This window comes from Micrasema longulum, unplaced genomic scaffold, assembly GCF_059751315.1.
Source record: "Micrasema longulum isolate JH-2025_06_02 unplaced genomic scaffold, ASM5975131v1 h1tg000677l, whole genome shotgun sequence".
NCBI classification, from domain to species: Eukaryota; Metazoa; Arthropoda; class Insecta; order Trichoptera; family Brachycentridae; genus Micrasema; species Micrasema longulum.
This window is the reverse complement of record NW_028277873.1, coordinates 326,386-470,564: the sequence shown is the minus strand read 5'-3', so window position 1 is coordinate 470,564 and position 144,179 is coordinate 326,386. Positions and strand designations below refer to the sequence as shown.

General features: G+C 32.3%; 6 protein-coding genes and 2 long non-coding RNA genes across 17 annotated transcripts in view; 3 read left to right on the top strand and 5 right to left on the bottom strand.

The window, feature by feature from the left end:
* Positions 1-15,884, bottom strand: part of LOC148279753 (protein 5NUC-like) — a 48,643-nt gene extending 32,759 nt beyond the window's left edge. Inside the window, exon 1 of the mRNA XM_088229456.1 lies at positions 15,754-15,884. Coding sequence (XP_088085582.1) covers positions 15,754-15,787 — 34 coding nt within the window. The 5' untranslated portion in view covers positions 15,788-15,884. The remainder of the gene's footprint in view (positions 1-15,753) is intronic.
* Positions 15,885-31,382: 15,498 nt separating this feature from the next.
* Positions 31,383-34,633, bottom strand: LOC148279752 (protein 5NUC-like). 5 transcript variants are annotated; one of them, XM_088229452.1, is made up of 4 exons: positions 34,534-34,621; positions 33,794-34,160; positions 33,565-33,718; positions 31,383-33,443 (listed from the first exon to the last, which is right to left on the bottom strand). In XM_088229452.1, the coding sequence occupies exons 2-4, from the start codon at positions 34,036-34,038 to the stop codon at positions 32,133-32,135; spliced, it is 1,710 nt and encodes a 569-aa protein (XP_088085578.1). In that variant the 5' UTR covers positions 34,039-34,160; positions 34,534-34,621; the 3' UTR covers positions 31,383-32,132. The 5 variants fall into 5 exon arrangements, with proteins under 5 accessions (XP_088085578.1, XP_088085581.1, XP_088085579.1 ...); XM_088229455.1 differs by having other exon boundaries at positions 33,794-33,992; positions 34,534-34,620; XM_088229453.1 differs by having other exon boundaries at positions 33,794-34,070; positions 34,534-34,606.
* Positions 34,634-38,554: 3,921 nt separating this feature from the next.
* Faf2 (Fas-associated factor 2) lies at positions 38,555-48,883 on the bottom strand. Its single transcript, XM_088229445.1, has 7 exons — positions 48,446-48,883; positions 46,410-46,668; positions 44,157-44,340; positions 42,221-42,493; positions 41,336-41,507; positions 40,980-41,123; positions 38,555-39,125 (listed from the first exon to the last, which is right to left on the bottom strand). The coding sequence occupies exons 1-7, from the start codon at positions 48,575-48,577 to the stop codon at positions 38,961-38,963; spliced, it is 1,329 nt and encodes a 442-aa protein (XP_088085571.1). The 5' UTR covers positions 48,578-48,883; the 3' UTR covers positions 38,555-38,960.
* A 1,084-nt stretch (positions 48,884-49,967) lies between these two features.
* On the top strand, positions 49,968-55,700 carry LOC148279750 (uncharacterized). 2 transcript variants are annotated; one of them, XR_015822781.1, is made up of 3 exons: positions 49,968-50,245; positions 50,863-51,068; positions 53,942-55,700. It is a non-coding gene; the product is annotated as an uncharacterized LOC148279750 (long non-coding RNA). The 2 variants fall into 2 exon arrangements; XR_015822782.1 differs by lacking the exon at positions 53,942-55,700 and adding an exon at positions 52,333-53,929 and having other exon boundaries at positions 49,977-50,245.
* A 2,922-nt stretch (positions 55,701-58,622) lies between these two features.
* Positions 58,623-60,645, top strand: LOC148279749 (uncharacterized). Of its 3 annotated transcripts, none has more exons than XR_015822778.1 (2): positions 58,623-58,782; positions 60,531-60,645. It is a non-coding gene; the product is annotated as an uncharacterized LOC148279749 (long non-coding RNA). The 3 variants fall into 3 exon arrangements; XR_015822779.1 differs by having other exon boundaries at positions 58,623-58,828; XR_015822780.1 differs by lacking the exon at positions 58,623-58,782 and adding an exon at positions 59,391-59,446.
* LOC148279748 (uncharacterized) lies at positions 59,593-64,332 on the bottom strand. Its single transcript, XM_088229444.1, has 3 exons — positions 63,976-64,332; positions 62,465-62,688; positions 59,593-60,433 (listed from the first exon to the last, which is right to left on the bottom strand). Exons 1-3 carry the CDS (start codon positions 64,067-64,069, stop codon positions 59,660-59,662), a joined length of 1,092 nt encoding a protein of 363 aa, XP_088085570.1. The 5' UTR covers positions 64,070-64,332; the 3' UTR covers positions 59,593-59,659.
* A 981-nt stretch (positions 64,333-65,313) lies between these two features.
* On the top strand, positions 65,314-116,288 carry LOC148279747 (uncharacterized protein CG7065-like). 3 transcript variants are annotated; one of them, XM_088229442.1, is made up of 26 exons: positions 65,314-65,731; positions 69,391-69,438; positions 69,555-69,685; positions 75,188-75,370; positions 76,595-76,691; positions 78,319-78,406; positions 80,587-80,734; positions 82,243-82,409; positions 84,580-84,695; positions 87,008-87,038; positions 87,127-87,238; positions 89,718-89,784; positions 93,704-94,043; positions 94,806-94,842; positions 97,728-97,887; positions 98,940-99,132; positions 99,439-99,729; positions 101,063-101,227; positions 103,932-104,118; positions 106,457-106,684; positions 107,116-107,302; positions 109,049-109,175; positions 110,887-111,134; positions 111,897-112,078; positions 113,917-114,821; positions 116,151-116,288. In XM_088229442.1, exons 3-25 carry the CDS (start codon positions 69,608-69,610, stop codon positions 114,787-114,789), a joined length of 4,305 nt encoding a protein of 1,434 aa, XP_088085568.1. In that variant the 5' UTR covers positions 65,314-65,731; positions 69,391-69,438; positions 69,555-69,607; the 3' UTR covers positions 114,790-114,821; positions 116,151-116,288. The 3 variants fall into 3 exon arrangements, with proteins under 3 accessions (XP_088085568.1, XP_088085566.1, XP_088085569.1); XM_088229440.1 differs by lacking the exon at positions 116,151-116,288 and having other exon boundaries at positions 113,917-115,355; XM_088229443.1 differs by lacking the exons at positions 69,391-69,438; positions 69,555-69,685; positions 116,151-116,288 and having other exon boundaries at positions 65,392-65,731; positions 113,917-115,355.
* A 4,696-nt stretch (positions 116,289-120,984) lies between these two features.
* LOC148279746 (protein scylla-like) lies at positions 120,985-124,784 on the bottom strand. Its single transcript, XM_088229447.1, has 3 exons — positions 124,448-124,784; positions 123,500-123,833; positions 120,985-123,412 (listed from the first exon to the last, which is right to left on the bottom strand). The coding sequence occupies exons 1-3, from the start codon at positions 124,497-124,499 to the stop codon at positions 123,325-123,327; spliced, it is 474 nt and encodes a 157-aa protein (XP_088085573.1). The 5' UTR covers positions 124,500-124,784; the 3' UTR covers positions 120,985-123,324.
* Between the last annotated feature and the right edge of the window lie 19,395 nt (positions 124,785-144,179).

The window sequence follows — 144,179 nt, the reverse complement described above, 5'->3', positions numbered from 1 at the left end:
AAGTCTTCAATTAATATTACATAACATAAATCGAAAGTCAAAATGAACGATTCATTAAATAATATTTATGTTTAAAGCATTAACTTTGCTGTCAAACATTTTAACTAATGTTAGTAAATATTAGTATATAACCACTTACCGATTTTTTTTAGTCTACCGGTTTCGAGACGTACCCGTCCCTTCGTCAGGACACTCACTACATCAACATGCAAATACTAAAATACGTCTGCACCTTTACCATCACCGAAATTGACCAATCGGATAACCCCACCTCTACCCCTCCTCCCTCTCAACACCCTACCAATTCTTCAACATAAGATGAAATATTTTTTTAATGAAGCTTAGTGCATGTTTAGACATGGTGGTGTTCGCATCTCTAAAAATCTGCATGTGATTTATGTATTTTTGGAAATACTATATTATATACTACGGTGATGGTGAATGCGGAGGTGTATTTTAGTATTTACATGTTGGTGTTGTGAGTGTTCTGACGAAGAGATGGGTACGTCTCGAAACCGGTAGACTAAAAGAGTCGGTAAGTGGTTATGTACTAATATTTACTAACATTAGATACATTTAATGCTCTAGTTGATGAATATAACCATTATGCAGTTTATTTCATAATGTTTTCAATAATTTTATTTTTATTTATTTATACACACGCCCAATGGGCATTTTTATGGACACATTTATCCATAGAAAATTATTATAAAAAAAGTAGAAAGACTCAACGGTTTATTAGATTTTGTGGGAGTGGAAGCGGGAGAAAGGCTTTTATAATTGAATTTGATTGAGTGATCGTTTGAAAGAAGACAACTTGTTATCAAAGAAATCAAGACTGTTTCTAACTCATTATACGTATACAGGTCTCTGGATAAGCCCAACCTTCAACCAATCTTTCTCAAAAATCGATGTTGAACTGATTTAATATTCTTGATAATATTGATGTATGAAGTCTACGTTAAATCTAAACAATGTTTTATTATTTAAAAGCCATTTATTTTTATTACATATTATATCACAAGCGTTCCAAATTTCGTTTATTTTTTTGTTTAACAACAAACGTGTAATGGAATGTTTCGGTTTGCGTTTGCGATTCTCAAACTGAGTACTTAGGGCCCATTGTATCGCTGTAAACTGTAATTTACTTATAATCGTGTAATGGTTTTTATCAGTTATTGGCGTATTATTATTCCAAGGGTTTACCAGAAAAATAAAAAAAACAAGAAAAAGTCAGCTTTTTACCTTGGAAATAATCAATATTTAAAAAGTGAAAGAAATGTGGGTGATATAATATTATTTAATATGTAAGGGTTTTTTGTATATATGTTTTTTAAATATATACACAGGGTGTTCTTTAAACCCTATCACATCCGAAACCACGATGATCAGTATGGGCAAGAAGACATAATTAGCATATTTAAAAAAATATTTAGAACAAAGAATCTTTTTTAAATTAAATATTTAAGAAAACAAACGGTTGCTTACTTCTGCAGGGGAAAAGTGAGGGGAGCGCGGCGCAGTATTAGATTCCCCCCTCCCCCCTCTTCGTTTCACCCTGCAGAAGTAAACAACCATTTGCTTTTTTTGATATTTAATTTTTTTAAGTTTGTTCTAAAAATATATTTTAACGTGGCAATATGGCTTTTTGCTCATACTGATCATCGTGGTTTCGGATGTGAAGGGGTTTAATGAACACCCAGTATATATATTATATATTTACATAAATAAATTAAATAATCTAAATTTGTTGCAGAGCGGGAAAACACTTTTGAGAAGGGAAGGGAATAGGCATTTATAGAGCTTACGACCTGTCATTGGTTGGTTTAAGAGGCGGAATTATGAATATTACACAGTAGGTAATATTCTGCCGTGATTGCCCTAGGAAGGAAATCCAGCATGTCTACAAACATTTGGAGAAACTCATAACAGTGTTTTATAAAAAAAAGCTTTAAAGGTATGCATAGTTATAATGTATAATATACGAATCTGAAGGAAGTGATGTGTTATATATAGGAGTACAAAAACAAGATGAAGAATTAATGATTTTGGTGGCTCGTCTTTTATTATTTATATATTCATATGATTTTTTTAAAAATTGAATATTCTAGTCCAGAAATAATAAACAATACATGTGACATTATAAAATATTTATAATTTAAACACAACATGAACAAATAATATTTTTAAAAAGTTATTTTTTGTAATGGACAAGCTTGATTAAATTATATCAATATTATGAAGTTATCTATTAATTACAATATCTGATATGTCACTTGCGATTTTTTTTTTCATTATCTTTTATAAAAAAAAACGTATTTTCACTTTATGAGCATTCCCTTTGTTTCATTAATTTTCTTCTTTATTCTATCTTTTAATGAAATCTATAATTTTTTTGCGTTCTTGTTCTATTCTATTTTCAACGACTCACGATTAGAAAATGGGAATCAAGTAGTGGAAGAGCAGGGTTCGAAACTCGGACTCTGATCTGTGAATCCGTGACTGCTGCCACGGAATCACAACACGTGTTGTTTTGTATTAATATTTTGTTTATGTTGTTTTGTTGTTGTTTTTTAGGAATCTGTATGAATGCCAAATAGTAAATAATTGAATTATGTTTTATTGACTAATCAATTGACCGTCACGGCGGCAAGGTCACCGATTCTCATCAATGTGCAAGACAAAAACAGTATCTAAGCATCGTATTTTTAGTAATTATTTATAATTATCATCATACACTTTATCCACACATAATGGTGCATAGGGCCCTGTATTGTTAAAATATTCACATATATTCTTAGGTCTGCCAACAAACATACCAGTCTTGATTTTTTTGATAACAAGTTGTATTCTTTCAAACGATTACAGAATCAAATTCAATTATAAACACCTCTCTCCCGCTTCCACTCCCACCACGTCTACTATTTACCATTGTGTCTTTCTATTTTCCTTTATAATAATTTTCTATGTATTAATATGTCCTTAAAAACGCGCATTGGGCGTTTATATAAATAATGAAATAAATATGTGTAAAGGTGTTTCATCACCTGCGCTGCCAAACCTACATCTAGAAATTTCGGAGAAAAAAAAATTGGAGATACTTATAATAGTGTAAAGGTCCAGATTTCTGATCTCTGAGACCATATCGACCTCTCCTACGTATAATATCGTAATCCACAAATTGTCAATTTTGAGTTTTTAATGTATTTCGTGTTTATTAGTTATGTTAAGTTCCAACGAAGATAAAAAAAAATTGCAATTATAATAGTTATGTTTTTTAGGACGTATATTGTCGTAGCTCATGTTTTATAAAGTAAACTATTGTATAATCCCTTAAAATAATTGAAGATATGACCGAATGTGGCGTAAGTATCAGTTATGATTCTGTTCTTCGGACTAGACGGACGCCCATTCCGTCCATTGTTTTCTTATTTTTAAATATACATTTTTTTTTTCTAAAATAAATCCCGCTTATGCACGAAATAAAATAATTACGCTAATCCAGAACACAAAAAATGTGATTAAGCCTTAGAAACAAAATCTACACTTCGTACAAAGAAAATAAAAACTCCAACAACAGATTCATGGTAGAATAACAAAAACTTATGCTTGTATGAAAGAAAGCAAAATGCTTTATACTCGTATAATAAACCAGTTAATGATATTATATTTGTTTGATTTTAGTACTAATATTTCATACTAATATTATAATTAACTCCGATGTTTTATGTCATTTATACTATATTTTACTTTACGTCTTTTCCAAAGTATAATATTGTACGTGCATTTTTACAAAAAAAAGCAAAATATTTTATGTTATTTGAAAGCTTATAAGAAAAAAAAGGCATAAAAATGAATATGCCTACCAATTTTTCCAAAAATCAGTCGATAATTATATTTATACTGGACAAAAATATTTTTTAATCCTTCTATAAAATCGCGTTTTGTGGGTTACGATATTATACGTAGGATGTGTCGATATCTTTTTTTAATGTTCGAGTAGTATTCAATAATAACGACTATCGAAATGAGAATAATTAACTGTCAATGCTATTAAACATATTATGCAAACGATTGTAATTAGTTTAATATTGTAAAGAAAAGTGTGAATACCTAATGAGAACGATTACACAAATGTTTTTCACGGCTTTAATGGCCGGTAAAAATCGTTGTAGATTATGCCGCTAGTACAAGTACATGCGATGTATTATCACCTACCTTTAGCAATGTACTGGTATAAGTGATAAGCCCAAGTGTAAAAAAGCCATTTGCAACGTCCTAATACGGCAATTATTAATATATTATTATCAAATCGTAAACAATACAACTTATATTATCTCAAATCTTTCTATGATATTATTCTGACCTTGTCTACATACGAGTAGTTACCTGTAATGAGAGGGTTGGTGGAAATATATTATCAACACGGCATAACAACAATGCTAATACTGCGCTTCTTGTCTAATCACCATTATTTCCTTTTCCGCATAGGGCACTGCATTGGTACACCACTTAATGCAGCGTATATCGATCGTTTTTGTTGCGCGAAGTTAATCAGTTTTACGCTTCAGGTGCCAGTAAAATATTGCAGCGAACCTCATTTGAAATAAAAATTTCACCTTGACCCTACCAGCAATCGAGCCTGGTGCCTCAAGCACTACACTACGAGGCGGACTTAGAAAGGACTAAGTGGAGATTCACTCGATTTTCTTTTTCACGATTTTTACCTGTGAATAGCCATCGAGTCGAAAACGCTTTTCCAGGGTTTTGGTTCTATTTTACATACTTAACTGTATTCTTAATCAGCTTGGACATGGAAATTGTTCCTACGTTTATAAACATTATATTAAATTTAGTATACTTTTTTAATAATGCCAAACATTTTTTTCAAAAATTGTGAAGATGGCGATTGTAATATTACAAAATAATATTTTCTAGCCATGGGTTTCCCCATTTTGATCTTTCTAACATTATTTTGAATTCCTTCATTCCCTTTTTTCCCATTCCATCTTTAGCTGCGCAACAAATTTTTAATATCTATCTTATTTACGGGTCTTGTTATTCGTTGGTCTTTTTAATTGCGGTTTGATTATGTATGACTGTGATGGTTACAAAAACTATAGTAAAGAAAAACACCAAAAGAGTCAGAAAAGCCTTCAAGACAAAGTCCACATCATATCGTGCATCTCTTTTGCAAGTTCGTTTGTATATCATACAACTACCACACTCTGATAATAATATTGTGTTCGTTCTCGTTTCGGTCACATACGATAGAAAACTCTGTTGACTCTTGTGCTAAGCTCACTGATAACATCTGAGAGAACTAAAAAAATGGTGTTTCATTTGATGCTGTAGTTCAGATTTGAACACTTTTTTTTTTTTATAATTTATTTTATTTATCGACTTTTTATCTAGATTCATAACATCTTCCCCATCATACATTTCCATGCCGTAAAATCGGTTGTATTTTAAAATATTCTATATATACATGAGCGAGAAGGCGATCTTTTAGTTTTTTGTCATATTTCCAGAACCAATTATTCCAACAATCTCTTCGCAAATCGTCCGGGACGGGGAAACATCGAATCGACAATTTATTAATACGTGTCTAGATCACTGAATTATCAGACTTATCGGTAATAAATGCCTACAGACCAGCGCAGGTTGAAGTGGTTTCAGGTCGAGGAAGACCATCCACAGGTGAGCTATGGAATCACCGCGTGACCGTGGCCACCATCTTCACACGAGACAAGTGGATTTAAAAGAGTTAATGTTATTTAGTCAGTAAGAAATTTTACAACTGCCATTCATAAAGAACTAATCTCAGAACTAAATATAATATTATGCAAACAATTTGAGCTCTAGATATTAATTAATTTATTCAAATGAAGTAACATTTTAAAATAATTTTTATTATGTCCTCACTGGGTTGCCCTTTGCCAAGGACACATTTTTCGAAATCGAATTATATGATTCATTTATGTTTTGCAAAAATGAATTCGTTTGGCTGCAAAGTGGCGTAAATGTAGATTTTGCGCAGATACAATCACACTTTTTTAAATGGAGATGAATTTACTATAATATAAAATGGGAGTGAAGTAAAGATTTTATAGTACAGTATTTCATGTTTCTTTGGCCTAAAGAAGTGGGTGTAGTTTGTACACCTGTTGTGTGATTAGTCGTTGTGTAGTGTATTTTGTGTGGTAAAATAAATAGGTAATGTAGATATTTTGTTTCAAATAAACCTATTTATATGCATTGTTGTAGACAGTTTTATCAACAAATATCTACAAAAATCATAAATGATGACTGAATTGACTTTAAGGGCCTTAGGTCAGAAACTCGGCATAAAATTACCCCTAAATATAGTGGTATAATTTAAATGGGAATACCATCCTTATTTTACCACTGTTTAAAGGATGGTATTCCCATCCGATTTATACCACTACCAAAAAAAAAATTTAAAAAAAATTTAAAAATTTAAAAAAGTTAAAATTAAATTAAAAATACTTAAGTGTAACTTTATGCAAAGTTTACAAGTAAGGCTCCTAGTCAAATTAAATTACGTTACAGCTTTGTGCCCGTCTCACAGAGGTAAGTTAACAGTTATCTTCAATCGTCTGCAAAGAAAAATGTAATTTTCTGTGCGAAAACTTAAATATGGATAGACACGATAAATTACTACAGTTTTCGACGATGATACTTCAAATATTCATACAAATATATGCATTTTCGCCCAGAAAATGAGAAAACTTCCCATTGTTTTTGGGGCCCTGGTTATTTTAAATCTGCTCGTTTATGACTGAACTTGAGAATATACTTAATATATATCATTATCATGATTTAAACTGATAACCTATCAGCAAAAGTGTTTATTCAATACGTCATTATCGAATAAACGATTGCGCAACTAACAAACAATTAAACATGAAGTATTCTGTATAAATAAAATTTTGTCTGGGTCCAGGTTCCAGTAGCTCAATCACAAATAACTATCGACGTGCTTAAAAACATGCTAAGCATTTGAGCGATCACAATGAACAATAATGAACATGGTTAAGTTATCGTAGTCATAAGTCAACGCGCGTTTAATCTCTAAGTCAACGCTCGTGTCGTTTTGTTTTTTGTTTTCCTCATAAATAAATACAGTTCCTGGCGAAAAATCGGCGTTTACGTTTACACAATATATTGCATTTGCAAAATAGTAAGAAGTATCTAATACAAAAAAGTGAACATTTAATTACAATTTTTGGCTGCTTTTCTTGACATTTGGCTTGCCAACCGCCGGCTTAATGCAATAAATAGCATGATAAATAATAAATAAATGAAAATAGCAGTTTTGGAATATTTTCCATATTTTCACCGGTGAAATTCAAATATGTGATTGCGCAGCAGGATTATACGTCGCGAAACGTAAATATTTTGACATCTAATATTAGGTGTTCACGGATGTTGCATTATGGTGGAATGGAATCGGAACGCCTGACGAGTTTTTTCGATTCGATGTATACATAGTACTCGTATATAGAAACTCTCAGGAAAAAATCCTAGAAAAGGAAATCAAGTGGAGATAAGCCCGCCTTATAATGTAGTGGTTAGCACATTCGCCTATTATAGTTATATATATATATATATATATATTATTATATATATATATGTATATATATATATATATATATAATTAATAACTTATATGTAAATATAAGTTATTACATCATTACATTGGAATTCCATCAAGAATTCCATAAATAATTGAAATGAAATAACTCTCTTATTTTTGGTTGATTTATATGAACTAGTGACGTCGTTCAAAGAAGTTTGTTTTTATCAAAATATTTTTTTCGTACATTTTTGCTCTATTTTTACCGCGCGTAAGAATTTTTTTTTGTATCCAATCTCCTGTAAGGCTGAAGTTCTTCATTTGTGCTCAGATGCAGTGTATAGATATGCACTATTATAAATAATTAAGCATGAATATTTGAGTATTCTCAACATTCTGACGACTAGAAAAAATGGCTTGTCACAGTATTTTCACAAGTATTTTTTTTTTTTTAAATTTATGGCTTTTACCATTCTTGCTAATACTAGCCAGAAACAAGGTTTGTCTATTTTTTCTGCCTTGTCTGTAATATTGTTTTGCATTTGTATATAGTGTTTGTTTCTAATCAAGTAAATATCAAATAATTAATGAAGTGTATTGATTATGGCCTCGACATTCTTTTTTGAATATGTAAATAATATTATTATATATAGGTATAGGTTTTACCTGTACACATACATATGTATTTTTATAATAACTATAGGTACATGTTCTGGGTATCTATTTTATTTGATTGAATGAAATACAGAATACACATTACACATCATCTATTGTGCGTTGTGCAACCATTCGTATAATACAAAATGGTAGTCGGTGTGTATTATTAGTAAACTAGCCTAATAATAACATAATAATAATTTACGTGTACATACAGTCTGTTCAAATCTTTAATAAATTTTGCCTATACTCATATGCGCGGAAAAGATTTTTTTTTTAAATATTTTAGTGTGCCTACAAACACAAACGAAATTTGTATGTTTACTTGGTTCACCGACAGGCACTAACACATTAACAAAGGCTTATTAAACATTCGAACGCACCGTACATAATATATAATATTATATGCGTTAGCTTTGTTATTACACAGTAACATGTTTTAAATGGTTTGACATATAAAATCAATTATATCACGTTAAATTTTATTTAAAGTTTTTGCAACAGAGAGGGAAAACATTTCGACAAGTGAATATGAGAGTCTAGGCATTTAAAGGGCTTATGACCTGTCATTGGCTGATTTAAGTGACCACTTTACACACAGTGTAACATTCACCATTCTGCCTATGTAAAAATTAACAGATGGAAGAGTTGAGGAAATGTGGATGTTCAAACATAGGCAGAATGGTGAACGTTACACCGTGTGTAAAGTGGCCATAAGTGGCCGTCATTGACTGGTTTAAGAACCAGCCAATGACAGGTCATAAGCCCTGTAAATGCCTAGACTCCCATATTCCCTTCTCAAAATGTTTTCATACTCTGTTGCAACAAATTTAAATATGAACAGATCCTTAGGGAGAGGATCCAGCCAGTCTGCAAGCATTTGGACATACTCAAAACATTGTTGAATATTTTTTTGTTATCCACAAAATCCTTACTAGTTACGAATGACAGCAATAGGCAACAGCCGAATATTCGACCCTTTGGGCTTTGGTTGATTATGATATCGGGCACCTAAAAAATTGCCCTTTTGCGATTCATAATTTATTTTTTGCTGTCAGGAGTAATCTAATTGTAATAAATAATAATCAAAATAATGATATTGAAACCACACAAAAATTACAGATACGTTTAATGTCTACGCAAAAGGATGGGTAAGTTAGTGATTAAAATTTAATAGTGAAGATTCTGTCATTTAAAATAATAACAGTCAGCTGTTGGCGACCGTTACATGCGAGTAAATTCTGTACTTCGGACCTTAATAGATCTGTGTTCTTGGCCGTATTAAATCGGCCCTATGGGCCTCAGTTGATCAGCTCTTCGAGCCTCGGTTAGTTAGGATCTCAAACACGCCATATAATTTATTCATAATACAAAATAAATATTCATGTATTTATAAAGCGCCTTTGAGGGATTATATAATCAAAATAAGGCTGTATAAGTTATCCACAATAATAGTAAAATACATTTTATTAAAAAAATCTATTCAAGAGAATCTATAAATATATTCACAGTCATTTCAATTTTGTTAGCAAATAATAAATATTCCGTAAGGTATTTATGAATTATAATCGAAAGTGGAAATATTAAATTGAAAGAAATTAAAAAATATTAATGTGACTCATTTTTAAAATTAAATTCTGGTAATATATTATTCATATGCTAATAATAATAAAAAAAAAAATTAAAGATATTCATTATTGTTATAGTAGCCGTCGCACAGGTCGTGGACACGTGCAATAAAATGGGTAATAAGTAAAAAAGGGCCAACACATCTTTCGAACTTTTCGATTTAAGTTTTACAACTTTTCCACTTGAATCTTTATTTTACTGTCGTTTTCAGGTTACCGGGGGAAAATTACTACGTAATCAAGGGGCCCGGATCACCAAATAAAGAGAAGTACTGGAAGAAATCATACACAAAATGGACCTTTTGCATTATTCGCGTAAAACAGTAACGTCGAACGGACCCTTGATTAAAATAATTGTAATATTGATAACTAAGTATTTAATTTGCGTTAAATCACTCAAACAAATTTAATATGCCAACTGGTTTTAAAACATGACTATTCGTTTGTCAAGGATTAAAAATAAAATAACCCTCAATATTTTTAATCTCCCCAAATAACAAGAAGATACTTGTTCCTAAAATACATCGTCTTTCCGAGATTGGGTTTTTATGAAAACCCTCACGGCTAACAATGATACTAGTATGTTTTATTATTTTAATATTATTCTATTTAAATGTAAATCAACACGATTTTAATTGTTTCCTTATTTTATAAATAAACGTAATTAAAAACAAATTATGCATAAAGCTCTTGCGTGATTTTGAATAAACATAATTTTAAAATGGTAAAATTTAATGATTTCTTCATTTTTCGTGTGTTTTACTAGAAAGAAAATTCGTGTTTTGATAGTGATCCATCAGATTTATTGATTTATTTCGTGTTATTTCGACTTTTTACAAACATAATGACAAACTTTTTTATAGATTTTACAGGCTTTTTTTGAGACATCTACGTAGATTTGTTTTGTTGACACGAGACAGCAACTCCATTTCTATAACACGAATGAATGTAGCGCTTCTAGTAATACCTATTGTAGGTACATGAAAAAAATACGTTTTTTTTAAGCTCGTTAATAATGTTACTACGATAAAATTTAGTGAAATGCAAGATTTTTTCAAATTTATTTATAAACATTAGTAAAAAATGAGTATGTATATTAAACAACTTAATTCATTTTTACTTACTTTGTAATCATAATGTGAAACTAATTAATGTAGTTCATTGGGTACATAAATATTATCATTCTTCGTGGTTTTTTGGATGATTGTTATGATGATTTTACAATGAAAGGCAAATAAATAAAATTGAGCTAATTTCTAGTAGACATATATTTTTTTGACTTTTTGCTGAAGAAACGTGCTCTTTGAATGTAAACGGAAACATTGATATAAAAAAAAAACACAAAAGTAAAGCGATCAGCCAATGAGAAAAAAAGAACGCCCTGTAAATGTAACATCCATATTCCCTTTTTAAAAACATTATCTATCTCCGTGATAATATCTATCAAACATGGAAACTTGAAAAATAATGAAAAACACTAAATTTGAAAAGGAAAGTAGGTCTTTTTTATGTAGAGAGTTTTGAATTCAATACTTTTTTACCCTTATTAACACTATGGGTATTTTGCATATAAATGGAAATTGTGAATCAATCGTCTACTTCATTACCCAGTCAGAGATGTTTGTGTATTTATTGTTAACGGCGTATAAAAGTTCAGGTGATTCCGGGAAGGTTTCAAAATGTGTCTCACTTCAGTCTTAAATCTCTGTATGGTTGATACGAGTAATATTTCAGTCCGCTGTTCAGCAGCCGAGATTGTCTTATTTTCGTTTTTGCTGTCTGTGTATGGTAATGATGTGACGTTCTCGTCTTGTTATTGTGTATGTCAGTTACATTCGTTAGAGAGATGGCGTCATCCTTGATGTGGCCAAATATGAGTTTATAAAATAGTTTGAGGGTTTCAAGATTTTTCAAGTTGTCTATGTTTAGTTATGTAGAGTTTAGTATTCCAACAACAACAACAAACCATCACGCCGTTTTCCCGTAGGGGTAGGCAGAGAGGATAGAACGCCATAACACTCTATCTTGGCACACAGACCTCGCTTCCTCTACATTCATACATCTTCTCATGCACGCACGCCGATTATTCCTACTTTTGACATGTCCATCTTCAAGTATTTGATGGACTTGATCGTGCCATGTCTTTCTCGATCTTCCTCGTTTTCTGCATCCATCAACATTTGCACCGTAGATCCTTTTAGCCGTTCTTTCGCTGTCCATTCGCTCTACATGTTCAAACCAACGCCGCACCCTTTTCTTGATTCTGTCAATAATGCATTTGCGTTATTGTTGGCGTCTAGATTGTATGGATTTTTTAGTATTTGATGTAGTTGTCTTTCTAGGTATTTTTAATATTGTTTTATTTTCAGCTCTTTAAAAAGGTATTAGATGATTTAGTTTGCTTTATAATAATACACGCTCGAGACATAAGTATTTTTCTTTTTGCTGTATGTATTATTTTTTTATTTAATTAAACGAGTTGTGTATACTTGATTTAAGGTGATCGTTAACATAAGTATCTTGTATATAGCGATACAAATCATTAAACTTGAAAATGTTTTTCAACAGTTTTGAATACGCTACCCCCTTATGAGTAGAAAAAAAGTTGCCCCCCCCTCCAAAACCAGTGTTTGGCAGACTTTGTCTTTATGTATTTCTTATAATTTGACGATATTTATTTTCAGCTTATACTTGTGGATATTTTATAACTAACAAACACTTTTACCCTTTACTAAATATTTAAATCGATAAATCACGATTTACGATGAGAAGCTAAGATATTTACTTAATAGTCGATAGTCGAAGAGATCATTCGAATTTTCATACAAAAATCTGAATAAAATTTTGTCTATTATATGATTGGTAATTAGTTCAATCAGAATCGATCAGAAAACTGGTCAAAAAAAAATTGATTCGGAAAATTTTGTGTCTTGCTGCAAAACTGTTGCAACATTTTTTTTTTTCATCGCAATAAGTCCAACAAAAAATACATTGGTAATTTAGTACACTTTTTAATAAATGCAATTCACACATAAAAAGGCTACGTCATCTTATTTTTTTGTGGACCTAGTCACTCCGCTGGCCCATTTAACACCGCACAGACGATTTAACACCGCCCAGGATCGGTAGTACCTTTAGTGGGATTAATGTTTAATATATTATTTTATTAACAAATTACAACAGGGATAGAGAATACCTTAAATAAGGGAATATGGAAGTCTAGGCATTTACAGGGCTTATGACCTGTCATTGGCTGGTTTAAGTGGCCACTTTACACACTGTGTAACATTCACCATTTTGCTTATGTTTGAACATCCATATTTCTTCAATTCTTTCATTTGTTGATTTAAGCGAAGTTAAAGAGCTGAAACCTTTATTGTTGTGAAGAGATTCTTTTGACTGAATTATTTCACATACTAGGCAACGCCTGAAAACAATTTTTCAATTTTTAAACTTCTTTTTGGACCGGTTGGTTTCATTACAATATTTGAGTTTGTCCAAATGTTCGCAGACAAAAGACTGGATTTCACCCCCTCGGGAGTCATTAAGACTTACAAATTACAACAGGAATGGAGAATACCTTAAATAAGGGAATATGAAAGTCTAGGCATTAACATTATGCTTATGACCTGTCATTGGCTGGTTTTTTTAAATTTATTTATTCATATTTTTTCGCTTACAAACTATAATTAATAATAAAAATAATGTGACCTCACTGGGGTTTCCCGTGCCGAGGACACTTAACAATTTAGTTTTTTTTTATTACATTTGAGAATAAACAAAGAAGACTCACTTAAAAAACAAACATAATTAACAAATATTCAGACAGTTTTAAAAACAAGGTATTTATATACATCTATATTATTTATATCAAAAAACACACAATGAAAACAACAAAAACCTAACATAAGCCATACAGTTGTGGAGCAGTTGATTCAGCATTGGTATGGGCGAATGAGACAATCCATTCTACTTCTACCTAGCTCCACTATCCATTTTTTTATAGCTTTTTTAAACATTTTCTCATTACTAATTGCTTTAATAGATAGTGGAAGTAGGTTATAGATTTTAATTGAATAATACTCAAAATCCCTTAGTCTGAAAGTAGTATTAGTTTGTATTTGTTTAAGTTGTTTATGTGTTGAGGATCTAGTGATTATATTATTTGTATGTGATGTATTGTGGGGGTTATGTCTTTCATTTGAGTAAGAGTAGTGGCCACTTTACACACCATTAATGATTTAACCAAATGTGTTCATATTATAAGATTATTAAAAGACTATTGTCCCGTATATGTTAATAAAATGAATGAGCAAATTAATTTTCTTCGATTTCAAACTTTTGATACGATATATTTTTTTCATATATTTTGTGGAACTTTGACGGAAAATTAGGATTACGAGATTTTGACATTAAAGTGACGGAACTACCGATAAAAACTCATAGATTCGCAAACACTCGACTGAAGCTGTTTCATGTTGTCACTCTACGACCTGATGTTACGTTACAGGTAATCATAAAACGATTTAAATAAAATTATACTACCGATAGACTGACGATTTTTTTATTTATTTTTTGATCTAATAAAAAAAAAAGTTATATTACATTATTATCATAGGAGTTAGTTATCACTCAGATAATGTTAAGATATTATTTTGATAATTTCAATGATTAAAGTTTTTGCGATTTTTTATTGATTAAAAATAAAGTATTCTATGTTTCAGATGATTATTTAAATAAAAATGATTGTGTTGTAGCCATTGGATTTATTATATTACTTTCTTAATATTTTTTTCTAGGTAGGTATATAATATATTTGAACGAACTAAAAACGCTTTCAGACTTCAGGGGAAATAATCCCAATGTATGATATAAACATTATAAGTAAGAAGTAATATTATGAACAAGCCGGGTTGTATGGGGTTCGGAGGTCCGAGATTCGAACCCCACTCTACCACAATTTAATTCCTATTTTCTAGCGCAGTCTAATGACGTTAATACGTCCTCTGACAAGAAAATTTTAATGTTAGTAATAAAAGCTCAAATATTTCGTTTCCTTTTTAAAAAAATCCATAACTCAACTCTGGGGTCTGTAGGCGGATAGGTGGGTAATTTAAATCCATTTTTAAGTAGTCCGAAATTCGAAATGAAAAATACTGTTAATTATTTTAAAGGGAAATTAACTGTCGTTATTTCATCTAACACTATTAAAGGTAGTTTAGAAACCCAATCTGCGCCTGAGCCTGTTAAATTTTTTTGGTATTTTCATATTTTCCAACAATAAAATTTGTTTAATAAATCAATAAAACACACACCATTGCAATCAATATTAAAAAAAAAAACATAAAACAACATGGTGTGGAAATACTCATGGTTTCTGTTATCAGTATGTATATTGGCCTTACTAGTATATTTTTTCTACAAAATACATAGTATACCATGAAGATGGCTCCTGCAATGGTAACGTCGGAACGAATTCAACTTACACGGGATGACTAAAAAAATATACCTATTGATACTGAAAACATGTTTACATAAGTTCCATTCCTGATTAATTTGAAAAAATAAACAATTAAATTTTTTGACGATTATAGTAAAATAAATCGGGTTGTGGTCCCGTGGCTAGTGTCTCGGACTCACAGACCAAAGGTCCGTGGTTCGAATTCCACTCTACCCCAACTTGATTCCATTTTCTAATAGTGAGTTATTTACAACTCGTTGAAAATGGCCCTCAAAATTAAATATTTGGCTAAATCATAAGAACGCAAATATTTCTTTTATAATAAAAAAAAAATAAAAAAAGTTTTTTTTTACGATCATTAAAAGTACAATAAAACAAAACAACAATACAATAATTTATTTACTTACTTGACAGAATTTCCGCGATCAGCTGCATTTGCATATTATGCGGTGGTTGAGGGATAGATAATAATTTTGTTTTTACACTTAGCGCCGGCTGCGGTACTACGTCCGACGGCAGTTTGCATACATTGCAGACTGCAGACTGCCTCAAGCTCGAATTGAAGCCTGCGACTGCTTTGACAGTCAGCTGAGCGAGAACACGAGACGGGGAGACGCGACACGTCACTCTGACCACATTAGCGCGCCACGCTATTACCATAACCCTAATGACGTGCGAACGTGGACCTCAAGCACGTATGAGGTGTTTAGAGTCCTAAAGAACGGCGATTAACTTTTGATGAAATTTTTTTTTTTAATTATATTATTTTATTAGCATGCTAACGAAAATAGCATTTTACTGTAATGCTAAATGCGAAACAATATCATAAGACGTTTTCTGGATTTTTAAGTTTTATTCGCACAATGCACAACAAACTTATTTCCTCCAGAAAAAAGTTAAGAATTTCTTCTTGCCGACTTAGTTTTAATATTTTTCATTTTATTTGCCGTAATAATTTATTAAGTTAATAATAATTTATTAAGTTAATAATAATTTATGAAGAGGATTGATAAAGTTGACTGCTTTAACCCTTATACTGCTAAACAACGATATATCGTTGTTGTTAATCCCTATCATAAAGTTCTAACTAGACTGATGCTGACGTCATAATCCCCAAAAGGGTAAATGAATTCGGGAACTGCTTGTTGCACTTAACCGTCAGTGGTATAAAACATTTTCAAAACATAAAAATTACTTATTCGACGGCTTATTATTTAGTTTCGTACCTATTTCAGGCCTACGGAAAATTTAATACAAAAAATATTTTCTTACGCGCAGTAAAAATTTAAGTATTAAATTGTACAGCAAAGTTTCTTGAAAATGAATAAAAAATAATTTAAAATATTTTAATGAAAACGAACAACTTTGAACGACGTCACTTGTTCATATGAATCAACCAATGATAAGAGGGTTGTTTAAGATTTCCGGTTTGCTAATCGTCAATAAACCAATCAACAGAACTAACCGAGAAGAAGTCCCCTTCTTCTTGAGACCTTGCGACGTCACACGCGGATTAATGTCAGAAATACAAAACTTTAAAAGATCGTAGCGCTGATAATACGATACATAAAAATTATTTTAAAAAAAGCTTCGTCTATTAACCATTTTATTTTTTTAAACCACTAAACATCCTCATTATAAATTTACTTATGATGTTTAAATTCACAGTGCTTTTAAGAAAAGAGAAACGACTAAACACAGGAAACTTCTAGCTAGTCGGGACCTGAAACAGTGAACTTTTTTACATTCCAGAAACAGTGAAATAAAAAATAAATCAATGTTAATAGTAAGATTTTTTATCACTTATATGACATCTGAGGAAAATAATTATATTCGGTGTTTTCCCCGCTATTAAACCCGATTCAGTGATTACGAAAATATTGATGTACTTCCGTAATGAATAACTAATTGAATACTTTACCTTTAATATAAAAGTTCTTATTTAGTGAGGTCCCTATATCACCGGAAAACCCCATAATTAAGAATATAAACAAATAAGTAAAGAGCCATAAAACATACAAATAATTCACCATGGAACCTAATGATTGTCAATTAGGATGTTTGAATATTAAAAAAATCATTTGTTAATTTATTATAATGGGTACCCACAGTAATGGGAAATCCAAATATTTTAGCTGTTCATTAGGTAGTAATTATTACTCTACTAACAAAACGTAATTATTAACTATACAAACTCTATTCTACAAACTATTCTACAAAGAAAACGTAAATGAGGTATATCAGCTCGATATTGATTCAAAAATACTTCAGAAAAAGCTTCTTCGATTTCGTGCTCTTTGTAAGAGTCATATTATAAATTATTATTTATCACTATCACTTAAAAAGATATCATTATTGTCTAATTCACTTTCGGAATAGGTTCAGCTGCTAAGCCTCTGAGTTTCTCGGCGAGATACTATTATTTCTTTATCACTTTTACTATCCGTTATCATTTTGAATGATATATTTTGTAAATTTATTCATAATAAAAAACACGCTTTGCAGAGTTAAATTGTTAGTTAAAGTAACAAAGTAAGATTAAAAATATATATAAATGTAAAAAATATGTAATTTACCTCAGCTGTTTGTAATTTCGGCAACTGTTGTCTATCTCGCTCAATCCATTATGCGTGAACTAGCTATTAGTTAAACGGAATATTTTTCTTAGAAGAGATATCAATTTGTGAGACAGTTGTACAAAAACATTTTTTTTTTAAATTAAAATTATATTATGACAACTACCAAGAAATAATATCACTTAGTACATTTACCGGTTACCTTAAAGTTTCAATCTAAATAACTCCCTACAAACATTTGGAAATACTCAAAATATTGTTGATTAAAATAACTTGCATAAAAAATTTAAAGTATTTTTAGGCATTACCTAGGAGGTTATATAATTTATCCAGATGAAACTCACCGACATCAATAAAGTTTAGTTTGCAAAAGTTAACAGTTGGGGTAATGTAAAAATTTATTTTATTTATAAAATAACCATGAATGTGGATGTGTAAACATACCCAGAATAGTGAATATTTCGCAGTGTGTAAAGTGGTCATTTGAACCAGCCAATGACAGATCATAAGTCCTGTAAATGCCTAGACTTCCATATTCCCTTGGCAAAAATGTTTTCCCTCTCTGTTGCAACAAATTTTAAGATATATTTTACTCAATTTTTGTTTAGCATGCATTTATGGAAGTGGTAGGTTTGATAATATATAACAGAGCACTTTGCCCCGCAATCAACAAAAAAACTATCATAATTATTTCGTTTCAATAATAACAATGCGCCTTGAGATTGCAGTACGAGATCAGTTTTGTTTGTTTTAATTTTCAATTTAGAAAGGGTTTACAACCGCTGTACGAAAATTGTCTATTTGCGGCACGAATTTTCTATCTTGCTCACTCCATTGGGTTTGAACTAGATATTTATGAAATGGAAGATTTTTCTTGGAATTGCTATTAATTGATAAAACAGTAGTGTGTTTGGAAAACAACGTATTCGATAAAATATTTTTGAAATGTATAAATAAGAGGATTTCTGATTAGATTCTTGAAAAACTGCGTAGCAGCGTAAGGGTTAAATACATGGGAGTACACATAACTGAGGATGGGAGCATGCATAAAGAGCTCGCAACCCGCCTAGGAATTGCTGGAGCAACTTTTAACATGATGCGTATTGTCTAGAACTATAGTCTATACTCAGTCAAAACGAAATGCCGATTATTCAACTCATGTATAATGCCAGTTCTCCGATATGGGTGCGAATCTTTGGACCTTACCAAAGCTTAAAACACCAAACTTCTGAGTTTTGAGATTTAGTGCTTGAGAAGAATATTAGGTATAAGGTGGTTCGATTTAATAACTAACATTGAAGTCCGAGAACGGACGCAGCAGCTTCCTATAACGTGGTCCTGGCTTGGACACGTGCTGCGCATGCCTCAGGAGAACCTAAACCCAAGTTGCCTCTTTTTTGAACCTGCGGGAACACGCCGTTCTGAAAGGCCGTCAGTGACGATCTTTAGACTTTATTCGGCGGAATTAAGGGGCGCTGGATTGACATGGGAAGAAGCGAGAGTGCTGGCTGGCGATAGGGTCTCCTGGAGGCAACTGGTGATGTCCACATGCTCCACTTAGGAGCGGATGTGGAAAAAGAAAAAAGAAGTAGAAGCATAATTTATATGTTTTACTGCATCTGTGCATCTTCATCGCAAAGTCAACAGAGTTATCTTCAATTGTCTTTAAAGTTATATTGAATTATCCGTACAAAAATGTGTATGAAAGTATTTTTGTTGATAACCTATAATTAAACATATTTTTTTAAATGGTTTATACAGAACACGAGTTACATTTCTATTTAAATACGGGCCCTGGTTAACAACGTAAATATTATTAAAATGTGATATTTGTAACATAATTTTAAAATAATAATGCCAAACATTTCACCCATTCGTTCTCCCAAAAATGAAGACCATTGTTGCACTTTCCCCAAAGATCAATAATTAGGAATATTTCAATTTCCTCTGCTAATTACTTACTACTATCTCCCGGCTGCTAATTTTTCCATCTTCTAATTCTGCCACCGTATGGCCGATTTCTAAAATGTCGTACCGTATAGACACAATCAAATTAGGATGGATTAACTTTTAAAAATATTAACTACAACATGTATGTAGGTGATGTAACATCGCGTTACCACAAGCAAAAGACAGAATATTTTGAAGTTCAGACATTTGGAAAAAAAACATAGACCTATTGTTAAATTTTCCATAATTTATAAAAAATATAAATGCCTGTTATAGCAAAATAAATTGAACATCATAAATGCGCCAGTTATAAAACTAGCGTGCACTCTCGCCTACTGCCAATAACCGACTGATTGAACGATTTTTTTGTCTCTTTCACACAAACACCTGTCACAGAACAGCGTCTGTGTCTTCTTCGTCATAAGTTCTATTCTAGTGCTCTTTTTTATGCAGTAAAACAGATTTAATGTGGTATTGGCATCACCTTCATTCGTATAGTTATTCTTCGCATAGTAAGCATATTAAAAAAAAATACGTTTACAAATTTTACTTTCCCAATCCGATGTAAAAATGACATTTTGAAGATGACGAAAAATACATCATTTAAAGAAATAAGAGAGATATATTAAGTCAAGACAAGTCGGGTTACGTCATAGCAACACATTATTATAACTACTATTTTGTAAAAATATTTATTTAATGACCTCTCTCAGGTAAAATTCCCGCTCGAGTGTAGATCAGCCGGCCTCGCGGTGTAGCGAGTACTGAATAGTCGGCGGGTTTGTCTGTCAAAAATAAAAATCATTGAAATACAATCCATATATATGTAATTGTATCGAGCCGCGAAGATTTTAATATCTAATAATCATTATAAACTTATTGGATTCAGCAACCAATGTTTTAACAATTTTAGCATTTGCAAAAGCTTATCATATTTAATTACAAAATTCACAACGCTTTTGCTAATTTTTGACGGACGTATCCTCGTCCTCAACCACCTTACCCTTACTCCTTCCCCATCCTGCTGGGTAAACAGGACCGGAATCAGGTACCTAATAAACGCAATTAATTTTTATTCGTTATTTTTTACAGTCTGTGCCCAGGCGGATGAAAAATATAATATTAATAGTTTGTGACTCGATGGCTGCTCTCAGGTAAAAATCCTGAAAAAGGAAATTGCGTCGAAAAACGTTAGCCTACGGTGCTTGAGATTTGATTCCCGAAGAGGTTGAAATAAAATATTTGTTTTTTAGTGGTTTTTCACTGAAGTTTTGCACTGTGTGGATCTGATGGCCATCAGTAGGAATTTTGCACTCTTCCGTCAGTTTGTCCGGACTTGGGTATCGCGTTGGGAGCTCTTCAGATGCGCGGACGCCTAGGTGGGTAAAATATGGTGGGACATGCAACTGTTCCTGTGGGATGCCCATTCAGTTGGGACTGTCCTCCCCTTACGGGGGTGGTATTCGGATCCTCTGCCTCTGACCACCCAGGGAGTCCTTCTTTATCCAAAGTCATCCTCTTATTATAAATATCCATTTTTTTACTTTTGTTTTTGTGTAAGTTATGTTTGTTATGTTACTATAGTTTTAAGAAATTGTTTTTGTATATTTGAATACATTTATTTATGTAAATTGTTTGTGAACATATTTTTTGAATAAAAAAAAACAGAGGCATTGAGGGAATCCTGAGGGGTGGGGACGACGTGTTGGCCTCTGTCTGTACGTCCTCCTCCCTCCTCCTTAATCTGCATAGAGTTTGTATTCCTTAGGAATATTTATAATAACTTTTCTCTATGCGCAGCTGCAGAGAGTCCCCCAGGACTCTATAATAGCTGCGTGTGGTTGGTAGGCTTAAGGATCTCCCCTCAATGAAGTTTTGCACTGTCTCCGGACTGGCACCTGAAGCGTAAAACTGATTGCCTTAGCTTTCTGTAACAGATGGTCGAGATACTTTGCATTTGATTTAACTCTGCAGTGCCCTGTGCACCACTGGGTGCGAATAGTGGCTTGATCTTGATGGTGATTTCTTACAAAATCAAAAAAAAATTCTCCGCCTCAGAATGCAGTGAAAAGTGTAATTGCATAATGTATTTTTATCGTGCGTGGTCGAACCTGCAAATCTACGATTGAGTTTTACTAATTTATTTAATGGCAGACAGATGCAATAATCAGTACACCGCTAATCTAATCTCCATTTGACATCTTTTATCAGAATTTGCATTTCAGGATTGCGCTTTTAAAATAAAAGGACACAACAGTTTTATTTGCTATTTTGCCGTTCTAACATAAACACATATTAAATTAATGTATGTTTAATTTTATCTGACATTGATTTCGTTTCTCCACAAACATATACTTAAAAGGTAATGTAGCCTGACTTTTCTTCATACAAACGCATTCCGTATTTTCTCCCTGGATTATGTCACTAGAGCATAGGTTATAGGTTCTAAAACTTATTTCGCCTGCCGCCGCCGCCACTTTAAGATTGAAACATTCTAAATCCCCCCAAAAATCTAAACACAAAGGCATATTAAAACAATATTTGAGTTTGTCCAAATGTTCGTAGAAAAAAGACTGGATTTCACCCCCTCGGGAGTCATTAAGATTAACAAATTACAACAGGGATGGAGATATTCAAGGGAATATGGAAGTCTAGGCATTTACAGGGCTTATGACCTGTCATTGGCTGGTTTAAGTGGCCACTTTACACACTGTGTGTAATCCAGCCTATCCGCAAACATTTGGACATACTCAAAACATTGTTGGAAAGCATTTGTAGTTGTCGGCGGAGTGGAGGGGAGTAGAAATCGATACATGTGTAAATAAATGCCACACCGGCCCGGGAACAATTTGTACCTTTTATGTTCATATTAAAAGCATTTTTTAATCAGCCACCGCCCTCCTGACCGCCTCAATGCCCCCCAATTTTCTCTGGGCCTCCTACCGCCCCCCTGAAGGCCTTCAGCTCCCACAAGGGCCGTTATCGCCCACTTTGAGAAAGGCTGCTCAAGAGCAATAATTTACACACACCATTGGCGTGTTCCTATTGTTTTTTATTTTTATTTTTTATAAATTGTTTATGTGGGACCTAGGACCATTCAAAAACCTTAAGAGGTTCCAGTTTTATCTGCCGTCTTCGGACACACGGTTTACAAAGGAGATAAATAGTTTAAAAAAACGAAAAAGGTGCCAAGGAGAAATTTCATTCTGATACTCATTCTAAAAAAAATATTACCGAAACGGGACAACGAAACGTTTGTTTTGCCGATTTTGATTTGGCATAATCAGTCCGATATGCAATTGTCTTTTTCGCACAGTATCGGGGAGGCATTTGCGAGAGAGTCACATAATAACAATGTCCAAATACCTATTCATCAAAATTTGACCATGTTCTTGGATCTGATAAATATTTGTAAGTAACGGAATCATTAGATAATCTTGTGACTGTTCATGAACATTATCCTTATTAGATAATATTTGTAAGAAAGTCATGATTCTACTATTGAATTTTGTAATTTTAGGAAAGCAGAATGTAGATATAGGTATATTTAATGTTGTTAATTGTTGTATTCTATAAAAAGCGGTTAGCCGTGTATAAGACGAAAAAAAATCTCAGCCATTGCATTTCGTTTTAATAGATACGCTAATCCTTTACTAGCTCCATCTAAGATTTAAAAAAAATATTGCGTTTCCCTCAACAATTTGTAAAAAATAAAACAAATCATGACGCATGCAATCATTCAAGTAAGAAAAATACATGCATATTTATTTTTGCGTAAATCGTTACCATGGCTACGACATAGCTCGCGGTTTTAAAATTGACAAAAAATGTACCTAAAAATATAAACAGTTTTCTACATTTTTCATAAATTGGATTGTATTCACAAATACACAAATAAAAAGATAAATTGGTTTTGGTTTTTCACGGTTGCATCGAAATCAAAAATTTTTTTCACCACACCATCTGATATTGACGAAAGTCTGTTGTAGGATGAAGAATGAAGACACGCAAGGAAGTTCATTACTAGTGACCCAGCGAAACAAGATTTTTAGAAAGAACTCATTTAAATAAGTTAAAAGCTCAACAATGTTTTGAGTATGTCCAAATGCTTGCAGACTGGCTGGATTTCCTCCCTAGGGAGTTATTCATATTTCAATTTGTCGCAACAGAGAGGGAAAACATTGTTGAGAAGGTATTTTGGCAACCTGTCATTGGCGGCCTCCGTGGTGTAGTGGTCAAGATGCTTGACTCACGCACGGAAGGTTCCGGGTTCGATTCCCGGTGAGAACACAAAAATTAAAAATGTGATTTTTCTCAAGCCTGGGTGCTCTGTGATGTAATTCACCACTGTAATTAGGCCTCCTGGCCTGTAGTGGTGCAAGAAAATGTTAATGTTAATGTTAATGGCTGGTTTAAGTGGCCACTTCACACACGGAGTAACATTCTCACCCGCATGGTAAAGTTCTCAGCTCTTTTAATTCACAAAAGTCAACAGATGAAAGAGTTAAGGAAATGTGGATGTTCAAACTTAGGCAGAATGGTGAACGTTAAACAGTGTGTAAAGTGACTACTTAAACCAGTCAATGACAGGTCATAAGCTATGTAAAGGCCTAGACTTTCATATTACCTTCTCAAAAATGTTTTTCCTCTCTGTTGCGACAAATTTTAACATGAATAACTCCCTAGGGAGGAAATCCACCCTGTCTGCAAGCATTTGGACATACTCAAAACATTGTTGAATTAACTACCCGGTAAAAGAAGAAATGGTTTAGCCAAACGAATCTCACCCACATGATAAAGGTTTCAGCTCTTTTACTTCACAAAAGTTGACAGATGGAAGAGTTGAGAAAATGTGTATGTTCAAACATAGGCAGAATGGTGAATGTTACACAGTGTGTGGAGTGGCCATTTAAACCAGCCATTGACAGGCCATTAGCCCTGTAAATACATAGACTTTCATATTCCCTTCTCAAAATGTTTTCCCTCTCTATTGCAACAAATTTAGACAAATGCTTTTTTACATTTTACATTTTTTTTTTTGCACCACAACAGGCCACGAGGCCTAATTACAGTGGTGAATTACATCACAGAGCACCCAGGATTGAGAAAAATCACATTTTATTTTTTGTGTTCTCACCGGGAATCGAACCCGGAACCTTCCGTGTGTGAGTCAAGCGTCTTGACCACTACACCACGGAGGCCGCCAAACACAAAAAGCTAAACACAAAGGCATATTTGTTTTAATATGCCTTTGTGTTTAGCTTTTTGGGGGGCTTTAGAAAATGTTTCAATCTTAAAGTGGGCGGCATAAGCCCTGTAAACGCCTAGACTTCCATATACCTTCTCAAAAATATTTTTTTATTATTTAGAATTAAAAGGAACGTTAAAGCGTCCAAAATTAGGCGTTTTAATTGTTAAACCTAACAAGTTCATTCATTCATCAAAATGATATAAAAGGCATACGTTGAATAAGATATGATATAATTTTTAGCGCTTTTTAGTTCGTTGTCACGTTATAAGAGTATGTACGTGTAACTTATATGCCACAGTTCTTCAGTGTACGCTAAAGGAACTTTAACTTAGTATAACTACGTGTAACTTATATGCAACAGTTCTTCAGTGTACGCCATAGGAACTTTAACTTAGTATAACTATGAAGGAATTACAAAAATATAAATATGAAAGATTTTAGAACTACTAACTATACCCAGTCGACAAATCACAAAATCAGTCTAATTTTTATTTTTTATGTTAGACATTGGCTATACAATAACTAATTATTTGCATGAACATCAATCCAATATCTCCAAGTGCTAATTAAACACCCGAGTACAGCCGGACGTAATCCAACATATCCCTACCGCAGTTTCGGACAATTTTCGTCAGAAATCGAAACCGCGACCAAAACTCGTTTATTGGCCGAAACCATAACTTCGGTCAGTCGCCAGCAATTACTCACTAAAAATGACATTTTATTGCGCTTGTAACGTGTCTATTTAATTATCATCATCCCCCTATCCGCACCCGATAGCGCATAAGGCACTACATTGGAACACCAAATGCAGCGTACTTTGATCATCTGTTGCATAAAGGTACGGTGATCAGTCTTGTGATTCAGGTACCAGTCCCGGGACAGTGAAATATTGCAGCCACCTACCACCTTTAAAAAAATATTTCACGTTGACCGTGCCAGGAATCGATTTCCCTTTTTAGGATTTTTTCCTAAGTAGCGAATCGAAAACACTCGTCCAGGGTTCTGGTTCCATTTCACACACATAATTGTATTCTTCATCCGCCCGGACGCTATTTAATTGTACGTCATTGTATTTGACTGCCCTTAATAAAGCATGCCTATTATCAAAATATTTTTTTTTATATACCCGTGTGACAATGTATATTATACCAACATATAATATACAGTCAATTCCAATCTTTATATATTTATCTATCTATACAGGTGTTCTTTAAACCCTGTCACATCCGAAACCACGATGATCAGTATGGGCCAGAAGACATATAAGCATGATTTAAAAAATATTTAGACCAAAGATTTAACAAAAAAAAAAACAAATGGTTGCTTACTTCTGCAGGGGAAAAGTGAGGGAAGCGCGGCGCAGTATCAGACTCCCCTCTTCCCTCTCCTCGTTTCACCCTGCAGAAGTAAACAACCATTTGATTTTTATGATGTTTTATTTTTTTTAATTGTGTTCGTACTAAAATATTATTTTAATGTGCCAATATGTCATCTTGCTCATACTGATCATCGTGGTTTCGGATGTGAAAGGGCTTACCTGTAATAAAAGGAAATGTTCGAATGGTTGTATTCGATGGACTGAATAACTACTGGACCGATTTATGTGCGGTTTTCAGATAAATGTACATATTTACCACGAGAAGGAGTATAGCGCATCAAATCTTCAATTTATTAAGTACAAAAAGAGTTGCGAGCGTAAATGTTTTTTTATCCATCACCAGGGTTGCATTAGCTGAGAATGCGTTTGTGTTAATTTGAATATTTTAGTACACAAGAAAAAAGCCAATCACATGAAATAAAAGCTAATTAAAAATTCAATTGACGAAACAATCATTTATACAAAGAGGGCCCATATGCATGGCAGTCAAAATTTATAGAGAGCTTTCTAAAAAAAATAAAGAAATAAATTTTATAAAGTTTATATTTGAAGCACTAACTTTGTGGTTATTCATTATAATAAAATAAATAAAGCAACTTTGTTTTTAACCACTAATTTTTATTTTCCACCGACCGGTTTCAAAGCAAACAAGCTTCTTCGTCAAGGTTTACGTAACTAATGAATTGATTCCTTTTTTATTTTTATCATGTTCACTAAATACTACACGTGGACCCATTAAATCAAGTCAAGTTTTTTCCTTACACGGGTAGTAATTTGATATCATTATTTTCGATGTAAGACAGGAGAGGACTAAAAGAAATATTGTTTATTTGGTTATTAATTATTGTTTTTTTATTATGAATCGCTTTTTTAATTTCTAAGATTTCTAAGTTGTCTAAATTTAATATTTTATTTCCAACATTAAGTACTTTAATGAAGTTATGATTATTTTCTTTCAGAGGTCGGTGGAAAATAAAAATTAGTGGTTAAAAACAAAGTTGTTTTATTTACTGAAATAAATTGTAATTAAAATTTTCAAGAGTGCTTTCTAATAAATAAATATTTCTACTGTATAAATGAATTTTTGGAAGATGTAATTGAATGAATTAAAATGTAAATAACGTAACACCGTTATTTTTATTACCGTTTGTACTTCTTATTTATTTACATTATTATTTTATTTTTTTAACTGTTTATTTTTTTACTATTTTTTTCGTCATTGTATTTTTTTAGTTTGTTTTTTTGGTCAAACAGTAAAAAATTGCTAGTGGCAAATTATTTCTTATAAAAATATATGAATAAGACCGCCATTTAACTGTGAACACCTTTGTTTTATTTAGGAATAAATATATAGATTTTTAAATATTTATCACATTGTTTATATTATGGTTGATAAAGATTTTTATTATTATTATAACACACTCGAGTCCAGGCGGATTCAGAATACAGTTTTCTGAGTGAAATAGAACCATAACGCTTAAAGAATGATTTGGACTCGATCGCTGCTCTCGGGTAAGTCCGCTTCGTTGCGCAGTGAGTGGTTGGCGCATTCGTCTAACTATTCTTGGGGTACTTTTAAGGTACTTTGGGAAAATATCGATTTTTAAGGTTGTTTAAACCGCATTATTTCATTGTTCCTGGACTGGCACCTGATGTGTAGGACTGATCATTTTACCTTTATGTAACAGAAGATCGAAATACGCCGCACGTGGTTTACCAGTTCAGTGCCTTATGCACCACTGGGTGCGGAAAGGGGAATGATGATGAATACAATGATTGCATTTTAAACGAATAGTAAAATTCCATTATTAATTTAATTAGGAATGCGCATTTTTGGAAGAATAAAATTCTGAGAACTTTAATAAAGTAAAGTTTATCTTCCATTTTTTTGCGACGAATGCAGTTTTGATGGATTCCAAACATTCTGACAATTGCTCGCTCCGATAATAGTCACGTATTTTTTTCTGAGAAAAGCAACGATGATGACTCGACTCGAAGTGTTTAGTAATCATCATGATCGTTTCCTTATCGACACCGAATAATGCGTGGAGAACCGGGCAAGATGGCCAGTAGGGTGGGCCGATATTTTTTTTTCCGAATTTTGAAATGAAAGGGGTCTAAAAAGTTGTATTTTGGATTACTCGGAATGCCAAAAATATCAACAAACAATCGATACTACTTTTGGGCCTCAACCAGAGCTTGAAGTTTTAAAAAAAAAAGTTTTTTGCGCTAAACCGGTTGTCGTTTCGTATTTAGGCAAGTAAATCAGTCCAATGAAATTTTATAATGTGTATGAAACTTTATTAAATAAGCATCTAAGGGCGTGAGTTGCACTTTGTTTTGTAATACATGGGTAGCATTGTTTTAATGCGCCATTGTTTTCGTCAATATTAGCCAGACGCTCAACGGAATCAGTTCAGCGGAGTGTAAACTTTTCGCATTTCGGTAGTTTTAAAACGTGTTCGAATTTGTAATGTGATTAAGTTATATCTGTATTAACAAAAAAAAATATTTTATCAATATAGATAATTAACATAATGTTCAAACAGTGAAAAACTTCAAACTTCGGTCGAAGGGCAAAATTAGTAAATAATTTTTACGGTCGATGTGATCCAAAATGCAACTTTTTCGACCCCTTTCACTTTGATGTCTAAAAAAAAATTTCATACATCATCGGCCCACTCTAATGGCCAGTCCTACACTTTTGGCGCCAGTTCAGTGAAAAACCATGAATAAGGAACTTCAGCCCTACGGGAAATTATATACAAAAAATGTTTTTTGATGCGCGGTAAAAATTAGAGCATTAAATTGTAGGGCAAAGTTTCTTGAAAATGTACGAAAAAAATATGTTAATAAAATGAATTACTTTAAACGACTAGTTTATATGAATCAACCGATGATAAGAGAGTTGTGGAAAATTTCCGGTGTACTCACAGTCAACGGACCGATTGGCAGATCTAACCGAGGGGTAGCGGAAGAGAACTTGAGACGTCACATGCGGATGAATTGCAAATATCCAAAACCATCGCGCTGATAATACGATACAAAAAATAAGTTAAGCTGAGTTTAATAGTCTATTGACAAATATAAAAAAAACCACTGAACTTCCTCATTGCAGAGGCCGTAAGGGGGAAAACCCACCTCCACCCGACGCTGTTATAGCCCCCCCATGTCACCCATGCTATCTAATGATTTTAATGAGGAAGTTTAGTACTACGGGAAATTGGATATAAAAAAAATATAATAGAACGACGAAGTTTCTCGAAAATGCATACAAAATCCAAATAAACTGCTTTGAGCTACGTCACATTTTTTTGCGAATCAACCAATGATAGAGTGTTTTGATAGATCTCCGATTTCTGGGAAGCCAACTTACCAGTCAGGACAACTCATGGACAACAACTAGTGGCGTCACGGAAGTAGTAATGATAAACTTACAAAACTTTGATATTACTATATTACTTATATTATATTTGTTACCTTTATTACCATGTGCATATGGGTGCTGGTTATATTAATTAGTCTTTATTAGTGTCGATTTGTTCCCTTTCACATGCTATCCTTATCGAATAAAGGGTATAATGTAGCGAATAGCGAGCTCAAATTTTTAATCTATGATCTATGTCATCGTAACTTTTTTAATACTTCGAGTGCATCAAAAAAAAAGTTCCGCTGGTGGTTTTTAAAATGAGTTTTTTTTCTCGCAGTCACGTATTCTAATAAAAGAATCGAAATATACAGGTGGTAGGTATTACAAATACTTTAAACAGTGTACATTATAATATAAAAATAATTTCATATCACATAATGCTAATTCAGGTTAGCCTGCTTAACAAGGCATCAAGTTCTCGACGTCTTAGACCTCCTTGTGAGGATGCACGCTGGCATCCGACTGACATGCCTGGAGGATCTTTGTGAGCACCATATGCTCCAACTAAGTAGCGGACATGGAATGATGATGACTTTTGGTAGGTCAACTATCAAATAATTAGTCAAAAATTAGTGCAAATACCGCTTTTCCGCTATTTTGATAAAATGTATTTGGTGTTCAAACGTGTATCTTGATAATAAAAGTATTGATCCTACGAAAAAAAAAATCATTACGATTTTTAAGTAAATTTTATTTTTTCAGACTTTCGTATATTTTTTTTCTATAAAATCTACAGGGACGTAATTATACACAAAAAACTGATTTTAAGCACCATTTTTTCAAAATCGCGGCATGAGCGGTGGTCGTTCAAGGTCACCTATGTCCACCGATCCTGTTAAGTTTCAAAACATAAGAACCTATTTTTAAAAAAGTGAAAAAAGTACATACCGAATGACCTTAAACGTCCCATACTTCTAATAAATCTCGACAACCACCCGATGGATCTAAATCTGATTTTCGCAGTCATGTAAAGTGTTTCAATGCTTCTCGTATTTGTAATATCTTTTAAAAATAAAAATTAGTACGTCAAATTCGTTTCTTACCGAAAAATACCGTAAAATACCGTATTTTACCATAATCTGGTAAAATTCCCGTAAAATACCGCGGTAATTTTACCGCCTTGCATCTCTAGTGCCAATGTTCAGTAATTTCAATAAATTCCAACTTTATTTTGTGTGCAAAATGAGAAATGTGCCTAAAAAGGCTATCCAATTTATTTAATGAAATAACATATTGTATTATTTACTTCACTTTAAACCAAGGTTTAAATCACGAATTTTTACTGTGAAATATTTATGTAGGTATATTATTTTAATTTACAAGTCTTATGATGTCTGAATTAGAAAACAATGAGTGGGTCTCGTAATATCATCAAAGGCGTCATGTTCTCTTTTTCTACGCTTGCACAGAGTAAAATTGCAAAAGGGATGTAATCAAAACACCAGGTATTTTTCACCAATCTTGTTTATTACATGCATGTAAAAATAGCCGACGGGAATATTTATACAAGTAATTATGAAAAAGAAATAAATAAATATGTCAATTATTTTATCAAATGTATTTGATTAATCTTGCCTATGCTACCTTTTACTGGATTACATTTGCTAATAACATTGTATTACATAAATAAACCTATTATAATAGGTAGGTAAATAAAAAAATGGCATAAAGTAGTGGATTGTAATTAATTAACAGAAAATATAATCTCCCAAGGAATGTGACGAATACTCACAAAATTAAAATAAATATTTCTAAAACTGCCGTGATACAGGGTTATCTAGTGAGGAAACCAAAAAATGAGAAATATGAGCATTTGATAAATTATAATTATACTGAATTGGAGACCCTTAAAAAAACTTAAAAGCTATATTTCTGCAGATTTGTGTTTTGGTCTGTTGGATAAAAACGAACTGAGGAAATGACATGTTTGGAAACTTTTCAGTATCAGATAGCTTCTTAAAGATATATATAACTTTGCCTTTACTCAAACCTCACAAAATGCAGTTTCGATAATATACGTAAGGACTATCGATATTAAAGAAAAGTTGTGATTTAGAAAAAATGACTGAATGTACCTTTACCTTAATTTGAAAACCGGTTAAGTATTGTATATTTTCAGAAGACAATTCCTTCCTATAGTGGCTAAAACTACGGTAACATAATATAGAAATAATATTTGATGTTTGTCTTTCTATTATTTAGTAATGTATTGTGATTCTGCCTTCTATATCTGGATGAACTGGATCAGTTATAGATATGTACTCACCCAGTTCATCAGCAACATTCAACAAAAGGATGTTATTAGAAACATTTTCTTCTTTGAACATGTTGTAGTTATCTCCTCCGTGAAACATAAATTCAGTTACCAAAACTTTATACTCCTTGTTATCTTCCAAAGGAGAATAAGGCTCCTCCTTGCGCTTATTACAAATCACATGTGCCGAGACCACTCTGTTTCCCTTCGCATGAGTCACATTATATTCTACTCGCAAAGCAGAAAACTGCAAAAAATATCCTGGTTTCTCTATATGATCATATTTATAAACAGACCATTCCAGAGCTTTCTTCAACACCTTTCCTGTCAAAACCAGTTCTACAATAATATTACCGAAGGGCAATGTATTTAGAATATCGGCTCGAGATATGTTCACATTAGCGTTGATAGAAGACCTGATGGTTCCCCCTGATACCAGCACAATGGGTCCGCATAAACTATCATCAGTTGACAAATTGTATTTAATGTTATAGGCATGTGCTACTGCATCGGTGATGAGATTTCCTATGTTGCATTCTTTTATCCGACAGTCAACAGCATTTAAAAGGACAGTAGATTTGCCAAAAATAGTTGAACTGTAATTCTTAATTCCAGGTCGATAAGATTCCAGCAAATCCAGGACATCCTGTTCTTCTGGAATGGAGCTGTCCAATAAAATTGGATGCCCCTCGTAGCTTAAAATTTCGCCTTCTGAATCAAATTTTAAACTAAAATTTCCTAAATATTTCGTGTACGCGTATGCTTGCAATACTGGCACCTTCTTCCCTGAATCTTGATGAACTATTGTTGGATATGGTCCCGCAACTGGTTCATGGTTTGTTGTATTACCATTCCATAAAAATGTATTGGTATGTCCACCAATTACCAAATCAATCCCCAGAACTTCCTTAGCAATTCTTTGGTCGGTTTCATATCCTGAATGACCCAAAGCAATTATAATTTTAACGCCTTTGGCTTTTAATATATCAACTTCTTCTTGAACAGTATTGATTTCGTTTAAAAATTTTATACGGTTTCCTGGAACCAAATGCTTTGTGTCTGGTGTCAAATAACCCACTATACCAATTTTTGTATTATTGATATCTAAAATTACAGAACTTTTTAGATTAGTAACCGCATTCAACGTTGGTTCCTCTGTAATATCTATATTAGAAACTAATACGGGAAATGTCACATTTTTTAAAAATGGTACGAGTCCACTTACTCCTTTGTCCAATTCATGATTACCTAAGCACTGAAAGATAAACTCAAATATTAACCAAGTATTTTCATCAATTCCAGTAAGTACATCCTATCGTAATAAGTACATCATAAATAACAAGTCTCTAAAAATTACAAAGTGTAGGAATCATTACCATGGCATCAGGTTGAAGTATATTAAGGAAGCTTGCAGCTATTTCCCACGTGTAAATAGAAAACCAAATTGTTCCAGAGTATGTATCTCCGGCATTTAGATATAACACTGGGGGACCTTCCTCCTTTAAACTCTTTTTACGAGATTTTCGCACTCTGAAAACATAATACTAGCATTATTTTTGTATACATAAGAAAAAAAATGCAATTTAATGATTGGTTTATCCATACACATGAGCAATTCTTGCAAAACCTCCATAACATTCGTTGGCTGCTTTCTCTGCATCACTACATTTTGAAGACACCCGTGAAGTTTCTTCAAAGTGTCCATGCATGTCATTACTGTGTAATATCAGGAGTTCGAAGTTAGATCCATTTTCCTTCGATGCGATAGTGTAATAAGAACTTTTTGCGTCAATAATTAATAGTACTAGACAGAAGATGAAAATCGTCTTTGTAATGTGAAGGAATGCCATAACTTAAACTTATATATATTTTACTATTAAATCTAGATTAAGTTAATTCAATTTTTGTTTATTGCATCGATAGTTTGATACTTTATATATATATTTACACATTATATTATTTAAGTGTGTTTCTTTATTATTTAAATAAAAGAAATTTGGTTAAGAATATATTAAATTAATTTCTTTGTTTAAATAATTTTAGATGTCAAATTAACACTTATTATAATTTTGTCATTCTTCTCTTGTTGCTTTCTGGCTTGTAATTAAAGTTTTAAATCCTTACTAAATGTAAACATTTAATAATGATTTCATTTAAAAAAAATGTGTTTTTAAATATTCTTTTTTTAAAGCTCACAACTCATTACAAGATACAAGAGATGGGTTAAAAATAAATTGACCTATCTTTCGTTTCTATAATAAATTTAATGCTCCTCGTAAAAAAATTCAACTGTAATCTATGTTTTCCAGTTGGAAAGATTGAGAAGTTTATGGAAAAATTATAACATAGACAATTTGGATGCTTTCATATCACTATTTTTTTCCAAATATACTATTCTTTTTTAACAAATAATACACTAAACTGAATGACTACTCTTGAAGCAATGAAACAAAAATCAATTACTGTTCCTTATCTTATTGTCAAACGTTTGTCACTTTTCAATGATCCATAACAATAACTAACACGTTAAACCCCTCGATCAAAAAAGAATATCTATTTTAACAAAATAAACATTATGATAAAACTAATATTAATCATTTATATAAAATATTTTTAAAAACTTTGAATTATTTCAATATACATAATAAATTGAGCTGTGGTATCGTGGTAGTGTCACAGATTTGGCTCAAAATTCGAGGATCCCAGTACACTGATAATCCTGAACAACTGTTGGTCCAGAGCAGGCTTAAGAGTACATTGGTACATGAGGTGATGATATTTCCTCATGTTCGAAAAATTCTGAGGTATCTCTACATGAGGAAGGATGTTAGTTATCCGTGGTTATTTCCCACTGCATTCCTCTTGGGCAGGCCGGGACCAACAGATTGCAACCTAAAAGGGAGGAGTTCACACTGATTCATTTTTTTCAGACTGAGAAGATATCGAGAACTCTGCCTTTTTTGGAATATTAATTTTTATGTTTCTGATTAATATCTCGGACAGCATCAACATAGACTATTATACCTCCTAGCTTCCAGAACCAACTTGCCTCTGGTTATGCCGATTGGAAGAGCAGTCAGGGAACTAAACATAATCATTTTGGAGATTAATATCTTTCAGATCAGTGAAACAATGTAAAGGAGGCGAATATTCTTGCAACTGTCTTCATGGTATTAAGCCATCGTTCAAGGGTTGCTGGCCCGATATGTTGTCCCAATTTAACGCCTTAAATATTTGGTTATTTGTAATGTTATTCGGTACAATCAAAATAAATTTTAATGATTTTTACTATTTATGTTCAAAGCATTAACTTTGTGGTTAAACATTTTATATTAATGTTAGTTAAGATAAGTATTAAACCACTTACCGACTTTTTATTGCTGGTGTAGAGAGTCCTGACGAAGAGACAGGTGCGTCTCAAAACCGATAGGTGTAAAAAATCAGTAAGTGGTTAAATACTAATATTTACTTACATTAATTGAATGATGTTTGTTATGTTTTTAAGTGCATTTCAGAAATTATGTAGAACATTTTTGCATTTTTCAAAATACATGAAAAATTACAATGACCACAAACAAAGGCGGCCGCTAGCTAGTGACGTATCTGTTACCTGTATCGTATGAGTTAAACAGAAATAAAGAGGAATCAAGGAAGCATAAATGTTTGCATTTGTATTATTCACTATTTATGCTCTTCAAAACGGTTGATGATAATGCAATATTTATATGTTAGATATAACTAGAATAGGAGTAACGTATCTATTTATTACACATCAGTACCTTCTTTATATTCTTTTTTTATTATTTTGAATATTGAAATAGGGCACATATAAACATATTCTTATGTGTGCTCTAATAATTACATTGTATATAACATGTATGTTAAATATTATTTATAAACTGTTAAACAGATATTTCTTAACGTAGTTTAAATTTTTTTATTGCATTATATAAAATAGAATTTTGTGACATTGCCATTTTTCTAAATGGGAGTCTGAATTTCTCCTTATCATGTTTTATTGGCTTTAATATTTTTTTTTTCCAAAATTCTGTGTTTATTTAGAGTTAATAATTATTATGTTTTTGATAACAAAATAATCGATAAGGCACACCAATGTCATTATAATGTTTAATAAAATATATGAAGAATATAAAATACAGTGCCAGTCCACTGACACGAAAACCTTATAATCAATTTATCTCTTATTGTCATGACAGCCTATGGCGCAAACTATGTATACGAGAAAATAGGAAAAATTGTGGCAAATTAGGAATTTCTGTAATGTAATGTATTTATTTAGATAGTTGTAAACAAAAACTTAAACTAGTTATAAATTACATTACAGTAGAGTCTCGGTTATCCGACCTTCCAAGTTATCCGACCTACTGGGGAAATGCCTCTTACTTTACCCGACTGCACGCATTATGTTCGCGCGCCAGGCGTCAGTCCTCAGAGCTTACTTGGCTCTTTCGCTGAGTTTTCGTTCGTTACATCAAGTTATGTTACATGTACATATTTGAAATGTTTTCAATGTGCAAATAAAATTATGTAACACATTTTCAATGTCGTTTTTATCATTTTCCGTGTTATCCGACCTTTCCGCTTAACCGACCTTGCCGCGGCTGGTTTAGGTCGGATAATCGAGACTACTGTATAATGAATATGAACAAAAATAATCTCAGTTACTTTATTACAAGTTATATTCAGACACATTATGTATCCGATTTTTTTTCCTTCATATTTTCCATTCCTCATTTGATTGAATTCTTTGAGTAGCTTTTGTATGCGTCATCTCCCTGTTTTTGAAGTTCACGCAAGGGTTGTAGTATACCATTATTGGTTGGTTTTCCAAATTATTTTTTTTTTTTGGGCATGATATTGTTAATTAGTTTCATCACAAAACGATATTCTCTGTCATTTATTTTGCATATATGTAGGTGTTTCATATTCTAATTTTCTTATTGATAATCCATACTTATTATTTTTTCGGTGTTATTTTGTTTTTTGACACCAATCTTCAAAGAAATCCAATGAAAAATTAAGGTGTTGATTTGGAGAATGACAAACCACTGCATATTATATTCCTGTTATAAATTTATTCTTAACTTTTATAACGAGCATTCTCAGTTTTATTTCTTGCAGAACCTCATTTGAAATTATCTTAAAAGAAATTTTACTGGGGATTACGATAATTACACCTCCTGTATCCCGACTTAACGAATCACATCTGACAGGCGTGTACCTCGAAAACATTACTTCAATATTGCTTTAAGCACTTGAAACTTTACATAAAAATTATTTTTAAAAACCTTTTTCACCACAAAAAATGTATTAGGAAAATGAGAAAATTTAACTTACTTTCAACATTATTTTTCCAACTAACGTAAAAATAAGTATTTTCAAATGGCACGTAAAGGGTTAATATGAATGATAGACATAACAACTAATGATTATAATGCAATATTAATGAGAATGTTTAGCGCTACCTGAATATAGCGTTTTAAAAATGTTTTTTCAGATATTAAAAACATCAAACTATATGGTAATACTTCTCTAAAACATATTTAAATAGTTAATAAAAATTTAACAAGTTTTTTATCTACTCATTACCTGTGATGTCATAATTTCACAAACTAGTTTTTAAATCATAAATGCTGTTTGACGTCGGTTTTAAGTATGGGTATCATTTTTATTAACCAGTATCAGTACACATATGAATATTCAACACAACACATGTGGGCTCATCTACTTTGCCATCTGCTTCAGGGGATTCGCAATTAATTATGTTTTTACAATTTTGGAGTTCATATGAAGCTTTGCAGCTAGCAGTTGTACACTTAGGTATAAATTTCAAAGATCTTTCGACTGTCACAATATTTTTTTTATACTATATTATATTTATGTACACCACACTTTTGTGATTTTCAAACCAGGTCCTTAATATTTTGTCAATTACATACTCGAAAAGAACTAAATTAACTTATTTAGAACATACCGTTGCTAAAAAGAAGTTAGTTGTACTATCTAAACTAGGTTAAATCCTTAAATTCCTCATTTCAAAAGCTTTTACTTTTAATAAGCAAGTAGAATAAACATTAAACTTTCTTTTTAAATCAGTACAAGATAAGTGGGTTTGTCTTTCTCTAAAAGAAACTAGGGCGGGTGCTATAGTAATTGGACATTCTAAATCTAATGGTGAAAAATAAATAAATGAAATGCGTCCATTTTCTTAGGTTTTTACGAAATAAATTCTTACATTTATATATTTTTGACCATTGGATTTAGAGTATCCAATTACTATTGCATGTCCAATTACTATAGCACCCACCCTACTTATTTTTGTGGAAAGAAATAATAGTCACACAATTGTATACAAAATTTTATTAATAATAATACTAACCAAAACATTTAGTGTCTGCATTGAAAGAAAGTTATGGGGAATATTGTAGCGTAATATCACGGACATGGTGTGATGAGGGCAAAACTGCAAAATTCTGAGTTAAGTTTTAAACCAAAAACTGAAAAATTAATTCTATCGACGATTTGAAGATAAAAATATCACCAATTGTTTCATACATATAAAGAATGTAACGATAATAGACTTGTTTAGATGTCAGTAGAACAAAAAATCATTGTCGTTTTGTAGTTTCACCATTATCACCAGTGTAAGGGTATAGAGCAAGGATATTTACAATATTTAATAAATCACCACCAATTCAATTTCGGAAAAAAGTCAATGTTGAAAATGAATTATAAATGAAAAATATCCTACTTATGCATTACAATCATTCACAAATAATACATCTCTATTTTTAAGGCCAACATTTCCCAAAGTTTTGTTCTGCTCCGAGCAGTCCAGTACTCGCTTAGGGAAATTAGTTGTTATTTCAAATTCTTCCGGAGAGAGAGGGTGACTGTACACATAGTTGTAAATAACCTGCAAATAAATATTGAAATGTAAACAAATATGTTCGCAGGTCAATGATATATTAGAGATATCTAATTGCATAGTAAAAATACATTATAAAAATTAAGGAAAACCACATTAATTTATTTTTACAAGCAATCTTGAGCATTCCAAATATGAAGAGTTTCAAAGAAAACAATTATAATAAATTGTACTTATTTAACTATCTGGAAAACACAAGAGAGTTGAGTTGGCAGCCAACTGAAGCCTAGAGGCTATTTGTAGACACCCAACAGGGGTGCAAAGATGAAATGAATGTATTGTAATTAATACAATACATACGAGGGGGCGTTCAATATATTCTCGGTATGGGTATGAAGGAAAAGACTTAGAATATTTTTTTTTTATTTCTCAATATAGTCACCCTTAATATCTCTGCAATTCTTACTTCTAGCAATCAATTTATTTAAACCCTCAAAAAAATATGATTCCGGTTTGTATCGAAATGCTCATTAATTGTTCGCTTTTAACGAGTCATCGTCTTGAAATCGTTTCCCACGAATGTCTTTCTTTAGATTTGGAAACAGAAAAAAACCACTTGGTGCCAGGTCTGGACTATACGGTGTGTGATTGATTTCTGCAAAACAACATTCACGAACTGCAGCCTTCGCAACATGAGCCTTGTGCACCGGTGCATTGTCGTGGAGGAGCAGGATCCTCCTGGCCAATTTCCCCCGCCTTTTCTCTTTGATCGCCTCCCACAATTGATAAAGGATGCTAGAGTAGTATTCTCCGGTGATATTGATGCCCTTTTTCTTGTAATCTATGAGAAAAATTCCCTGGGAATCCCAGAAAACTGTAGCCATGACCTTCCCTGCGGATTGTGTCACCTTGAACTTCTGTGGGTGCTCTGTACATTTTCGGTGCCACTGCATGGACTCCTGCTTACTCTCAGGATCATAGTGATGAACCCAGGTTTCATCCCCAGTAACAATTTTGTCAATAGTTTCTTTAGAATTTTCACCACAGAGCTCCAAAAACCCTTTACAGCTTTGTATGCGGTGAGATTTTTGGAGTGGCGTTAGGAATCTCGGCACCCATCTTGCACTGACTTTTGGTATGTGTAGGCGGTCATGTAAAATAGAAACAATGGTACCAATGGATAGGCTAGTAATCTCGGCTATCCTTTTCACCTCCATTCTGGCATCCTCCGATATTAAAATTTCTATTTTCTCCACATTTTCTTCATTACTGGCCTCGATTGGCCGACCGGATTACTCGTTGCCTTCTATGCTCTTTCTACCCCTCTTCAATTCACTGAACCACTTTTGAACTGTCGATAATGAAGGATCCCCGTAAACTTTTGACATCTCTTTGTAGATAGTTTTCTGATTTTTTCCTTGTTTGGTGAGGAATTTTATAACGGCACGGTACTCGAGTTTGTTTGACTTTGCGAAATGACTCATCTTGCTTGTGTTTCGGGGACAGCTACTCAATGATTGATGATCCGTTTGTTATAAAACTCAATACTTATACTACTAATGAGTGCAATATAACGAGGTAATTAAGTATTCATTCATAGTTGCACTCCTTCATATCAATACCGAGAATATACGCCCCTCTATACAGTCAAACTTGGTTATTACCAGGAAAATGACACTGACTGAATTTGATCGTTATAAGCATTACTCGTTATGCCAGAGAGATTTTAAATTCCAATCGCCATTGCATACTGTCACTAAGTAAACAAATAAATATATGTATAGTTCATAGAGATAATTTTAAAATAAAGCTATTAAGGATAACCATAATAATAATAAATATTTTAATGTATTTAGTTTTCTGATTTATTTATTTGGCAAAATATATTTTTATTAAACTCACTTTGAGACTATCAGTCAAACTAAATCTCCTCTCCAAACGAGCTCCACAGGGAAGTTTGATGAGGAACGATATTGCTTGAGGATCAGTTACTTCAGGTTCTGCTGGTAACTGCGATGCCATAGCTATCTTAGCGTTCACTAAATCCTAGAAGAGAAAATTATTATCTTAATTGCAAAATATTGAATAAAATACACAAGTTGTAGACAATAAAAATGTAGGACTAAGTGAAAGGTTCGTAGCATCAATTTTTTTCTGTTATAGTAATAAAAAAGCTTAAGATATAAATGAAAACTGAAAATAATGCAGCATCAGTCAAATACCACAACTGATTAGATAAAATAATCTTTCAAACTTACCACTTTTCTTTTCACCTCATTAGCCGCATTATCACTTTCCATTTGCTGACGTTGTTGTTCTTTCTGCTTCTCTTCCATCTTCATTCGTTCTTTTTCTTGATCAGCTCTCAATGAGAGTTCATAGGCCTCGTCTTGCTGGGCTCTGAGGTTCGCATTCAGGATCCGCTCGTATCTGAAATAATGTTTTATATAATCTATAACACTGGACAAGAACATTATAAATTGGATAAAATTAAAGAAATATAAATAGTGATCAAAAAGATAGCTATGGCATTTGTAAATGAGAAAGTTCAGTGGTTTTCTTTTTTTTGTTCATAGACTAAAAAATAAGGCAAAAATTTTTACGGATATTTTATTTTCTCATCGCTATGATTTTTTTAAAGGTTTGGAGTTTTGAAATTACTCTGCCTGTGACATCACTAGGTCTCATCGGTGAGTTGTCCTGACATTAAAAAGTAGAACCCCGTAGCGTCAAAATAAAATATATCACAACACATGTCAATGGTATCATTATTGGTAGATTGACAAGAACTTGTGGTGTCATTCAAAGTAGTTCATTTTTATTAAAACCATTTATATGAATTTTTCATATGTTTTTTCACATTTAATGTTCTAATTTTTACCAGGTGTACGAAAACATTTTGTACATACAATTTCCCGTAGCAATGAACTTCCTCATCGTTAAGAGTAAATTATTTACACTTGTTGTCGTATAACAAAATTAAATTCACTATTGCACTGTATTACTAATACAAACATTCCAGAAATTTAAACAAGATGTAACCAGGTTCCTTTCATATCTAAAAATATATTATATTCAGTTGTTTCCTAAATACTTTCAACTAGTTTGACCGGGTTCTCTTTGATGGTTTGATTGATCTTTACCTGTCAGCTCTAGCGGTTGCAAGATGAATTTCATTGTACTCTAAGATTTGTGAAAGGTGGCTGTGCAGGACATCGGCGGAGCACGTTCCGACAATACGTCCCACAATAGTCATCTTGCTCTGGCGAAGTACAACAACACACAGCAAGGGGAAGGTGCGACCGGCTCCCACAGACTGTGCCACGCGCCAACCCTCCGGAGACTCTACACTGCATCCCCACATCAGGGTCTTCTCATTTATGTACGAAACAACACGCTCATCGGAAAGAGTTTGCCTAAGCGACAAAGGAAAACTGATTATTTATCATATTTCGGTGACAGCTATGTGTACTATCAAAATGTCAAACTTTAAATACTTTTCTTCTTAATATATTAAATTTTTATACTTGTAAACAAATTGCTCTGAATCTCTGAAGAAAGCTCAGTGAATGAGCAAGAAAAACTGATATTTTCTTTTAATCACTTTTACCTCAAACATTTTTTAATAAAATTCTAATAAATATTGGAGACTAGAATACATAAATAAAATTCAGTATAAATATGAATAATATTATCAATGACAATTCCGTTTGCAATTGTCTTTCATGGCAGATGAACATTGCATTTTCTAGTCAAGTAGACATGTTAATGGAAAATAATGGGCCGGTTTTAATGTACTTAGCAATGAAAAGTTACACCATCTTTTTTACGTTTATCATGTATAAATGTCAAGCTCAGTTTACACAGTTAGATATATACCATTGGCGTGTTCCAATAGTTTTTTTTTTTTGATAAATTTTTTACTATGCGAACTAGGACCATCCAAAAACTCTAAATAGTGCCCAGTTTTATCTACCGTCTTCGAAAGTACATCGTTCAAATACGAAAACTATTATTTTTTTAAAAACGCTAATAGCAACGACATGGAAAATTTTACTCTGATACTCTTTTCAGGTTCAGTTTTGGGGTGCGGAAATCATGAATACGAGACCTACATTTAGTTGATTTTAATTAGGCATAATCAGCCCGATGAGCATTTGTCTTTTTCACTTAGTATGAGGAAAGCATTTTTCACTTAGTATGGGGAAGACAAAGTGGACTTCAGATTTTTATTTCAACCTCAAAAAGCATGTTTATGATGTATTGATGTAGCTTATTGCGATAATTTCTACATTTTAACTGCAAAAAGTGGACTCCTGTTTTGTGTCCTCAAAGGTATTGATATGCATTTTAATTTTTGTACAATACTGTATTAAAATTTACAAAACCATATTTCTAAAACAAAGAAAATATTTTTTTAAATCTTTTTTTTTTTTCACTCTTCATATTTTCAGACATCTCATATTATTTTATATATTATGTACATTAATTGTTACACTACGCAATTTCAAGATTTAATGTTTTCCTGAGGCTAGCGCAACACTCAGCGGAAATTCCGTCACGGAAAGTCTGCAACCAAATGAGCAGCCACACTTCATGCGGCTTATTCATTGGCTACCGAGCCTTATATGGTTGACATAATTTCTGCTGAGTGTGGCATATCCCATTAGAAAACATGCAATGCAGAGCTGCCGATTAGACGCTGACGAATAATCCGGGCATGGAGATCAATAGTGGCGCTAGCCTAAATAGTTGCTATTATATCCTATTCCAATTTCCAGTTCTGGGTATATGGAATAAACCATCACCGTGCTATTAATATAATAATGTTAATATAGTTTTTTGGTTTATTTTTGTATTAAGAAATAATAAATATGTTGTGTAAACACAAAAAATAATTGCATTCATCTATATAACAGATTATTTTGCATCTATCTTTACCAATTTTAAGATTAAACAGAAAGTATTAGTCAAAGCATTGTCGACTTTTTTGCACGTGCATCAACATTTTTTTAAGTGTCCTATAGGGCAATAAGGTAAAGTAAAATTTGAATTTTATGGAATATTACAGTGGCTTACCGGCAAAACTTTTGAATATCCGAGGCACTGTCAGAATGTAAATAGATTAGAAGAAATTTTAGCTCCTGCTTTGCGTCATTAAGAGCCTGAGAGTATGTTCCTTGGTAGAATACTGGATGAACTGGATAGCGCGAGGAATATGTATTGATAAACCCCATCACATCTCCAAGTGGGTCTGTTACAACTATTGAAAAAGTTTTTTTTTTAAAAATCAAATAAAATAGTAACTAAATACTGTAGCCTAAAGGCCGTTTTACGTTGGGCATAAAATGGTACAAGATCTTGTGCAAGTTCTTGCGCAGTTTTTTGAACAATAATTATTTTATTATTGTGCCAAATCTTGGGCCATTTTATTAGCTGTTTTACATTGGGCAGTTTCTTGCGCGTAAGCATGCGCAGTACGTAGTTTTCGACGCCATTAGAGACTACAGGCTGTCTGACATTTGACAGTTCGCAAACCGAGCTATTTAGTGACGACGCCGTTACTGATAACTTACAATATATTATTAACATAAGGCTTCTAAATCAACATGGATTGTAAACATTTGCTTTTAGCAGCTTTTGCAGTGTCTACAGTCTGCAGTCTACCCAAAATGCTCTTCCTAAAAAATGACAAAAAACTCAATGCCAAAAAAAAGATTTGATCTAAACGATTACTGAAGGCATAATTCAACATTGAATTTTAGAAAAATGTTTAATAACTTTCACTTCAAAATCATTGGAACATATTTTTATTTAAATGTTTTGTCTTTATATACGAGTACCAATGTAGTTTTTAATCTAAATTTCAAGAGGCGTAATCTGCCAGTGGAAACGAAATTATATTTTAGTTACTTATATAAAACTTATAACTGAAAATTTAACAAAAATATCTTTAAAAAATACATAATTATCTCATTTATGTTTTTTTCATATTGCGAAATTCGAAAAGATCTGCGTTTTAAAATAGCAAAGTCGTATGATTTGCTTACTTTTCATCAGACTACAGCCGAAACATTTTTATTGTTGGGTCTTGACAGATCTTTGTTCAAATATTGGTTGAAAAATACGCATTCTATATTTTTCTGAATTTGACCACAGATTTATTTTATTTTACATAGACACTGAAAAAACATATTATTTATAGATATTGAGTTCTACGATAAAACTATCTCCTCATTGTTTCTCTTTGCTTTTGTAATAAATGTCTTAATTTTTTTTTGTGAAATGGCTTTGCATATTCAATTTAATGCTTTTTCCAAAGATTTGTTTTTTTTTACGAATAAAGAAATTAAAAGAAAGATTTTTGTTTATGATCTCTTCAACTCCTTTTTAAATAAAACGCATTCAAAGAAAAATGCCGTAAACTTTTAATTGTATTATAACAAATGGATTTTCATCTGAATTAATTCAGTTCGGCAATTCAAGTCAACACTACGGGACGCGAACCTTATTCGGGAGGATGTGCAGAAACTGGCAGCTGACAGATGCATAGAGGCACTTTGTGAACAGCATATGATATTTATTCATCATTATTTAAGATCCAAAATTTTGAAAAAATTGTGATTTCTATTTATAATACAAGCATGAAATATAAAAAACAACATTTTCCAATACATATTTCTGAATAAGTTTAATAGAAAATCATCATCTTTCCATGTCCGCTACCTAGTTAGAGCATTTGGTGTCCACAAAGAGCTTCCAGGCATCTCTGTCAGCTGCCAGCTCTTGCACATCGTCTCAAGTTGGGCTTGCGTCCCATAATTTTGACAAGAACTGCTGACAAACAGTCAGCACCGGATATCCAGGACGTTAATAGTAAAAACAATATTGAATATTTAATCGGGGTATCATTTTATTTCACAATAAAATAATAAACAATCATTGTTGACTGCACAAATATTAGTTAAACATGTATTTGAATTAAATGATGTTTTCTTATTTCTGTTGGTACTCATCTCTTCACAGTTTTGTGCATACATAAATATTAGTAACCCAAGTTTATTCTTGTTCTTGTTCAATGGTCATTTTCACATTAGTTGAAAAATATTTTTTAAAAAAACAAATTATATATCGCCCTGGGCTTGGAGGAGATTTGGCAATAGTTATAAAAGCACCCGCCTTCCATCTAGTAGCCCAGCTCTTTATATATCTAGGCTAGAGGGGCGAAAATTTACGGGAACCCATTACAATAGATCTACACAGGTCAAAGTGATATCGAGAGTTTATTTAGCACTGGTCTATTAAAAATAGAATATAATATTGATTACTTACTTCTTCGTTCATCCGTCTTGAAAATACTGGACAATATATTTGGTATAAATGAAACGAGGTTAAGGCACACTGAAAAAGCAAACTGTACAATGAAGTTAAACAGGCCACGGATGCCCCCTGGTCCTCCTCGTTCAGGGGTGTCATTATTAGAGAACACCTGCTGAGCGATATAGTCCTGTACTACATAGGGTGCTCTCGCTTCCGTAGCATACAGAGACGGCCTTCCTTCCCGAATGTTTAGCTGGTCTTGAATTGCAACCTTAAAAGGAGAAAAGAATATAAATACAATCAACAAAATGTTGATTTCAGTTTTGGAATTTTTTCATGGAAAAATATTGAACAGTTTGTATGTAAAAATAACACATATTTAGGTAAGCAGAATAACTTCAGTGGCGTATATAAAATTAAAAATATTTTTATATGGATTTCGAAACAAAATTAAATAGCTAATTGACCGTCTGATCGCAAAACGATGCATCTATAGATTCCATTGGGAAAATACCACAGCCATCTACTTATAAGGTGGAAAACTTTGCTTCTGCCATTTTCCTGTAGATGGCTTTAGCGGTAAGTAGTAGTTGAAATAAACAGATCATACATGCCATGCAATAAATTTGGGCATCAGTCAATATAACCTCACATCAATATTAATTGATTTGTGCCTGCATTATAAAGTTACTCTCGATTGAAAGTGTAATTTTTTGAGACAAATTTTTGTCATTTGCGGGAAGTTTTTATTTTCTGCTTCAATATGAAGAAATCTGCAGCTGAGGCTCATCAAATGCTCTCAAATAGGTCTCAGTGAGGTAGCTATTAGTGAATGAACGTATCTTGAGTGGTTTCAACGCTTCAAGAACGGCAATTTTTACGTCGAAGACAGCTATAGCTGTAGAAGAGAGAAGATTTTCAAAGATGCAGAATTGGAGGCATTACTTGATGAAGACTTGTGTCAAAGTCAAGAAGAATTAGCACGATCATTGGAAGTGACTCAACAAGCAATTTCAAAATGCCTCAAAACCATGAGAATGATTCAAAAGCAAAGAAATTAGGTCCCGTACGCATTGAAACTGAGAGATTTTGAACGGCGATTGTTTGCTTGTGAACAGTTGCTTGAAGAGTAAAGAGAAGAGGGATTTACACATCGCATTGTGACGGGACGAAAAATGGGTCCATTACGATAACCCCAAACGCAGAAAATCATGGAGATTTCTTGGCCATGCTTCCACCAAACTAAATATTCACGGCTCTAAGGTCATGCTCGTGTATTATGAGCAGTAAAAACCGAGTGAAACGATCACAGGCGATCGTTATCAAACACGATGAATGCATTTGAGCCGAGCAATGAAGGACAAACGCCCGCAATACAACGAGACACACGATAAAGAAATTTTGCAGCATAACAATGCTCGACTCCATGTTGCGAAAGTGGTTAAGACATACTTGGAAACGATGTATGGGAAGTCCTACACCTGCCGTATTCTCCAAATATTGCTCCCTCTGACTATCACTTATTTCGATCAATGGCACACGGCCTGGCTGACCAGCATTCCCAGTCTTATGAATAAGTAAAAAATTGGATTGATTCGTGGATTGCTTTAAATGACCAGTTTTTTCAACGCGCAATTTGTACGCTGCCCAAAAGATGGGAGAAAGTAGTAGCCAGCAACGGACAATACTTTGAACCATAAATGTGTGACCAGTTTTATACAAAATAAAACTATGAATATATTTTTTAAATACACATTCTTCTTCTTTTACAGACTTAAAAGAAGATAATATAATAATTGTCACAAATTACAATTAAAGCATGAAAATAACAATATTCAGTCGTACAAAATAAACAGCCTCAATTCGATATGTGTACATCGTGCAAGTTTTGAGTTAGAATTAACATTTGTTTGTATTACAGCACATTATTTAATGGAGAATTTAAAAAATAATATGAGAACTAGATTTTTCAGCTGACAGAAAACCAGTCTTGTTAAGATTTTTTTAACACAGGCAGTATCAAATGAATACATTTAAAAAAAAATTACCTCTAAATTCCATTGATGCCTTTGTAATATTTCTCTACAAACAGTCATATCTTCTATACCTGTAAGATCTTGAAATTGCAATATTTTTATAGTTTGTTCACTGGTCAGTCCTAGTGCATTATCATCCATCATGAAAATTTAAATATCTAAAATATAGTTTCTCAAAATAAAAAGTCACGTCATACAAATTTCAGGATGAAAACAAATCGTATAGAAACGAAAAAGAAGCTCGATAATAATTCGTTTGTCACAACAGTTAATCGAAATTTAATAAGGTATGTAAATAATGGCGTAAATATTCTGACTGGAAAAATCGAGAACGCTGAAAACACGAAATAAAATTTCGCTAGTCACTAATTTATAATATTAATAAAGCGAATTTTCTCCCAGGGCAAATGTCACGAAAAATCATTTTCTGTTTCACAAAAATTACTAATTGTCCATAGATACGCAATACCATAGATTAAAGATTTGTTTTGATTTTTGTTCTTGTAATCGACAATGTTTAGCTATGATTGCGTTCGGTTACCTAAAGTGATCATGCATCTAGCCATGACTGTTATGATAAGAGAAAAAAATGAGAATCAAATTATGTACGGTCCATTCAAAACTTTAATAAACCTTGTTTTATAGGTGTGGAGAGCAATATTTTTTCATCATCAATCATTCAAATGTGCGAGCTTACAGAATCACTAGGCTAAACGCGCTATATGTCGAAGATGCTACCAAATAAGTTGAAAAACACGAATCATTGTTAAACTAATATCTATTGTACTTAGATTTTTTCCCCATGATTATCTAAAATACTCTTTAACAAAATATTTCCATCCGTAGATAGTAAGAAAACCGATATTGTTTGTAGTAGGTATTTGTACATTTGAAATCATTCTTGGAAAACATTTTCGACAGTAATTTCATCAGAAATTGGATGGGGTATTGATGTTAGAAGACGCAACTCCAAAAATCGTAATTTTCTGCTCTAACTATTCTGCTCACTATTAATAAAATTATGTATTATCAATGTTTTTATGTTTAATATTCTATTAAATTTTATGATATCTATTCCTATCAACATTTTCACCATTAAAGACACAAAAATATGTATTGTTGTCAAGTTTACGAAGGTGTTTGTTTTTTTTAAGTTAATAAATAAAGCAGGTACTTATTTTTATAATCTCTATCTATCGACAAAAATCGTTACAAAACCATCTGTAGATGTATATAATCTAAGTACAAAACAATCATCATTACCTCTAGTAATAGTTCTACATTATCTCTGCATTACCTTACCCACATCTAATGTAGGGTACTACATTTATACACCAATAAAACGAAAATCTAACTAGATTGTTTATTACATGAAAGCAAAATCACAACTCTTACACTTTATGAACTATTTGCGTGTAGAACCACAACCCCCTCTACAAATGCCATGGTACTCGCATAGAAAAATCCAATATGGCGATGAATCTTAGGCGATGCATGACGGTGCATCTATGTAAATCTATGGTGTATTCGCAGTACAGTTTGTATCGGGCTTCGTGTGGTTTTTATCGTGCGTCACGAGACGCTCGCATACAATTATCATTTTTTATAGTATTTCTAGTGGTGAAAACTCCAGAAAAACCTTTTAAAACGTAAGATACAATAGTGTTTAAATGGTATGTACCCAAATGCAGAGGAAATTACGACAATTTGTCGAAAATAAGTGATTTTTCTTTTCCGAAAGATGAAACTCTTCTACCAAAGTGGCTTCGGCTGATTCGTCGTCATAACTTTGTTCCTACGAGCTCATCAAAGGTATGTTGATTGATATTTCTTACTAATAATTATAAATCAAAGTAATTACTTAAGCTTGGCGGTGTTTTAAATATCATTGTGTGTTTAAAAACATATTTTAAACTGGTTCCAATTTTAACTGCCATCTTTTAAACTTCAAACTTCCAATTATTATAAAAAAATTGATTTCATATTTCAATAAGGTATAGAATAATGAATTGTGTATATGATTTTGAATAGAATCCCTATAATAATTCTTATATTCGTACACAAAAATGAGGTTAAACATTTGACATTTTGATAAATATTTTTTTGAAGACTGCGTTGTATTATTTAAGTAGTTCCTTTAATAGTTATTTTATTTCATGTCACAAATGTTTTAAAAACATAAGACATTTGAATACTGCTTGTTTAAGTAGTTTCTCTATTTTTTAAATATTTTTGGTCACAAATGTACTACTGTAAAACATTGTAACTTTTAAGATAGTCATCTCTTTGAGACTGAGAGCAAGCATTATTATAGTGTTGCTAATAAAGTATTTGAAATTCTTTTTTTACTAAAAATTTTATTGAATCAATAATTAAAATTTGATTTACTTTGTTGTTTAAGAAAAACCTAAAATATTTTTACGTTACAGGTATGCAAATTGCATTTCAAGAATGCATCTTTTTAAACTGCAGCCTACCACACAGATGAATGCACTGGACAAACTATAAGCCTCTCCCTGGAAATACCTCATTTATGACCTGGAGCTGTTCCTTGTATTCTACCAAATTGCCCCAAATACCTGTTTACGATGTCGGAGCGAGCATTTTCAACGTCAAAGGAATCTGTCCAGGAAAGGTATAAAAGGAAAGAGTTGAATAATATTAAAACTGCTATTATTGAAAGTTTACACTCACAGAAAGATTATGAATCTCGGATACAGTTTTCAAAATTTAATGAATTTTTAACTTGCCTTCAAATGAATGGTTCAATCTCCAAATAATGGCTAAAACACAAACGTGACAACTCTGTTACGTTTGCCATTCTTTTAAATGATCCAGATCCAACCATTTTAGCTAGTGCCTATTTAGAAAGTAAATTATTGTTAACAATATATGGCATGGGAAATTAATATCAAATTAAATATATTGAGAGATCATCAATATCCCAGAAAAATAAATGATATTAACGAATTTGAAATCGTATTACAGCAATAATTGTTATTATCAGATTCTAATACTGTTTCTGAGCAATATGACTGTGAATGTGTGCTTTATTTGCTTCTAAATTTAAAACGAAAATACTATATAAATTTCTGACCATTTACAGGGCTTATGACCCGGCTGGTTTAAGTGGGTACTTTACACACTGTGTAACATTCACCTTTATTCCCATGTTTAAACATCCACATTTCCTCAACTCTTCTATCTGTTGACTTTAGTGATATAAAGGAGCTGAAACCTTTATTTCAAAAATGTTTTCCCTATCTGTTGCAACAAATTTACATCAGAATAACTCCCTAGGGAGGGCCTAACCTGGTGCATAGAGATATTCACCCAACTTTTTTGTAGCATTTTATTGTCAGTATCGTCATCAGTATCGCCTATAAGTTTTTAGAAACACAGATCATGTTATATTTCCACATAACTGAACACTACTAAGTCTTGGCTCAAAATATAATACAAATCCACAAGTTTTTGGGTTACATCAATAATAAATTAAAATTGTTAACTAACAAAGACCACATTGTAACTTTGAAGATCAATGAAATTCCCTTATAGCCATATTTTGATTATAGGGGGGATAATATTTTAAAAGCTGCTTACAATAATGATAATGCTGCTAATACTGCTCATGTTTTTATGATTCAAATTTTGCTTTCTTCATTTTTAAGACGTTGTGCACATTCCTCCCAGTAAAAAACCATAAATGCCATATAGTTGCACAGCATTATTAAAATCATTATTTGCCTTCAAGAAATAGGATTTAGTGTTTTGTGTGTGGTTACTGATAATAATTGTATAAATAGAAAGGCTATGATGCATTTTAGTTCTCCACTCAAATTAAAAACCACTTTTTTACATCCATGTAATATGTTGCTCATTATTGTTTAATGTTTTAGATTCAGCCCATATATTTACAAATGCATCAGGAATTATTGGTTAAATCAGAAAGATCCAGAACAAATATTCATTTTTCCATACTTTGGCTATTCTGATGGAACTCTTACATCTAAGGCTTGTTTTTCCAATATTAAGACTCTTTATCAAATAGAGTAAATATATTATAAATTTTCTTTGTGGTCTCAATCTTAAATCTGTTTTTCCTGCTTGTTTCGAAAGACAAAATGTAAAATTATTCCACAGTGTTTTTAACGAATTTGTCCGGAATGCATTAATGACATTAGGTGAGAAGCATAATTTGATTATAAAGTGGTGGAAAGTTGTCAATGAGAAAACTCCACTTAAAGGCATTAGATTCAATGATTCTCTACAAAAGCCACTTACTTCATCACCAGAAAGTGAACATTTTTTTTTTCTTTAGAAATTTGTAACATGGTTGGATAAAAGGCAAGCTTTAAATTTGAGAAATAGTGTCTTTATTTTCTTTAGAGAAACACATTTGGCTTTATCTCACACAAGTACAACTTTGCTACAAATGACAATACATTGCATTCAAAATTTTAATTTTAATTATTTCAAACAGCAATAATTTATTATTATTTTCAGATATGGGCACAAATAAAACAGGGATAGATTTCATAATTGTAGAAACTAGTTTTCCAGTACTAACGTACTTAGCTGGTTATTGTGCACGGGTAGCACTTTAAAAAAATATGTGTGAGCATTGTTACTTTGTGATAAAGATTTGGGGTGGTATCCTGAACCACTCTCGTGGCACGAGAGAGCAGTTTTTCTATAAAACTTTCTCTCGTGCCACGAGAGTGTCTTTCATACAAAACACACGAGAAAATCTGTTTTCTTGTGCCACGAGAGTGGTTTAGGATACCACCACAGAGATTGTACCTAAACTCTTATTAAAAGTATGGATCATGGTGGTTTATTGTGCCCTCATGCAGATGTTCTTAATACTATGCTTTTCAATTATATAATTTTTGAACCAAAAACTTTTGAATCCTCAACTTGAAAAACATTTTCTAGATTGCAATAACCAAAGAGATTTAGTAATTCAAATAACTATTGAAACAATTTTAAACCAGCATTTTTTTGAATGACAAAACTTGCACACCTGGACATTAAAATTATTTTTTATTATATGAATAAAACACGAGTGATACTTTAATCCACAAATTTGGAATATCCAGTGACCGGTTTCATCGCTTTCGCGACATCTTCGAGACTGGTCTAATGATCTATCTGGTCTAATGTCTAGATGTCGCGAAAGCGATGAAACCGGTCACTGGATATTCCAAATTTGTGGATTAAAGTATCACTCGTGTTTTATTTATATAATAAATTACAATGAACTTCCAACAAAAATTTTCACTTACAAACTTAAATGTTTCATTAAAATTATGTTATAGACCAGCTACAAATGCATTCTTAAATAACTATGTTAAAAAAAAGTAATTATACTGGTGTAAGAGTAACAAAAAAATGGAAAATTGCTACAGTTTCCAATAGCATCTTAACGAGTTTGTAAAATTCTACAAAATCTGTTGAACTTTAATCATGAACAAATATTTTTTGTATTATTTTCTATTTTTCCAGATGCGCTTCCACTTTCCATGCTCCTTGATCGGAAGAAACTTGATACTGAATTGACTCAAGACAATAATATGAAAAGTGCTACATCTTAAGTGCATTATGAATATAAATGTTATTTTTAATTTATAAGTATTTGCGAATGGAATATTTCATATACAGAACGACATTAATATAAGGTGCTTATATTTCAATATGAAAAGTATATGTAGTGGAACCTTTATCTATCTTTTTGTATTTCTTACCTTCACTGTTTATTTTTTGGAAGAATCCTTTTAAAATAATCTTTAACCCTACAAGACAAAAGCACTTGTGTATCTATATGTATATATTATCCTCTTTGCCCTATTTTGTAGTTTTAATATTTTCAATTTCCCCTTCATTACATTAAAAAATTAATGGAAGAACAGTAATTTATATGTGGGCATATTATTGTTTTATGTATAAGAACACTATTTATATCAATCACATTTCTCAATCTTCCCATGTATTTTTTTTATACATTGAGAATGTGTTTTAAAATTGACCTTTTTCTTATCTACGATACTTAATTTTATCTCTAATTTTATACTCCTCGATACTTAATTTTATCCACAGAATTTTTGGCTTCATTATCAATATTAATACCTTGCAGTATATTTTTATCTCCCAATATAAATATTGGTTTTTTGTTTTATTTTAATTTAATTTTTATTTATTCACTTAGAATTATTTTCAAATATTTCCTAAATCATAATTAATCATATTTAATACTTTATCATAATTATCTTCTGATATGTAAATACATAAGTGCATCATCTGCAAATATGTATTTTGATTTTACAACATTTACTTAGTTAAGTTTTACTTAGTTTAATTTGACCAACGAGTGCTTTCTCCTAAGCCGGCTTAGTATAAAAGTTGAAAATGTTGTAAACAATTTACCAGTCCCGAAGATTCCTGTTTAGGTGAAAGCGCTAATTGATCAAATGAAACAAAATAGAACTTAACCTAGGAATCTACAAAAACATAAATGTTTTAAAATAATACATTTCAAAAAAATATATTGTAAGAGTGGTAAGTTTAGTGCTACGTTTCGGTACATAAAAGTAAACAAAAGAATACATAATACAAGTAAAAGCTTAGGCTTGTTTGTTTAAAAATATGATATTTAGGGTTTGCAAGAAATAGTATCTAGAATGTATGCATGGAATGTAAAATGTTTCCTTTGGCCCGGGACACCCCCTGTGGGGGTGAACATTATATTTGATGTAAAAAATAAATATAAAAATTATAAAATAAGCTAAGTATAGTTTCTATTTTCAAAACAATGAATACTAACTGAATAATGTTGATTTAGTAGACATATCTAATTGAAATTTTGTAGTACTATGTTTGTAATTTTCTATGTTGAACATTATTATTACATATTTCAAAGCGAAAATTAAAAAGTTTAAAGCAAGGTGTACGCTGATGATGCACTTCTTTTATCAAGCAGCAAGGAGGGTTTGTAAGAAATAGTCTCTAGAATGTATGATGTATGCATGGAATGTAAAATGTTTCCTTCGGTCCGGGACACCCCTGCGGGGGTGAACATTATCTTTAATATAAAAATAAATTTAAAAATTATAAAATAATAAATAAATAAGCTAAGTAAAGTTTCTATTTTCAAAATAATGAATACTTACAATTATTGTTGATTTAGTAGACATATCTAATTCGAAATTTGAAGTACTATGTTTGTAATTTTCTATGTTGAACATTATAAATACACATTTTAATTTATTTTTTTGGTTTTTATTCTCCCTAAATTGGTATTAATGTTATGTTTCATATTATTGTTTATCAATGTCAATGGCAGTGAATGCCTTTTCAATAAAAATGATTTTGATAAAATTATCAAGAAAATTCTTTAGTTAAGTTTTACTTTAAATTATTATGAAAATAAAACTTTGTTATCAGTGTTACAAAATTTTATTCTTTTACAAGAACACAACTATAGTTTCGGGAGAGCACTCCTCTCATCGACGGGTGATATAAAACTAATATAATAAACACAGAATATTGTTCACAATGTCATCGAATCTAAACAAAAAATAAACATATTAATCAGTGAAACTTAGAGCAGGGGGGTTTTATTCTTATCTAAGGTGTTGGCATATGAATGGATGGTTATCTTAAGTACGGATATGATAACATGGGCAGAACATTAAGTCGAATTTATTTCTTAAAATTTAGCACATAAGTGGAAGTTGCAATAAGTAAGTCTAAGATTTAATGTGTGGGAAGACATCGCTCGGCTAAGAGAGTGTTGACAGACGCGGGTCTAAGAGGGTGGGTGCGGTGCGGGTGGTCGCAAAGGGAACATAGTCAATAAAGGCGAAGGGTGGTTGAATGTGTGATTATTAATTAGGTTGTTTTCAGAATTTAAATTTTTGTGAATTTCTATAATTTCTAAATTATTCATATTACTGCCTTTGTTATTTACTTGGTGCAGGAGTTTTAGGGTGTGATTATGAAATGAGTGGTTACTGTCTATTATATGATTCGCGAATTCCGAGAAATTATTATTGGTCAGGCAACGGCGGTGTTCATTTAGCCTAGTTTTAAGGTTTCGCGCTGTTTGTTAATGTTCTGCCCATGTTATCATATCCGTACTTAAGATAACCATCCATTCATATGCCAACACCTTAGATAAGAATAAAACCCCCCTGCTCTAAGTTTCACTGATTAATCTGTTTATTTTTTGTTTAGATTCGATGACATTGTGAACAATATTCTGTGTTTATTATATTAGTTTTATATCACCCGTCGATGGGAGTAGTGCTCTCCCGAAACTATAGTTGTGTTCTTGTAAAAGAATAAAATTTTGTAACACTGATAACAAAGTTTTATTTTCATAATAATTTATAATGAAGTGTTACGAAGTGAATGCCGATTCAATTAAAAAAAAAAAAAAAGTTTTACTTTGTTTAATTGGACCAACGAGTGCTTTCTCCTAAGCAGGCTAAGTATGAAAGTTGAAAATGTTGTAAACAATTTATAAGTCCTGAAGATGTCTGCTTAGGCGAAAGCGCTCATTGGTCAAATTAAATAAATTAGAACTTAACCTAGAAATCTACTAAAACATTAATATTTTAAAATAAAACATTTCAAAAAAAGATGATTTATACAAAGACAACTGTATGAAAGAAATAGATTTTATGGGTATTGAAGCGAAAATGGAAAATTTTGAAGCAAGCTGTACGCTGATGATGCAATCCTTTTTACAAGCAGCAAGGAGTGATTGCAAGAAATTGTCTCTAGAATGTATGATGTATGCATGGAATGTAAAATGTTTCCTTCGGTCCGGGACACCCCTGCGGGGGTGAACATTATCTTTAATATAAAAATAAATTTAAAAATTATAAAATAATAAATAAGTAAGCTAAGTATAGTTTCTATTTTCAAAATAATGAATACTTACGGTTAATTATTGTTGATTTAGTAGACATTTCTAATTTGAAATTGCATATATGATATTTCAGTATGAATGGAGTGCGAATTAGTGACAAACGGAAGGATATAAAAAATGATAGTATTTGAAAGGGGTAGTAAGTTATACATACCGAGTGCATAATAAATGTGAACGACATTACCTTTGAGCATATAGAAGAATTTTTTGTATCTAGGAAGCATGTATTCAAGAGATGGAAGAGTAGAAAAAGATGTTGAACGCAGAATGAATACGGGAAACAATGTAAATGGCAAACTTAGCATAGTAACTTTATTATTTTTATTTTGAAAGGATTAGTCTCTATTTTAGAGATTTGACAGCAGATAGGAAAGAGAAGATGTGGAAGGAAGTTATACAGAGAGTAATACATCACAGCACCCAATCTAATTGAGAAAAATCTTTGTTGGATTTTTTCTTGCAATTGGTGGGAATTGAACTTGCGATGCCAGTTTCACAGTTGGCTGTCTAAACAATTGCGCTACAGCACGTACAAATAAAAATATATTAATCTAAGCTTGACTGGCAGTGCATAACTGTGTTTTAGATCCGACAATTATATATAGAGGTGAATTATGAAACTGACAGAGGAAGGAATTCAATGTATGAAAGCCAAGTAAATGCGGTCAAAATACGATATCTAGCTTAGGCGAATGCGTCGAAAATCAATTATGAATAAATCTAGTCTTGCGATACGGCGAATAGTAAAACGGATATGAAAATATTTTTTAAAAATGAAGGGTAGGAGAAGACGACCAAGAATGTTATGCAGTACATAAAGTGGCCACTTGAACCAGCCGATGACAGATCGTAAGCCCTGTTAATGCCTGGAATTTCGTAGATCTTCTCTTAAATGATTTCCATTTCTATTGTAATATGTTAATTACAATAAAAGTTCCATCAAGAACTGACAATATTGCAACACATAACCTATTTCAGTACGGAGCATCAATTTCACAAATTATGCTTATCAATTTGACATTTTTGACAGATATTTATTGCACATTTCAAAATCAAGATGGCGGCGAAGATTGGTCTTTTGCCGCCATCTTGATTTCAGTACCCGGGCCTTTGTAGAGGTGGTTTTGGTAGAACACCTCTTCAAGACCTAATTTATGGTAGGCAAATGTAAATTAATGTAGTTTATGGATATATTTACAGAATAATGCAGGAAAAATAATATGTATACAAAATTACAAGGTACAGTTAACAAATAACAGTTTTTCGTCGTTATGACACTCGAAGTTCCAGTAGCGATCAGATTTCAGACAAATGGTTAGAACTCTGTTAGCAGTGATAATGCTCCTACATAGGACAAAAACCATAATATAATATCAGAACTGCGAAAATGTTTTTAAAATCTCAAGCTAACGAGGTTACTGACTGATTTCCTTAGTAAATTTGTTTGCGGAGAGCCTGAGGTTTGATAGCTGATAGTGTTTACATGTTCTTATTTAAATTGTTATTTTTAAAGATCTTTATTCTTTTTTTCTATTTAGTTTTTGGCGAGAGTAAAAATTTTTACTGTCTTAGGACAGGGTTACTTACCCTAGTTAGACAATCAAAGAAACTTTATGTGTGTATCTATACTATTATAAATGTGGAAGGGTGCATCTGTTTAGATTTCTTTCACGTTGCAACGGAGCGACCAATCGATGTGATTTTTTTGCATAGGCATAGCTGGAGAGCTGACAAATGGCATAGTCTACTTACTTTTTATCCTGAAATTAAATAAGGAAAAAAAAAAAAATTAAGTATAGCAACAATGAGCAACATTATTTGCAAATAAGTACGCAGTAAGATGGGTTGTTAGGATTTTGGAATTGTACACAGACTAATGTCGCTATAGCGTAAAGCATAGACAAAGGATATAATATATTGAGAGACTAAAAGATCGTTGTATTTTTTTCATAGCAATAGTTGGAGGATCGGCAATCAATCAGGCTACTTTTTATCCTGAAAAATTCTTATTGCTGCTTGACATAACTAATTAATAATTTAACTCATTTCTCCCTAATACCACACGAGCAAAGCCGCAGGTAAAAGCTACAAAAAATCAATATTAAATAAAAAAAAAGTTAGGATCCAAAAAGATTTTTTTGATTGCCTGAATATCTAGACACAAACACTTTGCATGTTTATATTAAGGATTCTTATTCAAAGATGGAAAAGAAAAGAGATTAAATTTTATGGTATAAATTTAATAAATTCTATGGTATTAATTTAATAAAGGCTGTTTAAATATTGATCTTTTAATTACAAAGTTCGTAAGGGGGAGCTAATTCTGGAATATGTCCATGGCTGAACACTTTGTTTTCAAATAGTGCTAAATTACTTTGTGTAACATGCTCAATTTTGGTATATATTTCTTCACAATCAGTTTGGGAAATTTCATTGCCGCCAAATGATGAATTAGCCAACTTATTTATTCCAAACACATTAGAAGGTATTCCTACGAAAGGGTTTTGTTGCGTTCTTTGATCAGGTACAGTGGCATTAGGAGTTTTTAAAAAAATATTGTGAGCAGAATGGTTCTCTTGATGTATTTGTGCATTAGCACTCGCAAATAGAGCAGAAGGGGATATTTCTTGCGCCGTTGTATGACTCTGCTCAAAATTACTTGCATTTGAATTCACTCCAACCATTTGACTAGCATCAGGTTTGTTTACAAATATGTTTTGAGTTGATACTTGGAAAGGATCTCCGAAATTAGCATTTGTTTGAGCTAGTCCTTGAGAAAATAAATTATTAGCAAATGCATTTGTTGAAGAAGGAAATGCGCAAGAGGTGTTAAAAATAATGTCATTACTGGCAACATTTCCAGGTTGTGAATCATTTCCAAAAATATTATTAATCAATCTTGTGTCGGTGTATGTTACACCTCCGTAACTTGGTGTATCAAATGGGTCAATTGTTGGTTCGCCTCTATAAAGACTCTGAATGGTTCCGATGATTTTAGTTGATGGTTTTAACAGAGATTGAAAATTCTTCAAAATGTTTTGTTGGTACACCTTTAAATGGTTAATCTAAAAGAGAGAAAAAAACATGTGTCAATAAAATAAAAAAACTTCTAATAAAACAAATTTTAGAAAAGATTTTATTAATTTGCCCAAATTTTTGTAGACAACAAATGGATTTCTCCCCCAAAGGCGGTATTAAGATTAACATATTACAACTGAGATGGAGAAAATTTTTGTTATTGCCTGGTATGTAGGGATATAATTCAATCAGATGCATCTCACCTCCTCCAATAAAGGTTTCAGCTCTTTAACTTCACAAAAATCAACAGATGAAAGAACTGAAGAAATATGGATGTTCAAACATAGGCAGAATGTTAAATGTTACACAGTGTATAATGTGGCCACTTAAACCAGCCAATGACCGGTCACAAGAATTGTAAATGCTTGGACATCCATATTACCTTCTTGAGGATAGTAATAATAAATTTTGTTCATTTATATAATGCCATTTTTGTGAGTAATCAAAACAAGGGTACATTCGGATTAAAAAATAAAATTTGCAGGCTAACTAATCTCCCAACGAACTAAAAAATATTCAAACTAATATATCAGTAAATAATAGAACCGGGTTGTGGTCCCGTGGTAGTATTGTGAACTCACGGACCAAAGGTTCCAGGTTCAAATCCCACTCTACTACAACTAAATTTCCATTTTTCTAGCATAAGTTATTTACGACTTTTTGGATATGGTCTGAAAATGTAAATATTTGAGTAAATAATAAGAACTCAAATATTTCTCATTTTATAAAAAAAAAAATTCAAAGTAAATTTAAAGAAATCTTTTGAACCGGACTAAAAATAGCATTCTATTTTAATTAGTGTTATTATTTTCTTATTATTTTGTATAATTTGAATTTTTTTCTCATGTACATTTGAAATTATATAACTTCAAATTACTAAATAAATATAACAGTGTAAGTCACTCTCCAAGCACAAGACTTAGTCTCTTTTTTTGAAAGTTACAGTCATAACATTAAAAAACTATAAAAGTAGATTGCAATATAAAAAAAAAACATGTATCATTTATAAAACTTTATTAATTAATAAAACCCTCTAGATTATTTACATTGAGACTATTTTATTTAGTAAAAATGCAAACCACGTAATACACATGCCTTTTTGTATTATGTTGCTTTACTTAGATTACATATAATCAAAAGCACTATTTACAAGTATCAAAGAAACGATTTAAAAAATAAATAAGTTTCTATCATTTTTTGAAATTCTTTCAGATGTTTTCTATCATTGTTAAAATATCAGTTTATCAAATACTCAGGTGAAAAGCAATCAACGGAAAATAAATATTTGTTGCAGGAGGCGAAATTAGCAGCTCACAATTGAGTCCCGGTGCCAACCCTAATGTGTGGGAGTGAAGTAAGGAATTACAAAAACAAGGATGAAAGTAGGCTGAATGCTCTCAGGCGAATGTGTGGTAAAACCATGTATGATAGGTGCACAATGTCGAGATCCGAGTATCATGTAAGGTCGTGTGGGGGCCAGAGTGTAAGAAATGAGAATGTTCTTCTGTCTATGCGCGCAGTGCCCTATGGACCTATATAAGGGCTCACACTTCCCTGCCTTTGCCAGTATTCAAATTCACTTCGTAGTACTCTTTATTTCATTAGTGAAACCACTGTGTTCAGTAAACCAAATGTTGTAACTCATATTTTAAATGAACTTTGCACCGCTACAAACTAGTAGAGGAAATACACCTCTACAGTTGAGATAAGCATTATTGACAAAAGCAAGAAAGGAGTGCTGCGTTGGATTGGACATGTAGAGCCAATGGATAGTGAAAGAATGGCAAAAAGGATTTATGATCCAAACATCAATGGATGCAGAAAACCGAGAAAGACATTGCATGACCGAATTCAACAAACAATAATCGGCACACAAGCATTCATGAGAAGTTGTATGAATGTAGAGGAAGTGAGGTTTGCATGCAAAGACTAAATGGTATAGCGTTCTATCATCTTTGTCTACTCCTACGAAAAAACGGCTTGTTGGTTTGTTTGTTTTGATAAGCATTTACACTTACATTATCGGCTAAGGTTCCATTTAATTGGGCTTCATAAAACGAGAGTCGTAATTCTTCAGGTGATACATCAAATAATCCGGGGAAATCGGGCTTATTTTTGAAGGGCCCGTAGCACGATAATAGCCATTGTTTACTCTTGAGAGCTGCATTTACTTCAGGTACAACAAGATTCAACAATTGGTCAACAGTAATACTGTTATTGCTAGGGGGTGCTTCTTGAGGTGCTGGAAGCGAAAATATTGATTTCATTATTAGAAATATCGATCATACAGTTTAATCTAAATTTGTTGCGACAGAGAGGGAAAACATTTTAGAGAAAGGAATAGTTTAAGAATTAGTTTATAAAAAAACAACAGGCGAGCGGTGAACTTTTTGTTTACGAATTGTACACTTTGTTAATTTAAGTAGATTTTAAGAATGTTTAGATTAAGTACTACTCATTAATGACAATCTATTAGGACTTACTTAATCCTGTTGATTGGCTTAAAAAAAAAATGTATTAATATTATTTATTGATTTTTCTAAGGCTTTTGATACTATAGATCATTGTAAATTATTAAAATGTTTAAATATAATCGGAATAAGGGGACCATTACTTGATCTCTTCAAAAACTACCTAACTAACAGAACAATGTCTGTAAGTATCGATCGTGCATAAAGCAGTAATAGAAATATCAAAGCAGGTGTTCCCCAAGGTTCCATATTAGGACCCATATTGTATATAATAGATGTTTCATTCATTAAAAATATTTTTTCACATGTTAAACACTTTATATATGCAGACATACTGCTCTAGTGGTTACGCATAGTGATAATAATAAATGTACTGAAATGTTGCAGGATGACTTAAATATCTTAAAAATTTGAAGCCATGATGCAGGCCTTATAATAAATGCCAAAAAAGGCAATTAATACATGTTAGATCACCACATGCCAAAATAAATATGTTACCTATTTTAAAAACTCATATTTTTGAATGCCTTCATAACTCTACCTTTGATAGAGTTTGCTTATGTGATAAATTAGACATTGTGGATGAATATGATTATTTAGATATAATTATTGATTGCTTTTTTAAGTGGAATATTCATATTTGTTTCTTTTTTGGGTGATACGTGTGTGTTGGATTTGTTTCGACGTTTCGGCTACCATTGCAGGAGCCATATTCAGGGTAAACTGAGTATTTTGTAGAAAAAAGTGTGTGTTTAAGTACTAGTAATTTGTACCGTGTCGCAGTCGGCAGTAGCCACATTTCTGTTTATTTTTGTAGTATGTAGTGCTGGGAACCATGTTGAGTTTAATTTAAACCCGTCTTCTTTGTTTGTGTTATTTGGGTGTCTGTGTATTTCAATTGCCTCTTTCATTATTCGTGCACTGTAATTACTCGGTTTATGCAAAATTTTCGGTTCAAATGCGAAAAAATATCCAGTGACTATAGTGACCATGAAAACCTTTGCACCTATTCACCTAATGACAATTTATAAGCCATTTGAAAATATTTTATCTCTTACCATTGTATGTATATTTTGGAGCATATGAATGCTCAAATCTACAATTATCTCCATAACGGCAACATCCTTGTAAAAAAAACCGACATGCGACCATATTCAATTGCTTTATGTGAAATGTTTATATGATTTATTTAATGAACTTATTAAATATAAAGGTCGTTGTTGAATTTGTTAAAGATATTGATGAACACTATAAAATTACATTTTTGACAATATTTCACTGGCATAGAATTAAAAATTGTAATCAGGATGTTAGTCTGAATTCAGTCTTAACATTAACCAATATTATCTGTAGTTTGGGACTAACTTTCAAAAACTTTACATACTATTTACTAGTTGACCATTGACATTTCGAACCAGCGTTGCCAGATCCACCGATTTTCGGTAGATCTACCGATTTTGGGAGCAATCTACCGATCTACCGAATTCAATTGAAATTCTACTGATTTTCATACATTTCCTTGTTTTTTCCACAGAACAAAATTTCAATGCAAATTAAACGAATTCATATTATAATTATTAATTGCTTGTTTGCTCACTTCGATTGTCATCAGTTGCTTATTTAAAAACTGCTTATCTAGTTTACGATGAATAATATATTAATTATGGAATTGGCTAGTATTATTGAACATAATATGGTAAAATAAATCGTGGTTAAGAATTTCATGACATTATTGAAAAATGTATATATGTCTATTTTATGAAATGAAATGTAGAGGGATCACCCTTCATATGGAAAATAATATAAATAGTTTTATCTTCAGTTGAATATCTATTTAAATTTAGTTAATCATTTTTTTAATAATTTGTTCAGTACTTCAGCAGTTAGCAGTTTTTATTAAGTTTTAAGTTGCACTGAAAGAACTTTAAAACGTTAATTTTTTCTTTGTTTGACAGTAAAAATACCACATATTTTGATAAAATTGTGTCATTCATTCAATAAAATAATATTTTGAATTTTAATCTATGTATTATATTATTATTTTTTATAAGAACCAACTCAAATATTCCTTTTATTAAATGAATATTTGAGTATTGAAATGAAATATTGTAATTTACATTTTTTTTTAAGCAAAAGAAGACATTATAAATCACTATATTTTGGTAATTCACTTATTGCAGTACTTTTGGTTTTCAATTGTTCATTTTCCAAGCGTTTTCAACTATTTAAAGTAACGGCCTTAGGCAAAACGGCGCTTTCATTTCGAACAACTGTCAAATTTATTTTTTCCCCCTCCTCCCTTCTTACCCCCACTCCCGAATCTACCGAAATCTACCGATTTATTTTCCTGAGTCTACTTTTTTTCGATTGATCGGGTCTGGCAACGCTGTCTGTGGCACAGATGAAAATAATCTACTAAATTTACTCGAATTTTATTTGTGCTCTGCTCTATAATCTGTGCTCTGCTCTCTGCTAGTAATAGTTCTACGTTCTACAGTATCTCTGCTCTCTGCTCCTCTCTTAATGTATGATTTGTACTATATAATTGTATATAATATGTGAATGTATGTCCAAAATGTCTATAATGATGGCTGACGCGAATTCCTCTTGGTAGCGCTAACTCAGCCATGTTTGTGTTGTGTTTTCGTGAATAACGAATGCGTTTAGAACTGTTTTGAGTTGGATCAAATAATTATTCACAAATTACTATCGAAGTCTACCGCTGAATATTCCTAATTTATCCGCAAAATATTCTTCAGGTGTTTTTGACGCCGACGAATTTGGATAATATAAGGATAGCAAATTTTAAGGAAGGTATGTACTAGCTTGCACTATTTATTCCTTTTACGCTGAACCTAACGTTAACGGGGCAAGATTTTAACCGAACCCTAAACTTTGTCAGCATCTCTATCACAACTAAATAACATTCTTGTATAAATGTTGTTTGTATTACTTGGTTCCATATGTATATATGTAGCAATAAGATAAACGAGAAAATAACCTATTTTTTATTGTGTTAAAACTTTCAATAATAATTGAACATACGTTAGGAATAAGCTAATACTATGCACGTATCCATAAAATATTAAAGGAAACGCCGGTGTCGGAAAAGACGAATTATTTACGTTACAGCGTATCCTCGTGTCCCGCAGAATATATCATATGTGGCGGTTTTTGGCAAAATGAGTTATTTACACCATTCGATTCTATTTTTTTCTCTCCATGTGATACAAGACAGGATTTGTAAATGTTTTATTTTGTTCCCTAAATATATAATGTACAAAATATTTGAAGTGTTTCTCAGTAAAATGAATGAAATAGGTTTTACTCGTAAATTGGTGATATTTTTTGCTAAATAATTTACAAGCACGTGTTAATTAGTTTCTTTTGGACTTTTTACTTCTAAACCCTTTCTTACATTTTCAGGAGTCCCACAAGGCTCTAATTTAAGCCCACTTTTATTTGCCATTTTTATAAATGACATTACTAGTGTGGTATCGCATTCACGAGTATTCCTGTTTGCTGATGACCTAAAATTGTCTTTCCTTTTCCTAAGGAGGTTTCTGCCTCGGATGATTGCCGCCTTCTCCTGTCTGATATAAAAATATATTAGATCAGGTAATTCAGAACCAGCCAAATGTATCTAAATGTTACATTTTGTCATTCACTAGGGCATACATGCGCTGCTTGCCTGGTACTTGTATTTGACATTAACTGAAATATCAAACTCAAACATGCGCACAAGACATTACCGTTTGTTCTCCGTACAGCTAACTCATGTTCTTAAATTTCTTTAAAACTCATTGGTGCAAAACAGACTTGAGTGTGGACCTTTGATCTGAGCGTCCTATGTGTTTGAGTACTCTATTATGCTGGAAATGGTACAAAATAAATTTCTATGGTATCTTTACTCGAGGAAGTGTGGATACTATCCGTGGTTGTGCCCGTCAGACTTCATACTGGGAATGGTTATCTACAGCGGCTTGAAGAAAATAAATAAAGCGTGTTTGATTATGTATTTTTCCCGCTTACCTTAGGTACAGCTTGCCTACCAACACATGCCGCACACCGCATCCGAGGACGTAAGTCTCCTTGGCGGTGCCCGCATACACGAAAAAGTTGCTCATTGCCAAATGAGAAAAGCTACATAATATGAACTTCGTTGGATTGAGAAAAGAGGGAAGTGAATTCTTCACTGACTAAATTGATTGAACATAATCAATTCGCCGAAATGATTACAAAACTTTTTAAAAGCCTCGAAATTCTTTTTGGAAGCCATCAGATCTGTATGTCCGACAGGACCTATAACAGGGCCACGGATAGTAGCGAGAACCCCCATTTAGTAATCACAGAGAGGGGGAAAGGGACAAGACTGCAGGATGTGTTCAGAAGACTGATTAGGATATCCCCAGCAGCACGAAGGGGAATTAACAATATTAAAAACAAAATAATTTGTCTACCATGAACTGATAAAGACCGCGCAGTCCAGTGATCGGGGATAACCCGAGAAGATTTTAAGCGCTGATAGATTGAAGGAATAAAATGGTAACCCTCCCCGAAGGGGAAGATTCCCAACGCGATTGCCAAGCATCGAGAAGATCATTTAAAGAAAAAAAAAATATTTTCGATTAAGATATTCCTTCAGTTGGGAGTACCTTAGGTACAATGAACAGTGTTTTTTTTTGTATGTTCCTAATGACTATCTTAAACATCGGCGGTTGAAATAGTTTTATTTTTCTCCTTATCTATATATATATATATATATATATATAGTTGGATAATTTATAAAGCGCCATTTTTGTGAAAATCACCTCAAGGGCGCTGTACAATTACTAAATATCCCAGTACGTCTTGCAGCTACAGAGCGCATGGACGGTTGGGATTCTAATTCCTCGTTTTCAATTAAGATCAATCAAAAATTATAACAGATAGGAGCTAGATTACAGGACGTCTTGCAGCTACAGAGCGCATAGACAGTTAGAAATTTAGCTCCTATTTACACATTTTAAAAATTGACAAATAAATTTAGTGTATTACAAAATAATAATAATATGAATAATAAAAAGGAGTAAGATTACAACACGCCTTGCAGCTATTAAGCGCATAGACGATTGGAATTCTAGACCCCGTTCTGCTAGAACTCGGTTCTGACCAACCCACCCGTATTTACTTAATCGTAACTCTTCGGATATTGTTATTTTTTATGTCAAAAGAAACTAATACGAATAGATTATATTCAGATTAGGCAAGAAAATGTGGTGGGTGGGGCATCATTTCCCATTCAAACTATCCAGGCTATGTAATTCTTCACTGTGGTTTAGTGAAGTCCCGGTGGAATAATAACTTTCGTATCGAAACCGAATATTGTCATTTTTCTTCTAGCGTTGACTTAGCCGTCCAAACTGCTGTAGATATCCTCTTTTTGTTTGTTTTAAAAAAGTTCAACGTTTATTAAACCTTTCGTATCCCACCAAACAGATAACAATACCTCACGTAAGTGAAGAACTTCTTTAACCCGGGGTGCTATTATTTTGTCTCATAAAAATTAATGTGATAAACTTATTGCCGTGTTGGTTTTAAAAACGTATTGTGTATTGTATGTTCGTATGTTTTTGAAAATGTTAATACACCCTTTAAAAACGGAACAATATCAGAATCTACGCTTCTTGAATTCACCGATCTGGGAACTGCAATATTGTACTAAAAAAACCTTTGAATAACTATTGAATGTCCATTTTGTTGGGAATCGAACCCGGGATCTCATGTAGACCAATGAGTGAAAAAAAAATCAAAGGAACAATTGTCACGAAAATATAAATAATGTATGGAGATTTTGAAATTGTGTTTTATTTAACTTATATAAAAATAGTCTATAAATTAACCACCATCTTAATCAACTTAAATTTTGACATTATTAAAAAAATGAACTTCCGAAAGAGATGCTATTCTTTTGATTTAGATTATACTCGAGTTCTAGAAAAAATAATCAGGTATTACAAAGAAAAGAGTTTTTAATGATTTTTTATTCGGTAATTTATTATTCTGCAAGTGCTGTGCAAATATTTGGGAATTTCACTTAACATAAAAACAGAGAGTGATTAAGGACAACAGGATTCGCTGTATTTCATAATTATATTAATAAGAAATACATGTATTAAACTTGTAATATACAGGTCTCTAAAACTTTATGAATAATCCAAGGTAGGTAAGTTGTGATCTATTTTCTTTAATATGTATTCATGCGAGTGATTTATGTGATGTATATTTTGAAGAATCATTAGTAATGTAAATGGAATCTTAAGTAATTTATTAAATTACCTATTGTAATATGTTGTATTCAAACATTGTCACTAAAACAAAGCATCAAGATGAAAAAGTTGCCTGGATCAATCAATCGCTGACCATTTCTACTATTCAATAATTTTGAAGTAATATTTTTAGTATTAGTAAATATGCAAATCTTTTTATTACAGATTTGTCTTCTGGCTGGTGGAAAATTTGATCAATCGAAAATCAAACAGGTTTGATGACATTTATTACTACTCATTCTGTTAATTAATTATAATGTTTTTAATCATGTAATGTAATACTTACACTTTATATTAAATATAAAATAAATAAAATAACTTTAATTCAGGTTGTTAAGTAAAAATATCAACATTGGCTGTAAATCGGATTGGGTGATCGGCAATGAATATATCAGACGACACTCCACCTGGGACCGAAGGGTACGATGACTATGAGACAAGGGAAAAATTTGAAATAACGGTATGTTTATTTTCTTATTACCTTTGGAAATATATTAAAATCTAATGTTTAATAAATCAAGCCTTGGTAAGAATTTACTTTCACAGTTTGATTTTGTTTATATTTTGAAACATTGCTCGTATGGTTCAAATGGAAATGATTTATTCTACCAAGATATATATAGATATACCACTTTTGATTTGGTACGGTACCAGTTGGCAGGTAAGTTTTGCTGCATACTTAATCTACTTTGAATTAATACAAGCACACTAAATGCCGTAGCGCAAATATTATTAACAACCGTAAAACAAAGGAATTTTAAATTGCGCATCGTCATTAATAATGATATATGATAATAAATATTTTTTCACGGCAAAATTACAACATTTTCATTGATTTTACATTGCAAAAAGCAAACACTAGAAAACAGTAAATGGATTAAGTGTTTAAAGTCTATGGAACCTTTACCACCACAACTTATTTTGACGTCGACTGCTCGGTCACAGTGGTCATCATATATAACTGTAACGCTTTACAGAAAAGGTCAGTTCTGATTTGTAATATTAAACGTTTTGCTTTTTTCAATTGGTTCTGAATTTATCTACTGTGTTTTTGTGAGCTGACACATTAAAGGTCCAATGTGATTTTTATCCTGTTAACATAGAATTATAATACACCTTGCACTGTGTCCAAAAATAGCCAAATGCCTCCCCCCCCTCCACGACATCCCACAACGTTGCCAAACCGCGAACAATATATTATCATAATACAAATTTAAGATAATTTTGTGTTATGTTTTACCACAAAAAATATTTCACTGACTGGATTAGGCAAACGTAAAAAAAATATTAAATAATAATTTATAATTAAGTAAAATTAATACAGTTTATTATTATACTAAGGCTTATTAATAGAAAACCGGGTAAAAAATTCGACTACCCTGGCAATACTAATAAAAAATGTCCGCCTTGTTTTATTTAACAATCTGAAAAACTGCAACATAATCGAATTCTTAAATAATATTATTTGTGAATTCGCTACTTGCACATGAAATGTAATCCCAGCAGTATTTTGACACTTAAAAACGACACAACACGGCGTAATTGAATTTAAATCGGCAGTTGTGTACTAATCAACGTCTACAGAGTAAATAATGGCCAAAATGTAAAACTACTTATTTTTGTCGCCTTCAGTTTGATGTGCGTATGCAATTTCTGGACTTTTATAATTCTATGCTGTGAAATATAAAAAAAACAAACAAGCAAAAATTGTTTTTCACGTCTATAGTTAAATGTTGGTTTGATATTTATTTCATATGAACATTATTCATAAGGCACGGACCGTGATCTTAGATACGTATTTCAAAAGAAATGCGGCATCTGTATATATAAAAGGCAATGTTTGAATGGTTGTCCTCGATGGACTGGATAACTACCGGACCGATTTACGTGCGGTTTTCAGATAAATGTGAACCTTTGGCGCGAGAAGATTTATAGCTTATAAAATCTTCAATTTATTAAGTTTTTCTTCAATTTAACAATTTTTTATCCATCACCAGGGTTGCATTCGCCGAGAATGCGTAAACAAAAAAAAATTGATGGATGTTATTTTTTTGTGTATAAAAAAGTTTGTTTTTGAATGTTTACAAACAACATTAGTTTTTATATGGATCCCAATCAGGTTATTTCATTGAATTCCTTATAATTTCTACCCATTTATTTCTTTTTGCTGGATTTTTGGTTATACTAAAATAATATCAACTGATATTTTATACATTTTTGAAAATTGCATTCCTGACTAAAGTGCGTCCCTGGGCAGAGTTTGACATTTGCTAAAAGAATTCTTTATATGAAAATAATTGATTATTTTATGTTTTGGAATTCAAACATAAAAAAGTACTTAGTTACCTACTTAAATTCAATATTTGAATATCTATTATTTTTAGATTTGGAATACGATTATAAACGAGTACCTAGGTACCAATGAAAAGTTACAACATCTTTTTTACATTTATCCGAACGGTTTTTACTAAAGATTTTTTTGTCAAGTTTTGTAAGTATACTTAATTATGTTTAACCTTAAGAGGAAACGCGGTCTGACTTTTCTTCATACAAACGGATTATGGCATTAGAGAAATGTTTTTTTTTCAATAACAACAACAACAAACTATCACGCCATTTCCCCGTAAGGGTAGGGAGAGAGGATAGAACACCACATCACTTTATCTTTGCATTCATGTCTCGCTTCCTCTACATTCATAGATCTTCTTATGCACGCGCGCCGATTATTCCGACTTTTGCCATATCCATCGTCAAGTATTTGTTATATTTGGCCATGCCGTGTCTTTCTCGGTCTTCCTCTATTTCTGCACCCATGAACATTCGCATTGTAAATATTTTTAGCCGTTCTTTCGTTGTCCATTCGCTCTACATGTCCAAACCAGCGCAGAGCTCAATTTTGTTTTACACATTAAAGATATTTACCATTGGCGTGTAACTATATTGTTTTGTTTTATAAACAATGGTTTATTGTGAGAACTAGAACCATCCAAGCCCGTTAAAACACAGTTTTATCTGCTGTCTTCGGACGCACGGTATACAAATATAACTATTTTTTAAAAACGCAAAACATACTGATACGGAAAATTTTATTCTGATACTCTTTCTAAAAAAATAACAAAATCGGTTAAGTTTTGAGGGTGCGGAAAATGGTACAGCGAAACATAGATTTTATCTATTCTAACAAAAGGTCTGACATGAAGTTGTCTTTTTCGTAAAGTATCGGGGAGGCATCGGCAAGACAGTGACAGGAAAACAATGTTCGAACACCTATTTATCAAAATTCTCTGTCCTGACAATTTGTCTAAACCGAAACACAAAAATTATAATGTATACTTACATATCTTATTTGGACTAGGTACATTAATTGATATCAAACTTTCTATTGTGTTCATTTAATCTATTTAGCAAAAACTCAAATCTAGCAATAGCAAACCATTGCCAGGTTCAGCTCGTATAATATAATGATGACTGCAACACGCAACATAGTACAAATCCTAAATACATTAAGTTAGACAAATTACGTCAATCCTGATTATGGAACTGCAATGCATTCCAATACGTCGGCAAAGAGTACAAATGACACGGCGAAATGACTCAGAAAAACTCAATTTGCATTATATATAAGCAAGTTTGGATTGCCAAAAAAAAAACATTTTTACATGTTTAAGAAAAATAATTTAAATAAGGTAAGCGGTATCATTAAATAGTTTCATATGTCTGAGAAAATGCTTTAAATTATTATACATTCAGTAGCGGTCACTGAAATTGCATTACTTAATATTTTTAGGTTTTACAGAAATTTTGCTAAAATGTTAAAAATTTTGTTAAAAATAAAATTATTTTAGACATATTTTAATAAGATTACAATACATAACATTGGCTTGGCTCACCTCGTGTTTGGAGTTTTTATTTGAAATTAGTAAATATGAAACTGAGCGATAGTGGTCTATGAACCAATAGAGACGCACAATCATTTTTTGTTAAGACCTCATCAAAATCTGACCTGACAGTTTTGAGATATTTTTAACAAAAAATAAGGAATAATTATAGTTTACTTTGCGACACTGTTTTTATTTTTTTCTTATTTTATTTTACAATACACATTTAGAAATTAAAAAAGCATATTGCAATGCAAAATGAAAAGCAAAAACTTAGCGTAATAAAAAAGAGAAAAATATGGATATAATGTAATATTAATAGTTAGGTACAAAAATATGATTTCGAAAATCTGAATCGCTTTCACCCTCTAATGGGCATCTTCAGACAGTGCTAATTGGTCAAAAAAATAAGTGGAACTGTACTAAGTATTTTTAATAAGTAACTTATATGTAAATATATGTTATTACTCGATTGCTCAAACAACGTGCCACGCAATTGGGCATCAATCAGCGGTCTTAACAGAGAATTAAGACTTGAAGATGTTCCCTTATAAAGTGCAACCAGTGCATCAGCTGTTAGCCGTTGATCGCCAAGCGCGTGTAACCTACGCCCAAGTCATCCTAAATCTCAACCACGAGGAAGACAACCTTTTATCGAAAATCATCATGAGCGACGATCGGGCCCGCATGGTCATCGATTCTGGCGGCGGCCACTTGGCCGATATCATCTTCTCGATATAATAGAAAAAAAATTAAGACATCAAACACAATTAAAAAAATAAACCAATTTTTTTCATTCATAAAAATTACAGCCAAAGAACATCGGGTTACAACTTTCGCGCCACCTTATATATGATGCAAAATATTTGATGTGGTAAATATATTTGTTTTTAAATAAATTTTTAGCTAAATTTTCTGAATAATCCAAAAATACTTTTTAAATTATACCTGGACGACAGTTCTTAAAAAAAAAAAAACAATTTCGGGTGATATAAATCTGTTCATTTTATGAACATCATACAAGAGGGATTTTGACGTAAGCGCTGATGTCCGATGTCCGTGGGATGCAGCTTAACATTCTGAATAATATGGTATATATAACGCAATATCATCCAAAGTGGCGCGGCGCACCAGTCATTTCGCCTTTTCACCGTCGATATATATCGGGGGAGTCAGTGTTATCACCAAAAAATCAAGGCATGTGCATAGTATTGGATGCCTGTAGAAAATCTAAATGATAATGGAATTAGAATGTGTTCCATCACAATATTTCCATCACATAGACAACCCAATATTTTCTGAGCCACAATCTAATCCGTATAAATACAGCTTTATCAATGGAAAATTCCATGATTATAATTGAACAGTAGAACCAGAATTAGGGGACCCCTAAACATCCATGGTTTTCTCTTTGCTTTTCAACAATTTAATTCCTGTTTTCTAACATCGTTATTTGTGACTAGTATAAATCGTAAGAATGTGATATTTTTATAATGATAAAAGATTGAAACAACTCATAAACTGAAAACCCACTTTAATCTCCTGTGGGTACTTTCATTCTTATAGTCTGTATTCTATATGATTTTAAAAATATGAAATATTTTATTATTTGCTTTAGTTTGAGAAAACTATTAAATTTAATCACTTTGTAAAATACTGATTAAACATTTTCTGTTGAATGAATTATGGTCAAAATTATTTTTACCCAATATTTTATTATATTTCATGAAGATTTGAAGTTACCATTTATATGATCTGTTTACATATTTACTTAGTATATACACAACCTTTAAAAATATAACAAAGCTACAATATTTTCATCCTAAAGTATAAACTTTTATAATTCGTTTGCTAAACTTCAAAATACTATGCAGAGTTGGATCACAATTTTGAAAATTAGGTAATGTTGTTATATAGTAACAGGTACCTACTTATATACATATTGATAAATTGTGACTGAATTTATTGATACTCTCCAATGTGTTCTATTATTGTGTGTTGCTAATGCAATTTTATATTACTTACATTATTATTTCTATAAAAAGAATTCACTTGTTAATAATTATTTATGTTTATTTAAGCAGAAATTTCCAGAAGGACAAGATGACAAAAAATCAAACCTACAAAAATTCCTTCAAAGCCATACAATCAAACTGGAAAATGGTTCAACACAGCAGGCATTGGATTTTATTGAAAAAAGTGATGGATCCAGTGCTTACATCTGTTACCCATGTGGTGCAACCTGTATTGCTCAAATCACACTCCAGGTAGATAGATCATTACTCTGCTTCATCTGTTACCTATTGTTGCAGCCCGTTGTGGGCCCTGGCCTTGTTCAGAATCTGTCTTCATTCCTCCCTGCACTCTGCGGCTCTTCTCCAGTTTACCAGGCCAATTTCTATCATGGCACTTTTCACATCATCCAGCCATATTAATTCTAGTCTGCCTTCTGTGAAATATTGTCATAATTTCAACATTCTGCAATTCTACATAATTTATCATGTCTCGAAATTTTAATAACAAGGAATTAACAGCATTTTAATGGAGAAATAGGTGCGAATGAAGATGGAGAGTGAATTAATGGAGAGTTTGAAATAATGATATATTAGTAGTAAATTTATTATTTTCATAGAAAATTTGAAAAATACTTGAAACTTTTTGACATAATCATGGACAGGCCTTTATAATTTTTATGATCATTTATTGGAGAAGCTATTTGTAACGACATTAATCGGATTTTTTTGGGTTACAACAAAGTGTTGTATACTAAAATTATTTTTAACCTTGTGGTAGAACCGAAAAAAAAATGCTTGTAAAGATTATTTAATGTTTTAAATTAAAATAAGTCTTAGTTGAGAAATAAATCAAATAAAAAAAACAGCCTAATTTGTAATTAAGATTTGATTCATTTACATATTATTTTTATTTTTTTCTCATTAGTATATTTTTGCTTGTTTTAATAACATTCACAGTTTTATTTGTAGTCAAAACTTGATATCTTTTTTTTTGCATTAAATTATAATAGTGTTAATATTTAAGGCAAGGATCCTTTCTAGTCTCTCGGTTGCCAGTGGGAATTTTCGTTACGACTGCAACTCCTTTGAAATTCAGTTGATTACGAAACGTTGGCAGAATTTTAAATGGAAAGAACACAATTTTGACTTAATTTTGTGTACATGTGCTTTAATTATATTATCTTGGAATAGCGATAATTTCTAACACATTGTAAATAATTTGTTTTTTTCGCTTATGTTTTCAAATATCCCAACTTATGCATGCGGTAACGCTATGTTACATCATTGTCTGTAAAGGTACTTTTTAAAGGTTAATGTCTTTTAATGGATGTGACAATTTTTCTGTCTTTATTTTTAGAATGAGACACCTTTAAGTGAAAGTGGAGTGCTGTTTGTTGGATTAGGGATTACATCTATTATTGAGTTTAAAATTAAATAAGTATTTGTGGGTGTTTAAAACGAATGTTTTATTTTCAGGATCACTTGAATGGTAAAAAGCATGCTCATAACCTAGAAAAAACCAAAGTATGGCCTGCATCAATAATTTCTTCCCACCCTTTCTTGAAACAAAAAAGTAAGTTCATTTTAGCATTTTATTCATATCTTACTTTGTAATAATAATTTAACTCACTTTGATTAATGTTAGTAAATATTAGTATTTGACCACTTACCGACTTTTTATGTATACCGGTTTCGAGACGTACCCGTCTCTTCATCAGGACACTCACTACACCAACATGCAAATACTAAAATACATTTTCACTTTTACCATCACCGTAGTATGCATAGTATTTATGAAAAAATACATAAATTACATGCAGAGTCAAAGTTTTATTATTAGTTAAATGGGACGTATCATTAAATATTATAAACCTTATTTTAGTGCATGTTTGGACATGGTGGTATTTGCACCCCCTTTAATTATGCATGTAATTTATGTGTTTTTTCGTAGATACTGTGTACACTACATAAAAGATACTGTGTACACTACATAAAAAGTCAGTACGATCAGTGGTTAAATACTAATATTTACTAACATTAATTTAAATGTTTGACCACAAAGTTATAGCTGTAGTCTGGTAAAACGAATGCAAAATTAGGAAATCATACGATTTTGCCATTTTAAAACTAATGTTTTTTTTTAATCGCGCAATAATAAAAACATAAATTAGATAAAAACAATACTTTTTAAAGGTATTTCTGTTAAAAAATACACTTTAAAGTTTTATGTAACTAAAATATAATTACTTTTAGACCGGCAGATTACCCCGTTTCAAATTTAGACTCAACCTAAAGACTTAGTATTAAACTAAAATTTGTTGTCATAATTTGAAGATAATAAATTGAACATGAAAGTGGCTGAAGCCAAATTTTAATTTTTGATTTTGAAAAGAAATACAAGCATTTTAAATTACATAAATTTTTGTGACATTTTTCTTTATTTCTACATAAAATTATGCCTTCGGTAATACTTAAAAAAAAATAATAATTTAAATACTTTTATTTTGAAATGGCAAAACTGTATGATTTCCTAATTTTGCGTTCGTTTTACCAGACTACAGCCTTAATGCTTTGAACATAAATAATATAATTCACTTTGCTTTGGATTTTATTCAATTTTACCATTACATCACTTATTACTAACCGATGAAGGTTATATTCGTATTGTTAAACTGAGCAAAAAATTTTACTATATAATTACAAAATATCCTTAATCCTAATCAAAATTCTGCAAGATGAAGATGACAAATTCGTGAAGTAACTTCTGTAACCAGGTAACTCCAATATCAGTATTTTCTAGTTACCCATTAAAAACACGTATTTGTATCTTCCTCCACGTGTGCTGCAAATAGACAAGTCATGATTCATTCAAATCAAATTGCATAATCAAATGCATGACATGTCTATTTGTAGTATTCACGGAGTAGGATAAAAATATGTGTTTTTTGTGGGTAACTCAAATGCTGATGTTGAAGTTACCTAGTTGTAGTAATTGCCATGCAAACTGATGATTGTTCACATTAGCCTCTTCATCTGGTTCCCGACTACAGCCGCACATACGTATTCATAAGTGTGGCTGATATGCTTAACTGATAGTTTATATTAAATAGGTAATAAAAATAAAGTGAGTTTTTACAAATACAAAATTTACCCAGAAACCTTTGAATCCAAATTTATACTAATATTGTTTTTTTTTTCAGCCAATGAACTGCAAGAATTCGAATCTAAAGAGATCATTGAAAAAAAGACAAAAAGTAATTTTTTGAGTAGATTTCACGATTACAAACTGTAAGTGTTAAAATCTGTATACATATATATATATATATATATATAAGGCAATGTTCGCATGTGTGTCCCCGATAAACTAAATAACTACTGGACCGATTTACGTGCGTTTTTTTCAAAATGATGGTCTTTACGCTGGGTATTTTTGTAGCTCTTAAAATCTTTAATTTAATCTGTAAAATAAAAGTTAGGAGTGTAAATGTTATATTCATCGACCTACCAGGGTTGCATTCGAGGAGAATGCACATACTAAAAAATTGGGAGGATGTAATGTTTACAAACTGCATTGGTTTATTATGGATCCCAATCAGATTCTTTCCTTAAATTCCTTATAATTTCTTCCCATTTTTTTTCTTCAATTTTTGGTAATACTAAAATAATATTAACCGACATTTAATACATTTTTAAAAATCATATTCCTACAATTTATGTAATCCGAAACACAAAAATAATAATAAACATGTACATGTCCTCATGGTGTAATGGTTAGCGCGTTTGCCTCGTAGTGTAGTGGTCAGCCTACCATTCAAGAGGTCTCGGGTTCGATTCCCGACATGGTTGATATGAAATATTTATTTAAAAGGGTGTTTCCACACTAGAATATTTCGTAGACCCTGGACTGGTACCTGAAGCGTAAGGCTAATCATCTTACCTTCATGTAACAAAAATAATCAAGATACGCTGCATTTGGTGTACCAATGCAGAGTGCCGGAAAGGGAATGATGATGATGTATGTCTAATTTTAATTCAATGCTAAATAATTGATATCAAACTTTGGATTGTGTTCATTTTATCTATATACAAGAATAGCAATGTATTGCCGGGTTTAGCTCGTATGATATTTAACTATTGTTGTGTCAATGCTAAATATCTAATAAATTGCTCAAGCTATTTTAGTGCCAATGCAAAAATCGTAAATCTGTAAAAATACAACTTTGATCGTTTTATAAATTATATTTTTAATATTATTTTATTTACGTAATTGAAATGTTCTCTATTGTTTTTTATTAAAAATTATTCAAATGCCAAAAAATACACTCATGTCTAAAAAATACAAACAATTCACACATTTGAAAATGGGCTATCGATGACGATTGATATACTTAGGGCTGGTTTTATAAACATCCGTTCGTTAGCTGGATACCATTTTAATTGATATTTGGTAAACCAGCCGATTATTGCGTTTTATAAACGTTCGTAGCGTTACAAGTCGTTAAATCTATGGTTAAATAGTTACTGGCCGATTTTGGCCGGTTAAATGCATTACGATCGGTTACCTTCGGCGCCGCTGCTGTATTTGACATGACAGTTGTTTTATCACATTGTCATTTGATCAAATCTCCGCCCAATTAATATGCGGATAGTCATTATTTTTGAATTTAGTTAAATTACCAGTTTTTATATGTTTTTTACTCGGGTGGTGGGTATAAAATGAGCTTTAGTCTAATGGATAAATATATTCAGCAGTTAAAAATAAACTTATTGAAAACATGTTTAATGATATAAATGTATCAAAAATAACAGATAATAGTACAAACTAGCCATCGTTATTTGCTGTTTTCTTGCTTGCTTTTAATAATTTCAATTCATAGTATTTCTTTGTGTAAAAACTTTGTTCAAAATTGTCAAGTATTTGATGTATTTTTTTCCAGTTAATAGCAATGCTCAGTATGCGCACCGTTCGCGTTTGACAGAAAAATCTTAGATAAAAAGGTTTTTCATAGACAATTAACAAAAAAATATAGAAGCTGCGACTCAAATTTGAATTTTTATGAAAATGCTTACCGTCGACCGTCTGTTAACAAAAATGGTTTATAGAACACAAAACCGTCGGTTATCCTAACGAACGGTCAACGGTTCGTTACACTTACGGAAGTTTGATAGATGTTTATAAAACCGGCCCTACATAATATAAGCAGTATTGCAAAACAAAGAAACACGTGGAACAGTAAAAAGTTATGCCAATGCAAAATATTAATATTAGCCCTGGCATTTCACATGCCAAGCATTAATGCTTCGCACAGTAATCAAATGAAACAAAAATACTAGTTATTTCCATCGTAAGTGGCAACATAAATCTAACTTACCTATGTATTCATAATTTTCTCATCTCATCTTTCCCCACCTGCTTGTGGTTCTAAGACAGATTTTAGTTTGGAATTGAAAAAAAATACTGTTTTCAGATCACCGATCATCGGATTAGAATATATGGTGGAGCTTCTATCTGATAGCGCCCCCACGACTTACTTTTGCACACTGTGTGAAAATAGAGGTGATAATAATACAATCCTAAATCACATCGTTGGTTTTAAACATAAGATGAAATACTTGGTGAGTAATATTCATTCAAAACAATTATGACAAAACATGTAACAAAATAATGGGTTTATCAAGATTAATAGATATCTAAATATAATTGCTTATGATTAGTCATTTTTGAGCTTGAATTTTGTAACAAAGTATTTACAAGTGCAAGCATTATCAATATAAAACTTCCTCACAATAATATTCTTACAAGTGTGCATTCGGATATTTGTGTTGAATATCTGTAGATTGAAGAAAAATAAAAAAGTTTTTGGTCATATGGATGAAGAAATGTGTAGCGAAACCCAAAAAATGAATTATATCCTAAAAAAATTATTTCAACTGTAAAATATGGCGATGGATCTAAGATGGTTTGGGGTTGTATATCAACCCGGGGGTGGGAAAACTTCAATCTATCGACACAATGGACCAGCATATTTATATTTACATTAAAAAAAAAAACAAGTTCTGAACAAACGAACTTAAGTGAGAGATTTAAGTCCTACCAAGAAATATAAGTCATTCATTGTACGGTTTTAGCTATTGTACAACTGTCCAAAATCATTAGAAATGCAACCAAAATCACCAGAGCTCAATTCTGAATCTGTGTCGAAAAACTGGACTTCCGTTTAAGGAAATACAATATTTCTAATGCGAAGAACCTAAAGTCACAACTGGGGATGATGGAGAATACTATGGAAAAGTTGTATCTTGTATGCGTAAAAGACTGGTGTGTTATAAAATAAAAAGGATGCCCGACAAAGTATGATTTTTTGTTGTTGTTTCTTGTGTTTAAATTGGCGATGTCGTTAGGTAGTGTTGAATATTTGTCTGTATGAATGTCAGTGTTGAAAATTTTTTTAATAGTGTTTTGAATTTTTTTGCACACTGTTTACATTTATCATTTAAATTGGTTTCCAGAATAGTTTAGGATGTTAAATAAAAAAAGAGGATGAAAATAAATATTATAATTTTACAAGTATTCAATGCAAATGTCTGAATGCGCGCTTGTACGAATATCACTGTGAGTATTGAATGAGAGAATAGCACCCATATGTTATAATCGATTATGTAAAGAAATTCTTCACTAATTCACTAATGCATTCAAACTGTAGAACAGAATCTAATTTCTAAAACAACTAGACAGGAAGCCGAGGAATTTTATAAATGCATTGTATAAATGCATCCAAATTATTTATTTTTTTATTTATAAACACGCCCCTGTAATTGACGTGGTTGATCTAAATAAAATAATACATATGACACTTCAGAACGTGCCAACGAATCAGTGGAGTGGCTACATCAACAAAAAATTTAATGGATGGAATTTCTGTAATAATCATATCTATTTGTTAGTTATGTATTTTTTGTTAGTTTTACATCGACCTATTTAAAGGCTACTTCCTCATCATCAGTATTTATTGGTATACTTATAACATAAAAAATAGTTTATGCAAATTGATAAACTAAAAATGTCATACTACAAAATGGAAAATGTTTTTGATTTTAAAATATATAATATTTTTATTTTCCAGAACATGCACTTCCCTACTGCTTTTAGAGCTCTCCATCAGTTCTATAAAGTAGAGCAATACCACGTAGGAACTGTTCAAGTCATAAATAATATTTGCAATTGTATTGAGCAAGCTTACGGAAGATCATCGCCTCTTATTTGCCATAAACCTGATTTCGATGTAGAACCGTAAGCATTTTATAATAATTACCCATTCATTTTAAGTTATGCTAAAAATTCTTCATTTTATATATTTTTTAATTCACTTTTTTTATAAATTTCTTTATAGCATATGATTATCTTGGTTGTGAAAAGATCCAAGGGAAAAATACTTATCTTTTTTGTAACTTTTTCATGAAGTTTATTAGGTAATTAATATTTTCTAAAAGTTTCATTAATCTAGCTGAATAAATGTCAGTACTATGTTGTAAAGATGTATGTTTTGTTAATTAGTCAACTTAAAAATCATTTTTCTCAAAACTTAAAAAGTACTTAGAAAAATACCACTTTATTATTATTAATATATACAAAAAGCAATGTTCGTATGTGTCTCCTCGATAGACTAAATAATTATTGGACCGATTTTCATGCGTTTGTTTCAAAATGATGGGCTTTACGCTGGGTATTTTTATAGCTCTTAAAATCTTCAATTTAATCTGTAGAAAAAAAGTTAGGAATGTCAATGTTATATTCATCGACATACCATTCGACGAGAATGCACATACTAAAAAGGATTGGATGAGGATGTAATTTTTTCGTATATAAAAAAGTTTGTATTTGAATGTTTACAAACATTAGTTTTTTATGGATCCCAATCAGATTCTTTCCATAAATTCCTTTTTATTTCTTCTCATTTTATTTTTTTTTCTTCAATTTTTAGGTAATACTAAAATAATATTAACTGACATTTAATACATTTTTGAAAATCGTATTTATACATTAAGTACACCCCTGTTGGCAAAAAGAGCAGTTTGACATTTACAAAAATAATTCTTAATTTAAATATTTACTATTTTAAGTTTTGGAATTCAATCATAAACAAGTACCTATTTACAAATGAAAAGTTACATTATCCTTTTTACGTTAATCTAAACGGTTTTTACACGCTTTCAAGACACAATCAAGCATTTTGGTTTCAAATTCAATGTCAAGCTCACGTCTGGCGGTTAAAAAACGACTAAATACGCGTTTAGCATGACTGATCATTTGGGCATGAGTGAAGGTCATAATTTTAGAGGGCTCAAGATGCATCTATGTGTCAATGGTTTTATTTTAGAAAATCTAACCTATTTCTATTGTTATGTAAAAGCATTATGAAGCAAAGTTTTGTAAGTTTACTTTAAAATATTTTATTTTAAGAGATAATGCGGTCTGACTTTTCTTCATACAAATGTATTCCTGGATTTTGGCACAAGAGCAGTGATTTTTTTGCAAACTACTTACTGTTTTTGAAAAACGCCAAACATTCTGCTATGGAAAATTTCATTCTGATATTCTTTCCCAAAAAATAATAACAAAATCGGTTCAGTTTTGAGGTGCGGAGAAAGGGACAACGAAACATCGATTTTGTTTATTCTAATAAAAGGTCTGATATGCTGTTGTCTTTTTCGCACCGATTCGGGGAATCAAATTTCTCTAGGACCGCATATATCCTCACAATTTGTGTGATCCGAAACACAAAAATAATAATGTTTAAGAGGGTATTAGAAGCAAACCATTGAAGGAGTTATTTGCAAAAAACTTTGAAAAAAGGATTGTGAGATTTCTAATTATGCTTCACTAACTCAATGTAGAATGTTAAGTTTGCAGTGTCAAGTACACAGTATAATTGAAATCTGTGTTTGCAATATTTAGAAATGGTTTTGAATTATGCTATTATTTAGGTAGGTAGGTTTTTACGTATAGTTTATTTTGGCATCAATAACTGATTTTCCGCTTTTGGTGGAGATTTCTAACTTTGCTTCTAATACCATCATATGTACATATTTAATTTTGTCTGAGGACCCGATGACAAACTATTATTTAATAGTTTATCGGGACAAAATATGTTTTAATACTTTGTTTTCGTTATAATGTATTAATATTGTAATGCGTGTATTTTGTTGAATAAAGACAAAAAAAAAAAAAAAAACTAAAAACAATAATTTGTTTAATTGTCATTAAACTTTCGATTATGTTCATTTAATATATATATATATACCATTGTATACACAAATCTAGCAATAGCAAAGCATTGCCGGGTTCAGCTTGTAATACTATAAAACAATACACAGGATTTTGTGAAAATCTGCATATTTGAATATGTTACAGCTTTAAGTATTTACGATACAGTATTGTTGTATAATTTTATTTTTTACAGGGTAAAGTTTTACAAAAAGTGTTCTGAAGCTCCACACTCCTCAGAAAAGGATGGCGCTACTTTTGAAGATCTTGTGGATGTAGAGTACATTATGTTACTTTCTGAAACTAGTAATGGTTAGTCTGGGATTCTTGTTGATTTTTTTATATTTTTTTAATTTGATTTAATAGCATAATTATACATTTTTACAATTTAAAAAAAATTTCACTTGTTATATTTTTACTAAAACTAAAATCCCACCAAGCCACTTTTTGTAGCTTGTTGGTGAAGATTATATTTATACTGACTTAATAATATTATTTACATTTATAAAAACAATGAATTATAGATAAAAAAGCCGGAAAGATCAGAATAAACATGTTTATACAAATAATAACATATAAATTTATTTTTTAAATACAAGAAAATACATGAAAAAATAAAATATTTACACCTAAGCTACTATTCATATATAAACTCTTGATCGAGTAGATTTATTTTGAATATTGAAATAGGGCACACATGGACATATTATATGTGCTCTAATAATAATAAAATTGTATAATCTTTAATTTGAAAATTATTTAACACATCGGCAGTCCCTACGAATACTATCGAATCTGCATTTTGTGAGGTTTGCAAGAGAGCTAAATAAAAGCTTGATAATTTTTTGACAAGCTACCAGATAGTGTAAAATTGCCAAACATATGTCTATTGTATTTCAGTAGAAGTCCTACAGTCCCGGTTGAGTCAGCTCTTATTTCTACCTCATATGTCATGATTGGTCTTAGGCTAAGTGTCAAGTGAAATTTTCGAGATCGGTCTCAGGGTGTTGTCCATTTGAGATCACTTGTGGTCTCGAGATAGGTATGCGAGACTCGACACTGACTTAAGTCTCAAGACCAAGACAATTATGTGTCGACTAGAGAGTCAACACGCAGTCTGCTGTGTGACTTGATCGCACGTATATGTGTTTTTATTTTTCACAATGGATTCGCGTCAGGCCCTAGCTTTTATAATTGCATATAAAATTGTGCAAAACTGAAAAAAAAATATTGGGTGAGGAAATGGGTGGATCGTCAAATTGACTTTGGAGCTGGTTAAACTCTCGTAAATGAGTTGCGGTCGGAGGATGCACAGCAGTTAAAAAATTTTACTCGGATGTCTGCAGTGGAGTTTGAACTGCTTTTAGATTTAGTAAAACATCAGGTTATCAAGCAAGATACACAATTTCGTGATGCGATTCCTATTCATGCACTCATTTTCTTGTCACAATTCCTGTACAATTTGTGGTCAACATTCCATATACATTCCCTTTCCTCATAAAGATTTATTGATTGAAAAATTTCCTCATCTGTCCATTGTCGTACGCTTATTTTATTAAATTAATTCACTCAGTTAAAACACAAAAGAATGCAAAAAATGCATAGTCATCTATAACTAGTTTGCATCTCCTGGGTTGTTTGGATATGGTCAAGCTCTTTGTTTTGTTCACTGAGATGCTCACCTTTGGGATGCTAGGTGGAGCTTGTATAGCATTCATTGTAGGTCATTTTTAGATTCTGCTACTAAGGCTGCATCATCAGCATGGCGTATTATATTGATAACCCATCCTGCAGCCTAATCCTGAGGCTGCCACTTTTTCTATGATCTTGTCCATAATTAAATTAAACAGGATGAGGTTCAGACTGTCCCCTTCCCTAATGCCACTGGCTGCGGGGATTTCCTTAGATGATTCACCATCCACCTTTATCCTTGTTTGCTATTGGAGTGATGGAACACCGTGATGCTCTGTTATCATTATTAATAGGTATTCTAGCAGAATTAAGCTAATGCCCGCATGTCTAATGCACTTTGAATATATAAAATGAAAATACAGAAAAATAAATATAATACGCATATAATTGAAGGATTCACGGCCAAAACAGGCTCATGAACAAATAATACCCTAAAATAACAAATGTTACAGTAAAGCAAACGGAATAATAAAATCCTTATTTGGGGGACGCTGGGTTCATATATTTAATGAAATTTGTTTAACATATTATGTTTACATGCAATCACAGAAAAAAGGAAACATAAAGGTCTACTTTATGCATGTATTTTAAAAAACTTCTTTCTTAAACTGACATAAAAAAACCTCGTTGCAGCAATCATCGCCTTTTGATTGTTTTTTTTGCCAGTTGTGACCCCATATTTGTTTCCCACAATTTTTAAGACAGGGTGCCAACTTTGGTAAGTTTTGAATATTTCATTTTATTGAACTCATTCAGGAGAAAAAAATGGCCTTACTATTTCAAAAATTAAAAAAAAATGCGATTAGCCTGTTTTAGCCGTGCTCCCTTCAATTATAATGCAGTAGTAAAAATAGCGTATTTTTGTTGTATTATGTGAAGTTTTCAATAGTACGTGTATCTTTTAATATAATGTATAATTATTTTACTTTTAGGACAAAATGATCTGGTGCCCAAAGAAAGTTTGTACGTATAATTTAATATTATTTATATTTGTATTTCTGTCCATCTATTTATGCCATTATTTATGTATAAGTTATTTCTGTTTTTATAGACCTCAAAGCAAATCAAATGCTTCCATTACCCAAAATATGAAACCGGGTAACTCGAAGGATGTCATCAAAATTTCAATCAAATCCAGTCTCAAGCGTATTGAAAACGATGAGGTACATTAAAATTTATTATGCAGTACATATGCAAAAATCCTATTTAGAAAGGTTTTAACCACTTCGGTGCCAAATTAATTGTATTATGTAAACTAGTTTTTAAACTTATTTATTTATCTTTCAGTGCTGCATTTATCAATTATATTTAGTAATAATGTCTAGAAACTTTTTGGTGGAACACAGTTTTTAAAACAGGTTTATTTTACACACATCCTACACATATCATTATCATTACCTTTCTGTAACTAATGGTGCATAGAGCACTGCATTGGTACACCAGTTGCAGCGTATCTTGATAAAATAGATTACATGAAGGTAAGATGATCAGTCTTACAGTTCAGCTACCAGTCCAGGGACTGTGAAATATTCTAGTGTAAAAACACCTTTTTAAATAAATATTTCATCTCAATCATGACAGGAATCGAGCTCGAGACCTCTTGTATGGTAGGCTGACCACTACACTACGAGGCCGACATACACATTAGGGTACTATTTGCAAACCTGGCAAAATCCACCTTTCTTTATTTTAAGCAAATCACAAAAAAATTATACAATTCTTTACTTCAACTTTTTTTTAAACTTAAATTTTTTATCGTAATCAGTAAATATTTTATGTGTAAACAGTGATAACATAAGCATGATTATGTCAAGAAGCAGTAGTGAAATAATAAATTTAATTTTATACATTCCAACTTTGCAATACTCAAGTAGAGGTTGCCATGTTTGCAACAAACCCGATAATTTAAAAGTCAAGTTCTTACAAATAAAGCCGTATTTTTAACTGACAATGTTATAATTATTGTAAAATAATTGTATTCTGAATAAATTTCTATTAATATCTCATTTTTTTTAGATTTAGGATTTTGCCGGGTTTGCAAGTAGTACCCTCAAATATGCATATAAAATACATTTACTAATTACATTTTAATATTTGTTAACTAACGAGGCTTTTTTTTTATCATTTGAAGATCTTCCATATTGATAATGGTTTTCGGGAGACTATTGAACATCCTTAAAATAACGCAATTGTTCGTTTCCTGAAGTAATTTGGAATTCAGGGAATGGCCAGGGACCATGCCATGACCACGACCCTTAGTTTTTAGTCTGGTGTTGTGAGTGAAATTTCGGAATATAAATTCCGAATCAGCAAAGTGATGTACGATCAATTTGAAGCCACAAAGTTGTTTGTTTGTTTGTTGTTAATTTATGCTAATAAATATTATAATATAGTTTTTCACAGTTACAGTGCAATCAAAGCATTTTTTCATCGCACCTAATGTATAATATATAACGCAGATTGTTATATAATGTATTTGTATATATATAAAATGTTTGAAAATCTAATGCTGAAATATTTTTATACGTGAAATAATATTAAATAGAAATGTACATAACTATAGAATTAGAATAAAGCTACCATGTGATAAAAAAAACAAAAATGTAAAATAGCTTAATGTATAATGGGTTAAAATCTTAGAGCAATAACTTAATAAAGTCGCCCATACGGAGAAAAACTATTCTATGATTATTGACCACGAAGCCAGCTACAGATTACAGAAACACAACGGGCCATTGGTGGTGTAGTGGTCAGGGCGTTTGCCTACTATGCAAGAGGTATCGGGTTCGATTCCCAGCATGGTTGACATGAAATATTTATTTAAAAAGGTGTTTTTACACTATAATATTTCATAGTCCCTGGACTGGCACCTGAAGCGTAAGACTGATCATCTTACATTCATGTAATGAAAAATGATCAAAGTACACTGCAATCGATGCACCATTATGTGCGGAAAGCGAATGATGAGGTGTTTTTACACTATAATATTTCATAGTCCCTGGACTGGCACCTGAAGCGTAAGACTGATCATCTTACATTCATGTAATGAAAAATGATCAAAATACACTGCAATCGATGCACCATTATGTGCGGAAAGCGAATGATGATAATGATGATGATTTAAAAGTTTTACACACGTATAGATTATTTGAAGTCCTAACACAAAACACCAAAATATTTAATTTTTTTACCATTTGTGGATTTACACGTTTTACATGTTAAATATTAAATAAAAATTTTATTTACCTTTTTATTATTATAACAATCAAAAATACAGATGCCTGATGTACTTTTTTAAAACCCTTACTATTTGATTTTGATGAAGCACGATTTAAGAAATTACTTGCCTTCAGCACCTAAACAATCTTATGTGAATAACCAATGTCTTTGGAGTCTAGCTGCACATGAGATCAACTTCCAGAATACTTGCAAGCGTGTACCGTACACACTGTATTTTGCGGACAATAAGACACATCGGACCATAAGGCGCACCCCAATTTTTGGTTGAATTTTCAGAGTAAAAAAGTGCGTCTTATAGTCCGGTAAATATGGATAAACTTAGTTGTTGATTACTGAACTAACATACATAATAATGTGTATCTACATTAAAGATTAATTAAATGTTCTATTTGTTCATTTTAGAGGACTAACTTGCATAATAAACTGACTGAAAGACTTCCCCATAAAGAGGCCAACATTCCGGATCAAGGTGCGTTACAAAAATATTTATTTTTATGAATTAATTTTGAAAAAGGCTTTTTTTTTTTTTAAATTAGAAATGATGAAAAAAGGTTTTATGGTTTTTTATGGGATGTTTGAAAAGAAGAACTATTCTTATAATTATTTTTAAAGGTGGGGGTCAGTGCTATACAAGCTTCTGACGTCACTGCGATCAGTGAAGATCTATTGTGACGGGTCCCCGTGAATAGCCTGGCTACTGTGTGGAGGGCGAGAGCTCTAATTTTGCTAAATCTCCCTCCAAGCTCAGATCCGCGCCAAGAATCGGGCTATTAGGTAGAGGACGAGCTCTTTAACATCCTCAGGTTTCACATTCACATAGAATGTTTATATGTGTTTCCTCATCTGCACTGCAGAAACTACATCTAGAAGTTTCGGAACGGTTCATTTTAGCAAGGCGTTTCTTCAATCTGAAGTACCCCGTAAGGGCTCTAGTGATAACCCTCACTTGATTTGAGCCGAGCTGTATTAGGTCGAAAGCAAACATTTGCGAGTACCCTTTTATCAGTGCCTTTCGCATGGTGCTGACCAGCTACTTTTTGCCAGAGCACTACTATCTGCTTCCTGGCCCACGACTTAAGCTCATTACGAGAAGTACATTTGGCAATATTTCTAGGTAGCTGAGATACCTAGAAATATCACCCGAGTCAACCGAATCAATTGATTCCCGACGGGCCAATTAACTGAGGCCCAGAAGGCCAAGCAAAATAATTCCTTTAGTACATTCGGGATACAGAATATTTTTTATGCCCACAGAAATAAATTTAGGTCTGAATGGGTTAAAGATAACCCCCAGGCGGAAAAATTTAGTAATTGTCTAAAAACATTTGTCTAAAAACATTTAGACATATCTGTTCGAAATATATGTAGATTATTTTACCAGTGATAAACAATAATAATAATCTCAGATTTTTCAAAGTGGCCTGTGTCAAAAATGATAGTTTAGAGAAAAAACTGTTATTTGTGTTTAGTCCATTTTTATCACATTCACGACATGTCAAAGAAATTTTAGCCCCAAGTCATGCAATCAGATCACTTAACTCTTAGACTGCTAAACAACGATATATCGTTGTTGTTAATCCCTATCATAAAGTTCTAACTAGACTGATGCTGACGTCATAATCCCCAAGGGGTAAATGAATTCGGGAACTGCTTGTTGCACTTATTCATCAGTGATATAAAACATAAAATTACTTATTCGACGGGTTATTATTTAGTTTCGTACCTATTTCAGCCCTACGGAAAATTTAATACAAAAAATGTTTTCTTACGCGCGGTAAAATTTGAACATTAAATTGTGCAGCAAAGTTTCTTGAAAATGAATAAAAAATTATATTAAATATTTTAATAAAAACTAACTACTTTGAACAACGTCACTTATTCATTTGAATCAACCAATGATAAGAGGGTTGTGGAAGATTTCCGGTTTGCTAATCGTCGATGGAGCAATCAACATAACGAACCGAGAAGAAGCGGAAGAGAACTTGCGACGTCACACGCGGATTAATTTCAGAAATACAAAACTTTGAAAAACCGTAGCGCTGATAATACGATACATAAAAATTTTAAAAAAAAGCTTTGTTTAGTAGTCGATTAACAAATATATATTTTTTTTTAAAAACCACTAAACTTCCTCATTATAAATTTACTTTTGATGTTTAAATTCGCAGTGCTTTTAAAAAAAAGAAACGACTAAACACAGGAAACTTCTAGCTAGTCGGGACCTGAAAAAGTGCATTTTTTTACATTGCAAAAACAGTGAAATAAAAATTAAATCATCTTAATATTTGGAATTTTTAATCACTTGATATTTGAGGAAAATAATTATATTCTGTGTTTTCCCCGCTATTATACCCGATCCAGTGATTACAAAAATATTGATGTACTTCTGTAATGAATAACTAACTGAATACTTTACCTTTAATATAATAACTCTTATCTAGTGAGGTCCCAGGTCCCTATATCACCGGAATACCCCGTAATTAAGAATACAAACAAATAAGTAAAGAGCCATAAAACATAAAAATAATTCACCATGGAACCCAATGATTGTCAATTAGGACGTTTGAATATTAAAAAATAATTTGTTAATTTATTATAATGGGTACCTACAGTAATGGGAAATTTAAATGTTTTAGCTGTTCATTAGGTAGTAATTATTACTCTACAAACAAAACATAATTATTACTATACAAACTTTATTCTACAAACTATTCTACAAACAAAACGTAATTGTGGTAAATGAGGTATATCAGCTCGATCTTAATCCAAAAATATTTCAAAAATAGCTTCTTAGATTTCGAGCTCTTCATAAGAGTCATATAAAATATCATCACTATCACTTAGAAGTTGATCTTTATTGTCTAATTCACTTTTGGAATAGGTTGAGCTGCTAGGCCTTCGAGTTTCTCGGTGAGGTATTATTATTTTTATATCACTTTCACTATCCGTTATCATTTTGAATGATATATTTTGTAAATTTATTCACAATAAAAAGTACGCTTTGCAGAGTTAACTTGTCAGTTAGAGTAACGATTAAGTAAGATTAAAAAGATATATAAATGTAAAAAATATGTAATTTACCACAGCTGTTTGCAATTTCAGCAACTGTTGTCTATCTCGCTCAATCCATTACGCGTGAACTAGCTATTAGTGAAACGGAATATTTCTCTTGGAAAAGATATCAATTTGTGAGACAGTTGTACAAAAACATTCTTTTTTTAAATTAAAATTATATTAAAACATCTACCAAGAAATAATATAAACTCTTAGTACATTTACTAGTTATCTTTAAGCTTCAATCTAAATAACTCCATACAAACATTTGGACATACTTAAAATATTTTTTATTAAAATAACTTGCATAAAAAATTAAAATTATTTTTAGGCATTACCTAGGAGATAAAATAATTTATCCAGGTGAAACTCACTGACATCATTAAAGGTTTCAGTTCTTTTAGTTTGCAAAAGTCAACAGATGCAAGAGTTGAGGTAATTTAAAAATAATCATGAATGTGGATGTGTAAACATACGCAGAATGGTGAATATTGCGCAGTGTGTAAAGTGGTCATTTAAACCAGCCAATGACAGATCAGAAATGCCTAGACGTCCATATTCCCTTGGCAAAAATGCTTTTCCTCTCTGTTGCAACAAATTTCAAGATATATTTTAATATTTTTTTTAGCATGCATTGATGGAAGTGGTAGGTTTGATAATATATAACAGGGCACTTTGCCTCGCAATCAACAAAAAAACTATCATCAATTATGTTGTTTCAATAATAACTATTAAAACAATGCGCCTTGAGATTGCTGTGCGAGATCATTTTTGTTTGTTTTTATTTTCAATTAAGAAAGGGTTTACAACCGCTGTACGACAATGAGATAAGTGTGGCACGAGTTGTCTATCTTGCTCACTCCATTGGGCTTGAATTAGATATTTATGAAATTTAAGATTTTTCTTGGAATTGCTATTAATTTTTAAAACAGTAGTGTGTTTGGAAAACAACGTATTCGATAAAATATTTTTAAAATGTATAAATAATAGGATTTCTGATTAGATTATTGAAAAACTGCGCAGCAGCCTAAGGGTTAAACACACTTTGGTAATTTGCCACCATGAACATTCTAATTGGAATAAGAATTTTTTAATCCATTTTGAGAAAATATGTGAAATTTTAAAGCCTTCTAGTACCGGATTTAGTGACAGTTAGTGATCAAATTTTCTTGCTGGTTATGCATTTTTAAATTGTGATTTTAAAAATATGTATTTAAAAAGAATGTATTTGATTTCATTTTAAATATGAGAAAAATCTTTTAAACTGTTATTAACGTCTTGTTTTTGTTTTTCTATGTACAGTTCTAATTTTATAAAATATCTGTAAATTTCAGATGAATCTAGAAGACCTCTTAATGCACCTGGTTCTCCTCGACGGGACTTCAACAGAATTTCTCTTGCACACAGCCTATCTTTTAGGGAAAAGGATCGGGAACGCTCATTCGCACCTAGAAAGTTCCAACCTCGGCAGCGTAGGGAAGTGTCTCCCACTGTGAGTCGGTCCCCTAGGCGAAGCAGGTCTCCTAAGAAAATCAGATCTCCTATTAGAAGCAGATCTCCTATTAGAAGCAGATCTCCTCGAAGGTTTGAATCCAACTTCAGGAATAGCCAGAGGGCAATGAGAAGCAGGTCACCACTGCCACATGTGAGCAGAATGCCACAACCGTCAGACAGGTAGATCTTTTTTGCTTTGTTTTTTTTTTTACTTGCGTAGTTCTGTGTGTAAAATAAAACTGGAATCCTGTAAGATTGTTTTCAGACAGGCTTCACAATATTTTCATTCAGTTTAAGCATTTACGATAAATTAAATTGTTGTACTAAAAAATCACTATAAATTATAAGACATTAAAATAAATGTTTGTAGAATCACTTTGTAAAGCGCACTTGAGATATTATATTGAAAAATGGGCGCTATGTAAGTTATCCATAATAATAATAGTAAAGAAACATTCAGTAAACATGAACTTTTAACTCAATGTGATGGAAATGATGAAAACAACAATTTACTTCCTATGCCAAAACTACCGGCAAAGATTTAGTAAAAGTCCTTGTAACTCAGTGTGACAGAAATGACAAACAATAATTTACTTTCTATTTCAAAACTATTAAATATTTTGTATAGCTAAGAAAATAGTGAATTTACACAAAAATATGCACAACGCACGTATAAATAATATGCGACTCTGTTAGTTTCACGGCGAGTGAATCTTAAATGACCTTGCGGCCAACATCATCTGTTTGTGAGAAAATGTACTTTTATTGCACATATTGATGTGTGCCTATGGTGCAACATTGATTAAAAATTAACACTGGTGATTATTCTGGATTTTTTAAACATTTAAGCGTAACAGAACTCGCATGATGCTACAATAGGTACATCAGACATCATAGAAAATTGCGTATTACTGATGATGCTGAAATATTATTTTGTTTTAGGAATCCAGAAAGGCAGGGCATTAAATATACATCAAAGGTTTGTTACATTTTGTTAATTATTATTTACATACTTTTAACGAGAAATGAAGTTATCATTCAGTTTAATTTTATATTTAAGTATAAATCTCTTGGACCTCTCAAATGTGGTATTTTGGTCTCTTATCTGTTGAATTGCATCCATTAACTTGAGTCTCCTATTTTAAATATGTTTCTGTTGACTGAAATGAACCCTTTGTACCCGTCAAAAATATTCCCACGCTTTGTTCACACGCGGCAGTCATTTTGCTTTAATTTATAGATTTAAATTATAATAACGCATATACAACACAAATATTGTTTGAGAAATCTTTAACACCCTGAAGTGCATGAAGTGCGTTTAACGCATTTAGTGTACTCCAGTAAATAAATCTAAATTTTCGCAACCCTGCCTTTTAAATATGAACAAATGGAAAAGAATCTATCTAATGATCAATCAAAAATGAGAAATTATTCAAAAGTTCAAGTCTGGAATGTCATATGTGAACAATATGGCATAAAAATCAAACTGTTTCGGACATAAAAAATAACAAAAGCAAAATAAATAAATGTGCAATGTAGGAGAGAAGATCAATCTCAGAAAACGAATGAAATTGGCTCGTGAAACTTCACTCGAAGAACCAATCCTAAAATGGTATGGCCAACAACGTTCTAGTGGGGTTTCGGTACGGGCTGTCGAATTAAAATCTGCCGCAATTAAATTAGCAAATTGTATGAGCATATCATTCAGAGCGAGTGATGGATGGCTCTGGCGCTTTCGGAAAAGGCATGGAATCATTAATAAAACAATTTACGGCGAAGCTTCAAGTGCAAAAGAAGAATCTAAACCTTTTGGCATAAATCAATAGAACATATAAGTAACGAAATGCTATTAGAATCTCAGATTTACAATGCTGACGAAACTGGTTTGCTATGGCGTACTTTGCCTGAAAGCAAGCAAGCCTTACAAGCCTCCAAATATGAAAATCAACAAGGACAGGATCTTGGCACTGCTTTGTGCTAACGCCGATGGATTGCATAAACTGACTCCTGTAATTGTTGGCAAATCTCGTACACCTAGAGTTTTAAAATATATTATGTATCATCTGCCCGTTTCATATTATAACTCTAATAAGGCATAGTTCAACTCAGATATTTTCAAAAATTGTTTTTTTTAAAGAATTTGTACTTACAGTGAGAAAATTTCAAGAGAAGAAACTGGGAATACTGCCATAAGAGGTGAAATGTTTATTGATTTTAGACAACGCTCCTGCCTCTGAAAATATTTTACGTTCAGAAGATGGCAACTTTAGTTGTATGTTTTTGCCAAAAAATACAACATCGCTTATCCAACCCATGGATTACGGAATAATTTTGGCAACCAAACTAATATATTGCAGAAAGTTTTTAGATGAAGTAATGGTTGTATTGCAGGATGAAGATAATGCAGAAGATAAAAGAGGACAGCCTACCTTGCAAAACTTAAAGTGTTACAATTTTTAATTTTGCTGCAGCGCGGAAAGAGGTGAAAGAGCAAACATTAAAAAACGGTTGGAAGAATTTGTTTTATGGCCCAGATGCAGACATAGATTTAGAAGGGTTAAAAGTTCCTGATTTCTGTAAGACAATACACAATAATGCCGGAGAAGAAGTAGCCGAGGAAGATGTTTTATATTGGCTAGAAGTGGATGAAGATGACCCTGGGTATAATATCATGACTGAAAGTGAAATAGCAGATGAAGTTATGAACCTAAAAATGATGATGGAAGTGAAGATAGCGAAGAAGAAGAAACAACACTGCTAAGATCACATCTTGACGATCTAATAACATTTACTGACTATTCGCGAGATAACGAAGTTCAACTATATTGTACGCATTTTTGTAATTTTAGAGAGTTGATTGTAAAAAAACAGTAAACTTCAAAAGTGCAAACAAAACTTGATTCTTTTTTCAAAGCAGAATTACTGAAAGCAAGCGCGTCGATATCAAGCAGCAACATCCCTTCACGATGAGTGTCGGAGGACAATAAATAGATTTTTTTTATTGTTTATTTCTATCTAAATACAGTGTACATATTTTTTTTTAAAGTTTCTTGATTTTAAACCTATTTTTAAATAACATACTTTCAGCTTTAACTGACACCCCCTCCCCCCAATTAGTCCGTTATATCGAGGTTTTACTGTATTGATAAATATCTAAATCGTCACTCCAAATCAATAAAATGCCGAAGCTTATTTTCCATACAAATTCATTGTGTCATAGCCGCCACTCGTTCTCTAAACAATTACATAGTTTATATGGCATCTGTAGAGCCGCAAAATGGCACGATTGTGCACCGCTTGGTTGGGTAGAGAAGCCTAACCAAAAAAATATTATTTGAAACTTAATTACTACTAATTCTGGGGCCCTACATTTTTAATTTTGTAAATAAAATTATTTTTTAAAAATGTGTCTTTCAATAAAAATTTATGATTTGATGAAGACATAGAAAAGTAAAAAATATTATAATATATAAACATTTGCTCATTGATAAATTATATTTCATACAGGTTTATACGCTAGAAAAAAAGCATTTTTATTTTAAACATTTTTCTAAATCGATTTCCGCATTCATGAGAACAAAAACAGAGATTATTACTATTACAGATACGGACTTTATTTTGGACATTTGTCACATGATGTCGATAGTGTAAAGATGGGATATTTTTTATGTATAAGTATACGGCGACTCATTGGGGAGTCAACCGCGTCTGATGCGTCAAATAATATTTAACCTTTTATTAAATTTCTAAATAAGAATCTTAATAAGAATCAGTGTGTTGACAATTATTCCAAATTCACATCATCAGGTGTGGATAAGAAAATGGAGGATAGAAATAAGCATTAAAGAGATTTCATTTTTGCAGATGGATTATAAATTGGACATTCTGAAGACAAAAGTTACAATAGCTACTGAAACGCTTAACAAGGCTTTGGAATATCACGAAAAGAATCCAGAGAAGCATCCGCTATATCAAGAAGAATGGAAAAAGTACTGGAACAAGCGGTACAAGGAACTCAAAACTGGTGATTATTTTACATTAATATTCTTACCCCTTGTTGCATTATGTACTTCACAATGCGAAATTTAGTTCTGCTCAAAATTATATTTTGAAAATGTTTTTTTGTCATACTAAAAACAATACGAACATATAAAATTCCAAATTTGTGCATGCACAAACTGTTTCTGCAAATATATGTATTTTTTTTCAAAAATTTCACACGAAACTGGACTTTTTTTTAAGAATTGTCATTAAGGTTTACTTTGAAAAGTATTTTTAGACTGTTAACCAAATTTTGCTTATTGGTAAACAAATATCGTTACCACATCAAACATTTTGTATAGAAAATAGTACATCAAAAATCATAATCTGGGCTCTATCATAATGGTCTACAGTTTTTGAAGTTTCCCAAGTCTTATGAAGTAGAAGTCCTTTCTCTTATTAGAAGATTTCGGTCGATGGAGTGCTTTATCTGAGAATATCCAGCTGTTCACATATTATGATATCATTATATTAAAAATCCTCTTAACAAAAATATTGTTTTATTTCATGATTCCGAGGGCCATGCAATTCATATAATGGTGCACTTTAGATATCTTTTCGTGTTTAATATTGGGGGGTGGGAGCAGGGATCAGGGATCAGCTATCAGCTATCTAGTATTCTCTTGTATTTTATTTATTTTCCTTCCAGTTTCACAAACTTTGTATTATATTTATTTCTTTGTAGTCACCCTCTTCTGGAATTTCTTGAAAAGAGACCTTTTGTTATAGTCGGCTAGAAGACAAAATTTTTATTTTATGGAAGGGAAGCCTTTAAACGGTTGATGTTTGCCCAGCTGGCAATCCATACCATGTAGGTGATCTTATGAGCATTTACATGCGTAGAGAAGGCCAGTTCTATGTGCTACAATATCCCCTTTTTGGACTTGTCTGACTGATGGAGTGGATGGTCAAATTATGTTTTTTTTTAATAAAACATTTTTTCAGTAATGCTTGAGTCAGATTTTTGGAACACGGTCATCAGTCGGTCACCCAATATTCTATATTCATTTACTAATATGATGTTTCCCTTAACAGAAGGTATAGATGTCTTGAAGTATGACTTTAAACCAGATTGGATCATATTTTGGGGAAAACGAATGAAAGAGATACACGATGAAAAAATTAAATCGATCAAATTGGAAAATTGTCGGTTATTGAATCTTTCCACATCGGAGCCTGAATTCTCTAAATACTTTCTATCAATGACTGAATCACAACCTAAAAGAAGGTATTGACACAATTATGCTAATGTAATGTTTCATTTTGAGATATTTCAGCTGAAATGAAGAAATAATTAGGGATGTAGAAGTCTAGGCATTTACAGGGCTTGTATTTCATTGTCTGATTTATTTTTCTGTATAATTCCATATTCTCTAATAATTTCTTCATCCTTGTTGAGATATTCCTCTAACGATTTCATAGTCTGTGTTAAGATATCTGATTGTTTAGATTAACTCATAAGAAGGTTAAAACCCGATACTTGTTTCAATGATTTTGACACGGAGACTATTTTTTAATATTTGTTTAATTTTAGTTTGGAGAGATTGAGAAGTGTTTCTCCTCCAATGGATAGGTCCAGAAACTCGGATGAAACAATAGATAGATCCAGAAACCCAGACAATCAGTTTAGAACAATGGATAGAAAGAGAAGTGAAGTGAAATCTAGAAACCCAGATATGCCATTTGATATAAGGAATAAAGACTCTTATGATAATCCTTATAAAAACCAAGAAGGTAGGAAGAACTATTTTCCGATGCAGTCAACGAGTGATAAACCTCCCAAAAAACGTAAGGATGATAGATCACCATCGCCTGTTTCTGACAAGTAAGTTATACCACACATATTCTATAATTATCAGAAGAAAAACACTTTCTACAGTAAGAATGGTCATCTGACAGTTCTACTGAGACATGTGCTGATGCTAAAATTGAAGCCTCAATATGTTGATTTTACTTCCGTAAATGGACTTTTCTTGGGAAAAGGTAAAATGTCTGTGATTTTTAGAATACAGGTTGTAATTTTTTTTTCTATAATTAATTAATTATAATTTCATGTTAAAATACCGTCAAACTTGTTTATAACGATCACGGACATAGCGAGGTCTCGGATGTAATAAATGAACACCCGTCAACATACATTTTAGTCTGGGGATATTGCGAAGTATATTCCACAGAGCTATAACTAGAAATTACTCATTCTGAGAAATGGCTGTCCAATCGATTTGTAGCAAATAATTACTTAGATCTTAAGTGAAGTATATATGAGGCATGTTCAGAAAGTAAGTGTACTAGATTTTTATATCTTTAAGACAAAGTGTATTTGAAAAAAAAAATACAAGATATTGTTGATACACTTGTAGACCTTTTTTCCACATTATCGCCATCCCTTTCAATGCATGCGGTGAGCAAGCAAACAAGGTTTATTTATTTAAGAGTCACCCGCGTACAGGGCACACGGCGACTCACGAGTGAGTTGCTCGCATCCAATGAGTTAAACGTCATTCTAAAATAAACGTTCACACACTTTTAGATATTTATTTTTTCGTTGTTCTTTTATTCACATTTTGGGAACTAGTTACATACGCAAAACTGTTTTATTTTTTAGGATAGGATGTTTGCATTTTTATGATTTACCTAAATATTTTATTTTATGGGCCATTTTTAAATAGTCACAAATAACTTTGCTAAAAATGGGAATCAGGTTGTGGTAAATTCAAACCCTGAACTTCTGATCTGTTAGTCTGCAATGCTACCTTCGAAGAAATGTTGCTGCTTTGAAAAATATATATTCTCATTTTGAATTCCCACAAAAACTGTAATTACATTGGCCACGTCCCTAATACGTTTGTTCCTAACCTTCCAAATGTTTATAGAATATCGTCACTAATCTTGACGTCACGATTATCAGTGCCAAACATGTCGTGTTTTTCTAGTGACATTTTTTATTATTTCCTTTTTAAAGTTATGTATGAAAACATTTCTCCACAATATCCATATTTATTCTGAAAATACAATTAATTATTCTGAATCCATTTCATATATATTTATCGGTATTTGTTGCATGTGATATTTCCCTATTACAGTGGTGAATACACAGAACACCCAGGCTTGAGATGAATCACAATAATTGACTTTTAAACTTCTCACTTCTCTTTCAGAGATTCAGCATTCTCTCCGTGGGATAATAATGATGATGATGATGACAGTATCCACTCTATCATGGTGGGTTCTGATTTAAAGCGCAGCACTTCCAAGACAAAGGACACACAAAAATCATTTGGATCGAGTCATGGCAGAGTAATTATTTCTAAGGAAAGAGACAAGTATGTTCACTTTGTATATAAAATAATTTAAATAGTGATTTGAGTATATTCAAAATGACCTAATTTAACTGTTGATCCATACTCAGGCAGATGAAGGATCAGTTCTGTATGTAAAACAGAAGGAGAATTCAGAACGAGTGTTTTCCACTCGATGACTACTCTTTGATAAAAATTACTACCTATTTTACTTCAAAGAGTGGTTTTACACTGTAATAATTAATTGTCCCTGTACTGGCATCCGAAGAGAAAGACCGATCGCCTTGCCTTCATGTGACAGATTATTATTTATTGGTGTTCCAATGCAGCGTATCTTAATCATGCAACAGATTTTTGTCCATTTTGATAAGAAAATGCATCACTATTTTACTTTTTATTTTTTGTTGCAACGAACCTTTAACCATCAACACAAGTCTGAATATCATACATCCCCCCCACACTGTGGTATCTCTAAATATGAGATTTTGCAGGGTAGCAAAAACATTTTAAATTTTTTTATTAATGCTCGCAGTTTAATGTGCAGTAGTGATATTAATTCCGGAAACTTTTAGAAATTCTTTAAAATTTCACATTTATTAATCATTCTACCTTTATTAATAATAATTTCCATATCTAAAGGATCATTTAAAAAAAATAATTATTGGCAAACTTTTAATATACAGGATGTTCTTAAAACCCTGTCACGTCCGAAACCACGATGATCAGTATGAGCAAGAAGACATATTGGCACACTAAAATAATTTTTTAGAACAACTAAATTCTTTAAAAAAACAAATGGTTGCTTACTTCTGCAGGGGAGAAACGAGGCGGGGGGAGGGGGAGTCTGATGCACCGTCAATGGCGCGATCGCGCCCCCTTCGCTTCACCCCTGCAGAAGTAAGCAACCATTTGTTTTTTTTTTTATGTATATTTTTGAAAAAAAAATTTCGTTCTAAATATTTTTTAAAATATGCTAATATGTCTTCTTGCCCATACTGATCATCGTGGTTTCGGATGTGACAGGGTTTAAAGAACACCCTGTATAATCAATTGATGAATTTACAAGCACACTGAAGGAAGTACAAAACAATTTTTTTGTTGCATATCCTTTGTTTTATAGAACCGGTTCGAGTTGTCAAAGCATCACAAGTGCACCAGGCATCGCAAATCTTCAAGTGTAATCACGTTAAATCAGGACAGATTGATGGCTTTGATCAGCTCTTTCTTGTTGCTCGGTTTATTTTAGAGATACCATCACTATCGGCCTTGCTCATAGAATTTATATTGGATTTAAATCTGGATATCGCCTAGCCAAGGCAGGACAATTCTGCTCCAGATTATGCTACTCCTGGCTGTATGGTATTGTGCTCTGTCGTGTTGAAAGATGCACTTTTGTGGAACTCCATAAAATAATTCTTCGATTGCAGGCAACAGTTTCGCCTCTACCACTGTTTCTTGGTACTTTTTTGCATTGATGTTGCCCTTAATGGCACCTAGCCGCCCAGCCATGCTGCCCCACACCATCACACTGACTGAGTTCCTTGTAGTGGCCGTAGTATACTCGGGCAAAAAATCGACTTCAAGTCAGTGGCGAACAAACTTCACTCTCGCTCTCCAAATAACCTTGCCCAAATCTTCTTCCGTCCATTTCTTTGTGTCCGAGCCTAATCTATGTGTTTCTACATTTGTTTCAGATACAGCTTTTTTCTTGGGGTTTTCTTGGGTTTTCGCTCACTAATCATTTTTACAAAGTTTTTTTAGAAAAGATCCGTCACAAACTAGTACAACAGGTGTTCTGATGATGTTATTGATATATTTTGTAGATGTCCAATAGTCCTGCATGGCCTGGCGATAAATTCTGCCCATATCTTGGTCTATTCCTTAGACTTTCTTCCAGCTCTTGCAGCTGATTTCATGGATTCTGTGTTCGTAACCCGTATGCAGAGTTTCCCTACACCTAACTTTGTTGCTCCACCGTTCAAAATCTTCGTAATTTCCTCATAGGTTTACCCTTCTTCACAAAGAGCAATGGTTATTTTCCTTTTCCCAAGTGACCAATCAAGTTTTGAGGTAATCAGAGCCATTTTAGTTATTTCTCAATTTTATTAAAAGTCCTCACTTGTCAAAACACAATACCTGACTAAAACAACAATAAAACTGTTTTTAAAAATCGCCAATGTCTTCCTGATATTCCTGTGATTGACTGATTTAAATCACGCAACTTTTTGTGTTTGTAGGAACAAAAATGTCAACCTGAAAATTTATTGTTTTTTTTAGCATGTAGTTTGTTATTTTTTAAATATCAATTTCAAAACCTTTATTTATTACATCATGTGAAAGTATTATGTACAAATATTATAGTGTGTGGCCCAGAAGAATGTACATTTTCCAAACAAATATCAAATAGATAATTTTTTTGTTAAAAGTGTCCAGAATTAATTCCACTACTGTATATTGGCATTTTTGTAGTATTTGCTCACATTACTGTCAAAATATTAGAAGAACGTTGTAGCATCATAATTACTGCAGTGATTTACTCGAAATTCTACTCAATTGATTTCAAAGGATTCAGAAGTTTGTCATATATCTCCCTCATAAATAATCATAGAGACACGCGAGTGTTTTCCTAAGAAAAACTGCATCCACCCTAATTTAGACTAACAACAGTGTACTTCTAAGGGTGTGATATATTTTAACATTAACATGTCAACAAATGTTTGTTGTTTAGGGTTTATGGGCGAGTTACAAAAGAATCCACTCAATCTCCGAACCAGGAGCCCGTACAATATAATATTACTTTAGATGACATAAATATTATATCCGTACTACGCTTGCTGACAGCTTTGGAGAATTATTTGGGCAGTCTTGGCCCTAAAATTGTCGATCTCTTAGCCATCGCTTTGAAACTGGAAAGGGTAATTTATTGAATATTACAACTATTATTTGAAGCACTAACTCTTACATTTTATCTGATAAACAAATATTGATACACCAATGTTTTACTTTTTTTGAATCACTAATTTTGCGCCACCTGATAATTTTTATTTATATTTCAAATTAAAGGTTCCAAGTTAAGGGTCCTGTGGTAATGTCCCGGACTCACGGACCAGAGATCCACGGTTCGAACCTCACTATACCACATCTTGTTTTCCATTTTCTATCACGGTTATTTAGGACTAACAAAGCCAATCGCAAAAGTTGTTTCTGTATGCATCAATAGGTTGAATTACGCAATATATTCAATATCTAAGGAGATAAAGAACATTTTGTTTTATTAATTGGCGGTTGTTTTATCCATGATATATTAAAAACATTGATATCTTTAGATTTTTATTTAAATATGTAAATTTATTTATATACAGTCGAACTCGGTTATAACGATCATGGAAATAGCGAGATCTCGGATGTAACGAGGAAACATTAGTTGACATTTTAGTTCATGGTTTTCTCCATAGATACATACTTCATGTCTTCATGTGATAGGTATGTTTGTAAGCATTTATTATAATTTTCCTTAATGTTTTTAAAAAAAATTCTGTAATATGTACACATATGTATTTACTTGTTTACGTAGTGACAATGTGCAATAGCGATTGTATAACGAGTAACGCTTATAACAAGCAAATTCAATCGGTCCCATCTTCCCCATAATAACCAAGTTTGACTGTATTAGGTGTACAACTTTGCTTCTGCCGTTTTTTATTTCCTGAAAATCGAGGCCTTATTGTAAAACACTTGTTATACATTTATGATATACAGTATTATCCATCGCTGGCAACTATTTTCTCCCATCTTTTGGGCAGCGTATGAATCCCGCATTGAAAAAACTGGTTTTTTACTTTTTCGTGAGACCGGAAGGGTTGGTCAGCCAGGCCAGGTGTCTCTCGTTGTATTTTGACTGTTTGTCTTTCAATGCTCGGCTAAAACACATTAATTGCGTTCAATAAGGATTCCCTGTGATTGTTTCACTCGATTTTAACTGCTCATAATACACTACGTCGAGCTGGGCCGCAATTATAAAGGCTATCTTCATCGGTACATGCCGAGACGGTATACTTAACTTCTGTACTATCTTTGTCTACCGACTTGTCATCTCGACGTCATATGATCTAATCCAACCAATGAATAACCCCGAAAATTTAGTCCGCGTTCCTTACTTAATTAAAATAGTTCTCATTTATATTATAAATAGGCTTTTATAATAAAAAGTGGCCACTTGTAAAAATAATCATGAATGCTAATTCAAGCAAAAAATGCTCGCTTGAACATGATTTTTATATGACTTTTGATAATTACCAAGACAGCATGCTTAAGTTTTGTCTGTATTTACCGAGCAATTACAAAGCTGGCTCTTTAAACATTTTGATACGTACACAAGGGGAGATAGTAAAACAGAAATGATAACTTTGATGATACCCATGATATTCTGCACTTAGAGTTATCGTAATGGACCTGTTTTTCGTCCCCAGTCACAATGCGATTCAGAAATCCCTTCCCCCTTTGCCTTTCAAGCAACTGTTCACAAGCAAACAATCGCCAACATCTCAAACAAAGCAAACATTCAACATCTTTCGGTTTAATGCGTACGGCACCCGATTTCCTAACTTCTGAAGCATTCCTACGGTTTTGAGGCATTTTGAGATTGCTTGTTGAGTCACTCCCAATGATCATGCCAATTCTTCTTGACTTTGACACGACCCTTCATCAAGTAATGCCTCCAATTCCGCATCTTCGAAAATCTTCTCTCTTCCACCGCTATGGCTGTTTTTGACACCACCGAAAATCACCGTTCTCGAGGCATTGAAACCACTCTCGACACATTCTTTTACTAATGAGCACTCAATGTGCCTCAGCCGCAGATTTCTTAATATTAAACAGAAAATTGAAACCGCCTGCAAATGACGAGAATTTGACTTGTAAACTGTCATTTTCACTCTAGACTAACTTTATGATGCTGACGCAAATCAACTAATGTTTCTATGATGCTTCTATTATGTTGACTGATGCCCAAGTTTATTGCATGACATGTATGATCTATTTATTTCAACCACTACTTACTGCTAAAGCCATCTACAGGAAAACGGCGGAATCAAAGTTGTACAGTTGTATGAAACATGTACCTTTTTGGAATATGTATATATTAAACATTTAAGTGGTTTTTTGCCATGCATATTCCCGCATTCGTGGTTTGCTTCTAACGGTCCCTTCAAACACAGGTTTGACTTTATTTGATGTTATCGTTTTGTTATTCAGGAGCTCCCTAATTCTTCCGAAGATCTATTAATTAGCGATACTTACAATGTATTGTTTGAAACTGTCAAAGAGAAACTCAAGGGTCAGCTGTTGGCGGGTCTAGTGGAACGCAATGCCATCGTAGCTGCCAAGAGTGCTATTCAACACACCAGCACATTGCTTCACAAAGCATCGCAACTTATTAAATCCAAGAAAGAGTTGTTAGAAAAAGAGAGATTGAACTCCAAGGTAAGCTAAACCACCATTACTGTGCTTGTTTACTCATTGCATTGATCATTGAAACAATTTACACATTTTACTTGGCCACAACTGTTAAAGGGTTCAAAATGTCAAAGATTTAAACTATGTACGTTATCTAATGCTGACCGAAACAAGAATTGCCAACAACACGTAGAGGAACTCAGTCAATCTCAGTGTTTAATGTGTTTTTTTATCAATATTTATTACTAGCATGCAACAGTCAGCTATTGGCCACCTGTTAAGGCTGTGCGCGACTGGTAGATACTGGAAGTAAATTAAATGTTCATATTGTTACTATGTCAAAGAAAACATTTAAAAAAACAATTTGGGGGTAGTACTAAAGGTCCTCATATGACGGTAGTTTTTGGTGTATATATCTCCAATGTACCAGTTAAATCATAGGGGTTTTTTATTTCCAGAGTTTACCTGTGAAGGTGGAAGGAATTGGTGCTGTGGAGAAGGCAGCGATTGCCAAGCAAATAGCTGCCGCACTGATTGCACAAGGAAAGACTAATGTCACAACTTCGGAGCTGGAGAGTTTAGTAAACGCTGTTGTAGGAATGGCAAAAGCATCCCAATCGTCCAATGAGATAAACGCATCAACAGGTAAATGAACAAGTTTACTGCTCTTGTGTGATTATCCATTTTAATGGATAAAATATCACATTGGTATATATGTCGCCGCCAAATAGTTCAATCAGCCACTCGACAGAGCAGCTAGGCGGTCCATTAAATGCCGGCATTTAATTGAATGACTAGGACATTAGATAAATGAATGAAGATAACTCAACATTCAATTTGTTGGCTGGTTGAAAGCCAGCCCTTTGGAAACCGCCTAACCAAAACCTGCCGGGTCAGGTTAGGTTAGGTTGGGTTAAGTTTAATAATAAAATAATAACTTATTAAGTTAAATTAAGGATCGAGTTAAGTAAACAATTTTTTTATTCTTAAACCTAGCCAGACCGAAGGGGGGGATTCGAATCCCCCATAGACCGATTTGGTCAATTTCACTTTATATACGTAAGCATTCGGCAAACGAACAAAAATGAATAAAATACACGAATGAGAAAAATATGTGTTCGCGAAAACATGAATAAATTATTGCACGGACATAAACACTTCAACGCTTTATTCTCCTGATGTCATATACAAGTAGGCGCTGGGGTCGTTTGGTTCCCGCGTTCGGATCATGTGTAATTTTTGGATGCTTAGTGAGGGAAAGGTTAACCCAACCTATCCTAACCTAACCTAACTTCACATAGTAAAATTAATAAAAAAATTAAACAATTATTATTATTGTATTAAAATTAAAGAGTCTAATACCCGTATGCAGAGACAAACCTTAAGGTGAGGAAAGTACATTCTATTGTCTTCACCTTCGGGTTATTCTCTGCATTTGAAATTAGAATGTACCTACCTGACCTTAAGTTTTGTCTCTGCATACGGGTATAAGGGACATTCAGCCCTTATGTTAAACATTCATTCAATAAACGGCCTAGTCATTCTGTTGAATGCCGTCATTTAATGAACACCCTAGCCGCTGAGTTGAGTGGCAGCTTTAACTATTTGGCGGCGACATGTACACCTGACTCTCATTTTACACGGGGGATAAGTTCCACTGATCAACACAAAAAGAGTATTTTAAACTACTATTACAAGATTCAAAATAAAGCAAATAATGGCAAAACTGTCAAAAATGCCAATGTGAGAAAATGAAAAATGTATGGAAAAAATGGGATTCCTTAAAAATAAAATTCCTTAAAAATAAAATTAATGTATAGTGTATAGGCTATAGTGTAAATATACTGCCAGAAAAGTTGTAAAACTGTCATAATATTTTCAATGATTTAAACAGGAAAATTTAAATTATATGGGGTTTTATTTGTATGGTATAACTTTTTTTACTATGACACCACAGAATTTTAACTGTCATTTAGATTGCGGCAAAACTATTTCACACATTTATTGTTTAAACCATCGTCTTTTCACATCACAATTATAACTTCAAACGGTATTTCTATTGCCACATTTTTAAACTCTTTGCATTGTAAATTATTGATGTAAATTCTTTATTCTCCCTAAACATTCGTCAACTGCGTGCCGCAATTTAGCAAAATGTCAAAATTAGACACTCAAATAAAAAGGTCAATTACACTGCACCACCTACTTTGAATTTAGTTTGAGACAATAATAAACTTTTTTAAAAATTTACTTTGATTTTATTCTTCATTTTGGACACACGCGGCGTCGCGCGGCTCGACGGTTGGAATACAGGTACTATATTCCCGCACGGACACAAGTACCGAGTTCCGCGTGCCGTGAAGCGCTAGAATATAATTGAATTGTTTGCAGATGGGCTTCTATCTCAGTTACATTTCACCAATAAAGGGATTCCCGAGCAACCGACGAGGAAAGCGCAAGTCACAGAATCTTCCAACAGCAATGCTTTACAGTTGTTGCAGTCTGCGTATACTCAAAAGTATGTGATTGATTTTATTTAGTATTGGTTATACAGTCTTATTTATTTTTATTAGCTGTAATCGGTTATATTAAAAAAAATCAAGTGCGACCTTTGTCGTTTGATCAACACAAAAGCAAGTTCAGCTCTTATTTTGAGCATTCGGTCTATGACTCCCGGCGAAAGTTTAAAGTAAATGTTTGCATGATATACTGTATATCGTGGGTATACAAGAAAACTGGTTAACTGCAAAAAGCCAGTTTTGCATAAATTGAATTTGAAAGTTTGGTTGTTCATTAAAAATCAAGTTTTGTTTTTTTTATTTAATATCTATTATTTATTATTCATGAAACATATTTTTATACATTACAGAATTTATATGAAATAAAAAACAACCGAATTTTGAGAAAAAAAATAATGAAGTAAGATAAGAAAAATAATATCCGCATTTAGCTGATTTTCCTCGTGAAGAAATTTGTGCTGGTTGGTTAGCCGGCGACATTGTCTAACTGAATTTGAGTTGTATCAAATTCAACACTGTCTTCATCTTCAGATAAAGTATCCTATCACATTAGCGGAAGTGGAAAGACTCTTGTACCAATGATGGAATTCTTCGGGAATGACTCCTGTTTTGCATAACTTTAACATAGTTTTTCGCTGTAGTAAGGTTTCATTATGGCACATATTTTTACTTCAATGAAAACTAGCTAAACTCACATAGTAGTTGTTTTTTACTTGTAATAAAAACTTTGGATGTGATATTGTTTAAGTAACGAAAACCACACAAAGACACATAACCGTTTTTCCTTGTATATTCATTATTAAAAACATAAACTTCAATTCAAATACAATCACTTAAAATCATTTACGTGATTTTCTTTGTAAAGATTTGAGAAGAAATGCTATATATACGTTTTTACTCGCTCTACAATTCTCTGAAAATTAGTTAGTGCCGGTAATATCATTTAACCTATTATACCTGTAGAGGATAAAAATTTTAAGTTAATGGTATTATAACTCAAATATGCCAAAAACGTAATTAACCGGTTTTCCTTGTATACCCACGATATTATGTACGTATCTACATTGGCGGGCATTGCTTCGAGCAATATCTTCAGCAGACCAATAACATCATTCCCTTCTCTGCACCCAGTGGTGTATAGGGCACTGTATTGGTAAACTAAAAGCAAATTTCGATTATCGGTTGCATAAAGTGAATGTTACACTGTGTGTAAAGTGGCCACTTAAACCAGCCAATGACAGGTCATAAGCCCTGTAGATGTCTAGACATCTATATTCCCTTCTCTAAAATTTTCTCCATCTCTGTTGTAATATTTTAACATAAGGTAAGGTGATCAGGTGCCAGTCCAGAAACAATGAAATATTGCACTTCTAGCAACCTTTAAAATCAATATTTTCACTTCCTACCGAATTGTAGGCGAACGTGCCAACCACTTTGTCTATCTCCACTTGATTTCCTTATTCAGCCATCTGGTTCTATTTCACACGCATAACTGTTTCTTCATCCGCCTGGACACAGTCCCAAACAGTCTAGTGTAAATTGATCAAGGTTTTTAGGTACGTTTTTTTAAGCATTAAAAAAATGTTTGTTTAGTGTTTTTTTCATTCTATTATTCATTTTACATAAGCCCGGGAACTTTGTTCAATACAATTATTTATGTGTCTTGTATTAATATCATTTTTATTCATCAATTTATGATGATCTTCACAGGGCATTACAAATTTCACCCATTCCCACCAAGCCTGTGGAAAAAGAAGATTCAATTTCAGGAATGGATGGGCTGAGTGATTCTGATTTGAAGACACTTCTTCAAAACTTTAAGGATCTTTCCTCAGATGAACAACATGGTCTTATTGCATACTTAAAGAAAATGGAAGCTAAGGAACCCAAGAGGGTTGAAAAGTTACGACAGTTTGTTGATCTAGAATCTTCTCTACACGCAGAACTGGTTAACTCTCGTAAGTTGTTTTTATTTTATCTGTTTCAAAACATTTTCTGTGTTTGCGAATTGTTATAAGTAATGTTTATTTTCAAATCCACTGATATAAGAATAACGAAGAATGTATTTTAAAGTGAAGGCTTTTTGTGAATTTGTGAAAAAATTATAAAAATAAACAAGTATGCATCTTAAATTGAAAGCTTTTTGTGAATTGTGAATTTTGTGATCTGACAATAAAGGCACCGTTCATTACTTTTAAAAAGGGGGTTCCACACATTGCTGCTGTGATAATGACTTAATACTTATTTAAGATCAGAGTAATTTATTATTTTTTTATTGATTCTGCGGTGTATTTAAACATTCGGTTTAGAAAATTGTTACTGAAGGAAAAGCAGCTGAGAGTTCTTTAATGAAAATCAGTACACCTAAAAATTATTATTTAAAATAACAAGATATTCAAATTACCGTATAAAGTTGTTTTTAATTCTTTTATTCATAGCTTACATTTACTTTGTGGATGTCATTCATTGTGTTAACTTTGTTTTACCAATATTTTCTGAAACATGTTGACATATACAGTTTAAAAGAAAGTTAATTGATGACTTTTTTTTAAGAAATATTAAAAATTTAAAGTGCCATTTTCAACATAAAATAAATCGCAGTGCCTTCCCTTTTTGCCCATTCATGCATAAAGTTTGATTGTATCAAACTGTTGAGTTTTTGTCAATATAATATGTAAGTATAAATAAAAACATGAATATGCGTTTTTGTTATATTTCAGAATCCAACAGGCCATCAAGTCCCTTTTCCACCAGAAAATGTGGCAATAATCCAGATGGTGTAAATTCAGTTTTGAATAAAGATGAACCCATAGCTTTAAAGAATGGCGCTTCCGTAGCTCCGAAGAAAGATGAATTAAAGATTAAAGATAGTGATGATGAAGATGACTATACATTTGATGAGGTTAGAACAAATTCATGAAATATTTATACAGCTGATTTTTTTTATTTCAAGTTAAACTGTTTATTTTTTCTTTTCTATATGAACACCTCACTGGCATGACCTGTGTCGAGGAATTCATTTACATTATTTTGATATTATGTTTTAGTTGCAGTAATCCCTGATTTTGGTTTTTGTTATTCTTTATATACAAAGTACAATTTTCCCTCGAATTATCCCATTTTTATAAACATTACACTTTATAAACTTTGCTTCTGCTGTTTTTTTTATTCCGAAATTCGAAGCCTTATTGTATAAAAACTGGTTATACATTTATGATTCAAAGTATTGTCCATCGCTGGCCACTACTTTCTCCCATCTTTTGAGCAACGTGCGAATCTCATGTTGAAAAAACTGGTCATCTTATAAAGCGATCCACGAATCGATGCAATTTTTTTTACTTGTTCATGGGACCAGAAGTGCTGGTCAGCCAGGCCATGTGCCATTGATCGAAACAAGTGATAGTCAGAGGGAACAATGTCTGGAGAATATGCCGGGCGGGGTAGGACTTCCTATTTCAACGTTCCCAAGTATGTCTCGACTACTCGACTACAGTTTGTTGTGTCTCTCGTTGTATTGCAACTGTTTGTCTTTCAATTCTCGGCTCAAACACATTAATTGCACAATGTTTGATTATGTCCAAATGCTTGCAGACTGGCTGGATTTCCTCCCTAGGGAGTTGAATGACAGGTCATAAGCCCTGTAAATGCCTAGACTTCCATATTCCCTTCTCAAAAAAAATTTCCGTCTCTGTTGAAATAAATTTAAGCATTAATTGCATTCGATAACGATTTCTTGTGATTGTTTCAGCTCATGATACACTAAGCTGAGCTGGTCTCACCAAATACAGAGCATGTCCTTAGAGCCGTGAATATTCAGTTTGGACGTCGACGTGGAAGCATGGCCGGGAAATTACCATGATTTTCTGGACTTATTTTTATGGACCTATTTTTTATCCCCAGTCACAATGCGATGCAGAAATCCTTTCTGTCTTTGCCTATCAAGCAACTGTTCACAAGCAAATAATTGCCATTCAACATCTCTCGGTTTCAACATGTACAACACCCAATTTCTTTGCTTCTGAATCATTCCCACGGTTTTGAGGCGTTTTGAAATTGCGTGTTGAGTCACTCCCGATGATTGTGCCAATTCTTCCTGACTTTGGCATGAGTCTTCATCAAGTAATGCCTCTAATTCTGCATCTTCAAAAATCTACGCTCCACTGCTATGGCTGTTTTTGACCTTAAAATCACCATTCTTGAGGCGTTGAAACCACTGTTCTTTAGTGAGCATTCAATGTGCCTCAGGTGCAGATTTCTTCATATTGAAGCAGAAAATATTAATTTCCCCCTCAAATGAGGAGAATTTGACTCGTAAACTGTCATTTTCACTCGAGAATAACTTTATGATGCAGACACAAATCGACTAATGTTTCTATGAGGTTATGTTGACTGATGCCCAAGTTTATTGCATACTTGTATGATCTATTTATTGCAACCACTACTTACCATTAAAGCCATCTACAGGAAAACCGCAGAAGCAAAGTTGTATGCCTAGTAAATTTTTTTAAATGCTGGTAATGGTGGATTTTCAGTACATTTGGAGTTTATTTTCTCCAAGTGCGAAAAGTTCTGGAATTCAAATGTGCTGTTTTATTTATCATTTAACTTTTTCAGGCTAGTCACTAAAAGCAGTATCTCCCTATCAACCATCTACATAAATATGTTAAACTGTAACTAATTATGACATATAGGTTATCTATTAAAATGAATTCATTTTCACCGCTTTTATTTATGTTTTAGGTATTTAAATCAGCCTCTGAAAAAGTTAAAGAAAAACAATTGAAAGATGAACTGGAAATTATAAACCAAACATTGGGAAACTCCTTTAATACAGAGACATCCTCTGTAGACACTAAATCCATTATATCTAACTTGTTGGTTTCCCTGAAGCAAGGAGGTAATGTGACCCAAAATAGCAGTATCGGTCCCAGTAATGTTCAAGATATCGCAAAGATGTTGAATCTCATAGGTAGCATGGCAGGGCAGAGTACTAGTAGTCATGTTGCTCAGGCTTCGGTGTCTAGTCTCTCCGTTGCTGCCGCTCCCCAGAACGCGCCGCTTGAGGAAAACGACCTGCAGTCATATCCTCAGAACTCACAAGCCCAGAACCAATTCACGCAGCGGACTCCATACCCCGCGGATACCGACTACCAACAGCCCGTGTTCCAGCAAGCCCAAAATATGCCTCGTGTGGAAAATCCTAACAGATATCCCGATGATTTCAACGATCAAAATGATATGGATTATGTTGGCAATCAAATGAATCAACAGTACGGTGGTTACAGAAACAATCTTCCCGGGAATACATTTAGAGAAAATCATTTAAGTGACAATTACAATACACCCAGATTCCCTAATAATGAGGACACTTATGACAATGTTTATAACAACAATCGAAATCAACCCAGAATGATGAATCAAAATCAATATATCGATGATGAAGGTTATGGAATGGAACGAGACTATTATGATTCGGACGCAAACTATAACACGTGTTGGCAAGGTGATTATAGAAACAATATGGGAAACTATGGAAATAATATGTCTCAAGGTCGGCGTGCTCGCGGTCGCGGTCGGGCCTGGCAAAATAAAAACCCAAGAGGGCGAATGTGAATTCCTGTCACCGAGTCTAATATAATTACTATGTAAGTATCTACACTACATATTGGTTTTGCATTAGTAAAACAAATTATATCAATTTAATTAGTAGTTATAATATTAAGTGATGTAACCAAGTATCCATAAAAAATGTTTTGCGAATTTTATTTAATTTGAATAGCACTGATTAATTTACAGTCATGAAGCTTTTAAGACCTGAAAGCACTTTATACTAGAATATATTAGTATAGATCGGTGGTTCTTAACCTTTTCCAAGTCACGGTGCACTTTTGATTGTAAGAAAAAATTGCAGTGCACCAAAATCAAACAGTCGAAAAACTATGAAAAATATGCGGACATACATGTATATTCGAAATTATATAACTTCAAATTACTAAATAAATCTAACAGTGTCAGTCCCCCTCCAAGCACAAGAGCTATTTTCTTTTTTGGAAAGTAATAGCTATAACGTTTAAAAATATATAAAACTAGATTGTATGGAGAAAAAAACATCTATCAATTATGTAATTATATTAATCAATAATATATATTACAGAGCAGTTAAAGAAAAGATATATAAATACATGGAAAAACTAAAATATAATTACCCATAGTAAAATGGAATTTATTTTATATAAAAATCAATGTTATACCTGAGCTTGTCGGATTATGTACATTTCAGAAATATTAGGCTGAACATTTGATATAGCTACCCTTAATTCATTCTTCTTCTAGATTCACAAGTCTTTCTCATATTTTGGTTTTCATGTTAGTAACTGTTGAAAAACCTAGCTCACACAAATATATTAAAAACAGTAGTTTCAGTTCCGTCGTGTGGGGAGCTGGATACATGTTCATCATGGGTAGAAGTCCAAAATTCTTACTTAGTTATTTCAGAAAATTTGATTTTTGATCCGTTGATAAGGTGACCAATTCCTCTTCTTGGTACAAAAATTCGCAAGTCGATGGATCAATCGTAGCAAATGGATTTCGTATCCAGCCATAATTTTCGATATATAAGGATTGTTATGTAATGATTAGATCCTTGATCGGTTTTCATAATTTCGCTAAGGATTTTTTTACTATTTTATTTTACAAATTTTTGTGCTTTTATCATTTTGTTTATGGTGCACTTGCAACAAGCGCGCAGTGCCCCGGTTAACTCTTACTGTGGCAACTGATGAAATGATACTTTATTTTTATTTTTTATGATAGGATTTTTTCTTAGTCCCTTTAAACTGACATTGCAGAATAATTGTATAAATTTAGTAATATCCTGTTGGATAAGTGTGTGTACAAATAACTATATACTTCCCATATGTATTTTTGACAATGTCTGTGTTTTTAAACAAATAAAAAGATCTGTTTATTCACAGAAATCGGCAGTGTCACATAAAAATGTCATCCGATATTTTGCATTCTACTTTCAAGAAAAAACTTATAAACAGATAAAATAAACTACCGACTTACCTTTATTCGAAAATAATGCAGACCGCTACTATTTCACCTCTCCCTATTGTTTTAATAACCAAATTACTCGAGTTGATGTCAAATTATAACTCGTCAGTATTCAAACTGACAGTCACGGGCTATGCGACATCACTATGTTTTGGTGAGCGAAAAAGATAGCTATACATTCTTTTGATCGTTCTTTTTCTAGTTTGTGTAAATAATTATCGTAGATTTTGTAGTTTTCACTTAAAGCTGACACAGACGCTTTAATGGTTAAGAACCACTAGTATAGATTATTGCAACATTGGTATACATGACTGCCAATCGGAAATTCTCCAGTCAATCGAAGGTGTTTCTGTAATTTTTTGATTTGTCAATATCTCTTTCAAAAGTCAGTTAATTTCTATAAAGCTGAATGTATTTCATATTATTAATATTTAAAGCATTAACTTTGTGATCAAACATTTTACTAAATGTTATTCAATATTTGTACATAACCACTTACCGACTTTTCCATGTCTACTGGTTTCGAGAAGTACCCGTCTCTTTGTTAGGAAACCAATTAAACCCACTATACACCTTCACCACGGTTGTAGCGCAAACATATAAAACCAACACGACAATGCCCTGACGATGAGACGGGTACGTTTGGAAACCGGTAGACATATAAAAGTTGGTATGTGGTTAAATACAAATATTCACTAACACTTAGTAGAATGTATTTCAATTCCAAATCTAGAATATACATTAGTAGCATAAATATTTTTTAAAAAAAAATACAAACTATTTTTGCATTTTTTTCCTTAATCCATCACATTGGGTAATAACAATAAATTGTGGTAATAATAATTATGTTTGAAAAATAAATTTTTTGTCAAATAGAAGATAACTATCGCCCTTATCATCTTTAAATTAAAATTTATATGAATTAAATCATTTTTAAAAAATGTTTATCGTAATGGAAGACACCTCTTATTCTTCATTGAAGGTTAAAAATATATAAATCTTTGTTTTTTTCTCTTTTGTACTGCAGCAAATATTTTTATGTATTTAAATGCTATATTATACATGATCAATTGGTTTCTTTTTATTACATAAGAAATAGTTATCAAATTCTCTAGAAACTATCGTATATTTTGCATAATGTATTATGTACTTTAATTAAAATTAAGGCTTTAAAAAACAGTTTTTCTCTTTATTTTTACTACCCCATTTATTTATCACCCCACTCTAAAATATGATCAAACAGATATAATTTTTGGGAACGGTATAAAGAAATCTAAAGTAAGCCTTGTATGCCTATACTTCCACACTGCCTTCTCAGAGGGATTGTCCATCTCTTAAGAGTTACATTTATTTGTGTTTTGGAGGTGCCTACACTAATTTTTCAAAAGTACTTTATAGGTTTGTATCTTACCTACCTGCTTTAAGGCTGTAGTTTCATAAAAAGTAATGAAACCGTACAATTGAACCATTTTTAAGGGCAGTTTTTTTTTCAAAATTGCGCAATTGAAAAATTAAGTAAAACATTGCATTAGACAATAACATCATTTTTAAAAATTATTTCTGTCAAAAAATATGCTTAATTACTTTTCCACCGACAGATTACGCCTCTTAAAATTTGGACCAAATTTTGGTACGTTTATTCTCATTTAAAGTCTTTGTATCAAAGAAAATTTATTTAAAGATAATAAATTGAAGAAAACAACTGTCGCAGCACAATCTTAAATTTTTATTTTTGAAAAGAAATACATGCATTTTAAATTATATATATTTTGTGGTATTTTTCTTTAATTCCATATAAAATTATGTCTTCCATAATAGTTTTAAAAAAAAACACAATAACATAATTTTGAAGTTTTTTGTGAAGAATGTTTTGGTAGTAAGTTTTTAATTTCTAAGGCAGGTTTTTAGCAAAATATTAATACTCATTTTGGCAGTTGAATCGCTTTAAATTCGCTATAAATATGCTGTAGAAATGAAATATTTGAACAATTATTAAAGGCATAAAATACCACAAAATTTATGTAATTTAAAATGACTGTATTTCTTTTCAAAAACAAAAATTTAGGATTTTGCTGCGACAGTTCTTTTGTTTAATTCTTTATCTATAATATTTTTTTTTTAGTATAATACTAAAGCTTGACTTCAAGGAAAAGAAGCTGCGCAGGCGCATGTCTCTTTTCACGCGCTGGAAGGGCGTGGCTTATTCAGTAGTTTGCTAGTATTCGCAGCCATACCACGACGCTTAAAGCCTGCATTACACAATATTTTTTGTTGTCAAATGAATAAACCGACCACCTCTCATTCCAGTCATTCTGGAAGGCCATTACGTGGACAAGCGAGGGAAATAGTTTATAATATAACTAAACATTTAAAGTCTCTTGAAGTTAAATGTAAATTGGATTATAATGTTGTTCAATCTGCAAGCGAGGCAACCGGCGTATCTGCAAGCAGTATCCAAAGAATATTACGTGAAGGAAAACTGGGATAGGACGTGCATAATTTTTAACTCCAAAAGCGAAGCGAGTTCCACATAAGAAGATTATTGAGGACGATTTTTGTAAGGGAGCAATGAAAAAGACAATGACAGTGAAAAAATTGGCGGCCCTTAAAGAGCTCGATATTTTAGATAGCGGCAAAGAGTATTTAAGGAAACTACTTATAAAACTCAGTTTTCGTTGGAAAAAGTGTCAGTCAAGACGCAAATTACTAATAAAAAGATTGGAGAAAAGTTTCTAGAGAGATCAGTTTTTGGGATCTTTATTAAAATATAGAAGACTATTATACCATTGTATTATATTATATTATACCATTATATACATAGATGAAACGTACATCAATGCTGGCCATTCCATATCATTGTGTTGGCAATCGAACACCGAAACGGGAGTACTGCAACCAATTGGAAAAAGTTCCGGATTGATTATTGTGAACGCAGGGGGAGAATTCAGATTTGTACTAAGAGCTCTGTTAATATTAAAATTGAAACAAAAAAGTGGCAATTATCACGACAAAATGAATTTTTCTAATTTTAGCAAGTGGATAAATGAGAAATTGTTACCACACATACCACCAAGAAGTGTCATTATAGTGGATAATGCCAGCTACCACTCCATACAAATCAATAAGAAACCATCAACCTTAAATTTTAAACAACAAATCAGGGATGGCTTACCATAAATAATATACCGTTTGAAGAAAACATTAAAAAAAACTTATTTGCTCTTGTAAAAGCTCCACTTGTAGAAAAACAATATAAAATAGATAACATTTTAAAATCACACAGTCATGATGTTTTACGACTTCCACCTTACCACGCATATTTAAATCCCATAGAGCTGGTTTGGGGGATCTTAAAAGGTTGGCTGGCCGAAGAATCGATCTACGCAGATCTCCTGCTGAAAAACAAAAAGTTTTTAAGAATTCCACCCTAGAGAAATGGAAAAAATGTTGCAGTCGCGTGGAAACTTTTGAAGACGCTTATAAAAGTAGCGATCTGAGAATGGACTCATCTATAGATAATTTAATTACAAACATTGCCCCCGGGTCAGATGACAGTAGTGAAAATTTAATCAATGATTAGGATATGCTATCCGAGTATTAACTATTTATTTTTTTCTTATAATCAGTGCTTATTCTCTTGTTCTGACATAGCGCATATATTATAACTAACTAACTAACTAACCATCACGCCATTTCCCCAGAGGGGTAGGCAGAGAGGATAGAACGCCACACCACTCTGTCCTGGCACACTTCCTTTGCTTCCTTCACATTCATACATCTTCTCATGCACGCACGTCGATTATTCCGACTTTTCACATCCTAATTTAATGTTATTTTTTGTCCCATCCTAAATATTTTTCTTTATCTTTTTTTTATTTATGTGTCAACACTTTGAGTGTTTTCCAATTATTGATCCCTTTCCCTTTGTTTCCACTTGAATTTCATTAATTTGTTTTTTACACTTTTTGAGTATCTATTTGTAAATTGTTAGTAATCTTCTCTGTATGTATATTTTATTTTAATTTTTTTCCGTACATACAAAAGGCATACAGTGCCGTTCATTTGAAATAATAAGATAAGGACTGGATTCAACTCCCTGGGGAGCTGTTAATATTAACATATTAACAACAGAGAGTAAGAACATTTTGATGATGTTCAAATGTGGGCAGAATGGTGAATGTTACACAGTGTGTAAAGTGGCCACTTACACCAGACAATGACAGGTCATAAGCCCTGTAGATGCCTAGACTTCTATAAAATGTTCTTCATCTCGGTTGTAATGTGTTAATATTAACAGCTCCCCAGGGAGTTGATTCTAGTCCTTGTCTACAAAAATTTGAACAAACCCAAAATACTGTTGATAAATCCACCTGGTCCATGAAGAAGAGTAAAATATTTTATTTTTTTTAAAAACAGGTGTTGCCTAGTATATAGGTGAAATAATTCAATTAGATAAATCCCACCCACTAAATAAAGGTTTCAGCTCTTTAACTTCGGGAACATCAACAGATAAAATAATTGAAGGAACACAGATGTTCAAATGTAGGCAGAATGGTGAATGTTACACAGTGCGTAAAGTGGCCAGGTTAACCATCCAATGACAGGTCATAAGCCCTATAGATGCCTAGACTTAAACAGAACAATCGCAGTTAGCATCTAGATTTGCACATTCACTTTTCAAAAAGGTTCTTCATCTTTGTTGAAAATATTTGTCAGGTATATAAATTAGGTTTATCAGAATAAAAGATAATATTTCATTTTAAACAGTTTTATTTTTATATATCTTTTTGTTAATATCTTTTTGAGTGGATACTGGATATCCACATTTTAAATACATATATATTTTTTTAATATTTGGTTTTTTAATATATTTTTGTTTTTTTTTTTCACATTTTTTATATAATTTGCATGTACAAATTTACAACCAAGTAGATAGCTTACACATAATGAGAAAAGTATAAAATGTCAAGATGCGCAGCAAACTGTCGATAGTTGGACGAGTACCTCGTATCGAACAACCCACCCGCAACACTACACATTACATTTATTTGTACATTGTTTAATCATATATCTATAATCATATCTTGGACATCTACTATCACACAGAGCCATTTAATATACATATTTCTACTTTTACATAAAACACTTATTTGTTGACTAAAGCTATTATTTGACTGTGAGGTCTCACATGACTTCCCGCGTATTAAGAATTTATAAGTATTTTCAGTGACAGATTTTGGTTACTCATTAAAATATTACATGTGTAAAAATAAATGTTGAGAGGCTAAAAGATTTGACTCTTTAGTTTCATAAAAATAAAAATAATGCATGGGAACCTAATTATTAGGTTGAAAGTTACAATTTAATCAGAACATCCGGAGATATTACATTACGTGTTACCGGATCCTACAATACAATGTGGAAATAACTATTCAATTCAATGAGTAACGTAGCAGAAACGTAACACTTAACTCAAAATATTTTATATACACATTTGCAATTCAAAATTTGAGATCATTAGAATTGGTCACCCACTGTTCCTCCAAGTCCGACTTGATTACATACATCCACATCCACGCAAGCACTTCTAATACTGGTACTCAAATACTAACCATTATTGTATAACGATATGCCATACTCGGGAATATTATTAAAGCACTCTTAACTGAAATATTACAATCTGTCATACAAAACTCTAATCCACACGACGTTTACTTTATATCACATTTTATATCAACTCAAACATGCCGTACCGAGAAATGGCTCTATTATAAGGTAAAAACACAACGATTACTTGATCTTCTCACATTATCATCTAAGTTTGTTACTCGGCCAGCTGCATTATAACCTCTGGAGAATATCCAGTCCTAATAACACCATTCTATATATAATATATATAAATATATGTATATATTCGCAATAGTAAAATAGAATATTCACTCGAGAAGAAACCTAAAGTATGACACGGGAATTTCTGAAGTGCTAGAGATACATCAAACGAGGGAAGCATGTATCTTCTGTGAGTGCTAATAATCCCTGTACATTCTACTGTCGCAATACTACCGAGAGTAATTAATTAGCCCAACATTCTAACAGACAAAGGGGTTTAATTTAGAAGCGAGTAGTTTAACGAAGAAGACTTTCAATGTGCTAACATAGATACATCGCTCTCTAACAATATATACACTGATCACTAGTTAGAATTACAGGCGTACATCATCTGTTGAAAGTGCTATGTATTGTGCAGATGTTGGTATAAACCAAGTCCTCTCAGAGATTAATCTTAAATTCCTAATAATTATATCACACTGAGCTTTCTTTATAATATATTTACTTTCTACACATACACATAGATATTATATAAAATATGATATACTTAATACATAATTAAAATAAGATAATAATGATCCATGTTATTTTTTTCGATGGGCTTATTAAATCATATATTTTTACTCACGTAAGCAAAGTCGACATTGTGAGAAGGTGAAGAATTTAGAGAATCCGGTTCATTTAGCATTATGAATAAACTTCATAATAAAATGGCACTCTGTCGAGGAATAATACTGATTATTGGAAATAGTGAAATTAATATACGGAGAATGAATGAACAATGAAATAAATAGAGTCGACTGTACTCAGTGATGCCACAATTGATGTAATAATTTTATCAGATGACTGGTGAATCCTATGTTAAGAAAATTAAACAAATATTGGAAAACCAAAATGTTAACAAAGACGTTTTATCCATAATCACAGTGATTTTGTAGTTTAAATATTTAAACCACGAAGTAAATAAAATTACGAGTTAAATTAATAAAAGTGAAAATGGAAAATGAATCGCAATAAATGGCAATGCGAGAAACCCACATCTACCATCTTAACATTCCAGAGATGATATGGAACCTCGCGTAAGATCATCAGATGATACAACAGCCAGTATTGAGACAATAAAGAGTATTTACACTCTAAACTTTCACCTCCACCTTTCAGGAGATCGGTAAATAGATTGCGCACGCGGCTGATGCCAGGAAATCCAGTTCAGGTGGCGACGCATACTTCCAGTTACAGGAGTCCACACGGCCCACTGATGACTCAATCTTGCTGGTACGATCTGTACAGCTTCTTCTTGGTGAGAGTGAATTGGGGGCTGATCACCATCGTTCCACTTCCTGCCAAGTTTCTGGAAAAGGAATATTAATTAGAGATTGTTCATAATTATTGCCGGGTAAATGGAGACATTTTAGCCAGTAACAAAAAGTATAATTACTTGAGGAAATGTGGCAGGATATGCGTCCAAGCGGGCGCCGTGTGTTGCAGAGTCAGGTGGAGTTCGAAGGTGGACACGGTGGAGTGATCCAGCTTCAGCGTGGCCAGCGGAGTCGGCTCAGGAAGGCGTTCGTCCCTGAGGCTCAGGAACAGCGTAGCCCCTCGTGCCCCGCACGGCTCCCGTTCCGACAGCGCCAGGCAAGCGCGTGCCACAGAAGGCAGAAGGGTAGCGGGAACTACAACTTCACCCACCGCTAGTCTTCCTTTCGCAGCGCGAAGCTCCTCTTCTAAACGCCGCCGCAAGGCATCTCCACTTCCCCACACGCCTTCCGGTACTGGAAAGTTAAAGTTCGTTAGAAAAAGTCTCTTATACGAATTGATAAATGTATTCACGAAGTTAATTGTGAAAAGTGAAGTCGATAGCGGAAGAAAGTCTGGGTGGCGGGTAGGAGCGGGGAGTGGTACCCCGCGCAGGTACACCGGCACACAAAGGACGCGGCACAGCTGAGCGTTACCTAACGCCGCACGTCGCGCGCCGCCGCGACGCGACGCGACGCGAGCTGTCAGATCCGCCGCTGGGACCGGGACTAGTACATGATAGTACATGTTACAAAACAAAGGACTTCAATCGGGAAGGCTAACTTTGTTAGCTTCCCGGAACACATCAGTAGTTACTGCACTTCTTATTAATCCTTTTATCCGATCGAACGGAAAGAAAGAAATATTCACAATGGTTGATAACAATGCAAAATAATTATCCATGTAGGTAATTTGTTTATTTGCATTTAAAATTGACCGAATTGTTTATCAGAAGTTTTAAAATGACAAATGCATTTGTGCAAAAACAATATTTCATTAATAATTTATGATAATATAATATGACAACAAAGTGGGTAATGTATTCGCAAAGTCGTAAAGTGAATCAAAGTATGAATAAAACATCGCTTACCTTTATCATAGCCAAATCCGATATTATATTGATTCGCCGGTAACACCTCCATTTCTTGATTGTTTAGTTTCTTTTTTAAAAAAACTTTGATATTTATTATTCCACTTGGAACCTAATTTTAAAGTTGAAAATATCACAAAAATTTATTTGCACTCAATTCGCAACTAAGTCGCGTTGATAATGTTCCCGAAGTAATAGTTGCTCGATAATAATATTTCTTGCGAAGAAAGCCTCTTTTTAATTCATCGAAACACAGATACTCGGCAATTCTTTGTTTAAGAGTAAGCCGGTTTCCGTTGATACGCGCTACCAAGCGTTCTCTGCTTCGGGAACTGACGCAATTTTAGTTCGAGATTCGATTAAATAGCGCCCCACTCCTGACGTTTTGGCTACGTGCGCCGGCTTTCGAATGGTCTCGAAATCGCTATCACCTAGCGGAAATACGGTTAGTTAAAATGAGGGTACATTGTAAAAAAGAATCCGACGTTTACACGAAGCGCTGAGTGTAGCCCGATTGAGTTTGATCTTTTTAAATAACCTGGCGCGACTGTAACGTTGGTTATTCTGATGCCGCCCGTCCACGGGGGCTACCGACTACCGACGCTGTAGCTGTTGCGGAGGGACGCGATGTTGCCGCTAGTACGGACTCGTTTTTCTTTGTTCCCAACTACTGGGAGTTGAGCGCTGTTGCAAAATTATAGTTTAACCCTACCGAAGTATAAAGATAGATTATTTTTATTAATTAACTATTTCAATTTTATACATTTTTAAAGGCATTTCGATATACAGGTAGGATAATAATTTTAAAAAATAAAACACGAATTAAGTAAATAAACAGAGTTTTAAAGTAATAATAATTCAAACAATTCGCTAAAACATAATCATCTTAATATATTTTTTTTAAACTTAGTTTTCAAATAAAGATAGTTTTGTTTCGGCAAAATGTACCCATGTATATTTCTCCTTGATTTGATTTTCAAACGTGCATATTTCAAAAAGTGTTATAATATGGGTTATAATATAGGTAATCATAAATTAAGTACATACTCACCTACCTGCTTAACTACCTAACTTGTGAGATGTAAGTGATGAAGGGATCCTTATAAAGAAAGGTTTTTACATTTACTAACTTTATAAAAAAACAAGGCACACGCATTTATTCGCACGTACGCCGGACAGCAAAGGATAAAAAAGATTTGATTATTTATGTACTGTAACTGATTTTCTTTGTTCGTGTTTATATGGTCACGTCTATTTTTTTTAAAACTTTGTTTATGTGTGAGTAGCAAAAAGTTTTAACGTAAATCATTCAAATGTGCGTGCTTACACAAGCAAAATTTGTAAGTTTACTTCGTTTACCGACGGCACTAACGCATAAGCTCATTAAACATTCGAATACACTGTATCTACTTTTATTATTGTTCACTCTTATTTTTCATGGGTAAACATATTTTATTAAATGTTTTTTTAATAAAACATTTAAACTTTTACTCCATCATACTTTTTTTTTTCATTTACTCAACAAATAGTGCATAGAGCTCTGCTATTATCATAATTGGTACACCAATCGGAGCGCATGTTGATCATTTTCGTTACTTAAAAGTAAGACGACCTGTCTTACGCTTTAGGTGCCAGCCAAGAGACTAATATTTAAATGTAAAAACACCGTTTTAAATCAGTATTTCATGTCAACCATACCTGGAATCGAACCAGAGACCCCTTGCATGGTAGGCAAATGCGCTGACCACTAGACTACAAGGGAGACTTTTACCTTAGTTTTTATAAAAAATAACCACAACCAATTCTTTTGACTTATAACTAACATTTTATACCCGGTTAAAAATTAATTTCATAAAAAATAGATAAATACAAAAACCGGATAACATAACACAAACACTGTTTAATTATTTTAAGTTACTTATAACTTAAAATTTAAATGAAGTTATTAAAAGCGGTTTTTTTTCGATTAAGAAAAAAATATAATCGTATTACGTCTAATTTAATAATTGAGAAAGGTTCATAAAAAAATAATCCTATTGCAGTTTTGTGAGCAATGCTTTATTTTTATGTCATTGTTATTTTTGTTATGTTTCTTACTTTGTAAATGTTTTTGCACTATGTCGTTTTAGTTATTTACTCGTCCCGAATCAACAATATTAACACAGGATTTTGGTCCCATGGAGCTGGGACTTATGTTTAAAAAAAAGTCAAATGAAGTACTGTAAATATATTTTAAAAATATAAAATGAGACATTTTGTTGTAAATAATGCATTGCACTGTATTGATAGTGGCAACAATATATTGTTTTAAAAATATTTTTGACGTTTGTTACTCAAATTGAAATGGTAAAATCATCGGTGGGGTAAAAGTTACCCTACACACTGCGCCTCGGTTAACAAAGGACCAGAAGAGGTAGGTACTCACCCATTTTATTTTATGTGTATTAGCGTTTATTATGAAATGATGCGTGATTGTGTGCGGAAGAGAAATTACACTGTTTTGTATATGTGTTGTATTAGTATGTTTTTCATATACAGTATACATACACGCATAATACTATGTATAATAATATACACTACAGATCACAGAAATACATGGTATACTAACTTGTTTATATACTCTTGTTGAAAAGTGTTAAAAGTATGAAGGTACCTAGCTATTTACGAAAAATTAGATTTAAATAAAAAAAGTTTTTTATTAATCATCATCATCATCACCAACCCCTTATCCGCACTTTATGGTGCACAGGGCACTGCTCTGGTAGAATCGATGCAGCGTATCTCGCTCACCCGTTACAGGTAGGTAAGTCTAGTATTAGTCTTACACAAATTTATTTACTTTATTTAAATATACAATACTGCCATTACAATGTCCAGATAAATACGATTAGGTATTTACAAAAAAATGCTTTTAAAAAAAGTTGCACAATAGATTATTAAGTTAAGATTAAAGTTGCACAATAGATTATTAAGTTAAGATTAAAGTTGCACAATAGATTATTAAGTTAAGATTAAAGTTGTACAATAGATTATTAAGTTAAGATTAAAGTTGCACAATAGATTATTAAGTTAAGATTAAAGTTGTACAATAGATTATTAAGTTAAGATTAAAGTTCATAAAACAATAGTAACAAAGTCGAACAAGTCATTAATACTTCTTCTTCGTTTTTCATGGCCTTTTCACCTCTTAACTCGGGTGTTCTGGCCAGTGTCGAGCTTTTAAGTCACTAATACGCATTATGATACATATGAAGAGAGTAAGAGACTAGCTCTCGGTAGGCTGTTCAACAGATTAATCATCCTCCCCACATGCATAATCAACGTTGCCAACGACAGTTTCCAGTCCAGGGACAGTTAAACATTGCGGTGTAAAACCACCTTATAAACAAATATTTCACGTCGATCCTCCCAGGAATCGAACCCAGGGCCTCGAGCATGGTACGCGAATGCATCAACCACTATCCAACGAGGTGGATTTATCTCCACTCGATTTCCTTTTTAAGGATTTTCACCGGAGAACAGCCCTTTTTAAAATTGCGCAAATATTAAAATTATCATCTGAAATGATGCTATTTTATTATGATACTTATATTTGACATTAATCTTTATAGTCGATTACCTAAGAAAATATTATATACATTTACATGTTTATGCATGTATTTTTTTATATTTTTACATTTATACGTAAACAACACTATACATGTCGGTAGATATCAAAATGGTAAAATATATATTTGGTCAAAAATGATTTTTGAATGCAAAACTATGAAAATATTAAGAAGACACGGGTTGTTTGTATTTAAAGTGGAATGATCCAACGTTTTACTATAGTAATTCAAGTTTGAAATTTCATTTTATATCAAAATCGGCAACATGCATTTCATGTTTTATTTTAAAACCAGCAACATCCGATGTGGCTAATCACAGTGGTGCATTTTTTCAATATGGCCGCTAGTTTGCATTTGACAGTGAACGTGTGATAATTAGTGGCTTTTGTTTTTATTTTTGTATTAAGTTAAATTTTATTTTATTTTTAAGATGTATTATAAATGATGACAACCTTGCAATAGACAATAAATGACCGAATGAATCAAAATTGCTTGTATTTAAATATAAATGTCTTCTTTAATGCACTGCATTATATCAAACTCGGTTTAATAAAAAACCTACTTACATCAATAAAGATTTCAGCTGTTTAAATTCAACAAAGTTAACGGATGGAATAGTTGAGGAAACGTGGATGTTAAAACATAGGCAGAATGGTAATTGTTACATAGTATGTAAAGTGGCCACTTAAACCAGCCAATGACAACTCATAAGCCCTGTAAATGCCTAGACTTCCACGTGCCCTTCTCAAAAATGTTTTCTATCTGTTGTAACAAATTGAGATAACAGTGAATGTCTGTGTGTTATGCTCAGAGTAATAAAACGCCACCGGCTTGTAGAGTCGCCCATACGGATAAAAACCTATAATTATCAATTACGAAGTTAGCTACAGTTTACAGCGATATCTACAACATGCCGTAGGTATTCAGGTCGAAAATCGCACACGTTTAGTTTTAAAACCAAAAACCATTAAAAACTAAACATTTGGAAAGCTATTGTTCTACGCAATAGTGCGAAAGGGCATCTCTATAAGCGGGAGCAAATTATTACTCTGAGGTGTTATGTGATCACTTAAACCAGCCAATGACTGCCATATGACGATGCCTAGATTTCCTTCTCAAAAGCGTTCTTCTTCTCTATTGAAATATATATGGCGTAAAACAGTTTTGTTCATCTCGAACCAAAAATGTGTACTCTGTTACCGGTTAAAATTAATTATGAAAAACACGAAAACATATCAAAGGTGGGAAAACGGTTGGAGGATTCACATTCAGTACGATATGTGTATGTTGCGTTGGCTGGACCTATTTCAACTGAATTTTACTCCAATTTTAGGTAGAGAAATTTAAAGTTAAATACTTGAAAATTTAATATGTTTTTCAGTTAAAATACATCTGCACAAATAAGACTTATCAATAAAACATTGTGAATACTGTGAATAATTATAAGAGCAGTTTTTTTTCTAAATTTGTTTTATACATCACACGAATTTCAGTGATTAGCATTTAGAAAAAATCAGAAATCTTAATGATTTGTCTAGCTGGGTAGAGTGGGTAATAAAATAAAAGGTCCATAAGATGTTCGAGATATTGTTTTTTTCATGCTGATGCCAGACAATTGAAATAGCAGTGCTAACAAAACAGGTTAGTAAGACAATTGGCACAAGACACGAAATAATTACTTATCACGCTTTTCAAGAAAACATCTAAATACTATATACGGTTTATAATATAAGTAAATCCATATAAAAAATATTTCTTATGCCAAAAAACATTAAAAAAAATCAATGTTTTTTTTAATTGGCTGCAACAGAGAGGCAAAACATTTTTGAGAAGGGAATATGGAAGTCTAGGTATTTACAGGGCTTATTACCTGTCATTGGCTGGTTTAAGTGGTCACTTTACACACAGTGTAACATTCACCATCCTGCCTATGTTCAAACGTCCACATTTCCCTAATGCTTCCATCTGTTGACTTTTGAGAAGTAAAAGAGCTAAAACCTTTATTATGTGGGTGAAGTTCATCCGTCTGAACCATTTCACCTACTAAGCAACGCTTGAAAAGAATTGTTCATTTTTCATGCTTCTTATATACCAGTTAATTTAACCAATAAATAATTTTAAGTATGTCCAAATGTTTGTAGACAGGCCGGATTTTCTCCCTCGGGAGTTATTCAGTTTAAATTTGTCGCCACAGAGAGGGAAAACATTTTTGAGGAGATAATTTAAATCTAAATAACTACCAATGGAGAAAATCCTGTCTACAAACATTTGGACATACTCAAAACATTGTTATCTAATTTTTCATTATTTTTTTTATTAAAAACACTTTGTACAAAGTACAAAGGTGATTTATTTCCGTCTCTAATTGGTTTCGTCATCATCATTCCCTTTCCGCACCTAATGGTCTATAGGGCACTGTATTGATACATCAATCGCAGCGTATCTTGATCAATTTCGTTACATGAAGGTAAGGCGATCAGTCTTACGGTTCAGGTACCAGTCCAGGGAGTATGAAATATTCTAGTGTGAAAACACCCCTTTAGATAAATTGTTAAATATTAATTATAATAAATGTATAAAATCAAAATATCCGTTTTGTGTCAAATAAAATTGGTTTTATTTTTTTGGCTCAAAGTTCATTAAATTAATAACTCTTATTAAATGACCCTTTACATATCTACTCTGTTGTGTCAATCAATGTTCCCGCGTGCACAATCAAATTTTAGAGAAATTAACAAATATATATATATTTTTAATATAATTATTTTACATTTGTGTTATGATTATTTTTTTTGCGATCTGGCAACATTACGCGGTGACCTCACGCATGCGCGCGGTGAAAGTGGGGCAAAGTGGGAGGATGTTTGGATACAGTCCAATGTATTCAACTATGATTCTACGCTCCTTCTGGTCTATTCTTAAATCTATGTTCGCAACCCTATCATACGACAAGTTCCTACAATTATTTAAAACTGTTTTCGATAATGGTACGCTTATAAATACAACATCATCATTTACTTATCCTTGCCCTATGCTGCACAGGACACTGCATTAGCACGAAGACTGTATTCGATTTTATTTGTTAGAATAGGGAAATATCACGTTTTTTCAAAACATTTTTTAAGTAATAAAGGTCTATGAAATACTGTCCAGTAAAAAAAATTTTTTTGCTTATTTATTTATTCATTCAAAATTACACTTGTTTAAATATTAATAAACTTATTAAGGCTTTTTAGGCTATGCCCGTGTCAAGCCATAATAATTCACAATAAAAATACATAGCAAAATTAATTGGATTAAATTAAAATGACATGTGATGCAATAAAATAACAATCCAGAAAAACAGGGTATAAGTAATAAATAATAAAATTCCAAAGAATACCATGTAAAAAGATAATCAGATATAAATATTAAAATATTAATTATACAAATTTAGATTCATACATAATCAAATATACAAAATAATAGTACCATTGAAATCAATAGAAAAATAATACATACGAGTATATTATATAAAAACTTAATTGAAATGATAATTGAGATATGGTTTCTAGAAACTCACTCTATACTATAGTAAGAAATAGGATTAATAAATAATATGCCAAAGGAGAGAGTACCAAATTAAATCTTTCAAAAATACATAATGGAAGAACATAAAAATATCCAATGAAAATGACAATATTTGCTAATTGCCAATATTGACATTCTTATTAGATATTTTTATGTTTTTTCATCAGAAGTAGCATAAAAAATACGTTTAAATTTGTAATTTTGAATTCCCGCAAAAACGGTGATTCCATTGGCCACGCCCCTAATACGTCACGATTCATGTTTATTTGTTCCAAGTTCCTGTCATTGAAATTTGTGTAGAACAATTTCACGAATCTTGACGTCACAACAACCGAGGCCAAACGCGTCGCGTTTTTCTACGAACGTATTTTTATTGAATTTCTTTGTATGATGTATGAAAACATTTCTCCACAATATCCACATTGATTAAAAAAAAAACAGCTAATTATTCTTAATCCATTTCATATTTTTTATCGGTATTCGTAGTATGTGATATTTCCCTCTTTTCGGGTTATGGTTTTTTTACACACAGAACTGAATTTTCCATTTCGCTTATACCCGGCCACGGAAGACAAAATTAGAATAATATGCTGATTACGATTTGTAATCTGGGATTATGAAATTTAAAATGAAGCGTTTATATAGTTAGTTTTTCTAGCAGTTAATTTACATACAAATGCTGTCCAAAGCGCCCGATTCCTTTGTTCTTTACCCCGTCCCCTTCACTCCTCTATACACCCTTATTACTTTTTGCCCTTGAGGGTAAATTGGGAGGGATGTAGGGACGAAATTATTACATCATTTCATATAATAATAAATTCGTTGGTATGCATATCATCTACTTAGGGTGTTTCTTTATTTGAATGAAGTATGTACCTAAACGGGCAGTTGAAGAGATTATAAAACACAGCTGTATCGTAAAAAAATTACAAATTTCTAAATTTTTTTATGAAAATGTATTGTAAAATTTTTACAAAATTATTTTTATTTAATATGCTTTCCAATTTTTTTGCGTTTCTATAAGTAGATTGCTTAAGATAGCTTGTAAATTCGTTTGCTGAATACGGCTTCTGCACATAATATGGACATATTTCTCTGTACATATCGGCAGTTTAGCAGCTATCCGCTTTCTGTTCATTGACTTGTCCCCTATTTATTTGCGAAAACATAAATAGGGTGTACCGGGTAGGTACTTTTGGTAGGCCAAAGATCGGAAATGCGAGGATTAACTAGAAATGTTTAAACCAACTAATGAGAGGTCATAAATGCATAGGCCGCCAAAGAAGAGAATATCGTGGGTATACTTGCAAAAAACGTTAACTCGAAAATATGCGGATTTGACTTAATGTACGCTATAGGAACGTTAGCTTTTCAACTATAAAGGAATTACAAAAATATAAATACGAAAGACCGTAGAACTACTAATAAAATAACTAATACTATAACAACATAAGTCTAGTTTTTATTTTTTACGAGAGACAATGGTGATACAATAACTCATTATTTGAATGGACAACAATCCAATATCTCTCGATGCGCTAATAATTTATATATGAATAAGAATGTGAAAGCCGAAACAAACTAAAAGTAACAGGTCACGCGGTCGAGTCACGAGCCATAAAGTGCACCCGAGTACAGTCGATCGTAATCCGACACATCCTTGTCGAATCGAAGTTTCGGCCGACTTTTGGCCGAAACAGAAACTTCGGTAGAAACAAACCACTGTCGCGGGCTATTTAACACATTCACATCATTGAGTTCATGATACCCCAACATCTACGCAAATACGAAATATACAGGGTGCTCTTTAAACCCTGTCACATCCGAAACCACGATGATCAGTATGGGCAAGAAGACATATTAGCATATTTAAAAAAAATTTAGAACAAAGATTTTTTTAAAAATAAAATATTAAAAAAAACAAATGGTAGCTTACTTGTGCAGGGCATAAGTGAGGGGAGCGCGGCGCAGTATCAGACTCCCCCTTCTCACTCCTCGTTTTACCCCTGCAGAAGTAAACAACCATTTGCTTTTATTGATTTTTTTTTTTTTGAATTTTATTTGTTCTAAAAAAATAATTTAATTTGCCAATATGTCGTCTTGCTCATACTGATCATCGTGGTTTCGGATGTGACAGGGTTTAATGAACACCCTGTATATGACACAGATAATATATTTATCAAAATACAATGTGTACATAAATAGAAATTATAAATACACAATAAGCCCGCCAGTGTACAAACATGCATGTACAAGAAGTTAAATAAAAAAGTTAAATTAAAAAATATCACCAAAATAACTTTAATTTATTAATATTAAATTATGTGCATAATTATACTGCGATCACTAGACGGAATTAGAAATAACATTAAATAAAAGTACTAAAAAAATTCCCGTTCATTTAAATCATTTTGCTTATGAGTAAATCATATTCATGTAGATAGTGGTTTCGGTTTACAATATCTATTGCTGACTATTAATTGTTGTTCTGGCGATTCAAAACTTTTTTAGCTGCAATGTTTTTTTTATCAGTAAAAATACCTTTCTTTTGACAATAAGTCTGGTGTTTATTCACCTGTCAGTGAATGGTACGGATTCAACTACTCACTTATGAAAATGAGGAAAATATGATTCATTAGCAAGTTGGTAGATATATCATATTAGATGTATGAGACATTGTTTCAAATCAAGTTTTGAAACAGTTGTGAAAATGTTACCAGTACATAATGGCTGACATGCGGTTTGTTCTGGAACAGAGGTCGTATTTGATACATTTCAGTAAATAAATAAATGCCATTTAACTGACTCCAATTTTTTCTGCGAATTTTTCGTATCGTGTCCTCGCATACTTTTAGCAGTTGCAAATGTACAAACAAAATCCAAAATATAGTGTTCTCTGGAAATGGTGGTGGATGATCAACGTTTTTTCATCAATAACATGGTGTAATGTGGTAAGATGTAAGATTGACGCATTAGAAGAGAAATAGAGAATATTTTTGATCAATAATGTGGTGTACTGTGGTAAGATGTAAGATTAACGCATTATAAGAGAGATAGCGAACATTTTTCATAAGGGAATATTTATTTATGCTTTATTAAGTTAGTTCATAACATCTTAAGAACTAATATAAAATTTTAATAACATTACAATTTTTTTATCAAAATTTCTCAATAACATCTTTTTTTAAAAATAATTTTAATATTTCGATCTTTTCTGTCTCCTATATTTCTTCAGGTAACTCATTGTACAGCTTCAATCCCTCGTATGAGTTTTGAGATTCAGTTTTTCTTCTCATTGGTAATCTTATCTTTTTTTATCCCTCGTTTCATATGCATGACATTGTTGGTTAAATTTTATTATTGTTTTTATTTTATTCACCCCCTTAATTATTTTATGTATTAAATTTTCTACATTATATTTAATTCGCTGCTTTACTGTGAGCAAGCGAATTTCTTTGTGCACTATTTCTACATTAGAATAGATATTTCTTTTGAGAATGAATCCTCATCGCCTTATTTTGAAGAATTTGTATTTTTTTAAATTTATCTTTCATTACATAAAAAAGGAATAGAAGAACAGTAATTTATGTGTGGAAAAATGATTGTTTTATATAAAAAACACTACTCTTTATATATATTACATTTCGCAATCTTCCCATAAATGATTTTTTTTGTTACATATTGAAAATGTGTTTTGAAATTCAAATATCTATCCAAGTAAACCTCGAGATATTTTATTTCGTCCACAGAATTTATATTTAAATTATCAGTATTAATATTGTATCCCCGGGGTATATTTTTTCTCCCAATATTCATATATTTTGTTTTTGAAATATTTAATTTTAATTTATTAACTTTTAACCATTTTGATATATTTTCCAAATCGTAATTTATCTTATTTATCATTGTATCATAATTATCTTCTGATATGGAAGTCTAAGCATTTAAGTGACCACATTACACGCCGTGTAACATTCACCAATCCGCCATCTGATTTTTTTAAGACCTCTAGAAAGAAGCCGGGTATGGGAGGGGCTTTCAATGTTTTTTTTTAAAGTTAAAGAGCTAAAACATTCATTGTAGGTGAGTTTCATCTGACTTAATTATTTTATCAACTAGGCGACGCGCGACGCCCGAAAACATTTTGTTTTTCTTTATAATTTTTCTAGGACCAGTTGGTTAAATCAACAGTATTTTGATTATGGCCAAACGTTTGTAGACAATGAATACATTTCATCCCCAGGGGCGACCGGACTAACTTTCTAGGGGGTAATATCCAGTCCTGGGCCCCGTTTGCAATGAGATTATTTTCAGTTTTCTATAAATTGAAATCACATTTTCTGTACTAAAACGAGTTTATTTGTATGAAAATTAAAAATATCATCGTCAGTACCTTATCTGTAATCGAAAACGCTTTTGGATAAAGAAAAATGAAATGATTTTACTTTAGAGACATTGACAGTAATCGAAGATAACTCAGTCAACTTCCCAATATAAATTGAAAAAAAACTCAATTTACTTCCCATTATAAATTAAAAATTGAAGATAACTTCTGTAATAATTTAAGATAACTCAGTTAACTTCTCACTATAAATTGTAGCACAGGCCCTGGTCTAATACTTATTATTAACTTTTAAACGACTGTGGTAAATAATTAATTTGCACGCGGTGATGTAACATCGTGTTACCACAAGCAAAAGACATAATATTCTTAAGTTCAGACATTTGAAAAAACAACACAGAGATATAATGTTTAATAATTATTTTTCCATAATTTATAAAAATAAAAATATTATTAGCCCTCCAAAATAAATTTAAAATCGTAAATACGCCGCTCATCTTACATGCGTGCGTTCCGTCAATAACCAATTTAATATGTTCCACACAACACCGGCCACTGAACAGCGTCTCCGTCTTCCTTGTCATGAGTTATATCTTCGTGCTCTCTCTTTTACAGATTTATCGCTGTATTGGCGGACATTCATTCTTCACGTGGCAAGGATAAATATTTTTTGTATTACAATTCAGCATAATTATACAAATTTTACTTTCTAAATCTGGTGTGAAAATGTCCATTCGAACGTTACCAAAAATACAACATCTTTAATAAATTAAGACAGACAAATCAAGCCTTTTATCGTATGTAGACTTTTGTGACATCAGAGCCACGCAAGAGCTAAACGTAAATATTTATTTCACTGAGTCTTCACGGGTGTCTTCTTCCTGTGTCTCAGATAAATGTACAACACAAACCATAATATAATAAAAATCTGGACGGAACAAACCGAAAATATAGAAAATACACCATTATTGCTATTTTGGGCTATTTATTTTTCTTCGCGGTTTTTTGGAAAGCTATTTTTATAAAGCTGAAATAAATATACCTACATATATATTGCACCTAGAAACATACCCATTTTATTATAATCTGTTTGTTATGATGTTATTTATATCTGTATACAGGTACTTGTAATAATAAACACATTAATTAAATTATGACGTGACTCTGACAATGATAACCATATATCCATATTTATGAAGGTATTTAAAACGGAATGAAATGTGTAATTTATATTATCTTGTTTATTTGTATATTGATAAATAAATACTATAACTCGGTTACCGGCATTACAAACGTTATACATTATTATTTGATAATTATATTCTTTACTCGCATCTATATTCTCATATTATTGTAAAATTATCATAAAAACGGATTTTCATAATTAAATTAATTCGTTTAGTATTAGGTACATTGTACATTAGTACATTATACATGTACATATTGTATACATTGTACATATTGTACATATTGTACGTATAGTACATATTGTACATACCTACATACTTACCTTCTTCTTCGGTAGAGGTAAACAGAACAATTCAAGTAAATAAGAAAGATGCTTATCAGAATCTGGTATTTGAAACATCACGCCGCATTAGTGACCCGCCGAAGATTCGGTTCATCTTATGGCTCGTGGCTCGGTCGCGTGACCCGCGATTCCTTTATCTTCTACCTTTTTATAAATAAATATGTAAAAGATAATGTTCGTATGTGTGTCTTCGATATACTGAATAACTAATTGACCGAGCTACGTGCGGTTTTTTCCAAAATTATGAGCTTTGCTCTGAGTATTGTTATAGCTCTTAAAATCTTCAATATGATCAGTAGAAAAAAGGAGCAAAAATGTTTTTAAAATCGACCTACCAGGACTGCATTCGACGAGAATGCGTGTACTAAAAAAATGGGTGGATGTTATTTTTTAATATACAAAAAAAGTTTGTATTAGAATGTTTGAAATCAGCATTCGTGTTTTATGGATCCCAGTCATATTGTTTCCTTAAATTCCTTATAATTTCTAACCGTTTATTTATTTTGCTTGCTAAAATAATATTAACTGAAATTAAATACGTTTTTCCATAAAGTACACCCTGTTGGTAAATAAGAGCAGAGTTTGACATTTACAAAAATATTTACATGTTTGAATTAATTGTTTTAAGTTTTGAATTTTGGAATGTTTTAAGTTTTGGAAGATAAATAATAATAATACCATAAATATCAATCCACCCTATGTTATTTTATCGAACCGTGCGGACTTTTACCATGGTGTGAATTGAGCTAAAGGCAGATTTCACATCGACCCGGTCGTACAAACCCACACGACACGGTGAAATTAGGGTGGATGATTTTATATATTTTTTATTCATTAGCTTCTCTTAGGCAAATGTCCTGCAAACATAAATCGATTGGAGATTAGTCGACCTCATGGAGTAGTGATTAGTGCGTTTGCCTGTTACAAATAAAGTTTTAAAAAATATAAAAGAATACAAAAATAAACACTTTTTTACGTGATCTTGGTGGGATTTTTGTGTTGACTTATATTTCTTGTTTTGCACTGATATGCAATGTGATATTAAAAAAAAAAACACTCAAATGTTTTATTTTTAATATGTAGTACCTACATGTTAAACACACTTTAAGTAAGCAAAAATGCATTTAAAACATTTAATTATTATCCAACAAATAAAATACTTATGGAGTTTATGCACACCTATTACCTACTGCAGCCTTGAAAGAATATAAACATATTTTTATTAGTTGTTGTTTTTTATTTCCCTAATCATTATATTAAATTATATCATGCATGTAAAGTGACGCAATATAGAAGTGTAGTTTCGACGGCAAATGCCGGGTAAATGCCAAAATGGAGAAAACTGCATGCATCGCAGACCGTAAAAGTAAAAAGACCCTTTGGAATAAAAAAAATGGAGGCATCTGCACCTGTGCGTTTTACAACTGTCCGTCACCCCTCCCCCGTCCTCACAAACACTGATGCCGCGCAACGGCCCAGCCATCCGATGACATTTAATAACTGGGCTAACAAAATTCACTAGTTATATAGTTTTATCTGTAATGAGAAAGTTCTGTGCTACCGTAAAAAGGTTTTCTTGCACATACATAATTGCAGGTAAGGCGAAGTTCCTCGAAAACGTATGAAAAAAATAATAGAAATGTTTTTAATAAAAATCAACTACTTTGCAACGTCACAGGTTTAAAGTGGCTACGCGTTTTCAACAACCGATCAATTCAAACCGTTCAGTGTTTTTTATTTTCTTATTCGCCAAATCTATATCAAGAATGTATTGACAATTTTCTTGTCAGGCAAATACGGAAGGAGGTCCCAACAGAATGCCCGTACGAAGTTTCGCATAACCTAAGCTTCTTAATACCGAGAACGCGTACGATGTTTGCTCGGAGACACTTTTCATATATAGCTCCAAGAGTGTTCAATGTCTCGGATGAACATATTAAGTTCTCCAAAACAACGTCTTTATTTAAGATGAAGATCCATAGTTGGATTGTATCGAGGGGTAGAGACCACTGTATGAGATTGCTTCGGGAATAAATATATAACATCGCTGCTGTCTTCATTATTATCCATATGCGTATAGGTGTATATCATCACTGTCATATAACTTATTATAACTTTTCTAGATTCCATTTTTCGACATGTATAAATTTTTATTATGTTGCTGCTGCGACCGGCGACAGATTTCCGGTTTCTGACGTAGCCATGTTTTTAAAAACTTATAGCGTGTTTTGACATTTAGCGGGTACAAATGTTTTGTACGGGGCTCAACTGTTAAATGTCAGAAACACTCACCGACCTAAACTCGTAACGTCGCGGGCGCGGGCGGTGTTTCGGTGGAAGTTCGATACGCAAAAATATATTATTTTTTTGCCTTAGTTTATTAATCTATTAACGAATGAGAAAATAAAAGCACTGAGCGTCCTCATTACAGACAGCATTGAAAGATAACAGATAAAAAAGATTATGATTTATTTTTGGTTCGGAGCAGAACTGGCGCGGACCGGTTACGAGTTACGAGTCATGTTTGTACATTTTGAACAGTTTGTAGTTCATGCAGACAGTTCGGAGTTCGTAGATAACCCGGCGCGGCGTTGGGATCATTTCAGAACTAGCCAAGTCTTCAACACACAACACACCTACTTCGCAATCAATAGGTACTAATGTTGCAGGTGGTGTTAGGTCACAATTACAGTGCTGTAACTCCCACAAACGAATAACAAATGCAGGGCACACGGCTAAAACGGGTTCATTGCATTTTTTGATTTTCGAGATACCAATACGATTTTTTTTCTCGCGAACGAGTTCAATAGAATGGAATATTTAAATCTAACAAAGTGTGGCCGCCTGTCTCATAAAATCGTAAAAAGTAAATAAAGGGTCATGGCCGTCATGGGTGGCAAAAAACAGTCAACAACGTTTTTGTCAGCTCAAGAAAGGATTTTTTATTTATTTTAATGTAGATGTTTTTTTGTTTTTCTGTGATCGTAAGTAAAAATATATTTTACATTAATTGAAAACCTACATTGTCCCACAGATAAAGTTGTTATTCCCCTGTAAAATTCGTTGTTTGTTAATGCGCCTGTTTTTGCCGCGTACAATAACAAAGACGAGCGTTTTTCAGACGACTCGTGAGCTGAAATTTTATTTTAAAATGTGTTTTGTACCGAGAAAAGTATTTCATTATCACCATACAGGACCCAAAGCGTGCGACTTACATGAAATGTAATTATTTTTAACATATTACAACAGAGATGAAGAACATTTAAGAGAAGGTAATATAGAAGTCTGGGCATCTACAGGGCTTATGACCTGTCAATGGCTGGTTTAAGTGGCCACTTTACACACTGTGTAACATTCACCATTCTGCCTATATTTGAACATCTATATTCCTTGAATTCTTTCATCTATTGATGTTTGTAAAGTTAAAGAGCTAAACCTTTATTTATGAGGGTGAGATTTATCTAATTGAATTATTTCACCTACATACCAGGCAAATCCTCAAAATGTTATTTTTTCAAGTTCTATACTTCTTAGTGAACCAGGTGGATTTATCGACAATATTTTGGGTTTGAAAATTTAAAAAATAACATTTTCAGCCGTTGCCTAGTATGTAGGTGAAATAATTCAATCTCACCCGCATAAATAAAGGTTTCAGCTCTTTAACTTCACAAACGTCAATAGATGAGAGTATTGAAGGAATATTTGTTCAAATATGGGCAGAATGGTGAATGTTACACAGTGTGTAAAGTGGCCACTTAAACCAGCCATTAACAGGTCATAAGCCCTGTAGATGCCCAGACTTCTATATTATCTTCTCTTAAATGTTCTTCATCTATGTTGTAATATGTTAATATAAACAGCTTCCCAGGGAGTTGAATCCAGTCCTTGTCTACAAAAACTTTGACATACTCAAAACATTGTTGATAATTTTTTTTTTTTATTTAATTTTACAATACGTCCAATTAACAAAAAATATATAGGTAAGTACAAACATAGAAATAATTACAAAAATAAACAACTTTTTTTTTTGAAAGACATCTAGAAACCATAAAAGCATACTGCAATGAAAATATTTTCGCAAAAAAAATGAAAAAATATAAATATAATGTAACATTAATTAGTTAGGTATAAAAATATGCACAAAAACAATATATTTGAAAAACAGCAGGTATACAGGGTGTTCTTTAAACCCTGTCACATCCGAAACCACGATGATCACTATGAGCAAGAAGACATATTGGCACATTAAAATTTTTTTTTAGAACGAATAATTTTTTTTTAAAAATGGTCGCTAACGTCTGCAGGGTAGAAACGAGGAGGGGGGAGGAGGGAGTCTGACACACTGTTAACCTCGCGACCGTGCCCCCTCGCTTCTCCCCTGCAGAAGTAAGCAACCATTTGTTCTTTTTAATATTTTACTTCTGCAAATTTTCTTCGTTCTAAATTTTTTTTTTTAAATATGCCAATATGTCTACTTGCCCATACTGATCATCGTGGTTTTGGATGTGACAGGGTTTAAAGAACACCTGTATAAAGTAAATAATAAAAATAAAAAAGGAAATTGTAAATATTTCTCTCTTTTCTTTTTAAATGCAAAAAAATATGGAATTAACAAATTGATATTAAAGATAAATAATAAAAATTGAATTGCAGTACGTGTATAAGATAATAATAAAGGTACATGGTACTCATTAAAAATATTTCAAAAAATAATTTCAGAATGAGTATAATATACAATAATGTACATTAATGTAGAGAAAAAAATGCGTGAAAAAGAAAAGTTTTTTAATGGCTTTTAACAATGCATTTAAGATCGTTTCTAAATGAATAATTGTTGTGTTAAAAATGTCTATCACAAAAAAAATTTTTGGCTAAGGAATGCAAACACAGAATCGGAGAGTGTCGTGGTGTAAGGTAGAGGAATAAGAAATGTTTTGATAATATTTGTATTTTAGAAAAGTGTATTCTAGATAACAGTTCTGTTTGAAATAAAACCAGAATCCTGGACGATTGTTTTAGATTCGATGGCTATGTGTATCCTGGTAAAAAATCCTGGAAAAAAAAATCGAGTGAAGATAAGTTCGCCTCGTTGTTTAGAGATTGGGTCCTGGGTTCGATTCCTGAAATATTGGATTAAAGGTGGTATACTGCAATATTTCATTGCCCCTAGACTGGGTCTGAAGCGGAAGACCAATCACCTTACTTTTATGTAGCAAATGCGCTGTATAGGTGTGGCAATGCAGTACCCTATGCATCATCTGATGCGTACATTATCCAAAAACAAAACATGTAACCGGGTTGTAGTCCCGTGGCTAGTGTCGCGGACTCACGGATCGGAGGTCCGAGGTTCGCACCCCGCTCTACCAAAACTTTGATACCATTTTCTAATAGTGGGTCATTTACGATTCGTTGAAAATGGTCCCCGAAATTAAAATATTTGGGTATACGCATGCAAATATTGATTTTTAAAAAATATTTTTTTTGCATATGTTCAATTTTTAAGATAAAAAGACCAGAAGCCTAACACACATTTTTCCAACGAATACAATAAAAAAAAAACAATATAGATATATCTACAAACACACACACATCACACGGCAGTAAGACTAGATTTATAAATTTATTTAAAAATAATGATTTGAAAAATAAATTAAACATAATTATCTTTTCATTTGGATGTTATTGTGCGAAAATGATTAATATGTGACTTATTTGGGTCGGGTGGGTATTGGGTGTCGGGTACCCTTTAGCAATAAATATCAAGTGAAATAGGAGTGTCGACGGGGAATTATTATTAAAAAGATTAAAATGGTGAAGACCGGGGTTACATCAGTTTAACTCTTAATAAAACAGTCTATCTTCGGTATAGGTATATACTATATACATACATATATCTACCTTTGAGCCATCTAGCCTTCTATCGTTCACAATATCTCTTTTAGATACACACAGCCACATATAAATCTATAGACGATACACGTCTACCAGTATCTTCAGCGATATCAATTTTAACGATATAGCCGGTCTCGCTGGATATGTGTGGGAAATAAACGATAATATTATACAAACACATACTTTGAAATATCGGTAAGTAAACAAGTCCCCGGTTCTGAGTTCTGACTTCTGACAAGAATAATGAACATACACATACGTGCCAACTAACTACATCGATTTTATTTATTTATTTTAAACTTCTTCAACAAAATAAATGCACGTTATCGGGCTTATTGCTAAAAGTAATATCTTCCAATCAGCCAAAACCGAAATATTGATGACTTGTAAATTTTATTTCAATTTTAATTAAAAAAAAACAAATATATGTTATTGGTGCGATGGTTTTCACGGTCACTGTTATCAATATGTTTAATTTTTAAGTGATGCCGTGTGTGTTGGATTTGTTCCGACGTTTCGGCTACCATTGCAGGAGCCATCTCAGGGTAAACTGTGTAGGCTCCTGCAATGGTAGCCGAAAGGCCGGAACAAATCCAACATTTAAAAAAAAACGTATTTATTAATACATGCAATTTATAAATGTGTTTAATTTTTTTCTTATATTTAAAATGAATTCAAGTAAATTGCTATTCTTTAATTTTAATTGTATTATTTTACTTTATTTTCTTACTTTAAAAAAAATAATTCTTTTAACTATTTTTTATGTTTATTATTTTATACGTATACAGT

What these genes read in the sequence shown, in the direction of transcription:
- LOC148279746 (XM_088229447.1), bottom strand. Translation starts at nt 124,499, where the DNA reads ATGGAGGTGTTACCGGCGAATCAATATAATATCGGATTTGGCTATGAT. An exon ending in CGGATTTGGCTATGATAAAG is followed by an intron (nt 123,834 to 124,447) that starts GTAAGCGATGTT and finishes TTAACTTTCCAG; the next exon opens with TACCGGAAGGCGTGTGGGGA. An exon ending in ATCCTGCCACATTTCCTCAA is followed by an intron (nt 123,413 to 123,499) that starts GTAATTATACTT and finishes TTCCTTTTCCAG; the next exon opens with AAACTTGGCAGGAAGTGGAA.
- Faf2 (XM_088229445.1), bottom strand. Translation starts at nt 48,577, where the DNA reads ATGATGGATGATAATGCACTAGGACTGACCAGTGAACAAACTATAAAA. An exon ending in GGCATCAATGGAATTTAGAG is followed by an intron (nt 46,669 to 48,445) that starts GTAATTTTTTTT and finishes TCTCCTTTTAAG; the next exon opens with GTTGCAATTCAAGACCAGCT. An exon ending in GTTTGACTGATAGTCTCAAA is followed by an intron (nt 39,126 to 40,979) that starts GTGAGTTTAATA and finishes ATTTATTTGCAG; the next exon opens with GTTATTTACAACTATGTGTA.
- LOC148279752 (XM_088229451.1), bottom strand. Translation starts at nt 34,038, where the DNA reads ATGGCATTCCTTCACATTACAAAGACGATTTTCATCTTCTGTCTAGTA. An exon ending in TTTGCAAGAATTGCTCATGT is followed by an intron (nt 33,719 to 33,793) that starts GTATGGATAAAC and finishes TTATGTTTTCAG; the next exon opens with AGTGCGAAAATCTCGTAAAA. An exon ending in TACTTCAACCTGATGCCATG is followed by an intron (nt 33,444 to 33,564) that starts GTAATGATTCCT and finishes TTTATCTTTCAG; the next exon opens with TGCTTAGGTAATCATGAATT.
- LOC148279748 (XM_088229444.1), bottom strand. Translation starts at nt 64,069, where the DNA reads ATGGTCGCATGTCGGTTTTTTTTACAAGGATGTTGCCGTTATGGAGAT. An exon ending in TCCAAAATATACATACAATG is followed by an intron (nt 62,689 to 63,975) that starts GTAAGAGATAAA and finishes TTTCGCTTCCAG; the next exon opens with CACCTCAAGAAGCACCCCCT. An exon ending in ATGGAACCTTAGCCGATAAT is followed by an intron (nt 60,434 to 62,464) that starts GTAAGTGTAAAT and finishes TCTCTCTTTTAG; the next exon opens with ATTAACCATTTAAAGGTGTA.
- LOC148279747 (XM_088229442.1), top strand. Translation starts at nt 69,608, where the DNA reads ATGAATATATCAGACGACACTCCACCTGGGACCGAAGGGTACGATGAC. An exon ending in TTGCTCAAATCACACTCCAG is followed by an intron (nt 75,371 to 76,594) that starts GTAGATAGATCA and finishes TTTTATTTTCAG; the next exon opens with GATCACTTGAATGGTAAAAA. An exon ending in GAATCACAACCTAAAAGAAG is followed by an intron (nt 99,133 to 99,438) that starts GTATTGACACAA and finishes GTTTAATTTTAG; the next exon opens with TTTGGAGAGATTGAGAAGTG.